The 144,179-nt window shown below is 44.4% G+C and overlaps 2 protein-coding genes across 2 annotated transcripts; one reads left to right on the top strand and one right to left on the bottom strand.

The window, feature by feature from the left end:
- Window positions 1-54,557: 54,557 nt before the first annotated feature.
- LOC119183036 (ubiquitin carboxyl-terminal hydrolase 48) lies at window positions 54,558-141,075 on the bottom strand. Its single transcript, XM_037433558.2, has 28 exons — window positions 140,799-141,075; window positions 140,184-140,304; window positions 140,038-140,097; window positions 138,072-138,165; window positions 135,749-135,863; window positions 134,986-135,043; window positions 133,329-133,453; window positions 130,846-130,954; window positions 124,938-125,151; window positions 123,194-123,400; window positions 122,989-123,084; window positions 120,929-121,047; window positions 114,420-114,495; window positions 113,983-114,091; window positions 112,269-112,317; window positions 112,152-112,195; window positions 111,504-111,617; window positions 109,247-109,353; window positions 103,068-103,154; window positions 100,105-100,229; window positions 99,447-99,616; window positions 86,740-86,835; window positions 84,729-84,841; window positions 63,120-63,328; window positions 59,810-59,953; window positions 59,230-59,272; window positions 57,786-57,818; window positions 54,558-54,789 (listed from the first exon to the last, which is right to left on the bottom strand). Exons 1-28 carry the CDS (start codon window positions 140,930-140,932, stop codon window positions 54,770-54,772), a joined length of 2,991 nt encoding a protein of 996 aa, XP_037289455.2. The 5' UTR covers window positions 140,933-141,075; the 3' UTR covers window positions 54,558-54,769.
- A 299-nt stretch (window positions 141,076-141,374) lies between these two features.
- LOC119163978 (uncharacterized) lies at window positions 141,375-143,711 on the top strand. Its single transcript, XM_037416073.2, has 2 exons — window positions 141,375-142,101; window positions 143,472-143,711. Exons 1-2 carry the CDS (start codon window positions 141,517-141,519, stop codon window positions 143,589-143,591), a joined length of 705 nt encoding a protein of 234 aa, XP_037271970.2. The 5' UTR covers window positions 141,375-141,516; the 3' UTR covers window positions 143,592-143,711.
- Window positions 143,712-144,179: the final 468 nt, after the last annotated feature.

Here is a 144,179-nt window from a genome sequence, read left to right as displayed (position 1 = left end):
TGCACCTCGCCGCGCTGGTCTTTCTCCGATCAAAGGCTGTGAAAATGGTCGCATTACCGAGTGTTATCTACTGGCTACTGATCCACTGATTTTTTTTTTTTTTGCCTGACCTCACGAAAACATTTACAACAAACTCTTACAATGTGTCCTTTACCCTTGTCTTGTGCGGTGCCCAAAATTTTATCAAAATTCTCCGCTTCACCGGTCACAACTTCTCGACAGTGGGTTCGGTCCTTACCATCGGCAACAAAATGCTTTTTTTTTCTATTTTCGTCCAAGTGCATTGTGCAGTACATTGTGAATTTCCCTGCAATATAGCACAAATAACACCCGATATGTTTCCATTTGTTTCAGTACCAGTTGCCTTAATGCAGTTGCTTCAACCAACAAGCGCCTGTTGATTTCACATGTTCTTTCATTCATTTCATACCACTTGGAACATTCAGAAACGCATAACTTCAGTTCGTTCATATCCGCATTTTTTAAAAATGAAAATGGGTGGAGAAATCTTACAGAAAGGAAAGAGTAGCTAGGTTACAAGGGTAAGTTACAAGAGTGACTCTAGAAGGTGAACTACAAAGGTAGGTGCATCAGAACGGACCATACATCCGAAAACAGGCAGAATATACAATGATGTGGAGGAGCTGGGCATAACACAGTTTACGCTTGCTCAGCCGTCAGCCGAAAGAACATTTCAGGTTGCCGCGGTCTCATCAGTCATGCGTTTTCAGAAAATTGTTCACTGATTTATTGAAGCTACCACCTTCTTCAATTTGTATTTTGTTAAATGTTTCTCTAATATAGAGGTCACTCCGTCTAGGCCTTGCTTAACTTTTCTTTCAGTACACGTATAAACTCAAGCTATCATTAAACTAGTCCGTTATGTATATTACATATTCATTCTATCTTTATCGTTATACGTGACATATCTAATTCCTTTTGTTTTTCCCTGCATAAAAGATGCTGGCTATTAAAATATATACAAGGCAAGCTCTTTTGTCTATCAAAATAATTAAACTTTGTCCTCTCCTCCTAATTAGTTCCTCACATGCAGCAAGCGGAAGTGCAGCTACGAAGAGCGTGGATCTACCAATGCCAGCAGCTATGGCTGCTGGTGAATTACTGTCCGACGCGCTGTCAGTGCTAAAATGAAATGCAGTGGACTCTTCAAAATAAATGTATTGCGAAAGGTTTTTTAAACAGAGTATCGGATAAAAAAAAAGTTCGCCCGAATATGACTCGGAGAAAGAAGAGACTGGCTGTCACTTAAATTGGAGAATACTGCAATCTACAAGAGCAGAACTAAGTCGTAAAATCATGCAAGAAACAAGTAGCATACCTTTTTGCAATGGCGGGCTTCCATGATGCTCAGATCCGTTGATTTTGGTCTGCAAAAAAGAAAACGAAACTTCAAAAACAGTATTCATCGCAGAGTTATGCCATACAGCAGTGCGGAGGCGCATATAGGCGCAAACAGTGACTGTTTTCACTAGGCAATTCCCACAGCAAGATGACCCTTTTAGAATGGGAAGTGAATTAGCGACTCAAATGGAATATTGGCTCATTCAGAAGTATCTAATTTGTGTTATCACGCGAATTCCCGGCTGTACTGCTGAGAAGCTAGTCTCTACTTATTTGTCATTTTATTCGCCTCATCCTCTCACCATCCATACTTCCTTGTGGGTCACTCTTGACCTGTCACGAGCACCAGCATTAGCAATACGTACAAATTGGCCATTCTTAATTTAAGTTATGCTTTCCGTGCCACGATGCAGATTTTCTAGTGTCAGGTAAGGCAACATAGACGCACACTTAAGTAGCCTTGCCACCTACGCACTGTTAGAGCGTACATGTTCTTAGAGCTTTGCTTTCCGGCAGCATACTAAAATGAAACGTCACTGTAATTTTATTACCAATAACAATAACATTGCCCCGCCGCGGTGGTCTATAGTAGCTAAGGTACTCAGATGCTGATCCGCAGGTCGCAGGATCAAATCCCGGCTGCGGTGGCTGCATTTTCGATGGAGGCGAAAATGATGTAGGCCCGTGTGCTCAGATTTGGGTGCACGTTAAACAACCTCAGGTGGTGGAAATTTCCGGAGCCCTCCACGACGGTGTCTCTCATAATCATATGTGGGTTTGGGACGTTAAACCCCACATATCAATCAATTAACAATAATATTGTGCCCCGAGATACCGGTAAGTGCAACACTATCTATGTTCAGCTCAAGAACATGCCGCAAGACAAGTAGAACACTGAAGACAAGACGAGGAGAAAGTAATTGCTTCAAAAAGCATCAAGAAAGAAAAACAAGGCCAGCTTTTGCTGTCTAGGCTGCATAGATAAGGGCTCATGTTTGCAACATTCTACTGATGCTCTAGCATATTTCCTTCCCGTATCTCTCTCTTTCTCTCATATGTCTATTCCCCTTTCCTAATCCTCCCATGTAACGTAGCCAGCCAGAAGCCTTTTTGTTTAATCACTCTGTCATTTTGTTTGCTTCCTTTCTTGCAAATACTTATGGTATTTTTTGTAGTTTTGCTTATGACATGAAGTTGCGTTGTTTTACTGCTTTTTACTTTTCAATAGCTTTGTCAAGTGACTACCGTTGTACACATATCCATTTCTTATACGTTTTTACCAAAATACAATCCATGTACACTTACATACTTCATCTTCTTGTACGCTGCCTATAGTGGTGCCATAAAGGGCTTTGAGGCACTCTCAAGTTGTTTGCAACAGGTTTTCCCATGAATGACCCCCAATGAATTGTGAAAAAACTGTTGGATATAAAGAGTTTATTTATTTATTTACTAACTCATTTATTTATTTATTTATTTATTTATTTATTTATTTATTTATTTATTTATTTATTTATTTATTTATTTACATGATGTCAAGTGCAGATAGACCGGCACTTCTGTCATACTTTTTTCACATCAAAACGTTATGCTGAATGCAGCAAATAAGAAGAACTTGCAGGTTTGGGCATTCATCATCAAAGACACCGTGGAGGCAGAACGCCACACGTGCAAGCGCAATCAACGGCTGCTGGGGCAGCCCTCGTATTAAGCGCGGTGCGAGGAGAAAGGAAGTGTGTGTCATCTCGGCTCGCATTCAGTGTGGAACAAGCCCACAGTTCTTAGCAGCAGTCGGCCGTCGCGACGTAAAGAACACCTGGCGTGCCCGGGAGGGCAGATAACAGCCGAAAGAAACACAAATTTTAAAAGCACGCAGTCTTAAACCCACCTTCCCGCCATTCCAGCACCACAACAAAAACAGAAAAAACTCCATTACTCGTCGTTTGTACGTTAGCCTGCCGTGCTTCGTGGTATTTTTCTTTCTCGTTGATTTCTTTGGATGCCCCCAACACCCCTCCGATAGATCTCGAGGCTGTATTGTTGTACCGCTCTCTTGCCACATGGGGGAGAGGAAGGGGGGGCTGAGTCTAAATGAAACGTGCGGTAAAACAAGCGACCACTGAGTCAGCGATGCACCCGGGGTAGGAAAAAAAAGGGGGGCTCGCTGAGTTAAGAAGACGAAGAAGCGCTGTAAGAAAAACTACAGCCAGGAGGGTGAACTCCCCTGTTCCCCCAAAGCACTGTGTGGCATAAAAAAGAAGGGGGGGGGGGGGACAGCCCGGTCCCCAGCCTCCCCATGCAGCGTGCGGTGTTAATCTCTTTCTCCCCTTTAATTAAACCCTCCTCTAATGAGCCGCGAGAGGAGGATGAAAATTTCGGCGGCTAGCGATGCGCAGGACACAAACAAGCAAGAACGCAGACCATGCCTGGGGGACCCCACGTCCGCGCATGTGGCGTGGATAAAAAATAATCGAACGCTTCACTTCAAGAAAACAAAAACAAACGCTACACAAAATGAAAAAGAAAAGAAGCGACGGCAAATCTAAACATGCGGAAGATAAAATAGGATAGGAATACGCTGGCACTCCCAGATGAAAGCGTGAACTGCCGGGAAGAGACGAAGCCTGTTAGCTTACTCGTACTTAGACGACCTAGCTTCAACCCCCTCCACGTCGGCTCTGCATGCGAGAGGTTTTAGAAGTAGCGAGGGCAGAGGTACAGGAAAGAGCGGACGTAGTTGCGAGTATCGCACATGCTTCTACCATCGGCCCTTTCACTTGCACAGGCTGCACGAGATGCTGCGTTTTCTCTCGCTTGAGAAGATACGCGAGGTTGCCTTCGGGGTCTCCCTGGCACTGCTGGCCGCAGTTATGACCGTCGGCAGCATTTTGTCAAGGGGGGTGCAAATCAGTGCTGCATCGTGAGGCGGGGGGTGGGGGGGTGCTTGGCTTGCGTGAGGGGCAAGTGCTGGTGAGCTTGAGGGAGGCAAATGTTCCTTTTGCATATCGCTGCCGACGCCCATTGTCGCCGCCCCTGCTAAAACAGTGGGAGCCAGATCGTAAGCGTGGATTAAAATGTGTGCACGTATATTGCACCCTCCATTTCGTGTCTGAACTATCTCAACGAGAAATGTTTAGCTTGTAACAATCGCGTTCTTTTTTTTTTTGCTAGTTGCGGAGACGCGAAATATTGAGCTAACACAAAAAGAAAATATTCATATTGGTTACTTAACAATGAATTCCATCATAATTATTGCGCAGCACTTTCTTAACTAAAATTTTGTTTAACGAGTTTCTAAGAACTGTTCATTTGCACGCTCAGCGTTCAGATTTATTAAACATAGTTACTCCTGTACGCTTAACTAAAAAGCACCATCCGTACGTGTACCTTCTTGTGGTATTCTTCAAACAGCCGAGGAATAAAACTGTGCAGATGTGCTTTAAAGTAAACATACAAGAGAGCGCTGCACGTAAGCGTTTCAAGTAATCAATTTTATTGTTAAACCCTCGCTTCCCGCTGTAGCTTGGATACTGGTTTTATATGCAGTGGGACCAACGTCGGAGCGCTCAAACCCCGCGCGTCGTGCCTCTCCCTCTTGCGATTCAACTCGTTGGTTTCCACAGTGTTTCCGAGAGGGAGCCACTGACTCGACAGAGAGCCCATACCGTGAGTCGAAACGCATTTCGATGCGCCCGTCTGCGCAAGAGCGCGAGAAAGGAAATTACACAGAGCGATTTCATAAGGTTTGGGAAAGTTTTGCAGATTATTTGTAGTAGATTATTTTGCTTCTCGCATAATTAGATGACGTGCGGCTTCCCAGTGATATATCGAGAAAATTGTGCCCTATTTTTCCCGTTCACTTCCTCGCCTTAATATTCAGCTGTTCTGTTCTGTTCCAACTGTTTTGCTGTAGAGAGGTCGAGGTCTATATTATCTTGGCCACTCCTTATCAATAAGTTCTGCAGCGAAAAAAAAAAGATAACGAAAGGCCCCCGAAATGAACAATCAGCGAAAAAAAAAAGAAGAGAAAAACATTGTAACACAAAGGAACAAGTTGAAAAAACATGGCTATGCGTAAAACTTATTTTTTTAATTCATTCATTCTTTATTTATTTACATGGCAAAAATTCTTATACAGTGGCAGGGGCCACGAAAAAAGCTGCTCTGGGCAGCTTGAGGAGCTTTCGGCCTCCGTTCTCTAAGGTTGGCGGAGGTGGCAAAAGACGTGCTTCGGTTCAGGAGGACAACAACATTCAGGATGACACAAACCATGATTAACAATTATACAAAAGAAGCAAAAATAAATAAAACAACAAAAATAGAATATAACGTGCAGTACATAAATATAGGCGCACAAGCCTCCTGTCATGCCTACTGAAAGGGCCATGCAACGCTTTTCCAAATAACCATGGAGTGAATTCACTAAAAGAGCTTATTCTTTCCCAAATTCACCGCCGCAAAACTTTTTACAATCCATCCAGTACGAACGAAGTTACAAAGATTCGTCGCATGCTGCAATCCTATTATTTCGTCACACGTGGAAAGAAAATACGTCACGCGCGCCTCATATCTCCAATGCGTGGCTTTTCAGGGCCTCCCACGGTGGCCCCTACGCCAACCGAGAGCGTCATTCTCAAATCAGTTATTGGATAATACCTGGACTAAGACGAAGTGCTTCTAGAGCTTGTAGCATCATTTGTCGAGAGATGAGAAAGCGATTTTTAGCTGATTTTGAGAATTTATTGTAAATTTCAGGCCGCGTGCTGCGCTGTAATATTTGGCACGCGCGTTCTCGGTAGCCTCGACAACCAATCGACGGCGTTTTCTCACCGTGCTCGAAAATATTTACAGGGCTCCTTTCGGCGTATTTCTAACGTAATTATTGGATCTTACAGTCTACCTTGATTCATGTCTGATGGAAGTATATGAGTGAAAATGATACCGGACATGAATAGCTGATTAGCTCGCGCGCGTTAAGTGCGAATGACTGTTGCAGCTTTGACAAGCAGTGCTAGTCCTAGCAGCGTTTCTAGTATGATTGATTGGCCTTTCATTCAACAAAACATATGAGCCTGTCCCCAGAACATGGAGGCGGAAATGCTGTAGGCTCATGTGCTCAGACTTGTGTGCACGTTAAAGAACCCCAGGTGGCCAAAATTTCCGGAGCCATCCACTACGGCGTCTCTCATAAGCATATGGTGTTTTTGAGACGTTCGTCGCCACATATCAATCAATCAATCAATCAATCAATCAATCAATCAATCAATCAATCAATGTCCTCTGAATGCAGAAGCCGTATGAACTATACCGCAATAGTTCAGGACGACTGAGCTAAAAAAACTATTAAGCTGCACCACGCTTATGAATCACCTAGACCCACGCCCTCTCTATCTTTTCTTTTCTTGTTATAACATCTGGTATTATTCAGCCCTTAAGCCGCAGTACTGCTAAGGGTGAGAGACTGGGCCACGACTGATTCATTTAGGCCGAGACGAACTGCAAATATATGCGTGTACTTCAATGTAGGTGCACTCGAACTAATCCCAAGTTGTCTAGAATATAATCATGCAGGAGCTATCTACACTACGGCGTGCTTCCAAATCATGCTGGGGTTTTAGTTCATATAATCCCAAAACTATTTTCCTCCTGTGTCGCATGGGTGGGAAGCTGGTCGAAGTGCGTATATAGTTAACGTCCTTGCCTTTCTTTGTGCTCGCCAACGAAAAATTCAAGCTCTTTATTTTTTCTGAGAACTTTGGAAACGCTTAATATGCCTTCACATGCAGTAAATTTTGTACAATGCGTATCACACTTGTCTGAGTGCCTGGCTGTGAAAACTGTAAGGTATCTACAACTGCATGGTACCTCGCATTTGATAAAAGTTTCTGTTAATGCTTGAAATACAGCGGAAGGTCCTTGCACGGGTATGACTGACTACTTTTGATATCATTACGACATTAATAGTCTGTGCGCATTTTTTTTTTTTGCAAAAAGCGGTGGCTCGAGCAGCCGAGTGGCCACTCCAGACAAATGTGGTTCAAACTGTACACAGGCACTTCCCCGTAATCGCTCGAGAATGTACGGTTGCGGACCCGTTCGCCGTTCGCGTTACAGCGACGCCTTTGATTCTGCCAGCCTCGACTTGCTAACTGCACCCTCGGCCATCGGCGCCGGCAAAGAACGCTTCGACGCAGCGCCGCGAAACGGCGTAGAAGACGGCCCCGCCGCGTGGCCAGCAGCGTCCTGCTACCACAGCTCACCGCGCGAAGCCCCCGCTCGGGGTTGAGGACGGCTGAGACAAAGGCGCGTGCAAGTTTTTAACGACTTCTAATGAGATGTGCCACCCGCGGGAGAACAGCGCGTGTGCGACCCACGCGGGCCTCCTGGCATTTTTTGTGCGCCCTCTCGCGTGTTTGCTGCTGCCCGATATTTTTTCATTTCGCTTGCGCGCTCAGTGGTCCGCGCTCCCCCCAGCCTCTTCTTCTTTCTGTTTCGAATCGGGGCGTACGAGTGTCTTTTCCTTTAGGGGTGCAGCTCGCGCGCTGATCTGCTGTTGCCTTAATGATATCTTGCGCACGTTTTTCTTGCTCCTTTGTCAGCGATCCGGGAGTTGCGTTGTTCGGATTTGGCCGAGCGCGCTCTGCCAGAACCGTTTGCCCGTGTCGTCATTCTCGATCTGTTCTCGCTCTTCGTGTTCTTCTGCCTCCTATCAGCTGCGTGCAAAGCTAGCTCGCGTCAAACGCGCACGTGCGCGTTGGGTGCGCGGCTCTTCTTCCTCCTGGGTCAGCTCCAGTCGCTTCCTTCCCTTTTTGAGCAGCCCTTCAATACCTCGGGCCATAAGCCGGGGGTCCGGTTTTTTTGCGGTCGATAGCTGCAGCACATTTGTCAGCCGAGCCGCGCGTCGCTGTAAAAGCGCGCTCGGGTTGGCGCCCCCCGTCCGTGCCACGCCGCGCTTTTGCTGGGGCTCGAAAAACCGCGAGCAGGCACGGCACTTTCCTTCTCGCCGCATGCTCTTACAGAGCCAAGATTCAAAAGACCGCGAGGGAAGCAGGACGTGTACAAACTTCTTTACTAACGGAAACTAGCGGAGGAGAAGTTGTCATTGAGCGCGTTGCGTTTAGGCGAGTGTGTGGCTAAAACTTTCCACCTATATCATTTGAGCGCTTTCTTCATTCACACTTTCATTTCGCTTCACTTTAACGGCACGAATGGGAAAGATCAAATATACAGTGGTCAGTTATACAGCTTGCGTCACTTTTCTCGTTATTTAATAGTTCGTCTATTGGGCTGTTCGATTCGTACTCGTTTATTATTATTATTATTATTATTATTATTATTATTGTTGTTGTTGTTGTTGTTGTTGTTGTTGTTGTTTATTTCACGTGTCTTGGAACAACAACGAGGTCTTAGTGCAAACGCACGCAAAAATAAAACAATAAGTATAAACAATACAATACAGCCTTCAGAAAAAAGAAATCCAATACAAAGAGGGAATTAAAACACACGTACAAAAAGAAATCAGCGCAAAATGGGAAGAACAAAAAGACAAGACGAGAATCGTGGAATGAAAAATAAAAGGTAGTATACGCAAATATTCAGAAACCTCCCTGAAAGACGCAAAAGGGAAGAATCTGTACATTGTAAAAAAAAAAAAAAGCTATGCTAAGACAGTACAGAGCTGAGATAAAACAGCAATGACAGTGGACTGCGAAAATCATCGCGATCACCAAAATAACATTATATAGACTTGATGGTCTGTGTACAGTAAAGCGTTGAAAGAAGTTGGCGGGTACATGGAATGGTCGATTCTCTCCGGTTAACTTACGCAGAATCCGAAAATTTACACAACTGAGAAGTAAGGGGCAGGTTATCGTACAATGAACTAGTTAGTAGAGAAATAACACGTCAGCGCGATTTCATCGGCAGTGAAGTGATCGCAATGAGAATAATCTGGCAGCGTTCAAACGAGATCCAAGGATATTTCTAACAAAACAATGCTTGTAAATGCTTATGATTTTTTTCATCTGAACTCGCTCAACGACGTCACTTCCAGATCTAGCAGTGTCATTTCAGATCACAGATGCATATTCAAGTTGAGGAAGACATATTGCGGTGTACAATTTGTGGAAGGCTGTAGGAGGACTGAATTCTCGAGGGATTCTGCAAACAGAGCCGAGAGAACGAAGGCCTCGCGTGGCAGCACATCTAGTGTGAGAAGAAAAATTAAGCATGCTATCGAAAAGAATGCCAAGAATACTGAATTCATAAACCTTACATAACAGCATGGTATTGACAGAGTAGGGAAATGACACGATGGATGTTTTGTTAGATATGCTCACGAACTTGGTGTTTGAGGTATTGAGGGAATTGTTATTGTGTTCATACTATTCGAAGAAACAACACAAATCTAACTGCAGCAAGCGACAGTCGTTAACTGAATGAATTTCCTTGAATAATTTGATGTAATCAGCATAGAGGAAAGAAGAATAACGAATAGCAAAAACACTATTAAATAATAATAATAATAATAATAATAATAATAATAATAATAATAATAATAATAATAATAATAATAATAATAATAATAATATGGAGTCTTACGAACCAAAGCCATGCTACATTATTATAAGGCAGGCCTTAGTGCTCGGTGAATTTCTTAAATCTCACTTTCTTCTAACTGCACTGACAACACACGGTCACACGGACCTTTAGCATTAATTTCACCTCCATCGAATTAGGAGTGCCGCGGCAAGGATCCAACCTTCGGCCTTCAGGTCGGCAGCCGAGCACCTTGACCGCTATACACCACCAGGGAGATTGGATTGAGCCATGCGCAACAGTTTGTGTTGTTCCTACACTCCACAAAATGCGATTTCAGAGGAAGTCGCCATGTATTATCGAAGTACGACGTCGTGTCGGTGATCATTGTGCACATAGACCTGACAAGACATGATATCTCGTAATGCGCAATGATATAGAACGACACTTAGTTGAAACTGATGCCAGGTCATGACGATTATTAGAGGATAACTGGATATTTCGTTTAAAAAGTGTCAAAATTACCTTATGTAAAGCCTGAAATAAGAGCAATGCATGAACTGCATAGGAGAAGGTCCCAATGAGATTATAATTAAACAGGATATTTCCAGCTGTGTACGATGCATCGATCAAGTTGGCAACGGGGTACATAACAGGAAACCACTGCGGTGGCCTAGCGGTTATCGTTCTCGACTGCTGACTCGCAGGTCGCGGGATCGAATCCCATTTGAAGCGGCAGCATTTTCAAATGAGGCGGAAGTGCTTGAGGCCCATGTGTCAAGATTTAGGTGCACGTTAAAGAACCCCAGGTGGACGAAATTTCCGGAGCCCTCCACTACGGCGTCTCTCATAATCATATCTCGGTTTTGGGACGCTAAACCCCATCAATAATTACATACGTATGAGACACTGCAATGAGGCGATATACTCAGGCATTAACGCAACCTGAATGGCGGCATTCCGACTGAGGAGAACCTTTTGATGATTGCACTGAGTCGAGCTTCAGGTCAAACTGGCATCGTTTCAACAGTTTCGAGAAAGGGCGTGAAACTGTGCCTTCGACCATTGAATCTCACGCGCAAACTGCCACGATGAAGGCAAGCTATAATACACGCGTGGTAATGTAAACGATTAAAAAATCTTCAATCAACTTCATTTTGTGGTAATTTGTGTGTTTGTGTTAAGTGGTACCTGCTAAGACTAACCCCCTTGTTTGATATAACCCTTAGTTTCCGTTTGGTACCTGAAATGACTCTTTGCAATCACCGGAAGAACATATGGTCAAAGATGCGTCGCATGGAATCGATGGGGAGAACGGTATAAAAAATATATCAGTTAATATCAAAAAGATTATCTGCTTAGAAAGTAACCAACTCCTGTACCCAGGAGTTCACACAATTTCTTGCTTTCATTACCCAATGGCTTGCGGTGTTGCGGTTCCCAAGCTGCAGGTCGTTCTCAGACGAAAAGAAGCCCCCACTTGTGCATTGCGTGCAATCGCGATGAAAAACGAAACAGAAATCTTTCTGGGAAAACTGTTGGCCGCCGGGCACGCCTACCGCAAGCGCATAGCGAGTACGGAAACGTCGTTCGAAAGCGGAACCGCCGTTTTCGTCGCTTTCAGGGAAGCGAAGCGTCCTAATCTCGGTGCAGCGAGCTTCAAAAGCTGGAAGACCGCATGAACAGCCTGCTCTGGCGAAGCGAGTCAACGCCGCGAGTGAAGATAGCAGGAAGAACAAGTCGGACTTGAAAACCGATGCGCGTGGACCTAGGGTGAGAATCGCTGAGACAGGCCGTTTCCGCTGGTCGGTCCACGGTTTTAGAGAATCGCCGCACCACGGCGAAGACCCCGACGCCACTGCATGCGGGTAACTACCGGTCGACCTGCTTTCACCGGAGTGTGCTTGATAAGGCTCGCCTTGCTATTAGAAAGCTGTTTCGGTGGCCTCGTGCTGGAGAACCGCTTCTGATAGAAACTGAACTATCCCAGAAATGTCGGTTTTTACAAATAATAATAGTTATTATTATGGTTATTAGAGAGTGGCTTATAAAAAGAAAAGTAGAAACCATATCGCAATATCTGTCTTGTTACCCTGCGCGTGGCTAGAAGAAAATTTTGAAATAAAAATCGGCGAAACCATAATAATCAAATATTGAAGTACGGAGAGAGAGAAAGAGAGGCAGCAAAAGAATAAGTGCACCGACTCTTTTGTTGCGTCGCTATTATTGAAGACAACAAGTGATTCAAAAGTTCAGGCGCTGTGTTTTTCATTTTTCAAATGCGAAGCACCTCTCTGTCTGTCTGTCTGTCTGTCTGTCTGTCTGTCTGTATGTATGTATGTATGTATGTATGTATGTATGTATGTATGTATGTATGTATGTATGTATGTATGTATGTATGTATGTATGTATGTATGTATGTATGTATGTATGTATGTATGTATGTGGATGTATGTATGTATGTATGTATGTATGTATGTATGTATGTATGTATGTATGTATGTATGTATGTATGTATGTATGTATGTATGTATGTATGTATGTATGTATGTATGTATGTATGTATGTATGTATGTATGTATGTATGTATGTGTCTGTCTGTCTGTCTGTCAATTTATCTATCTACTCCAGTTCTGCGTACCCAACTAAAAACGTGCCGACCACGGTGGTGCCGACAAAGCAGGGGCGAATGCCTTTCTCCGTACTAGGGCTCCTCGCGAAGCAAAGGGAAAATAGCGTCTCGGGTGAACAGGGAGAAAACGGCCTTTGCCAAGAAGCGCGTCGTCTGTCCTCGCAACGCTCGGTGTGTGCAGTGAAAGCGCGCGTTTAATCAGCGCCTCGCGTTGTGCAAGCGCGTTTACACGGCGTTGACGCGGCCACAATGCGCCACCATTTTTCAGAGCGGTGCCCCCGCTGCGCAATGGATGGGCGCCACGGGAGTGCGCCATCGTGCCACGTGTCCGGACCACGCATCGCCGAGGCTTTCTTCGGTCGCCGGTGTAACCTTAAACCGGCATTCATACTTTACCATCACGCATTAGAGTGCGCAGAAGAAGATCGCTATAGGGAAACGCTGCTGCTGAATACGGCACCTCAATTAAATCATGAAAATGACCTGATTTCTGCTGCCTTTCATTTAGTTAGAGTAATCTCGATTGCATGAAGTTCCTGTGCCGACGAATAAACTTGAATATGCGTTTAGTTTCTTTATAGTACGACTGACGAAACGTCAGGAAACACACACATAATCCCGATGGTGGTGACGACAAGCTCAAGCGCCCTAGCTGTTTGCCGCACTTACGTTCCCTCCTAAGCCCACAGTGTGGTCACCCCTACGTTCAACTGCGTGATGTCACAGCGACTGAGGCTCGTCGAGCATCGTGGGTTGGGTAATAGAGGCCGCTACAGATGACAATCCGGCCGAACATACAAGTTTAGGTGTTCGTAACAAGCACGAAGAGAACAAAGGCATTGTAAAGTTAAATATTAGGAAGTTGCAGTACGGTTCTGCATTGAACTTAATTACGCTGTTGACGATGCATCTCACACCGAATCCCCCTTTGTCATGTGCAGCGAGCGTGCGAACGAGCCGTCTTACTCACCTGCAGTGGAAGACTCCAGGTGGTCGCTGGAGAAGGCTGCAGCTGTTCGTGGTCCCATAAGGGCGCCGGTGGACTGGAGGCAGCCCAACTCACCGGAGGACCACTCTTCTGCAAGTCGAGAACAATACTCCGATCAATCTATCATGTGAATCAATATTTTCTTCTGCCACGGTGTTCGCTTTGAATTACATCATCTACGGCAGTAAATGCCCCTTCCTTTTCCAGCCTTCACAAGTGCAGCCCCCACCCCACCCCACTTTTTTTGATGAACAGCGAATTATTGTCACAATATCAATAAGTGAGTCAAGCAAAGAAAGTCAGAGGTGTTCTTTCCAATTAGGACAGTCAGTCCACGTATCCTTGGGTGGGTTTTCGAAACTTAGGATCAGAGTTCTGCGTATACGTTCTTCACTTATGGAAATATTTTTTGTTCTTCGGGCGTAGGGTAGCCTGCCAACCAGACATTTTCCTGCTTAGTCTATCTCCCGGCCTTTCTGTTTCTTCTGTTCCAGTGTAAGAAAGAAAGAAAAAAAGATAGATAGATAGATAGATAGATAGATAGATAGATAGATAGATAGATAGATAGATAGATAGATAGATAGATAGATAGATAGATAGATGACGTCTCTACAAAATGACGTCTCTCATAAGCATATCGCGGTGTTAGGACGTTAAACCTCAGCAATTATTAAGAAGAGCCCCGAAATATACTATAATACTTCGTGGCTTCGTGCGACAAACATGTGGCTGTCTCATTTCCTTTTTTCATACTATAACATCCTTGCCAATGTCCCTATGTAGGAGTGTACCATGAGAGAAATAGCTCACGGAAGAACCGAACGAACTGTGATTGATTTTGTATATAGAGGGAGGCCGCATTTTCGAAGGAGGCGAAAATTCTTGAGGCCCATGTACATAGGTTTGTAGGTGCACGTTAAATAACCCCAGGTGGACGAAATTTCCGGCGCCGGCGTCTCTCATGATCATACCTGAGTATTGGGACGGTAATCTCCGACACAAATTGTTAGGGCAGTCATTCAAGCGGTACTACCGCAGCAGGTACTGATATAAAGCTTACGGCGTAGTTATAGTACAGGCTGACCGCGCTTGTAAAGAAACTAATAAGGCTTCATTTTTCTGGTACATAAGCGCTACACAGGCAGCCGAACGGCACTGTCTTCTTTCTGCTTGATTTTGTCGGAGGAGAAAAAAGGTGTATTTGGCACGGGGTAGATAGGGTGCCAACGACAGTACTAAGTCTTGGAGGCAGGGCATCTATAGCACCCAAAGCTTAAGATCAAGACTGCCAAAGTGAAGAAGACGAGACTAAGACTTCTTCTCCCTCTTTTTCGTTCCCTTGCGAGCGGACACCCACAGCCGTTCATACGCACTTACTTTCTCCTCTTGATGCTGCAGCTGTGTTCGGCATTTCACTTTCACTTACGTTGCGGAACGCGGTAACGTGCTTATTTCTTTCTTCTTTAAATCACTAGCACAAGCTGCGCACCGATTAATCGCACTTGCGCAAGTACTCACGGGGTCATGACGGTGCCTCGCTTCAATCCATCCAGCAGCCTGCACAAAAAATGGCACGAAAGAGCATCAAACGGTGTCCTCTTATCAACAAAGGAGGCAGAGAAGCATTTATAACCTCGCCTACCCCGCAACAGAATCACGCTGCTTTGCTCGAACGGTCGACGAACATTTTTTTAGCTGATAGGAAGAAGAAGAAATAGTTGGGAAGGAAAGGCAGGGAAGTTAACCAGTTTAAGGCAAACGGTTATCAAACCGATACACATGGAAAGGATGGCGGCGGACTGAAAGATGTGGAGGAAAGAGAAAGACAGTACATAACACACACGCCGTCGGTCACTCTAGCAAGTTTGGCGACATCACTTTTACAGACGCTTGTCCAAATCCGTTTCTAACTGTATACACAACAACCACACCTGGCTTCTATCGTGAAGTGCTCTCATAACACCTGCTGTCAGCATATCATTATCACTGACACGACCGGGCCAACCCCTTCACTCGCACTCGCACCAGGACTCTTGATTTCTCGTGGGAACCATGAGTCGGAGGAGGTTGACCCCAATGTCTTTTTTAGTAGTCGTTCTGACGAAACTCCGAATTGGCACACTGAGGCTGATTTTCGATCACGTTCGTTTTATTTTACTCTTCTTGTGTGCCCCAAGCAAAGAAAAACTGAATTCTAGAAACTGTCCCCGTCAGAATAAGATTGCGTCATTGATTGATCTGATGTGTCGGTATAACTGCCGCCACTGGACACCATCCAAAGCATAATTTTGTCTAACATATAGTGCACACGTTATAAAATGAACACACACACACACACACACACACACACACACACGCACACACACACACACACACACACACACACACAGATGCACACGTGCGCAGAATTATTACAATGCAGACTTAACCACGGCGCACAAATTTGACAAATTTTCTGAAAGGCCACAAGCGCTGGTGTTCGCCAACAATAAGAACAGCAAGAAGAACGACGACGCAGTCGATCGCCCATGCAATATGAACTGTTCTACGCAACTACATCGACTAACTCTGAAAGGGCGCCCCAGGGGCGAGGATGGCGATGCGCGTTATAGCTTTGGACAAAGCTAGCAAATTCTGTGGCAAGAATAACGCGAGCTCGGCTTGGTAGGGTGCCGTGTATGCGGTAAACGGAGAGCGTCTCCCCGGCTGATGTTCTTCTTTTTTCGCGCACCCCTTTCGGGTGGATTATGTCGACACGTGCGGGGTAGAGCCGCGGGAGGCTTTCGATGCACGTGCGTCATTTCTTTCTTGTTTCTTCCGGTCCAAGTTCCCCGTTAAAACCTTGTTTTAACTGAGGAGTAGCGTCAAGTAGCGCCCTGTCCTCGTCTCATGTCTCGTAGTGGCCTCACGCATGTCCCGTGTTTGATACACGTAAGCCGAGCAGGCTGCATGCTAGAAACACCACAGCTTCCTTGCCCGTGAACGCCAGCGTCACCGAGGGGCCAACTAGACAGCGAAACACTGCAGCCTCGGGAGCTCGACGCAGATCTGCGCAAGAGAGAAGCGAGAGCGAAGCGCCAGTGCCCATGCAGTTGAACTTGTAGCAACCCACATCACTTCCTGTGCCAAGCCTGAAGAAAGTACGGAGCTGGGCAGCCTTGATGATGATGCCTCAATTATGGCTCCGGGGGATTGGCCAAGAATTGGTTGTATGAACTTTTCACGCCGTGAAGTAACACTGCGTAGCTAACGACGCGGCAGAAAGGACGCATACTCTCTCCCAGGTAAGTACGAGACCTACCGAGTCGCACATGCCGCCACCGCTCACTGATAGAGCAGCTACGCCGCACAACACGTAACCACAGCAATGCCGCCATTGGACTATGTAGATATGGCCACCATGACGTCATTTTCTCCATACTTTTCCCGCAGCTCGCCTGCTAGGCATTCCCTCTCCTCTCATTCCTTACTCCGTGCGTATAGTAGTAATGTCCGCACTTAATATCATCATCAGCGATCTCGAAGAAGAAGAAGAAGAAGAAGAAGAAAAAAAGAAGATGAGAGCGTGCTCAACATGCTACAGCCGGCTATGCTGTATGCGGTTTTGCCTGCGTTATGCCAAGTGGCAACGACAGCAAACGATCCCAGTGAACATACGACATTCCGGCCCCCTAATGTGTTCCACACTGAAAACAGTTGAAAGGAGACCATAGAAACGAAAATATAGAGGAGCACGGAACAAATCAGGTAAGCACAAATAAAAGAACAGATATGGATATGCAAGTATCACATCATGGCACAAAATGAGCAGGAAAGAACACAAAAGATAGCAGACAAACGCCACAGGAACACTAGGAAAACACAGGCGAGTAACTGCTCCTAAATTCATGCAGTTTACCCTTGGGGTGCAAATTCAGTGCGAGAACTTTGTTATTTCTTTGTCTTTGTAGCCTTGTTTCGCGTGCCTCTTCAATGGTGCGAGCAATTATAACTTCCATGGCATCGAGCATCAGTTGCCGCAAGATTGATTTGCAATGCTTTAGTTAGTAATACCAGAGTCTTTCGAAACTTGTAATACTTTTGCCCAGCGGCCGTGTGGTAACACTAATCAGCGTTCTACGTATACCTCTGCTCTAAAACGACGAATAATGGCTCTACACCAAACGCCACCAATTCCACCTCACACATACCGTTTTATTCAACTCAAGCGTTGTCATTACGTCGCTACCGTTGAGTATGGGGCTTAGAAATGCACCGAGAAAGGTAGTTAGAGGAATATACAGCAATAGTTTTTTTTTCCCAAGAACACCCGAAACTAATACATGTAAATTCTTGTCAAAGTTTGATGAAAAAAAAAAAGACAAACTTCTTGTTACAAAATTAAGGTTCCCGGTATATTTTGTGTTTAAGTGTAAGTTCAGACGTCATATGACAACTAGCCCTCTCCACCACCGCTCATGCTTCCGATCCTTTTCGCATTTGTACTTTGTATACATCGCAAGTGTACGTTTCCTTTTCAACAAGCACGTTCTTGTTATGTGTAGTTTTTTATGCCCCGCTTACGTCGGAAAACTTCATTGAAACGACGACAACGGACACTAAAGCAAACAAAATTTTTATATTTCTTTGCACATTCTTTTAAACTTTTCTTTCGCCCTTCGAATGGGTAACATGAAAGAGCTAAATTCGAGAAAGTTCTGTAATTTGCATTTGAATGTGCTACCAGTGGCTCATTTTCATCGCATGCAATATGTGCGGTGAAAAATAAATTTAAAGAAAGTAATAAAATGTGAAGACAGTATTCGCCGATGCATGTTATGTCATTTTACATACCATGAAATGGATAACTGCCGGACGGTCATAATTACACAATAATTATAAAGGTGTCAGCGCCCTTTTTCACGTCCTTGGCTACATTTTATTTTTTCAATATTTCGTTAAAGCTTTGTCATGCAGAAGCTACGCTCATTGGCGATTTGATGGTGCGGCATGCGGTACGCATTCGTTCAGGAGAGGCTTGCCTGCAACGTACAATGCGCACAATGACGGCTTGCCCCTAAACAAAATGAAGACTAAAGAAATAATTCACTGCGGAATATCGGTAAAAATAAGCGAGAACATCAACAGGACAGTCGTGCTTCAATATTCTTGTGCGGTACGAAACTTCTTCGTAATGAGCCAATCATACAGCAACGAAGCACTTATGGTGCGTGAGGTCGTCTCGAGGAGCCCGGGCTGTCGTACACGGTCGTCGCTTGGTGCTACGCAGGCTAAACCACGTAAAAAAAGACTAGCGAGAAATAATAAAAAAAAAGATACAACAAAAGGGAAAAACAAAAAACATGAAAATGAATAAAATAAAAAGAAAGACCGAATAAACTGGGAAATAGGACAATAGATAAAGGGGAGAGGAAACAAAGAAAAAAAAAACTGAAGAGAAACGAAGAAGGCTGTTTCCCAGCTGCGCACTTCCGTCGGCGTTAATTTGTCAGGAAAGTTGCGTTAATTTTTAGCTCTTACTACCTCAAAGTAGAGGTACACGGGCCATCTTTCCCTCACCGTTGCAATCTATAATTAAAAGAAGTCTGGTCGACCGGAACTACCTAACATGTCCGCATCTCCAGTACTATAGACAACCACTATACATATATGGTGGTCGTCTTCAGTACTAGAGATGAGTAAGATTCTCGGTCAAATATTTATTGCATTTAGAGGAAGCACAATCAAACTAATGTCTTACTGTTGTTAAGAAAATACCGGCGATTTTAAGCCGCTGGAAAACAACAGTCGTTGTATAAGAGGTCAAGGGACACGCCTAAGGAAAAGAAGCTCGCTGGGTAAGGCTCATTTCTTTGTTATATGCGGGCCATCTTGCGATAATAGCGTTTGTCGTGCGAGCACTCAATCGTACCACGTGACTGTGGCAGTGTTGGAAATATTAGTTGTCGCTCTTGACGGGCCTGCAAAACATGTTTACGTGCAAAGCAAGGAAGGGCGCTTGTGGAGATGAAAGGAACCCGAACCGCCTTCAAGAATTTGCCCCCCACCCCAACAAAAAAGTGTCCTTTTTTTTTAACTGACAAATGGAGACAAATTGATGAGGTGACCGACTCAACGCGCACTGCTGCGTCGTGGCACAGACAATCAGCGTTGAAACGTTCAAACTTAACAGCCTCGGAGTCGCAGCGGCACATCTGCTTTCAAAGGGTGAAACGCGCGTTTTAGCGATACGCGAGGCAAAATGGTGCGGGGAAAGAGAGAAAAAAAAGCGCCGTTTACTCGACGTTTAAGAGGCGAGTAAACAAAGGGTTCTCGTCGCGGAGCGCTTCGCACGGCCAATCTGTCCCGCATTCGGGATGGGCCGAGGAGCGTCTGTGACCGCAAGCGCCAAATGGTGCTCGTGATGGGCCGAGCGGCTTCCCGTCTTCGAGACCCCGTCGTCTCCCTTTGAGTCCTTCTTTCTTATGCGGCGACCGTGAACGGGTGCACACCGTGGCTTCCCTCCCTTGTCGCTCAGTGCCGCCGAAGGTCGCCGGCGCGGCACAATGTCCCCCCTCTCCCGTCCATTCAGAACGCAGACTGGTTCGCACGGCGTAGTTTGCTTTGTGGCAGCCGCTTATCCGGCAGCGCCTTCAGGAAGCTTATATGGGCTGCACACAAACGTGTCTGGCGAGTTCGACAGTATCGCCTCCGTGTTTTGGTGCAATGGCACCACAATTATAAACACAGCACAAATCTATTGATTTTCTGACATCATCTCAGAGGGCGGTGGCTTCTTAAATGTAATTTATTAACTTAAGTCACCCTTTCTTGAATTTTACTGACTAGTTAACTAAATGGCGGCAAAAACTGTGTGAGGCCGCACGGGTTCATATGCCTTAAACTTTGGACGGAATTACGTGGTCACCCGATTCGCCACAGACTTAAAAAGAGGAACGGAAGTTATGTGCAGGCGTAAAGGAGTTACGACACAAAGAGGGAGATAAATAAACAAGAGAGAAATGCAAGAAACTCACAACATCTGAGGTATTACACCTCAATACCCCGCCATAATTATGAGAGACACCGTAGCGGAGGACTCCGGAAATTTCGACCACCCGGGGATTTTTTCAAGATGCATTGCCGGTGCACAGTACACGGGCCTTTCGTGACCACTACAGCTGAGATCGAACCCACGACCTCCGGGCCAGCAGCCGAACACTGCTTCGCCGCGGAGGAAGCAAGGGAACTCAACCAGAATTTTAAAATTTCGCTTGCTACCCTACACTAAAGAGGGAAAATAAATATTGAGAAAAGAACGAAAAGAACAACAGGCGCGTGAAAAAAGCAAAAAAAAAAGGCATAAGTTGCTTCTTTTTCGTACGACTACGCAGAACAGTGTAACATGACTTGCCGGCAAACTAATGCAAAGAAGCAAAAAACGCCGAGGTTCGTGCAAAACTTTTCCGCGCCAGAGTTTCAGACTGAGAAGTTTAATAATGGATTATCAGCTAGCCAGTCCCACACTTTGCTCGGCTTGTTTTTTCTTCTTTTTCTTTATTATAGGCTGCGCAAGGCTTGAAACCGCGAAACTGAAGACGTACCTGGTTGCTTCACGGTTGTTCTTAGACCTTAAGCTAGGTGATGCTTCGTTGTCTCTACGCTGATTCTCAGCCCAAAGTTGTTCGAGTTAAGCCACAGAGAGTCACAAACACGACACGGATGTCCAAACTCGAGAGAAAGTTGCGCTCAAATCCAAGTGTCCGCACCTCTCTTGGCGAAGGGGCGCTATGTCGTTGCCTTTGCCGTTCCTCAGTATTCTCTCTATATACGTACTCGGGGTCTTCGGCTCGCTTCGCAGACACTTTTAGTGCTAACTGTTCCTTTCATTTTTGGTGTGGTGGGATTTAGCCAATTTCCTTAACGCATACCCGTTTACGATGGTAAAAGTTATGGATCGACTCGGAAAGAAAGATTTGCTGTTAAAATCCAAGTGCTGAAGTGAAATATTCGCATCACCCAAGCGCCACATCGGCAACACTCGCACATGCAAGTTTTTGCAACGCAGCAGGAGACGTTTTGAGACGGTACCAGCGAAAGGAGAATCAACTGCGAAGTCAGAGGAACAACCGCGTGCCTTTTCGGATGTGGGCACTCCTTCGTGGCTCTGTCGAAAAATAACTGTGAAGGGGCTCCTGTTGAACGCCAACTAACAGTGTCATCTCCGGCGGTATTTGGTTCGAGGAAAAAGCCGAGTCGGATGTCTTCGCAGGTTATTCGGTATTACAAAATGAAGAGTACAAGTGCTCTTGGAGGGTGCAAGCCCACGTTGAAATGGGGGGGGGGGGGGGGCAGTGTTCTTTTTGCAGCCCCTGTCAACGCCCATTCAATTGTGAAGAGAAGCATGAAGTATTTGTTTTGTTACGCAACCACCCAGCAAGATGTATTTTGTTTATGTGCATTCGCAGCGCCTACAGCATCGCTCTAGGCTAGCCTGCAGCTCTGGATCTCCCTTGGAAATCCGTCAGCCCGTTAAAAAGGGCGTAGCATCGTTCGTTCCATGAAATAGCCTTGTTTACGCGGATATAAGTCCAGAGATAGTCGGTTTAAAATTATTTCTAAGGCTTACCTGCATAGTTAGTTGAGTTCACCTTTATTTCATTATATTATACTCCATCGAATGACAGGGATTTACACCCATCACGTATATACCGTTGTTTTTTATTTATTATGCATGAAAAGGTGAAATCATCTGATTGCATGTGAGACGTGAGTTAAGTCCTGCCTGTTTTGATCCACATATGTGACGGTTATTTGGGCACCTGTATCGTGCGAGACTCCCGTGCCATGAGAATGCATGCACCACCGCCATTCGAACGAGCTGCACCCGAAGACTATCCATGGTTGCAACAATAGCAGACTCTAGTAACAATATTATTTAGAGTTTTACGTGTCAAAACCATGATACGATTACGAGACATGCAGTAGCCGGGATGTTTCCGGAAATTTCGTCCTCCTTGGGCTCTTTATGCGCACCATTACTTCTAAGCGCACGAACATTCTTGCATTTCGCCTCCACCAAAACGCGGTCACCACTGCTGGGACCTAATCCGCGACTTCTAGCTCAGCGACCGAGCTCCGTACTCACTGTAGCATGTACCACGGCGGCTGACCAAAATTATAAAGTGTTCTACGTGAATACATACGCGTATCGTCTTTATGGAAGTTTACAAAGAGAAAAGTACATGCAAAGGCCCAAATAGAACCGACGGAAAATGCTTAAAAATGCTTGCTACACGCAAACTTTCAAATAACTGAAATTTACAAACGCATGACAAAAATTATGGCGTTGAAGGCGCAGTGCCAATGCAAAAGCTGCGGCTCAGGCGCTGGGCGACTTGTTCTCGAATCGAAAATTACGTCAGCCACAGAAAAAGAAAAAAAAGAACAGTCGACGAGACCAGAATGGTATGTAAAACGTCATGAGCGAATTTATATTCCTCTGTTAATCCATCCTTATACCATTTACAAGATACAGACCCAAATAAACGGCGTGAATCGCCGCAGTGGGCTCAGTGGTTACGATGCTCGGCTGCCGAGCCGAAAGGCGCGGGTTTCATTCCGGACGTCCATGGTCATTTTTCGATGAAGCTGAAATAATATAGGCCCGTGTACTTTGCGATGTCAGTGCACGTTAGATGGTCAAAATTTTCGGGGCCCTCCTTTACAGCGTGCCTCATAAACATATCGTGGTTTCAGGCGGCGAAACCCGAAACATTGTCATTATATATATCATTTTACATATATTCCAGCTCTCCACACTCTGAGTCTCTTTGGGACAACAAAGCCCGTAAACCAACCTTTACTCATTCAATAATTATGAGTGCAAATCAGCGCAACCGACAGATTGGGGAACAGAAAAAAAAAAGACACAGAACGTTGAACTTCTCTTTTGTACAGTATAAGGTTTCAACAGCCTCGCGCGGAACACAATCATGCTACCAGAATTTATTACGCGGACAAACCTCTTATAAGTACATCTTTAACGATGAGATCGACACAGGGGGTAATTACACAATCAAATTTAAAAAAAAATCTTGCCTACATCGATGATTTCGCGTGTGGTGAAATCTGTGCGTTTTGTGACAATGCTACAACCTGGATATCTTGGGCTACGCCGACACGTCAGGGAACCGCCAATCTTGTTTGACGGATTAATATCGTACGGATGTTCTTTCAACCTTGTAATATCATTCTGTTTCACGCACGGCTGATAAGTTTGCAACTGTATAAGAGCGAAGGCAAACAAAAATGAATTGGCAGTTCAGCGCTCTGTGTTCTCTCTTCTGTACCCCCCTTGTCGGTTGCTCTGATTTTCACTAATAATTACGTTATGCCACTACGCCCAATCTTGCATTGATTGATTGATTTGTGGGGTTTAACGTCCCAAAACCACCATATGATTAGGAGAGACGCCGTAGTGGAGGGCTCCGGAAATTTTGACCACCTGGGGTTTTTTAACGTGCGCCCAATCTTGCAGCCCTTTAACCTAATAAGCTGCTGCAAGTCCCAACGCACTTAAAAAAAAAATCTTCCAATCTTTATCAAGGTCATGATGTTCCACATGAACCATTGCTAACGCTAACAAAGATGGGTGCCAGACTGACCAGCATCAAGGGATCAGGTTCGAAATTTCATAAAACAGCGCTTTGAGCGGGATGAAATGAAGACACGGCGCTGTGACCATCGCCAAGTGTCAGTCGAGTTCACATTGTTCTGTCCAAAGCGCCGTTTTAATCCACTTCATAGAAAACCGAGTAGCTCCGGCCAAGCGCACTGTTGCAGTCCTTATCAGTTTCGATCGTTCCTCTTACCGAGTACGCGGCTTTACGCCAGGTCGGTGGCTCGGGTCTGGCCGGTGGTGAGGCGCAGGGTCGGAATGCCAGGTGCGGAGCCTGAAGCTCGAGACAGGAGTGCATCTCCACCAGGGGCTGGCCCAGCACTCAGGCCAGGGCTACTCTCGCATCAGCAGCGAAGCACACCACACGTCCACGACGACGAGATTGCACACCGCGACGACACAGGTGGATGCTCTCACCATCAGCGGAGCGATGCACTGTTCAAGAACTTCGGTACTCACTCAGCTGATCCTCTCGACGTAAGAAAGGATGAAAGGTCCGTGATGCCCAAGCGCTGAAGATTGTCTCCGTGTAGCGCTGGAAAGAGGTTTCGTAGCAGCACCTACCGCATCGGAGTCGTACTAGCACGAGTTTCTCTCCAGCTGACTGTTTCTCCGACACCCCTTACACTCCGCAGCCGGTTTACTTGGTGACTTGCCGATATGTCAAAAGAAGGGCTCCTTGTCACGGAATCGGAGGAATGGCCTCGACAGTCGACGACGCGCGGACCAACGGGATTACGCCACGTGGTTGATTCCGTCCAGGGCGGTCGTCGTGGACGCTCTGCGCGAGCCAGGCAGCGCGCATCGGGCATGGGGAAAGCGGGCTCTCCCCGAGTCGTCACGTGCTACTCGCGTCCCCAAGAAAGCACCCTGCGCGGGCCGTCCCGTTCGTCCCCGCGTTCCGAGCTTGAGTGCGTGGCTGCGCGGCACCCAGCACTCCGCTCAGCGACTCCTCCTCTCCCAGACGCTCTCCTTCTTCCTATCGCTCGCGCGCAGGTGCCCCCGTTCTACCCTTTCCCCTTTGGCCTCGAAAGAGCGCGAATCCCGGCTCCGAGGACTTTCTCGGAGAGCCGCTCGCCATCGAGAGGAGGAGAGAAAGTGAGCCAGCGCCTTGCCTCTAAGAGTTCTGAGAGAGTGCCGCTGCGACGCCGGTGATGTAGATTTGTCGCGTGTAGGGGAAAGGCTCGGCGCAGTTGCTTGCGTAATTGTGCAACCCCAACACATGTCGTGAACCTAGACTAATCGAAAGCAGTTGCGTTCGAAGAGCGATTCGCGACGACGTCGGTTATCGAAAGGTTGACGTATACACAGCCGCGCTCTGTCGAAACCGTGACAACCTTGCCAAACGCATTCTTTGTTATGTGTCAGCCGCTCAAGGAAGCTAACATCGCACCTTGACGGTGCGAATCAGAATTTGACATGATAAGGGTTACCGAAAAAAGATTACCGGGTATTTTCTTCCTTGCTGTACTTTGCAAACAAACAAGAAAATAAGAAAAAGACAAACCATTTGCGACATCTGAATAATACCACGAAAACACGAAAAAGTTTGGGGTCATATTTAGAAAAAAAAAAAAGCTTCTGTTTTGCAAGCGCGTTTTACTGTTCATCAGCTAGCTGGCTTCGCTAACAATTTGTCCCGTGTTGTGATTTTTTATGGAAATTTTTTTCAGCATACGGACGTTTTCACGAATATACGGGCAATGAAATTTATCAAGTCAATGCCCAAGTGCCTCCTCATCCGCAAGTGCGGAAGCCGCAAGTCGACTTATTTTCTCTCGCACCGATATAAATCCGGTGCGAATTAACTGTCCGGTATCGAAGACGTGAAGTTCGTTGAGTTTTCGGTAATATCATCGAACCTGCTTTCTTGGAATCTAGCTTGAATTGCAACATATATGCTCAATTTCGAGCCCTCACAGGCAGTCTACATTCGACCCTTTTTTTTTATGCGTGGAGTGCCACGCGGGTCGTGACAGAGAATGGCGCGCCCTCAAAAGAGCATGCCGCAACATCCATGAAAAGGAGATCCCACTGACACCGCTGCGCGCCGCAGAGAGGGGCGCCCGGTGTTCGCATTCATTGAGCCCCTGCCGTTGATCTCGAAACAAGCGCCGTGTATACATGCCTGCAGCGAAGGAGGAGCCGAGCGCAACCCTTGGGCGCCAAGTGCACCTCGCGGTTCTTGACCTGGAGCCGCGGGAAAGCGGGGTCGCCGAGAGACGCCGGCAGCATGGGAATGCCATATGCCAACCTGGCGGAGGAGCGCGCCATTATGCAACCGCGATCGTCGCCGGGTCAGGACCTAAGGTCACCTTGGAGCCCCGTGAGAGCGGACCCCGGAGCAGAAGGGTTGAGGCTCTCTCTCTCATTGTAGGTCACAATGAATGGAAAAGGGTTCCGATACGGGGGAACCATTTCTCGCCTCACTGGCTTTTGCGAAACCTCTTTCGGGGATGTGTGGGGATGCTGCAAGATGCACGCCCGGCATTCTTGGCCACTGGGAAAGGCAGCCACTTGCTTCTTGTCTCACGGTGTCCCTCCCACTGCGATCCTCGCAGTAATCCGGTTGTTTGGCGCATTCGGAAGCTTTATTGTTGTTGTAAGGTTGCACGCCGTGAAAGAGAGCGGGGAGGAAGGAGATGCGGGGAGGCAAGCTGGACGACGGCACCAGCAATCGCTACGTGAGAAAGTAGGCGCTTAGCAAGGTGTAGGCAGGCAAAAAACGTTTTAGCATTGTCGACTGTTTTAGAATTGCCGAAGTTACAGAAATATATAAAACCAACTGTATGCATGTTACGCCACCCGCACGGTACATGCACAACGTTGCAAGTTCAACGCGGATGACAAACTGCGCCCGGAAGCTGACCGTTGGTCAAGATATATAGCAGTGGACTGGTAATAACTCAAAATTGCCGAATCAGATTTAGCGAGAGCCTATAATCAATACCATTTTTTCCCAATTCGTATGCTTATATTATCATAAACGCTGTAACTATCAGGATACCGAATGTTTCTTCTCGAGAAAAGGTGTTGAATGAAAACAAAATTCAATGCTTCGATATTATTAGGTGACTCGCGAATGCCCAGTCTTTCTTTTTTTAACAAATATGCTAGCGTGCATAAATATACCTGCAACGGGACTTTGCATGGTAGCTAAGATGACTTCTTTAACTGGTTCATTCAAGCTCGAAGCACCTGCACGAAAACGTTCATCACAAGCTTGCTCAAGCGTGCTGATCTGCTCCGCAAGTATGTCACAGCTTTTTTTTTCCCCCTGCTGCATGGCGTAAACATCACCAGTGGTGCACGCGTCTGAAGTGATTGGTCGGCATCTTTAGCAAACACCTCACTGTATTTTTATTTTCGTTAATTACGCTTCTTATATCACGCAGTCGGGCTAAATAAAGTGCCGTTGTGCAGAAAAAAATAGCAGCATATCCACGGGGTGAATGATGGAGAGTGGGGCGAAGCATCCGTCCGTCCATTCGTTCTTGCTTCCGTCCTTCCATGCGTCCGTCTGTGTGAGCGTCCCTGCATCCATCCGTGCGTCCATCCCTGCGTTCGTCGTCCATGCATCTGTCTGTGTGTCCGTTCGTACATCTAGTCAACACTCCAAGTACCACCCTCTCGCATATTTCTATCATATATTCCGCATATAGAAGCAGCGCCATCCAGCGGACATTCCAAGGACTAAACGAGAGGAGGCACACGCACACTTTCTTACGGTTTGCGCTTCGTGTCTACTTCCAACCTTTAACCACCTCGAGTTCATGGTATTTACTGGTTCGTTGTTTTCATGGCACTGCGGCCCAATGCTCGCGAAACCTCTCTAAAACCAAGGAGGTTACGCCCAGCGAGTATAACGTAGCAAACCTTTCTTGTCAGATAGTGCTCAATGTACATGTCAATGGCTGCTAATGGGGAATGAGAGACAGGAGAATTCGGCTTTTAGTTAATGCGCACGCTGCGAATTTTTCATTGTTCAACAACTCACAGGAGAAATTTCCCACCAGCACCACCTTGCAAGTTAAAGCGTAAGACATGTTACGTACTACAACGACGGACGAACGGGTGCCGCTTTACGTAGCTTTGTCCCTAAAAGGATCGCTTTCGTCGCTTCATGCATGTGATGAGGACGCATGCACGGCCGTCTGGCCGTGCATGCGTCTGATCGCGTTTGAGAATGCCGACAGCGCCCGGGTAACACCGACGAGACGCGATCCAAGGGAGCCGTGTGCAAGCGTCTTCAACGCGCCCGCCGCTCTGCTTCGTCCATGCCCCACCAACGATCCGCCACGTACGGCGACTATCCAGAAGACTGAGAGATGCACTCGTTCTCCGCGTACCCAGGCGCAGCCCGCGCAGCAGCCAATCGGAGAGTAGTGGTCCAGCGCCATCTAGAATATCTTCACTCAACTGCAGTTATAGTATGTACTTCTATGAGACAGCGACGTATGTTATACTGTTCGGGAGATACTGCCTACTTTGCTTTCTCGTCTCTTCTTCTGTCGGTTACGCCTGACGCATGACAAGGTTAGACTAAGAGGAGCTTCACCCCTGAAACGAGATACAACACAGAGTGACGCTCGAACGCAGGGTGATGTTGTTGTCCCGCGTTTTTTGCACCTTGCAGCACATTACATGCGCAAAGACGTACGGATTATTCCCCATGGCCGCCTCATTTCGTCACTTTCTGCGTTTGTCCAGTAGCGCGCGTATCTTCGGTTGTTTTTTCCTTTGCCGCAATGTTAAAATGAACGTATAACGAATATTAACTGCACTGTATTTCGACGCTTTATGGTACGCTACTATACTACTACCTTTACTACTACCTTTACTACTACTATAATATATACCTCTGTATACTCCTGACAACGCTGCTATATTGCTGCTGCCGCTGATGATCATCGTTCAAGTATTTCTCTTTCTCAATACAAGCATTGGTGTGTTAGAAATAAACCCGTATATGCCCTTGCATGTGAAAAACCCCACACTTCGCGCACGTTCCGACTACGTTTAAGCAAGGCGCGTTTAGTCGAAGCTGCTGCATGTGACCGTATAGTATTGCACGAAACGGGCGCTTGCTGGTCTCCTTTAGAAAGCAGCCCACGTGTGCTCGGGAAACAGCATCTGCTGCCCACAGCACGTCGCCCTCGACGACGCTCGAAAGAGGCGTCTCAGCCCTTAGGCGACAGCCTACATGTCAAATGAGCCGTTATGAGCAGCAGCCGCGAAAGCGCAGCGCCTCTGGTGGAGCGTGAATGACCCAGACGCTTTCGTTGTCTTCGACATATACGGCTGGGAAACGTCGCACTGTTCGTCGGGAACGCTCCGGCACGGCCGATCAGGGGTGAAAACAAGGCTGGCACACTGAACGAGTCGAACGCCACTCATCCGTCAGTTGGACTTCTTGCGACTGTAAAAACCGTGTCGATTATACTTGTGTTTCTGCTCGTCGCACTTTCTATCTTGCTGCCCTGTCTTTATGTCTTGTTTAATGGACTAGCATCAGGCATTCCGGTGTCGAGGTCAGCGTCTTCTGACTTTCTGTTGAACACTCTAAAAAATGATGAAGAAAGATGTCTTTTTGTTTCAGGTTGATAATCGTCATTTGCCTTCCGTTCATTTCCTCGCATTATCACCGTGCGGATATACGGCATTTCCTTCAAGAACTGCACGCGCGTTATCATCACGACATAGAATTGCCGATGAGAAAGCGGCGAGTGCCGTTTTTTCAAGAAAGGAAATTAAAGCTAAATCCAATTATGATTATCATCACAGAATACAAAAAAACGAAGTTTTTACTCGATCTTTTCTTCGCACGTGTGCCCTTCGCTCAATATACACTCTAAAGAAGAAAAAAAAAAAGGGGGGGGGGGGGTGGCGTGCTTGGGCTGATGTCTACCTGTCAAGCAACATCGTCATGTTATATACTTGCTTACATTCCTTGGAATTCCGGAGCCCTTCACTACGGCGTTTCTCATAATATTATGGTGGTTTTGGGACGTTAAACCCCACTTATCAACCAACATTCCCTTGGAAACTGTGCGTGCGTTATACCGGTGTCACGCAGACAGTTTTGATGGCGAACATGTTCGATTTGTATCGGACTTTTTGATGGCAATCAACAAGTCTGTTGTTGCTACACGGTATACAGTCTAATAAGAGTATAGTTTGGCGCAGACGTCAACTGAATCGCGATTACGAAGCCAGATCGCGATGCGCAAGTCAAGGCCGTCTTCATCGCAATCGGGCCCGATCACAATTAAAAGTGGCCGTGTAAAGCAGCAGCTGATTGGCATCGAGTCTAATCTTGATACGATCAAAAGTTCGACTTTGATCGCGATCAAAAGTTCAAGTGTGACACCGCTGTTAATTTCGGATAAAGATATTATAAATCAGGTTGGTATAGCGCGATCGAACGCGTCCCGTGCCGCTGCGCTTGCTACAACACGCAGCGATGCCAGCTCCGCATGGTTTCGAACCAACTGGACCTTTCTGTGTGCAGAAGATTCTGGGACCTTGGGCGTCTGCATCAATTGCGCAGAAAGCGACTAGAGTGCTCCTACTTTACTTGAAGACAACAAACCTGAGCGACCACCTGCAGACTGCGTGTGCTCCCCCAAGTGTGCTTGTGATTGTGTGTACCTTTTTTCTCTCTCTTCAACCTCTTTCTCCCCTTCATCTCTTCTCCAGTGCATGGTAGCAAACTGGACGTGCGTCTAGTTAACCTCCTTGCCTTTCCTTGCATCTCTATCTCTCTCTCTTGGTAGCGCGAACACCGTTAGTGATAATGGCGGGCGTGCGGCGATAAGGCAACAAATGGCACTCGATACATAATGGCGATTATTATTTTGTCACATAGACATATAAGTACGTCCTGGAAGGCACAAGATCATGTAATGCCTAACTGTTCTCGAGACATCGTTCTTCTATTCTTTAACAATGCATATAGCATAGGAGGGCACAGAGCCACACCCAGGAATGTTTTTTCGTGGGGAGAGGGGGGGTATGTTTACGTGTAGAACGACCAAGTTTAGCAACCGGCGGGCGGTGTGAAGGTGTGTAAATAATTTGGTATCGCCCAAAAAGTTAAATCATGGAAAAATTTCGGGGGATGACAGAACCCCGTCGACTCTCCCTATAGTTACGGCCCTGAGGGGACGGGGGTATCATTGGTTTGGTGAATGAATCAGCCTGGTACAGCGCTGTATTAACAGTGCAGCACTCCTCTTGCGTTGCTTCAATAGGCGAATGCGCTCTTAGCATGCAGTCCCGTACACCACTGACCTAAATGAAATGAGATTCCTTGCACCAGAAAAAAGTGGAAGGCCAGTATAGGGCTTAGAGCCGTGAGAATGGTTTGACAAAGGCCCTGGCGACTTGTATTGCAGTAATGCAGAGTTAATAAAATTAGCTCGATAACATTCCGAGACAAATGTAGACATTAAAAAAAATACAGAATACAAGTTCATCGACTGAATTCGCGAAGCTATTGAGTTATCAGTGGCGTATAGGTAGAAATTTGTTTCAAGAGGGAGCGGGAAGTCTGGGCAGGTTAGCGTGGTGTGATCTGTACCACAAAGGGGGGGGGGGAATGATGAAGGTGTGTGTGTGTGTGTTAGGAAAGGAAGGGGAGACGTAGCGGCCCTAGCTCGACGTGCCACCCCCAGGATACGCCCTGGATTATATCGCAGATTGCTAGTTATCAAAATTAGCCGGTGTACGTTATAACGAAAACGTCATTTCGCACGCGAGTATACGAATATGGCTGTCGGCATGAGAACCGCACTTGCCGTGAGAGGGCGCTTGCTTCTCCTTTCCTCGCTTTGCAACGTCTCTCCCTCCGAGCGTCAAAATTGAAACACAGCTCGGACGTACAATGTAGCCGAGCCCTCTTTTCAATGCGCGGAAGCGGTGTACAGGTTCATCAATTTCGCGGCCGCGCTGCGGTGAGAAGGTTATGCCGCCGGCTTTAAATGACAAAATCAATGACAGCTCGTAATCGGCGCGCGAGAGAGGTTCACAGACCGATCTGGAACCGCAGTCAGGTCCATCAACGTGCGTCGATGCGGCTACTTGCTCCCAGCTGGTGCTCCCGAGCTTCGACTCTGGCGTTCGTGTCCGGCCTCTCCCCGTTTCAAGAGCACTGCAGCATGCCCTCTCACCTAAGCGAAATCAATGTGGGCGTTTTGGGTAAGATACCCGCAACTGATTGCTTAATCGAAAGGTGCACCCACAAACTGGCCGACCGCATTTCGCAAACACTGAGGCAATGTTGGAGCCGCGTTCTTGGCACGCTGACGAGCCAAGTATGAACTGAAGTCCTTCGGAGGCACGGAAACGCACTCTGTGAACTTTGTTTGACAAGAATGATTTCCGTAGCACTGAGCGAGAGCTGAAAGGTGTAGTCAGCGAAGAGAATGACTTCTTCAAGATCACTATACCAAAAAACACGAGATTGGCAGGGCCATTACAAGCGGCAGAGTTATAACAACTGTGAAAGTTTTACAGCCCAAAACTATACGATATGATTACGACGGACGCCGTAGCAAAAGGCCCCGAGGATAACCTGGTCTTCTTTATTGCGCATCTGATTCTGAATACACGGGTCTATGGCATTTCACCTTCACTAAATATGCGGCCGGGATTCGGCTTCGCGACCTTCGGATCAGCATTCGAGCCCCTTGAACCCTTGGCGAGTTGAATGGGCGAATTAGGATGTGTGAATCAGTATGTCAGTACACAGTTGTTGTTCATATGTATGTCGAACTACCTTACGAATACTGCTGGATGCGGCTGTAAGGACACACACAAACAGACACATCTTCATTATTACAGCTACTCTTGCTCACTTGAAAAGCGATTTCATTCGCTGATAGAACGATCAAAAAATGATTTAGCATACCAATTAAAACTAATACGGTACTTTTGAAAGAATGAAAAAAGCTCTTGAAACAAATCTTTAAGAAATGATGATTTCGCGAAGAGACATAATGAGGACTGTAAACGGGGATTTCTTTTCGAACGCCAGTTTTACCATGAAATATTATACGGGAGCTTTCATCGCAGTTTCCCGACGAGATGTGAGTAACTCCCATCCTATAGACGGTTTCAAGATTGCAAGCGTTGTGCCCCCAAAAAACTTCCGGTCACCTCATTTACCGGCTCGTGACGTCAAAACTGAAAGGACGTTTTCACATTTTTTCAAGGGTAAGGAAAGTCTCTTATTAGTTTTTCAGATAAAAATAACGTGCGTAATGTTCAAGGCAATCTCTTGTAGTTTTTATGCAGCTTAAAAAACACTCATTTGAATACATTTTGCGAAATGATGAAAGGAAACTGTAGAAAATCAGTGTGCTATTTTCTAACGCTATTCTTGCCCACCTATACTCAAGTGGGTATAGGCACATTATTAGACGACTTCTGAAGCCATCAAGGGTGTTGTTTTTTGTTCCTTTTCATTAATTGTACGTATCCCTGAGCATAGTTTTCTTTATGGACGCTAGAATTTTTGTTTACAGGTACAAACAATTCCTGTTGTGCATTTGAATGTATATAAGGATATATTAGCAATGTCTTGAGAACGAACAATGTAACACATAAATGTCTTCTGTGTATGTATCATTTTTTCAGAAATAAAATTCTCTTAAACAAGGGTTTATAGCTCATTTTTCATATTGGTGCAGCTTTCATTTCTTCAGTGCCGACTTAGGACAAACCTTGCAGCTCTGTTTTGTTATTTTTTCAAGTTTGTCATTTAAATTATTTTGCGAGGGGTCCCACATGGCACAAGCGTATATAGGGAGAATGCATGCTGAATGCGTCATTGATTTTAAGCACACCAGCACGTGTCTCAGGCTTCGCTGCATAAAGTTTACTGACTTGGAAGCTTTTGCAACAACTGAATCAATATATTCATTTCATCAACAATCCGCTGAAAATGTTACATCTAAGTATTTATTATGTGATTTTCGTAGTACTGTACTATTGCTGATTACTTACCCTGAAGCTAACCTTTTTTTTTTTTACGCGTGAAAGTAACATGAAGGCATTTATTGGCATTTAATGCCAAAGCGCAGTGTGAAAAGATAACAAACCTCAGTAATATTAGGAAGCAACTCTATCTCTGCAAGCGCACACCAAACGATAAACAATGTCAAGGGTGTGGTTTCAGGTGAGCAACCTAATAGATTTTTAGGAAGAAGAAGTCATGAGTGGATGTCAAAAATAGTGTTAGCAATATACGACGTGTAAAAAAAAAAAATCAAGCACGATAAAAGCCGCCACACCTATATAGGCTCACCTTCGGTTCTTGTACATTCCTGGACGCAATAAAAAAAAAACTGGCTATAAATGCCTGCGGGACTTCACATTCCTAATCCACGCCCGTGTTTCAAATGTCGAGAGTTTTGATCATGCGTTTTAAAGGTGCCCAGGACTCCTTACTTCTGCAAACTGCGCTTCGGGAGGGCGCTGTTCCATTGACTGCCCTGATGACGACCTTCCCATGAACTGCCACTCTAGCCAGTCTGCACATTCCAAGTATTGCGCTTCCTGGAAGTCACAGAACAAAATTATTCTTATCAAACTCAATGGGAATGTACCTTTTCAAAGGGCACGGCAACATAATCCGATGTGATTTTCAGAGACATATCTATTTCTAAATTTATTTATTTATTTATTTATTTATTTATTTACTTATTTATTTATTTATTTATTTATTTATTTATTTATTTATTTATTTATTTATTTATTTATTTATTTATTTATTTATTTATGCAAGGCGAAATTGTTCCCATTCGCCTTATGGGACACGACTAAAGGCTGAGTAAACGCCTACCTATAGGTCGTGCCAACCTGGCAGCAGAACAAACACTCCAACAAGCATTTGTAGAACACAATGCACTCGTACATATTGATCCAGGAGGTTATAAGAATAAAGAAAATTATAATTTGAGCACATAAGAATATAAACACAGCTGTCTTCGAGTGGTGCAACAGCATACTGCAACACCACAGAGTGCAACACCACAAAATCACTTGGAGACCATCCGAGTCCCGAACAGCGTGTTTAGGCAACTCAATGGTGGTATCTATCTATCTATCTATCTATCTATCTATCTATCTATCTATCTATCTATCTATCTATCTATCTATCTATCTATCTATCTATCTATCTATCTATCTATCTATCTATCTATCTATCTATCTATCTATCTATCTATCTATCTATCTATCTATCTATCTATCTATCTATCTATCTATCTATCGATCTATCTATCTATCTATCTATCTATCTATCTATCTATCTATCTATCTATCTATCTATCTATCTATCTATCTATCTATCTATCTATCTATCTATCTATCTATCTATCTATTTATCTGTCTGTCTATCTATCTATCTATCTATCTATCTATCTATCTATCTATCTATCTATCTATCTATCTATCTATCTATCTATCTATCTATCTATCTATCTATCTATCTATCTATCTATCTATCTATCTATCTATCTATGTATCTATCTATCCGGGTACTCTCGTGACAACCCCCTTAACTTGGGGCAAAACAAACCTAATATGGGAGGGTAAGATGATTTGGCGAATATGACTTTCTGGTTATGACATGAATAATGTCCTAATCCCGTCACGTAGTTTTGTAAAATAATCTTTAGCAAGTAGTTTTGCTACACAACCATTCCGTTGCAAGTTCCGTTATAGCTATTTATGCATTTCATCTACCGCCTGGTTAGCAACAATGACATTGTGCTCAGACGAATGACTCGTATGTTGTCTGAAACAATTCTATTGTTATATGAAACTGATTAATTGATAAAATAATTTATTCGGCTTATTGATGCTATCTGGAAGCGCTGCCGTATTACTATCCTACGGGATTTTTGAGGCTGCCCGAGCTTTATCGTTCCGAGATATACCATGCCGTGAAGAGCCGTAGCGCTACAGAGGCATGTGAACTGAAACGAGCAAAGAAATTATCACAGTTGAGTTAGGAGTACGTATCTGAAGTTTCGCAGTGGAAGGGACATTGCCGACGATGTGGGCTATTGTCACGTCTCAAGAGCGCAACGTGTCTGTCGTAATTAGTAGCAGGTGAAGGAGAGGTCGCCGATCGTGTTCAAGTGACAGCTGGAAGGAACAGCGCTAAAGAAGGCCGCTCGTCGACCTAGCAGTGCAAGGTTATGATGGCCAACGTATCAGTGCAGCGCAAAAGTTATTCATTTTTCCGGAATTTCTTTTTGGAATAGTTTACCTTCCGACATTAAAGTATGCCGTTCCCTGAAGGTAATTAAATCGAAGTTAAAAATTCATATCATGTCAACTAACTAGCCTGTTTTGCTGTTTCTTAATTGATTCCTGTTCATTGTAAGTTGCGTTCTGTAATCACTTGTCATTGAAGTTAGCGCGTTATTCTTGTTTTTAAATTGTTTCGGTGAGATTACAAGGGTACATTCCTACTTTATTTGTTTCAATTGCATTTTACTGTAGCTCCGTCTCCATGCTATGTACATCACAATCATTCTCAATTCTACATTGTACAAAAGGTCCCCTTGCAGTCTCTGACTATGGGACCTCTTTCTGTATATCATGCACATGTATTCTTCTTCATTTAGCACAATAAAACCTTCTGTACGTGAAAAGAAAAAAAAACTGACAGGTTTTATTATGCATTCGCGTAAAACAACTCGAAAGTGAAGGCCATCTTATTTCTTTCTTTTTTTTTTTTCATTCGATAGATCGTCGTCTCTACCATGCCACCCCACCCCCTTCTAGTTATTCGGGTTCTTTTTCGTGTGTTTCTCTTCATCATTCAGTCCTCGTAACCCTCTTCGCAGTCTCCATTTGTAGCGCTCCTGTCCTTTGTGTCCTTCTTGTCTCTGTGTCGTCGTTTTGTCCTCACGCTATAACTATCATCTGTGTCGTCGTTTTGTTCTCGCGCTGTAACTATCGTATTATTCGGTGTTTGCCACGTGCTCACATGCACACGCACGCATGCAGACAGGCACGCGCACACACATGCACACACACAAACACACGCACGCGCCCGCGCGTTTATGAGGACGGTTTCCACAACCGTCCCAGAGAGCTGTACTAAACCAGAGACAGCTGTGCAGCCCTACGGTCTCCATACCTTGTACGGCAGAATCTTCAAAGGGAACAATTAAGGCAATGGACCACGTTGGTTGTTGGTTTGTTCCTCGGGTACTTGACGCAAATGAATCCGGGGGGATTGACCATGAATAAGACGGTTCCTTGTTTAGAAAAGTAATTAGCTTTATGAAATAATAGATTAAGAAACAAATAGTCTAGAAGTTACTCATTATTCAAATTAACAAGTAATATTATGAAACTGGCTCAAAAAAGATATACCGTTTGACGGAAAAGAAAACGTTAAAAAGCTATTGTAGTCATATTTAAAATTTAACACTTTCTTCCTCTCGTAGAAAATTGCATACAGCCTCACAAACACTTCGGTGGCTACAAACCAGTGTGGTAGCACCTCGTGAAAGAGCCCAAGAATAGATAGTGTCGCTGCTCGCTATCTTTTCTTCCGTTTCCTTCGTATAACTAGCTGATTAGACAGTGCGAACAAAGCAACCTTTACATACACAAGAGTTATGTGTATTACCTAAAGAAAGCAACAAATGAAGGCAGTCTGTTTTGTCTTGAAGATTTATATTAGGACCTCTTCTCGATTTTGGTTTGGTGCTGGCAACCACCGCGATGTCGTTACATGAGCGTCTGTGGCTCCCCGATTATGAACGGCTGCACTCAGCATCCTGTAATTAATTATATGCTTGAAATCGCGTTTGATTAAAAGAGAAAGAAATGAATTAACACACGTTGCACTAAGTCAAGCAAGGCTGGGTCGCAACAGAGCTTGCGGGCCCCTGACTAGCGTCCCGACTTTATAAAATGCGTTGTTGGACGCGTTGGTTCATTCTGGAATATATTTGAGCGCGAATGGCCAACACACAAGAAGACGACTGTACGAGCATCCTGACTTCGATAGACTGTTGCTCCCTCAGTTGTTTCTTTCCCACCTCTTGCTAAATTTACTATACATAGCTGTGCTGACTTTCTTATCTTTTATTGTATGTGTTTTTCTATCTGTTTTTCTCTATGACTGTAACGTAAACCTCAGATAATGTGTTGTAGAAGTCCTACTATACGCATATGTCAGACAAAAATTGGGTAAATACCTTTACTCGACAGGAAGGTCCATGCGTTGAATAACACTGTGGTCTTTCGAATTACGTATGAATGCATTTTATAAACAAGGGAACACGCCGCCATACACTTACGTATTGATGTTGCCCCACAAATATGCGCAATACTCGCTTTCTGATTGACAATGTTCACAAGTATGAACGCGGCTACCAGATAAAGACGGGTTGGCTTTGAGCAAGGGCTCAAGCTTTCCCCGGGCGGCTGAATCATTCGGCAGACACAAACAGCCAGACAGACACTCAGACAGACAGACTAAAATGTTTGCGTTGTATCCCAAGAAAGACTCTCGTCTTCAAAATTAAAAAAAAAAGGGACAGACAGGCAGAGAACACCGATTATGAGCCGCACGTTGCAGCTTCTTTTATTATAACCACATAAGTACAGTGCATGTAGCGCGTAGACAGGATAACCGCTGGTCATTAAGGGTAACTAACTGGATTCCCAGAGAAGGCAAGCGGGATAGGGGGAGAAAGGAGGTTAGTTGGGCAAAGGAAATTAAAAAGTTTGCGGGTATAAATTGGCAGCAACTAGCACAGGACCGAGTTAACTGGCGGAACACGGGAGATGCTTTTGTCCTGCATTGGACGTAGTCAAGCTGATCATGATGATGTAAAGGGTGCCTGGGTGCTAATTGGCATGCTGGACGCGGCGCTAATTAATACAGAGTCGAGGTGTGTCGTACACCTCGACCCAAACAGCCTTGCTGCAAGAACCCAGCTCTTCTCGTCTTCATCTTTCATGATGTATCAACACAGTATTGATTTCGAATTAGTTGCGCGTCGTCCGAAAGATCCGAGTGCCTTCCTTTCGAAAACGTGAGAGCAGTTTTACGCCGCGTAGTGGACGCGTGACGGTGCCCTGTGCGTCCACTGAGTGACCGGCGTGCCTCGATCTTCTCGTCGCCAGCGAGTCGAAACAGGCCTGGTGGCCCGGTCCAAGGAGGTGAGAATTTTTAATACCTGTGCGAGCCGCGCGGGATACTCGGGTACAGGCCGTCGCCACCGGGTCATTAAGCCATTTGGGTCCGCGTAAGACGGATGACTTCCCAGGGAATTACATCGAAGGGGAAGGTCGTCCCCCGTGGTTTTTGCCTCCCGAATTCCCACCGGGACTTTATTTATTTCTATTTCCCTACTTCTCACCGCGCTCAAGCCGAGGTCGTACCACCGCTATCCCGAAAGTGAACATACGCACGCGAAAGTTTCTCTCCGGAACGCTTCCTTATCCTCCTTTTTTCGAGTCCATTATTCTTGGGAAGTCGATATTTTAGTATTAAAACCACGCAAGAACGAAATTGACTAAATGTTTGACGTACTTACTCGGTCGTGCCAAGAGGAAGCAAAAAGATACATCGGGCTACACCGGTCGCCATGCCTTGGTATTTTCCGATCGGAACATGTCATCATCCGTCCGGCACTTGTCAGAAGTAAATTTTGAGAAAACGAGCGACCTACAAATTGGCAGTCTACGGGCTGCCCGGGCAATCCTGTCCACGTCGATGGAAGCACTGAGTTGCGTTCACACGAATGTTGCATTTGTCGGGCACAGCCATACACGCCTGGGCAGTCCTTCGTCTTGGTCGAATAAAAGGCTACTCTGTTTGCACAAGTATCTCTAACCAGACCATCAAGTGGCAATCGATACAGTTATGGGCCCGTCTATAAAATTCAAATGAAGTTACAACATTTTGTTTTCAAAAGAGAACCTGAAACGGACCTATAGGTCGCTTTTTGTCATCTTATTCAATGTTACCTGACATGCACGACAGACGCTGAGATTACGGCTTGTCGAAGTGTTTTTACAGCGCACGCCTTTCACTGTGTTTTATATTTTGAGAAGGGGGGTAGCAAACGCTTATGGAAGCACTGACGTTGAATGAACGAAAATTGACAAGGGAAATAACAAGATTTCCTAAATTTGCCACTCCGTGTATATTTCTGCATTGACACCTTGGTCATAATGGCTTGTGGTACGTCGCAGAGGCTACCACAAAAACATACATAATAATTTTACCTATACTTCTCTGATGGAAGGAAGCAAAAAATACAACGTAAATTGACACAATTTTTTAAAATTTTGGCAAACCTGTGATATACTCTTGAGTAACGAATTCTCTTTAGAAATTAGTAAACCTCTTTGTCATCTGCCCAGCATTTACTGTTAATGAAAAACAACAAATAACGAAGCCCGGGAAAGTATACGGGCCCAGCGTTAATTGTACTTTTTTAACTGTGTCATAGTAATAATGATATCAATCCAAGGAAAGTAAAGTGGAAGAAAAGACAACTTGCTGCCGACAGGGAGAGAACCTGCAACCTTTGGATAACGTACCTGATGCTCTATAACAACTGAGCTACGGCGGCGGCCGTCGTCCTCCCATCCACTTCTTTGGATATTTCTGCGCATGCAAACCCGGGAGTTTTAGTGACTGCCCAAATTTGTCAATTACTGAAACACTCTTAAGATATTGGTACAAATAACGTCTCCTATACCTTCCTTGCCTTCACTTTTGGTCCGTTTAAATTAAGGTTGTCTCAGACAAAGAAACAAGTCTTTGATGATTTTTTTTTGTTCAACATTGGCTGTTGAAACCCATGGCGTGTTATTGATAAAAAATACCGCCAAACCTGCATGCTCCAATTCCGACTTACATAAATGTGCGCCGACAGATCCCAGTAGTCACCGTCCATGTTGGCAGACGCACTGATTGACGTCAAAACGGCAAAGTCAAATGAATCACAGCGGAGCATGGCACGGCGGAAAGAGCCGAGCCCATTATGCCCATGCTGATTCCCTGACGAAACTCGCGTAACTGCCTCGTGCAACGTAGACTTTTTTATGCTATAGCCATTGAAACATGAACTGCAGGCTGTCGTCGTCCTTCGTTTCTTCGCCTCATCATCCCTCCTCCTTTCACGTTCTTTCCAAATCTAATCATCAATCATCCGCGGAGTCAACGGCAGTGATAACTGTATTTGTGTTGATTATTTAGGGGTATTGCGTGGTCAGTTAGGGACGCAGATAAAGCTACTGCGTTTTGTAAAGTCAACAAGTTAAAGATTCGTGACGCGCTAATGACAAGGGACTGGTTGAAAAGAAAACAGGACAGCGCCTGTCTTATGTTCTTTTCAAAGAGTCGCTTGCATTTGCCCCGTTTAACACCACGAGTAAAAGACAAAGATAAGAAGGGGCCTTATTTGCATATCTCTCATATCGCTGCTGCAAACGTCCCGCACAGCTTGCTACTGCTCTCTAATCAGCTTCCTGGTTGCCTTAACCAACTCGTGTAAAGCAAGTCTATACACCGTACGATACGAAGTGTACAGGACGTGGTACGCGAGATTTGCCTCGGCTTTTCTCAGTGCGCACAACCGCTTAAACTATGGAAATCGCTAGAGGCCCACGTCACATTTGAAGCACCGAGTATACTCTCATAATGAAGCTCTGCGTAAAGTGGTTGATACATCCAGCAAACTAGACAATTTCCGTTTAATTTACTGCGCTTGACACAGGACCCGATTAGCAGTGACATGGGGCACCCTCTCCAGACTCTACACATTCTCACTAACTACAGGAACATGTCTCGTACTACGTGCTGACGAGCAGCATACATGCTTTAGAAGCCACTAGCACACTGTTTCGCATTCGCAGGAGACCGACTTTTCCTTTCTACTCCTTCTCACTTAGCTCATTGAAAACCCAACAGTATCTGGCATCGGGTCAAACTTGCCGCCGCCAATCCTTCCCCTCGTTCTACGTCATCAGCAAATACACGCATACGGCCTTTCGAAAAGCACCACAGTCGTCGTTCAAGAAAAGAGGTTAAATATTTTATTCTGTGAGACTTATCATGGCATATATTCAGTGGCTACCACGTCGTTACGAAAGAAATAATTTTTTTCCTCAAAGGCTCGTTTTTTTCATCTATGACACAATTATTAGGCTATACTATACAGTTAAATAAATATAACAAAAAACTAAGACAGCTTGGAACCTGTTGTGCCAAGCCTGAAAAAACTGTCTTCTCTTTCTTTTTCTACTCTCTATTTTTCTGCCTCTATTGTCTCCGTTCATTTCTATTTATTTGTTTGTTTCTCTATCTTTCTCGTTCTTATCTCTCTACGCTATGCCCCTATACATTCGTACTTTCTCTCACCCTCACATCTACTCTCCTCATCCGCACTTCCCTTCCCCCCTGCTGCACTATACAACAAAAGGATATGCCTGCACTCAGCCAGCGTGGTTACTTTTTTTCGTTCTCTATCTTTCTGAGCTCGTTTTTTCTCCCATCCCACGCCGGACAAATCGACGCGCGTGTTCTGGGAGAACGAAGCAGAAGAGGACGAAAAGGACGAGCAGGTTTATGATAATGATCAATTCTGTTCAACCTTCACAGACTTAGACAGCTCCGCTCTTAGTAGGTCTCATATCTTTTTCCTGACTCATATTCTCAGTTGAATTCATTCTGTTATATAAAGTGGTAAATGTTTACAGACAATGGACGTCGCATTGAAGCCACCCGTTTTTGTTCGCGCCATTACATAACACGCCAATTGACAGACGCTATGTGGAACCTCTGCATCCTGACATGCAAATTAACCATACCTGCGTGAAAGGAACAGCAAATAAAGTACATGCTATTACGTGTGTGTTATAGTTTGACGAACCATTAATACCAATACATACACATTCCGCCATTGACACGCAGACACCGCTGGCTGTTATTCCGTACCAACTTGACACTATTACCTAACAGAACGTATATAGCAATATTAGTCGTATAACGGCTTACGACATGCTGTATGTCAAGTGATTATACTCATGCCATAGCATTCAGTATATTGCATATAAATGTTGATCTGCTTATGGAGTACAGCATGTGCAGCGGAGGATGCTTGACAGAATACACCTCGGCTACACAGCATCGTCCGTCAGTACAACACCATGGTCACCGCTTTTGAAATGCTTCCTATCGCACATATTTTCTTATTCCCGCTTACCCAGTATTGAGCGCATGTATACACATAGCGTGGTTCATCAGCTTGCCTAACCTTTGCGCATACCCCCCCCCCTTTTTTTTTTTCTTTTTGTGTAAACGCGAAACATTTCGATGCTGGCAACACGCTCAAGATTCATGTATACTTATGTTTAGATGCACGCTAAAGAACCTCATGTGGTGAAATTCACCGGAGCTCTCCACTGCGGCCCTGGTTCCTAGTCTATAGTCCACTGCGGCATTCCTCATAAGCATATCGTTAGTTTGGCCCGCTAAACTCCCACATTGATTATATTATTGTTATGTAAATGGGTCCAGGTTCTCGTCTTCGGTCGGCACTTAGGTCGCGCAGTGTTAAAGCAAACATGTTTCATTTCCTGCTTTACTGAACAAGAATTTATCTCCATCTTTAAAGTTACATGTGAAACTTTCTTAATCCTGTGTGTTTTTCTCGATCGGCTCCTTTCCTCGCTCGCGATCATCCCTGAAGAAATTTCAGGCGGCTGCGTCAGGGAGAATAAGGCGAAGACGTTCCTTGAGGTCGACGACGATCGGCGCACAATCGGCCGCGGACGATCAATCTTTTGCGAACGACAGGTCGCGCCTCCACTGTTCGCCCGCTAATGGTGGCCGGAACCGCCGGGCCGGCAGGCGCCGACTAAGCCTTTGTTGCCGCTATGTATAATGCGGCCACCGCATCCAAATGCGCAGCAAACTGTAAGCAAGCTACGCATTTAGCCTCGTCTGAAAGAAACGCTTAGCACGCTTGCTGACCGGTGGCGCTTTGTGCCTCTTCTTTTCGCTTTCTTTAAAGCTACACCTATTCTTTACTTCAATGTTGAAACAGTAACACAGATAAGCATGTTCAACATGGCTGTAGAAGATATCCTCGAACCATGTCAGGGTCACGGGCAAAAAACTTTTACATAGAGGGGGGGGGGGGTGCATATAGTATATTGGAACTTGTGCTTACGTCATTTTTGTGTGTAACTATGCGTGCGTGCGTATACACAAGCAACAATGAAAAACGTCGAAAATGGCGGCGGGAGAGGGTGTGTTACCCCGGGGAAGCATATTGATAATCACTGAAATTCCCTTGGAGACGCGACCCTAAAAAAATCGATTAAGATTTTCGAGATAGCACACAGATATCGGAAGAAGTTGGACTCGTTATTCACGCCTTTTCATTGCAATGCCTGGCTACACTTCAAAGAATTATAATAACAGCAGTATTACCTGCGTACACCTATTTTCATGTGCATGTATGAATAGCAAAAAGGTCAGATTTACTTATTTATCAACATCAGCGAACGTCTGATCATGTTCAAAGTTGAACTTTAGCTGTTGCAAATAACTTTTTCCCCTCATTTTCCTCTGCTTCAAGCACGTGGTACACCTATCTTGATGATTGACATGTGGGATTTAACGCCCCAAAACCACCATATGCTTATGAGAGACGCCGTAGTGGCAAGCTGCGGAAATTTCGACAACCTGCAGTTCTGTAACGTGCACCCAAATCTCAGCACACGGGCCTACATCATTTTCAAGTGCATCGAAAATGCAGCCACCACAGCCGGGATCCGATCCCGCGATCTACGAGTCAGCAGCTGAGTACCCAAGCCACAATAGACCACCGCGGCAGGGCATGATACACCAATATTGCAGCAGGTCACGGTGGAGTATCTTAACTCGCGCCATGACCTTTGAGTCATGTAAAAAAAACGTTACATTGCCCTCGAAACGACCCTTGGAGGACAACGCGAAACTATGAGTCCTCATTTGCAGTTTTAAGCACGCTGGAGCTAAAATAGAACAAGAAACTAAGAGCGCACAAGACGATGACCGTGTATATCAAGACTCTTCAGCCCTAGTCTTGTGCGCTTACAGCGTCTGTCGTGCCTTACCTCCATGCCCAGACATCACTGGGGTTGAAAATTTTTAATTCTAAAATTTCATAACTTGCCGTAAAATCTCGCATTCACGAACTATTTTATGTGATCACACTTTTTAGACGTCCGGCCTGATTCAGACACTCGACTTCAAGTGTTGTGCCATAAACTGGACTACAGTACTCCAAAAGACGAAAGCAAATGAACATTTAGCCCAACGTCTCATAAAGGAGGCGTTCTTAAGCCTCGCGAGCGTCGAGTTCCATCAGTACTTCCATAATAGATATCTAAACGAGTGAAGCCCACAAAACCGAGCACACATCCTCCTTGTTCGCAGACGCGAGGTGACACTATAATACAATCTCGCACTGTTGTGAGTTGTTAGTTTATTCCTATATTTAGTGTTGCTTACCACTGCAGGCCTCGTTGGAAGCCCTAGTCCTCTACAACTTCTATAGTTCATTTGTGGGCTGCATTTTACGAGCTATGTATACGCAGCCAGTGTTAAGGAGATGCTGCGCAGCACGTGCAAGGCATGCGTGCATTCCTCGCCCTTTCTCGACGTGCGCACCTCCGGGCCAGCGAGTCGGGGACAGCACATGGTCGCTTCGCGTCATCAACGGCGCATGCTCTCCGGCGCGCGCGAGTCCCGCCCCGCGGGCCCGGGGCGCCGCCCTGGGTCCGCGACGAGGCGGCGTCAACCCTTCGAGTCCGCCTCCGAGCAAAGACGCTGCTGCCTCCCCCCTTCTCCCCCACTACCTGGACGCTTCACCGCTTTGGCCAAGAGCACGGATCGACTACACAGGAGAGACGAAAAGCAGGCAGGGAAGTTTGTCCGAGTCGTCAACATATGCTCGTAAAAGCATCCGCCTGTAAGCGAAACAGTGGCTACGGTGCCCGGCTGCTGACCCGAAGGTCGCTGGTTCGACCCCGGCTGCGGCATCTCGCTGGAGGCGAAGTGGTAGGGGCCCATGTACACTCAGTTCACGTTGAAAAATACCCGGTGGTCAAAAATTTTCGAGCCTTCCACTGCGGCGTCTCTCATAATATTATCGGGGTTTCCGGATATAAAACAGATCATATTTTAAAATAAAAGCCTACATTTAAGGGTTAGACGCAATATTTGTTAGGCTTAGTATTAATTAGATCTAACAGACAGTCATGCCAAGGAAAGTATAGGAGATGTTATATGATGTAATTGTAGTGTAAATGTGAAGAAAGGGAAGGTCACTTGCCGTGGGCATGGACCAAACCTGCGACCTTCGAATAACGCGTCCGATGCCCGACCAACTAAGTTACTTCTGTGGCTATCCCCACCGTCCACTTTATGGGGTATATATATGTGCATTAGGTGGCGCTGACTGACGATCCCACGTTTAATGCATATAATGTACCATACAAAGTGGACGGGGGGAGGCTGCCGTGGTAGCTCAGTTAGTACAGCATCGGATTCAAAGGTTTCGGTTCCTGCCCGCAGCAAGTGATCTTTTCGTCCACTTTTCCTTTTTAAATTTGCATTACGATTCCTTCAAACAACATCCCCTATACTTTCCTTGGCATGATGGTATGTTAAATCTCATTAGGATAATATCATTAGCATTTAGGCACACGTTAAAAACCCAGGTGATCGAAATTTCCGGAAGTACTCCACTACAGCATCTCTCGTAACCATATCCTGGCTTTAGGACATAAAAGGTCGACAATTACTACTGTTATATATATTCGAGCCGCAAGTCGGTTAAATGCGCTGCCGATCACAACGTAATTCGACGCATATGCATATAGCTATAAGGTCAAGAGGCAGTCGGTCACAGGGTGCGCCATACAGTTAAAGGACCCCTGAACAGCCTTTGAAAAGGTCGAGAATGAGCGCGCTATTCTCTCAATATAGAATAACAAAAAGCCGAACTGGTTCGTTGATATTCACGTTTGTGGTGTCTGCATTTCTCTATCTTGAATCCGCGCTTGGCCGCTCAATTTTTCTAATGTACCTTTATTCCTGGCTCTCCCCACATTTTGGCATGATCAGTGGCGCAAGCAGGCTGTTTATGTGACATCATGAGGAAATAAGCTCTCGATATGCTCACATACGAGGAATGTAAGTAGCGAATTGTCTTCTATACCATGCTTTACCACGCAGTCACACGCCAGTTCTGCCTCGTTATCGCATTTGAGGCGATAACCTGATTTCACTTCATTTTGTGCATTTTCGTCAGCGCAAGCGGAGATACGCGAGAAGTGCGAAATCCTGATAGGCTCAGCGCTCGGTGCTGACATTGTTCACGTGTTTTAAGGGAAAAAATGAAAGTACAGAGCCTCTGATGCAACTGTCTCAGTCAACCGGAAGGTTTCCGCAACTAACGTGGTTTATGCATTGCCTCCGTGATCGAAGTCATGGAAAGCTTCCTGCAGCTTACCTGGTTTTGCACTGCCTCTGGGATCAGTTTATAGACCTTCGTCCAAACAACGATGTATGATAACGCCACTGACGTCGCGATGACGTCACACACCAGTGACCTGCGACGTCTTAATGACGTCATCACGATGTATTTCTGCATCACTCGCGTCGCCGCCAACACCTAAGGACGCTGAAGCTGCCGACGGTCAAGTTTCATATTTTATTAGGTACCTATAAGGCTTGCGCTGTAATAATTAAACCCAAGAAATAGACATGAAAACATTTTTTGAAGTCGGTGGTGGTGGTGTCTGGTGTCTGATCGCAAGCATGCCACGGCAGCAAAAGCTTACAATATCATCACGTGGCTATACGCCAGATCAGAAAAAAAAAGAAACACAGCAAAGAGGAATTAAACTGGCCCGTCGCTTTACAAAACGGAAGTTGTGTCCGCAGTAGTCACTGCAGAAACGGTGTAGCTGACAGTCTGTAAAAACGAGACCATCTGTATGGGCCTTCATCCTCTACCAAAGACCGCCAATAAAGCGGAATATTTAATCAATCGCCTCATTCTGGTAATTAGCACGAGTGCATTTGCGGTAGGTCTGCGATAGAAGAGAGTTTGATGAGCGACGCCAGCTGGCACAGCAAAGGAAGGACGGCCCGCACACATTTCGCTCGAAACGCTGCACGTTCCCGAGCATGAACACGAATCGAAACACTACAAAACACCGTTAAAAAGTCAATGGAATTGAGAAAAAAAGCAAAAGGACAAGCGTACGCAACGAAAAACTTTACGAGAAAGACACACACAAAAGAAAAGAAAATACGGAAAAAGGTTCTATCGATTAAACTTCGTGATGTTTTCGTTCTTTCTTTTCCCCCCTCTAGTCTCTTTGTGTGCGCTGTGATCCCACATCTTATAGTTGCGAGCTTGCCTAGTGGCTTTCGCGCTTTTTTTTTCCTTTGGTAGATTATCTTTCCCCGCTTCTTGTTTTCGAGAAAACCTATAGAGGTACAGCCGTGGCCACGTCTCTGTAGAGCGCGCGAGATGCCTGTTTTTGCTCCGCGGGTCGAAATCTTGAGGCAGTTTCGGGCTGTGAAGTCGTGTAACACATAGAGTTTCCTAAAATTAACTAGAGGGGACTCTGTCGCTGCGATCGTTCAACGACCACGGGAATGATAGGTAGCACACACATTTGCCTAGTCTTCGTACTTGGGGGTGGCGAACCGCACTTGCGGCTTCGTTTATTGCTGTGTTTCAGTTTTATTTTGAAAGAAAGATTCAACCCTTTTGAACTTCGTGACCCGATTGGAAAAGATAAATCTAAAAGAATAAGCTGGTGAAGCGCAACCACTGAACATTTGCCGATTTTTGTCTCGTGAGAAGACAGCTCCAAGCTACACACGGAGCCAAAAGCAGGCCAGAAGTACGAAGATTAGACAAATCTGCGTACTGCCCATCATTTCCATGCTCGCTGAAGCACCGTGCGTTGCAACTCCCATAGACACTAGCGCCGGAGTTCCCTCTAGTGTATATTAGGAAACTCTATGGTGTAACAGGAGAATGCGTGGCCTAGTTGTCAGGCTGAGCACGCCACAGCCCGATACTGCCTCAAGGTGTCGCCCGGCGCGCGAAAGCTAGAGGCACTTTCGGGCTCTGAAGTGGTGTATCATGAGCATGCGTTGTCTATAGTTGTCAGGCTGACCGCGTCAGAGTCCGACACTCTCTCAAGGTTTCGAGCAGCAGAGCAAACACCGACGGCTCGCGTGCTCTACCCAGACATGGCCGCGGCTGTACACTCTATTTAGATCACCAACTCATATATGTTCCAGGAGGCAACACATTTCTCCGCTGGCAAACGGTTTCAGTACACGCCAAAAATAGCTTATGCTCGGGTACTGCGGCCATGGTGTAACTGCGGCACGACAGCCCAACTTGAGGCACAACGGAAAGGTAGTAATAACATCGGTTGTTAAAAGTCTCAAGACCACGATATGATTATGAGACGTGGTAGTGGTGGGGCTAGGGTATTTGCGACCATCTGGTGTTCCTTAACGTGCAATGACGTCACGCAGCTAACGGAGCTCAAACATTTCGCCTCCACGGAAATGCAGCCGCCGCGGCCTGGATTCAACCCCACGTCCTTCGAGTCAACAGTCAAGCACTGTGGCCACTAAACAACCGTGGCAGCTTGGCTATACACGCAAGGTGTCCTCCATAACTTGACTGTGCCAAAGACTGAAAATGCAAGAATGCCAAGGAGCTGTGCGTGACACATTTATTATAATGTTGTTTGCCGTCGCCTGGAGCGAGTCGGACAGCTTCTGTACTTCACCTAATTACGAAGTTGATGTAAGGAACACCAAATTTTATTTTATTAAAGCTGGCGTTCATGCGTAAAATCAACATTTTAGATCATCCTGAAGAACACCCTATACGCTTGTTTTTTATGTAAATGCTTTAGCCAAAATTTTTGAAACCCGCACCCACCACGTGAGTCTAGTTAAGGTACTTGACAGCTGGCACAAATATCGCGGGATTAAATCTCGGTCGCTGCGGCCGCATTTTCGATGCAGGCGAAAATGCTTGAGGGCCGTGTACTTAGATTTAGGCGCCGCCCACGGCAGAATTTGTTGCAGCTATGTGGATGGCATTTTCAGAATCACGGTACACTTGTTTTAGATATGACGTGTTACGTCAGAGATATATCTCTTCTCTTGACAGTGGATGTGTACGTATCACCTTCGATCGCCATAATTACATCATCAAAACGTGCTGCAGCAGCGTAAGTTTGCATTTACTCTTACAGCAACCGTCGCCACCTGTTACAAACGCCACCGTCTTCCGGAATGCGACGCCAAATCAACAATTATTCACCACCACCCTGTGGTTCACTCACGCCATTTTTCGTCGCCGAAATACTTTGTGCACAAACATACGCTGTACGTTTGGATAGACCGACAGCTTTACGAAAGTACACCCTAAATCTACAAAGATTTTCGGAGGCTGCCATAGTAAAGAGAAAAGCAACATGAAAGCATAAGGTGATGAGATTTTTTGTGCGCATATAACACACGCACGCACGCACAAGCAAGAACTTCCACTGCCCGACACAGGGTGGGGTGAGGCGGGGGGTTCTTGCGCAAACTGTAGTTTTTTTTTTTTTTGTTTCATGCCCCTCAAGGGTTTTTTTTCTGTTGTTTCACTCGGTTTTTCATGGTCTTTGGATGTTACGAAGGTCAGATGGTCTATAGTGACGAGCATCGGAAGGCACTTTTGTTCGATGCGATTAAGGAATAAACTTGATTTTTGTGAGCATCGCCTTTGCGTTCAGTGTTTTTTCCCTTGTAGTCGCTTTCACCAGCGTTGAGTTACTGACTTTTTCAATACGATCCAACAAGCCCACATCGCTGCCACTGTCAACGCCCTTTCCCGGTGTTTTTTTTTTTTTTTCAATTTTGTGCATACAAACGCGCACGAACACACACAGGAAGGGTGGCTCGCCCTCCCACGGGAAAATAAGCTTGCTATGGTTGGGGCGTTTGTTGTGTGTGTATCTTTCTGGTGTCACGTCGATTTGGGGCGCTATATAATCTAACCCTTGAAAATATTTTTCGCTACCCCTTTACCGTCCGAGATTCAAAGAAGAGAACATTGGAGATAGCTAGCTATCGGTGCGCCACTTTGCCTGGAAAGCCGACCATGCCATCCTGTCGCAGTTTTGCACACCATCTCGACTCTGCAGATACACGCACAACTTTCTTTCACGGCCAATACCACAAACTAGGACCAAAACTTTTTCGCAGGCATGACTGAGAGATAGCTTTCTTGTTTTTTTTTTTTTTCGAAAGGTGGAGATGCGAATCGCCATGCTGAAGGAGATTTGATTGATATGTGGGGTTTAACGTCCCAAAACCACTATATGATTATGAGAGACGCCGTAGTGGAGGACTCCGGAAATTTAGACCACCTGGGGTTCTTTAACGTGCACCCAAATCTGAGCACACGGGCCTACAACATTTCCGCCTCCATAGGAAATGCAGCCGCCGCAGCCGGGATTCGAACCCGCGCCTCGCGGGTCAGCAGCCGAGTACCTTAGCCACCAGACCACCGCGGCGGGGCATGCTGAAGGAGAAACGAGGGTCTCGACTCTGCAATTTTCAGTTACGAGAAAGCCTTGATGAGAGCAGCTTTTAGAATCTATATATACATAACGCGTAAATCATCCGCTGAAGAGGCGCAACGCTGCTCGGGGTGCAGCAGGAGGAACGGCAAATGTCACAAGGGCGGCTTGCAACGAGTTCAAGCGCCCGCATAAGAACTTCAGCCGAACAGCCGTACACTTCTACGCCGCTTGCTTTCGACGCCGTCGCACCGGCTCGGCGGTTCGAGAAAAACGAGAAGCAAATCGGAGGGTCCTCTTTTGTTTTTCTTCTCCAATTATTCTCCCCATCCCAAGTCATTAACGCGAGCTGCTCAGGTGCGAGCCTTATAGGGGAGATCGACCAGAGCCAGAGGCGACGCCTTTTTGTCTCTACGCCGAAAAGCAGAATTCGAGCGCGCCCGTTCCGGTAATAACAACGTGCCCGTTCCGTCGGCAAGCGGTCTCTATCACGGAGGCCAGTGCCGAATGCGGCAAACATCAAGAACTCCCGTCGCATCGCGCCCGAATGTCTCAGAAGCCGAGGAAGTGGCGCCTCCGCCTCTCGGCAAAGGGTTGTGTCGCGATCTCGCGCTTCGAAGGATCTAAGCGGGAGAAAAAAGAGAAAGGCTTTGAAAAAGAAACGAGCTCGTTTGTCGATAATTACGCTTGTCGGAGCGCAAAAATGATCGCGCGTTCCGGGCTATAAAAGTTTTGTTCCTCTTGTGCCCTCGTGGCAGAGGCATCGAGCATGATGAGACATTTATTACGCGATCCCTGTCGACGAGCGAGCGTCGGCAGGCGTAGGTGCGATGATGAGGTTGTACGCGAACGACTCGATAATGGTCCCCTTTTGCCCTCTCGCCCCGCGTACCCTATGCGCCGCCCCTGCATATTTGCGCCAACTGACGATGCCCGACGCTATATAGGCGACGGCGTCTTATAATGCCGACGATCGCATTTGGCAATGCGTACGCACGCCCAGAAAGGAACACTACGCGCGGTCTTCTCTATTCGACGACCAAGTTCGCATCGTAGTCTGCCAGCAGTCGGAAAAAATATACATACAAATAAATTGCGAATGCGAGTTCGTTTCAAGCACCGCACTTAAAATCGGTCACTCTAGCGGCCGTGCTTTTTTTTTTTCGAAACGGCTTCATTAGAAATCACGGTTTCTTGTGACTCAAGTCTCGACGTTGATAATCTTTAAACAGCTGCTCCAACTTTCAAGTACTTACGGAAGTGATGGAAGTATGTTTCGACCAAAGCGTAGCGGGTAATTTTGACGACAACGTTAGTATTCGAATGAGAGAACATGAAAAGAGCTACGACGGTCGAAAAACAAATGCAAAAACATGCTTGTTAGGGCGAAAGCCTTATAATTCTAACATGAACGAGACATTGAAGGAAAAATCGGCGTGAACACGAAACGGTTCAGAAATATTACGTCACCTCTTTCCGGAGCTACACACGAACCATCTCGTGGAAGGTCAGCGAAACCTCACTATAGACCTCGGACCCGGGTTTAAAAAAAATACAGGTTTTCCCTCTCACCCTAGATTCCTCACAAATTAAACGACTTGAGAGTACCTGGTAGTGGGCTATATCGCAAACGTTTCGACAATGTCGCTGAACGGCAACATGATTATTCACAGCACCATTGATAGTATGATTAGTAGTACTCCCACCGATCAATTATTGCTGTCGATTGCACTATATGGACAGTTTGGAAAATGAAATGGGGGAACCCTTAAGCTTCGCCTTTAAGAGTTGAACGCGATAATGATATCCTGTCCCTAATGAATACTTCAACCACTTAGTGCATGGAATATTTTTGAACTTGATATGTACCCATGCACTACGTGGCTTTTAGGCGCAGTAACGTGCGAGCCATTTGTAGCGAATGGCCGGCTTTAAACTATGAGGGCCTTATGACAATCACGTGTTCAGACGCCCGATGACAATGCCCGCTTGTACTACACATCATTAGCGCGATATTACATGCGGTATTGTGTAAACTGTATACATGACACGTGTGTTTGTGAAACATGGGGAAGAATATTCCAAGCAGAGGAAGTTATCTTCTCTGTATTTCTAAGCAGACGCGTGGCTGTGTGGTAAAGCACCCGGTTTCCACACAAGCGGCCTGGTTTCGATCCTCACTTGAACCTAGAAGTTTTTATTATTAATTTGCATGTTCCTAAATTTTTCGATCACAATACGATCGATTTTTCACTCACAACCGACGACGCCAGAATTTCTCCGCAACGAGCTCTATCGCTGTCGCGTTAAAAGAATCGAAGCTATTGACGGTGAATTTACCCACAGTTCTGCATTACTATCTCAAGGTCATTAGGCGCGCGTGACGTAACTTCCTTCCCCCGTGCCATACCTCCGCTTGACGACAAAAGCAGGCGCTTAAAGCGTGCGACAAATCCCCGTAACTCCTCTACTACTCAACGGATTCTTAAATATTTTGCAGCAACCGATGCACGAGGCAATGAGCTCCATTAACGAAGCCCTACGATGATTACTTGAAGAAGGGTTGCGAAACTCTTTTAATGCATCGTCACTAATGCTGTTCCCCCCGATTTCTTTGATGTAGTGCCAGGAGACTCTTGCATTTTTTTGATTCCGTAAAGAAGCACGTCTAATGACACCAATGCGCAGCGAAGTGCACGCAATGACGAACGTTTCCTTTTTTTCTTTCTTTTGATTTAATTAAACAGGTGAGAAAATGACATAAAGCGACCGGGTTCGATGTCACGAGAGGAAGGCTGACCGCGGGGCGATGTGCACTCCTCGAATAACCACGTGCATCACTTGGAGGGATGCGACGGCGAGGCACGACTCCCCACCACCAACAGAAAATAAGGGGCGCATCCGTCGAAGGAACTTCCGCTTGTCACTCCTGAAGCTTGGTACCTGCGAGAAAGAAAAAAAACACAGTGTTGTCAAATAGTGCTGAAGATTGCGCCAGGTGGAATTGCATTTTCGAACACGTTACATCAAGGATGGGAATAGGAAGAAACGACCGAGCTGCACTATACACACCACTCTGTTCTTTCATTTATTTTACCCTCAATCGTCCCATTGTGAGCAATTTAGCGCAACTTGGGAATCCGTAGAAAGACTCATATATTCTCTCTCTCTCTCTCTCTCACACACACACACACACACACACACACACACACACACACACACACACACACACACACACACACACACACACACACACACACACACACACACACACACACACACACACACACACACACACACACACACACACACACACACACACACACACACACCTGCGGTAGAACACCAGGCTGCCACGCAGGCGGCCGAGTTCTATCCGAACTGGAACAGTGACCTTGATTATTAGCGTCCATCGATAACGCTACCAACGCCGGCGCCACATTTTCTGCCACACGGGCTCTTTATGGCGTTAAGATTTCCAGTTTGTTCTCGCTGTTGCCGAGCTCATATCGACCGTGAATCACGCGAGTGACATCGACTGTGATATGAATTACGTGTGGCCAATTCCCATATTCCAAGGCCCGTGATAAGCGGGTATGGTACTGAAAAGGGACGTATACACACGACAGCCATGCCAAGTTACTCGTGTCGTGGCCTGCTAATCATGTTCGCCGTGCCACAATGCCCTTCCATTCCAATAGACAGTTTTCAAATGGCATACGCCGAGTTCGTTATTTGCGGTCGCCCGCTATTTCCACGAATTAATGGAATCTCGCAAGCGGTCGGCGTACGACGCATGCGCAGTGGCGCGAAACGCTATAGTGCAATGATTTGCGTACGCTATTCGAAAATTTCCTATTTTTGGTATGGGTTAAGTTAAACAAAAAAGTGACCACGAGAGCATCCGTACGTGGGCGGATAGATAAATATGTAGAAACGGTCAAAGTACCTTTGATACGCAATGAAATGCTTCGCAGTTATTCTTAAAGCAATGCTTTTCTCGGATTATTGGCCAGAGCGTGGCAATAGTCTGCCAAATATTTTAAATCTTCTTCTGTCTGGGGCTGGGACACGTTTGAAATGTACTACTTTCCTTTGTGAAGGACAGTGAGTGAGTGAGATAGTAATCATACGGAATTATTTCGCAACGAATGCACTGCCGGGCTCATTTTTCTTGACAAAACTAAGCGCGGGCACAACGAAGCCTTCAATGAGAACTAATTTATGCGCACCCTTTCTTGCATTGCAGAAACGCGTTAAGAATAACGACCTTCGACAATAATGCAATACACAACCGCTCCCCCCCCCCCCCGTTTTTTTCTTCTCTTTGATCGTGCACGTTCTTGGGAGGAATGTAACGCCCCAAGTGAATAATGAAGGCAAAAATAAAAATATACTATGCTGCGGTGTCGGAACGGCCCACAGATATATAAAGTAACAACCAGAATAGTATGAAAGGTAGTTTTTTTTTTTTTCAATTGGGGGCACCACCTTGATCTGAAGTAGCGGTCGGGCAGGCATATGTGGTCGAATGTCCTTCTGTGCCCCCCAAAAACATTTCAGGGGGAGGGGGCCACGGCCTGATGTGTCAGCCCCTGGTCAAGCCATTAAACGGAACACACGGTGCAGGAAACGCCACCGCGCCCCGAAATGCGATCATGGGTAGCGGTCAGGCATAGAATCCCCGATGTCCATAGTAGTCACTAAGTATATAGTCGCGATTATACCGATGCACGAAAAATAAGAAGCTAAGAGAGAAAGTTAGTGGTAAACTATTAGCCCGTTTCGAGTGGCACGACGCCTTGGCGACGTCCAGCGCGCCTAGCGGCATCGCAAGTGTCGGGCCGTGCGAGAATGGGACCCACGGCAGGGCAACAACGGAGTGGCGATGTATACAACACCTGTGGCGAGGGGTCATCATCCGCCCCATTCAGCTCGGCGGCTACACGAGCGAAGGTGCGCAGGGGTTTTCGCCCGGCCAGCGCCCCCCGAACTCCTCAAAGGGTGCCGGGGTGAAGGGGGCGGCCCCCTTGCGGTCTCGGCAGGCAGCGGAAGCGCCACCTCGGGGCAGATGTGCGAGCCCCCCTTTGGGCCCCGCGCCTGACGGCGGCGGCGTGGGAACCGGGGGTCAAGGGCCCTTGCTCGCCGCTTCCCTCACCGCCGCCGAAGCAGTGCGCGGTAGCAGCCGCCGTATACGAGCACCGACCCGTATGCTGCCCCCAGACGCTGGGAAACGGTGCCCCACACCGCGACGCGGGGTCCAAGCCGCCGGTGCGTGCTTCGCGCGCGGAGGTCCGTTCACCTTCCTCGTCACTCTGCGCTCGAAGGCGCCGCTACGGCGGTCGTGGAAAAACGGACCCGCGGAAGCGCTTCTCCGGCCGCCTCTTCCTCGCAAGATCCCGTGACGGCACCCGTTCAATCACACGAAACTTGGCTCCGGGGGGAAGGGGCGAAAATTAAATGCGGGAGAATCCTTGAGAACCTCAGCGCCCCTCTCTATCAGGAGTCTCGAGGTGGGCACGAAAGACCGAGGGAAACGCCGAGAAGATGGCGAGAACCTCGCACATGGCGTAATCGCAACCTGGCGTAATTCAGCGCGAGACCCGAAATGCGGGCAGCTGCGCCGGCTGCGGCGATGAACATTCGCTGTTTTCGTGCATCTTAACGAGCGCAGTTTTTTTGCTCTCAGCACCGGATCGGCACCAGAGGACTTCGACAGCCCAACCACACAATGCGACATTCGCGCGGTCCCAAAGGCACGACGGCTTACACAGTAACAGTGCCTGTACGAGATTTACCGGCATAGCAACTCATCCTTCGCACTAGCGCGAGAAAGGTCAATGACCCACAGAGGACGGCTTGCGATTGACACTTGTGCAAGCGCTGTAACACTGTACACGTTGAGGCTCTTTGGTATAGTTCGGCACCGGCACGCTTACCTTTAAAACCCATTCCGGAAGACAGGTCTCCGCCTGCAATAGGTAAGGGAAATTTGTTTACGGCAGTACTACAGCTGAACACTGCCAAGCACACTGATCTCACCTCCAGTCATTTTTCGAGGCACAGTGAAGAATTATGAAGAGGCTACTTTATACAATAAACTAGATACAACAACGCATACAAACACAACGTTTGAGAAGAGGCGGATGCAGGAAAAGGCTGTCATTGCAGACAAATAATCACGCAATGCCGCACTGACGGGAAACTTTGCTTGCACGAACTACCATTTGCTATTCTACTGACGAGCACCGTTTGTTGCACCGTTTTGAGCGAAGGTTGTCGGAGTCTGGTTGCGTAAAGTTTTGTAAGATAACGTCACTAAGAGCAGCAATGAACTATCGAGAATACCGAAAAGTTCCGTTTTCATAAATTATTAAAAAAAATCACAGTTTCGCTTCTAAAGCGAACCATTGATGCAATCAATGCGTCAGGCAGCGCCGCCAAAAAGTAGATCACATGTTATGTAGGCCGAATTTACTGCGGTAGACATATACTTACTAATGAAATTAACTGACATGGTGGCACGCACACTCAAAGGAGTCTTGAATAGACTCCATTCGGAGACCGCAAACACTCGCTGGAACAATGGTGGAGTGACGCAGAGCACAGAGACAAGCTTCGCCTCTCTCTTCGACGCACCTCCAAAGCTCAAATGAGTAACACGACATCCAACATAAGAGGGATAGAAGTTCCAGCCATCAGACCAACATCCCTCAGGTTTAGTTTATCACCAAGATAAAACGCGTGGCTTGCGTGTGGAGCAGTCGCGTAGGGCACGACATACTTTAGCACTTGAGTTTTATACGGAACATCACAACGACGGGGAAGATTTTCTGGGAATTTCAACAAATGATTACAGGAAAAAAATTAAAATTAATATGCATAATAGTAGCGTGTATTACGGCGGTAAATATTTATCCCATCTGAAGCTAAAGGGCAACTTGTAGGATAAAAGATCTGCGCGCAAGTCTTATCGCCCGCTATTCGACGAGTTACGCGAAGAACCACGTGCGATAGCGTACCCTAAGCTGGTCGTTATAAGATACTTCTACTCAAGCAAGCAATCGCGAAAGTCATTAACTGATACAGTGTTTCAGCAGTGACACTCCGTCATACCGTACGGCAGCCGTCGTGGTCGGCACGTTTTCACCGCACGAGTTGCTTACTGCGTGCAGATGAGATTATCAAAGTGGTTAATAGAAGTCTCGCAGACTAAAACAAGCAACGTGCCGACCAAGAAGCACGCCGCCACCTCAGCTTAGGACTACAATGCACTTATGGTGGACGGCACAAGCAGACCAATGTGCACAGTCACAGTAACTGATGTAGCCGGACGTAAGCTCCTCCCTCCAGATTCGCCAGGTGTGCGCTTCGCATACTCACCAGACTGGTCGCAGTCTTCAAGTTCACCTGCCGGTTCATCCACCTGCAATGAACAAGGCACCAGGAAGCGCTACTTCATTCACTCATTCCTTTGGCGCAAAGCTATATATGAGAATATATTGTCAAGCACGATGCCGTGGGTGCGATCCCCGGCCGTCGTGATTGCGTTTAGTTATAGGGTAGGATTTCAAACCTGCTTGCGTTCTCAGATCAGATTCACCATTACAGGTAGTCAGAACAAATTCGGAGCCAAGACCCTTCAAAACAAGCACGCGCTGTTTGGGATACCCGAACTTCATACTTCGATTTTCGCTTACCCATTAATTTTGTCTATAATATATATTTATCGATTCATTGGTTCGTTTATAATGCGACCACGACCATTCCTCTGTATAATTACGCGAGATATGCGCATGAAGATGTCAAAATAACAAGCGCACTATGTCTTAGCGACGCTTTAATTTGGCTGCACAGAACTGACACACGTGGCACTCTCAACGTAGGGAGCTGATTGTCGTTTCTGTGTGTTTCCTAACAAGACAGGACGCCATCGCGGATGGACCCGTGGATTAGCACGCACCACGAGCAGCAGAAGTGCTCCCGGCAGCACTCCAAGCTCAGCGAGCGTGTACGAGTTCCCACTGAGTGACAGCGGCGGTTGGCCGTCTCCTTGGTCCAGGCTCAGGTGCTGGTCGAACGGGGCCACCGAAAACAGTTCCATCACCTGCACGACAGCCAACAAAAACTCAATCGAGAAAGAAAAAAAAAAGAAACGTACCCCGCGACTGAAATACGACAATATTTCCAACACCCCCATAACAGGACGAATTAACGAGTAACAGTAAGGACGCGTTCACACTGAGCATTCCGGCCGCCGAAAGTGCGCCGAATCCGATTCGGCGGCGGCGAGATCCGCCGAAAGGGCCCTCTCCGCGCCGATCGCTCTCGGACCGATTTTTGCGGCGTCTGCCGCCGAATCGGTCACCGCGGACCAATAGTAGCGCTAGTCAAGGAATTTTGAAAAATGGCGGCAAGCCCTACTCACTTGTTATGCCGCAGTGCACGTAACTGAATGTTGAAAACAACGGGAGTTTAACCTACTCTGTGCCTATTTTGCGTCCGTATTTCGTGGAAGAGGTGACCGAGCTTGCTGTTTGCATGGCCGAGCTTGTTGCGATCTTGCAGAGCAAAATGCACTCACCAACGCCGCTGGCATCGGTGGTTTTTTCTGTTCTTCGTGCATTACAAGACAGCCACTTGCCAGCAAAGTAAGCAGTACTGTCTTTTCTTGCTTCTTGCGTACAAGAATCGTCGAAGTATACACCACCGGATAGCGTAGTAGCGTTTGCGAGCCGCGACAACAACCGGGTGACAGCGCATCCATCCCGCGTTCGCCTCGTAGTAGATGGCATATTCGGCGGCGCGGGGCACGTCCAGTGCGAACGACGCTGCGTTTCAGCGGCAGGGGAATTTCGGTCGCTGTAGAATGCGGATGTTTCAGTGTGAACTAGGCATAAGGACGCGTTCACACTGAACATTCCGGCCACCGAAAGTGCGCCGAATCCGATTCGGCGGCGGCGGCGAGATCCGCCGAAAGGGCCCTTTCCGCGCCAATCACTCTAGGACCGATTTTTGCGGCGTCTGCTGCCGAATCGGTCACCACGGACCAATAGGAGCGCTGGTCAAGGAATTTCGAAAAATGGCGGCCAAGCCTTGCTCACTTGTCACGTCGCAATGCACGTAACTGAATGTTGTAACCAACGAAGGTTTAACCCACTCTGTGCCTACTTCACGTCTATATATCACGGGAAGAGGTGACCGAGCTTGTCGCTGTCTTTACAGATCAAGACGAACCCGTCAACGCCACTGACGTCGGCGTTTTTTTTTTTTTCTGCTCTTCATGCATTACAAGACGGCGACTTGCAAGCAAAGTAAGCAGTGCTGTTTCTTTTTGCTTCCTGCGTACGAGAATAATCGAAGTCTTTAGACCACCGGATAGCGTATAGTGACGTTTGCGAGCTGCGACAACAACCGGGTGACAGCGCATCCATCCCGCGTTCGCCCCGTGGTATAGATGGCACATTCGTCGGCGCGGGGAGCGCCCACTGCGAACGATGCTGCGTTTCGGCAGCAGGAGAATTGCACTCGCTGTAGAAAGTGGATGCTTCAGTGTGAACTAGGGGGTGCAACTTTTGCTTTCTCGCTCGTTGTACTTTATCGCTCCTGATTGCAGTGAATCTACGCCAGTACCACAAGTGTTTTTTTGCAAAATCTACCATGGATTTGTCACGCCTCATATATAGTCAGGCTCTCAGCCTATGCATAGTGAACGAGAAAACTGTCGTTCGGAAGAAGCACTGCCGCTAGAACTGGAAGCGGCTAAAGCACAACGAGCGGGGAAGAAGGACCGGTACGGTACTTTGCTATAGGAGAAACAAAAAAAAAAAAGAGGCAAAGAAAGGGCTAATATGAGGCGCGATTCGAACTCTGGTACCATCAGCACCAAATGAAAAGCGAACAGCGGCAAGCATCCGCAATGGTATGTTGCGTGCCGTCCGAACATCTACCCTAGACGTGAGCAGTGTCACCGAATTGGAGGGCCACGCCTGTCAATGGTGATGTCTGGACGGGCGCGCACCATAACATTTCTAATGCTAGCCGCTGTTCGGGTTTCGTTGGATTTGCAGAGCGTGACATTTTTTTGCTAAAACTGTAACTAACCGAGGGATATGAAGCACGAGCATGGCCTATTAAATAGTTCTCTTCCTGGGCGCTTATCTGACTGAGAATCGCTTCGTATAGCGCTGGCTTTGTTCGTCCACGATCAGATAAAGAACAGTGCTGCAGAACAAGAGACAACACGAAACGCCCGCAGATCCTATCAGTCTTTTTTTTTTGTTATCTCTTACTGCAGCACCGCTTTCCCTTCAACTTCGCTTGAAGCCCCGTGATCTCCGCAGATGTCTACATAGCACTTCACGGCAACGACGGCGAGGTACGTTCGTTTTGGGCTGTGTCAAAGACCTTCTTCAGTTCTGCAAGGCAGCTTTATATTAATTTTTTTTTTGGGGGGGGGGGCAGGGGGCGGGGTTATTCTCAGTACGACATAAGAAAATGAAGGTCAAGGATATGGCTGCCACACTGAGGAATGAAAGGCGTTCGGCCAATTAAATGTGACGAGTCCAAAGCATGTACTAATAAAGCCTTAAAAGGAAAAAAAGTACTGTCGGCACACGATCAAGTACGGGGTCGAAATTAACCGAACGCAGGAATGGTTGAATACGAACATTAAGACTAATTTAGCGCTTAAGGTTCATACTTTAAATCTCCGCAATCCCGTTCATTTACTGTATCATCATAATCATCAGCCTGACTACGTCCACTGCAGGACAAAGGCCTCTCCCTTGTTCCGCCAGTTAACCCGGTCCTGTGCTTGCTGCTGCCAATTTATAACCGCAAACTTCTTAATCTCGTCTGCCCACCTAACCTTCTGTCTCCCCTTAACCCGCTTCCCTTCTCTGGAAATCCAGTTAGTTACCCTTAATGACCAGCGGTTATCCTGTCTACGCGCTACATGCCCGGCCCATGTCCATTTGCTCTTCTTTATTTCAGCTATGATATCCTTAACCCCCGTTTGTTCCCTAATCCACTCTGCTCTCTTCTTGTCTCTTAAGGTTACACCTACCATTTTTCTTTCCATTGCTCACTGCGTCGTCCTCGATTTAAGCTCTGAACCCTTTTTGTAAGTCTCCAGGTTTATGCTCCGTAGCTAACTAACTCATTTACTGCATAATTTATCCAAACACGCAGGTATCGAGCTCGTGAACCATAGTCGATCTTGCGGTGAATCCGCGTATCGAGTCAAGTGCCACGGTCGGCGTCCTGTATACCTTAATCTTGAGGTCCATCAGGGTCTGCGTGGCGCGCATGTGCACGGAGCGGTCGCCCCGGCGCGCCCGTCGCTGGCGCCGCTCGTCCAGCCGGGGCCGCTTGGCGGTCGCCTCGGCCTCCTGGCTCGACACACGCCGCACGAGGACGGTGCCCTGCTGCGACTGGCGCCGCTCCAGGTCGGCAGACTCGCGGCAAGACTCGCACAGCGCTGCGACACACACACACGTCCAGATGACGTCAGAGCACGCGCGATTACAAGGTCGCGGGTCCCACTGACGGAAAAGTGGTTATTTCACGTCCACTTCAATTCATTTCGACTTAGGGTCAACATCAGTACGATACAGTTTGATTGATTGATTGATTTGTGGGGTTTAACGTCCCAAAACCACCATTTGATTATGAGAGACGCCGTAGTGGAGGGCTCCGGAAATTTTGACCACCTGGGGTTCTTTAACGTGCACCCAAATCTGAGTACACGGGCCTCGACATTTCCGCCTCCATCGGAAATGCAGCCGCCGCAGCTGGGATTTGAACCCGCGACCTGCGGGTCAGCAGCCGAGTACCTTAGCCACTAGACCAGTACGATACAGTTTAAGGATAGATATACAAAAAATGTTCCCCCGCTTTTCTTGGGTTAATTGCCTGCTGGTTTTTTCACTAGTTGTGCCTAATCGAGAAACGAATCCCTCGAACAATTCCAGTTTCTTTGTACTCTTCTGACGATGCCTACACTAGCTTCCCGACATTTTCATAGGCGTGAGCCTATGAAAATTAAAAAAAAAATTCGAAAATGAGAATAATGCCATGACGTGCTATTCAGAGCGCTCTGCCCTTGTACACAACCTTTCCGGGGATAAAAATGGGAATGAAACAGCTCTGGCACACTACGGCGCAAAACACACGACGGACGGAGCAACCACTAACAACGTTGACGAGCGCTGAGGCAGTTTGTGTTATTTCCAGTGCGTTGTGTGTGTTTTGCGCTGTAGTTTGCCATAAGTATTTACCGAAAAGCCCCATTCGCTATACTTTAGTCAAGTGAAGAACAGTTCTTGGAATTAACATCAATGGTCCTCGGCTGCCATTGTAGACAAGAACTTGCACGGTCATAATAACCTCGCAAGGTTCAAACAACGATGGCACAGGTGCGACTGAGTGAAAATGCGATTCCCTGCCAGATAACGACCGTTTCACTCCTCAGGTTGCCATTTCTCGTTACAGGAGCTGCATGCTGATATAACTATCTTTCCGAGTACCCCTGACGCGACAGTTAAACGAACAAATGAGCTCCCAGTTATTGATGAACTACAATTGATTCCCTTCTCAGCCAATACACACAAACTAATGTTGATTCATAGTAGAGTCGGCATACGATGTAGGGCGCATCAGCGGAACGTCGGAGTCAGCAATACCCTGAAGCGCGTTTCTGGGCAACAGCGGCGTGCGCTGCGGAAAGCCTACATGCATGACCGGCATTGCGAAGGTCAGCCGCTCACGGCAGTGAACCAATGACACCTCGGTCAGATAAATCAATTTATCAATTTCTCACTGAGTACGCGGATGTCGATAACGCGCGGTTCAGGAGAAAGGCACGTTGTGCCGATCTCAATTCATACCTATGCAAGAATGCGTCGACAATCTGCAACGAAACAGCACGTTGACATTCGACCTTTTGAACCGGAGAAACGGATGTCTTGATTCTGTTTACGAAATCGTACACAATTCTTTTTTTTTCACCGGCTCACACCGCTAAAAAGACAAGGTTGAAGTTCAAAAAAAAAAAGGTGACGACACGAGCGCTTTCAACCAAACTTTATTAAAAGAAGCGCCCCGAATAAATGCCAATGCCAAACACGCTTCAACGGAGCGACTGCGCCGCAGAGTCATCCAAGTGACGTAGAAATGGCAAAACACGTGGAGCACACAGGTGCGTCCAGAAACAAACGAACCAAACAAGTACAACTAACAAACACCAAAGTGCAGAGAAGCTCTTCCCACGTTATTCAAAAAGACGAGCTGGAGTTTAATAAATTACTCCTCTTTTTCGCTAAGGGTAGCAAACAGATGGCTTATGCAACGCTCCCCTTAGCTGTTAACGTACCTCCATTATTTCCCTCGTGCTGCGATGTTTGTGCCCGCACGTGCTTAGCCTTTGCATAGATTCGCATAGTGGAGAGTCAGCGCTCGTGTCGACATAATCTCAACTTCGTACACGTCTCTTTTGCGCTGCACTATAGCCCAGGCTTCGCGTGTTTTGTATGCAAAGTTGTAAACAGATGCCTGCGTACGCTGCGTACATGGCACAGAAGCTCGCGAGGTGAATTAAGTGCTCCGTAATGAATCGAGTGTACGCAAGTGACTGATCAGCTACGTTACGAAGGCTCATGCACGCAAGAGGGCAGACACGGGGCAGTACGCTGCACACAACTGAACAGCAGAAGGTGGTAGGCGCTCACAAATCCGCGGCCCCGGCGTGCGCGCACACGCCAGGGTCGGGGGGGGGGGGGGGCATTCAAAAGTGGGCGAAGACACCAATGAAAGTGCGCGCACGGCATCCGCTGACGCGGCGCGACAATGACGGATGCATCGCCCTGAATCATGCCGCGGAAACGACCTGTGACGGCGGCCGGCGACGCAAACGCGAAGAAGAAGCGGGCGCAAATGGACGGACGGCGACGACGACGATGCGAACCGCCACTACCATGGGCGAAGAAGAGAGAAGAAAAAACAAAAAAAAACATCTCACTGCCACCGGCAGACTGCTGCGAAGGCAGCGGGCGATAAAAACGGCCGTCGACACTCCCCGCAGGTCGCGTCGATTTTCTTTTTTCCCCGGCAGCGAGCGACCCATCTTCCTCTCATTCGCGAAGCGGCGACGCGGCAGAGTGCGAAACAAGCGCCGCCGCCAGCGACCGTTCGTCTACGCACCATTAACGCGAGCTCAGGCCCAAGGTGGCGCTGTTCTCGCCGAGCGTGTCGTCTTCGCGTTTACGTATTCGACACTCACTATACGCGCGTTCCCTCGACCGAGCCTCGCGTTTTTACTTGCTGCGTACTTTACGTGGAGCTCTGCGAGCGCGCCAGCAGGGTTGTGCCCGGGTCCCGAAACGACAAGTCTTCCACTTCGGGGTCGCCGCGTTACGGGATGGGGAAACAACTACCCGGGAAGTCTTACTGTGCGCCTATGGCGGCCTCTTTTTCGAAGGGCTGCAAAATACGCGACCTCTGGCCGCCACGGTTCTCGATATTTCTTCACACTTGTCTCTGCGGTGAATCCATCTTGTCTTAACAGCCGAAAACATGACTACAGAATCATCGTGCCAAATCTAAAAACTGCTCCATAGCTATAACAGCCTTCCTTAAAGGGGCCCTGTCTCTCTTTTTCAGCATGGTCAGAAAACGCTGCCGATCTGTAGTCGAGGCTCCTGAGAACACGCGAGCCAAACATGATAGCGCAGCCCGCAGCCTGGAATTCACAATGAATTATAAAAGTCAGAAGTGGTGGTAGTGGTTAGAAGATGAGAAAAGGCACCTAATTTCTGCAACCCGGTAGGGAGCACGGCGCAGTGCCAAAAAAGTCAGAAGTAGAACTACAGTGGCTAGTAGTAGAACAAACACCCTCCTCTCAGCGAATGATGCCGTAAGTCCACGGCCATTGGCTTATTTCAACATCGTGACCTCCACAGTAGCCGCGGCCGCCTCGAGATGCCGCCACGTTCCCGCACTCGCACTGAAAGTAAGAGGCACATTCAAAAAAAAAAAAAAAGAGAGAGAGAGAGAGAGAAGTGCTCAAGGTCAAGACTCGCGCTAACTCTTCTAGCCCTTTCGTAGCATTTCTCCTTTTGTAGCATTTCTTCTCCTTTCGTAGCATTTGTTTCAAAATGAATGCTAAAATAAAGAATCTGAATTGGAAAGGACAGATAAAGCGCTTGAAGCGTCCAACCAATTCCCATTCCTCACTCCACTTGTACTTGACGGATTCTAAAAGTTTCTGCGGCAGTCAATTCGTGAGGCAATAAGCTTTCTTTAATGAAGCCATTCAATCATATCTTGAAGAAGTGACGCAGGGCCCCTTTAGAGCGTTATTTTACAATTAGAAGGTTTCGACGGGCAACGTTGGAGGATGACAAGTGGAATGCCGCGACTAGGATTACTTTTTTAAATATAAAACAGTACAAAACTTCCCAAATTTTCTGACTTTACTGGAATTTCGGGAAGATCAGCAGATACGTGCCAATTCTCCTGACATGACCATGTATTTTAGTTAATGTAACTAAAACTGACACAATTGTTTCTTTCTTCATAGCACCTGTTTAATAAAATTTAGGGACCCTAAAACACGAAGTCAATAGACCATTTAACTGCCTCAAAGCAGTAGAGCTTCCGGTGATTATCAAGAGAAATAATATGGACAGTAGTATGGGCAAACTTCAAGCAATTAAAAACCACGAATACTGAATAGAGGTTTCATTTCACTGCATTAAAATTTGAGGGTTGCGTATCTTTGTACCAAGGAGCCAAGAACACGCTGAGCCACAGAAAGGCTGATGAAGCCAACTGTCATGTTGATTAGGCTTGGGTGACTATTCAATATTTTGTATCGTGATCAAATGTTATGCTATTGGATATTTGCTTCGACCGTAAATTAGGGATTCTAAGCGAACGAATACATTATTTTCTGGATGTATAACGCTCCTACGCCTACGGAGTGAACTATAGTAAATTCGCATAAGAAAAATAAAAGAAATCAGCACATCTAACTAGCTGGAATCGCTGCGCACAACGCTCAGACCTTTCTAACAGTCTACATTCAGCACTAATCGTTTACATCAGGTCTTCGGCGAATGGCTCTATTAGTTCGACAACACTTACATAGGATCAGCCATGAGGTGTTGTTTCACGGCAGACCAACACACGCTGCAGTGAAGCAACATTTACAGGCGAAAGTGAGCTATAACTCGCAGTTTTTTTTTCCTCTCTTTTTTTTTTTTTAGATGCGAAAGCACCTTGTTTGCTGCGCCGAACCTGTGGCGGTGAGGGGTAGAGGGGAGGAGAAGAGCACACATCTGCGCACGAAAGGGGAATGAGGGAGAGTTGCGCATGCGCAGTATGGGTGCGGCCCGCAACAGAACGGACACGACCCCGATAATAAGACGTCAACAATCACATTCGCGGTGCCATCTTTCACGCGAGCAGCAAACGCGTTCGATGCAACGCCGTGGAGCGACTCCCCGGGAGAGTGAGAGTTATATATGCCTATTTGTTTTCAATGTTTTAGTAAGTATTTTCTTCGCCCCACTCCTGCATGTGCCGTGAAGAGCCTGCAATATGTCGATTGATTAATATGTGGGGTTTAACGTCCCATAAGGGAAAGAAGTGTATACTTAAGGGCTCGTAATAACGAGCTTCGTATAGACGGTTTCGGTGTTTGTAAACAAACCGGCTCGCGCCGAACGGCCTACCCCGCTAGACTTCCGGTGCGGTACTTCCAGCAATGCTTTTTCAATGATTCCGGCGGTGTCTTCGTGGTGTGTTCGAAATTTCTGCTCTATTATTTCTGGCGTATTCCTTAGGATGTTGTTGGAGCAACGTCTAGCGGCCACATGAAGGGGCTCGACGTAGCACACGGCAGGCACAGGCGCGGCTACTGCTCCAGGTAACGCGGCTCGCGTGGCCGACGGGCGCCGCGCAAGATATCCGTCGTGGCCTTCCGATGAGCGCGGCCCCCTGCTCCATTTTACGTTTGATAGTGGTCGTGCCTATACAAACAGAAAATGCATAAATTGCAGGACAAGTTTGTCAGTGAACTTAATTGGGCCAGTTGGTTCTGCATGTCGACGATGTGGATGCGCTTTGAAGACGCAGACCAGGAATTGACAGCGCACACCTAGTCTTTTCTCTGTACACGTCTTCAAAGTGCACCCACATCATCGATGTGCAGGAGAAAAGTGAAGTTGTTCAATTCAGCTTTTCAACTAGAACTGAAAACCTTCCTCCTGTTGAACCCCGAACATATTTGTATTTTCGTCTAAGCACACAACACAACGCCTATTTCTGCACCTGTGTCACACCAGCCACTTTTTAAAGAGATCAGCGGCGATCGGAATCGCTCGCAATCCGAAGTGTTCATGTGACCGAGAAATTATAAAATATACTGATGTGATGACGTAAACTGCGGCTGCAGGGTCAGGTGAACTATTATGTTTTACTCACGAGTAAGCTATTAATGAACCAAATTTTCAATTTGAACCTACCTAAGCCGGCAGTTCATCTTCACACTCAAAATATAAATGTACTTGAATGCGGCGATGTTCATTAGCGGCAGAAAGACAGACGATGAGTCATTTGCTCGCACATATGAGAGCTGACTCGCCGATGTCGCTTTTGAAAAAAAATCAAATGCAACAACAACCAAACGTGGTCATGGTCACCATATGTAGCTCAAGCTATAAAATAAGATATATGTAGCTCAAGCTATAATATATAAATAAGATAAGCTATAAAATAAAATAATAACTAAATAATAATAATAATAATAAAATAATAAGCTATAAATAAGAAATATGTAGCTCAAGCTATAAAATAAACACCTTTGCAATGGAGTTTCAGTGCTAGCTTCCACGTTTTGGTACCCATTTCCCGCGTCAGTACACTTATCTGCCACGGATAGAAGACGAGAGTGACTGATGTGATCCCGGTAACGGGGGCATTCGACTAGTCTAACATTTGAGTATCGTCTCTGTGCTATCAGTCTGCGCTGAGCTTTTTACATTACCTTTGATGAAATCGGCAGAACAAACCTACGCGCTCTTGGTGAGAATCCAGCTCTCTCGCGTGATCGCTGCAATGCAGGCACTCTTTCTATCGCCATCAGTCAGAAAACGGAATGTTTTGACTAGCATATAAGATTAATTCAGGCATGTGGACTGCACCCTGGTTTGACACAGCTGTGCTCGAGTTGCCAGAGCTTCATCGAAATAATTTTATCTGCATAAAACATTAAAACACAAGCAGCCGCGGCCAGCAACAAACGCTAAAACCACGCAAAAACAAGCTAAGCCGGAAGTTTCCAGGGGTGGTTTCCCGGTGAACGCACAATGTTGCCAGAGACCGGCAGGCTCTGGCGAAACTGTCTATACACTTCTTTCCCTTATTCCTTAACGAGGGTCTCGTACAGGTAGACTTGGTGCCTTAGGTTGTATATGAGGAACTATTGGTCAGCTACCAGCTTGTAATAAGTTCACGAGCTACGTGACGCCACACAGACTCATAAGGAGTGTGCAACACTCGCCACCATGGCTACAGATGGCGCTGACTGACACTTTGGCGTTTAAATTCACTTATATACCAAACAAAGTGGCTGGCAGGATAGCCGCCGTGGAAGCTCAGTAGTAGAGCATCGAACGCATTATTCAAAGGTCGCAGGTTCAGTTCCTGCCCACGGCAAATTATCTTTTCACCCACTTTTCTTTCTTCACATTTACATTACAATTCGGTCTAATAAATTGCCCTACACTTTCCTAGGCATTATTGTCTGTTAGAACTCATATATATAACAGTAATGCCTAGGAAAGTATAGGGATGATTTGCTTGATATGTGGCGTTTAACGCCCCAAAACCACCATATGATTACGAGAGACGTAGTAGAGGGGTCCGGAAATTTCGACCACCTGGGGTTCTTTAACGTGCACCCAAATCTGAGCACACGGGCCTACAACATTTGTGCCTCCATCGGAAATTCAGTATATATAAGGAATGATTTGCATATAACTGTCTCTCATTCTCTCCCTATCCCTAGGGGTCGCTCTAAGGCATTGCATCGACACGACCCTGATAATATTGATCAGTGAAAAGATTAGAAGAAAGGGGGCCTAATGGATGGTGGAAGTAAACAAAAAGGATAGAAAGGCAGCTGCAAAGTTTTGGAACCATCTCAATTCTCTGAGTAATAAGACAAGCATGAAACAGAAGTTTATAATTACAGTTCAAGGGGTAAGACTAGAATAAAATGCGGAAATGGAATATATAAAAACAATGATCACAGAAAAATTTAAACATAAAAAAAACGCTGCATGCACCGTACCAGATGAGAATGGACCAATCAGCTCAGTGCTCCACTGGGACAATGAGAGTGGCAAAGGGCAGAGAAAAGAGTTTCTAATAGCACATCAACAGGCCCTGATGGCATCCCAATCATGCTAATAAAGAAACTAGGACCAAATTCTCAGGAAACATTAAGAGAAGCGAGCAAAGCAATAATGAATGGTGAAGCTCCCAATGGGTGGAAACTAAACAGGATGAGCATGATCTATAATGGAAAAAGGGACAAAGCCGATATAAACAACTACCATCCTATAACAGTGACATCAGTAGTTTACAGGCTGGTGGTGCATATAGTAAAAGAAAGACTACAGACATGGGTGGAGAATGAAGGGGCGCTGGGATAACTACAAAAGGGGTTCTGTAAACGAAGGAGGTTGGAGGACAATCTGTTTTCATTGATGCAGTGTATTGAAATAGCAAAAAAAGAACACAGGCCCCTGTGGCTGGCATTTCTAGATATCAAGGGAGCTTACGGTAGTGTGGCACAATAAGACTTGTGGGGAATACTGGGCACACTAAATGTGGAAGATGGAATAACTAATCTTCTAAAGGATATCTATAAAAGTAACACAGTAGTCATCAAATGGGAAGAACAGGTATCTGAACCTATAGAGATACAACGTGGGCTTCGACAGGGATGTCCCTTGTCACCTTTGTTGTTTATGCTATATCTCCAGGGACTAGAAGCCAAATTAGAGTGGAGTCGACTCGGATTCAGCCTCTCTTTTGCCAAGCAAGGAAAACACATTGAGCAGTCATTACCAGCATTGATGTATGCAGATGATATAGTATTAATAGCCAACAACAAAGAAGATCTGCAGGGAGTGATAGACGTCTGTGGTACTGAGGGAGATAGGTTAAATTTGAAATTCAGCAGGAAAAAATCGGCAATCATGATTTTTAATGATAACAAAGGCAGTGAGCATAAGATGCAGGAAACCACGCTAGAAATAGTGGGTAAATACAAATACTTGGGCGTATGGATAAATAACGGGGCTGAGTATCTAAGGGAGCTTGAAAGATGCGTAATGACTAAGGGCACCAGGAATGCAGCTGTAATAAAAAATAGGGCACTGTGGAATTACAATAGGTATGACGTAGTGAGAGGGATTTGGAAAGATGTCATGGTCCTGGGTTTGACGTTCGGCAATGTGGTTTTGTGCATGAAATCAGAAGTTCAAGCAAGATTGGAAATTAAACAACGTAACATAGGTAGACTTGCTTTGGGAGCACACGGGCATACCCCAAATCAGGGGGTACAGGGAGACATGGGATGGACATGGTTTGAGTGCAGGAAAGTTAGCAGCAAGATAGAATTTGAGGAGCAATTGAGAAAAATGGGAGAGGAGCATTGGGCTAGGAAAGTTTTCAGTTACTTGTACATGAAAAATGTCGATACTAAATGGAGGAAGCGAACTCGAAAATTGTCAAGCAAGTATTTAGACACCAGCAGAATACCAAGCCAAAAGGAAACATCGGTTAAAAAGAAGGTGAAGGAAACAGACAGAGTCATGTGGAAGATGGCAATGCTTACGAAATCATCACTGGAGACTTACAGACCTTTTAAGCAGGAAATTGCAAGGGAAAAGATCTACGATGATTCTCGGGGTAGTCCTCTGCTCTTCGAGGCTAAAACTGAAGTATTGCGGACCAAAACGTACCGAGCGAAATACGAAGGCACAGACACGTTAAGTAGTGCGTGTGGAGAGGAGGAGGAAACAGCTGAACATTTGATAATGTTCTGTAAAAGGCTCCACCCTACAGTAAAAAATAATGGCGTCGAATTTTTCAAACCATTGGGGTTTAGGGACAATGAAGGCAAAATAGACTTTAAACGGGAGAAATAACCAATAGGAATCTAACTGATTGGTGGCTACAATCGAGGCGCAAGTAAAATTCAATCCTTGAACACACAGTGATAGTACTTGCATTGACATAATGCAAGTACTATGCATTGACATAATAGAAAAGGGGGCGCTGCAACGAACCTTTGCCCCCGCCCCCCCACACAAACACATTCCAAGCTTGTTACAGTAAAACATCGTTAATACGCACCCACGCACCAAGAACGTGGCTAACTGCGCACTACACATAGTATGAATTAACCACCACGTACCAACATTTGCATTTCTTTACGTGCACCATCGCCGCTAAAAAAGGAATAAATACAGTACCACAGAAAATATTGTCTGAAGTGCCCGTCACTAAGCCATTCCTTTCTGTTTGCCGATTTACAACGTACAATAATCGAGGCGGCAGCGATCGCCTCCATTATGCGCTCAGGTAGTCGCCAGCGTTTTTGAATAGCGTTCGCTAAGTTAGCGGGCGTAGCATTTACGTATGGGCACCATACGAGTTCTCGAATAGCATTTGGCCCCGCAAACGCTGATGCACGCTCGCAGTACGCTCGCTCACCGCAAAGGGGCTTTGCGGGCCACACGCTATTTTGATTTTCCTATCAGCGGACCGCGAAGGCGAAGGGCGGTTAGCGTTATAACGCATGCGCAGTGTCGGTCACGGCAACGGATAGCTTACGCAAAGCCTTTCATGTACTAGGTTTTAAGTAGTGCAACGCCACACACGCAGGGTTTTATCGACGATGTCCTACTGGTGTGCTTTTTGGTCGTTGCCGCATCAAGTTCATTCTTTGCCAGTGGTTTCCAGAAAAGGCACCGCCGCAAATGCGTGGAAATGGACATAATTAATCAGCTGATTCGGTGCTCTTGCAGCTGCGCAACTGTACGCAAATGCTGCAGCACAAGTGTACAAGATAGCAAATATCACGTAATGCCTGCTCCCTATGTGTGCTGTCAACATTACTTTCGATTCCTAAACCACTTTGTGGCGCAGCAAAGCAATGCAATGCAATCAGAAAAAAAATGAACTTCTGAAGCACTATGGGGCAGTTTTTCTAGCCGGCGCAATTGGCGCAGATTTCCCACCAATGCTGTGCATCTTGGCCACCTCCGCCTGTGCCTTGAGCATGGCTTCTTCATTTACGTATCCCAGGAAGACAACAACGAGGTTCAAACTCGATCCTCTGCAAAAAGACCCATTGACGCTACACTTCACTGAGCAAAGCCATCGTCTTCACGATACTGCACGCACCGACGCTAGGAATCACTATCTCTCAATCATTGATAAACATATCATTCATAAACACATAACTGAGTTTCTTGAAGCAAAGAACCTTTTGACCAGCGTACAGCATGAATTGCATCGGGGCTTCAGCACATTAATGCAGCTTGTAGAATTTTCCTATAATATTATGAGTAATTTAGACCTTCGTTATCAGATTGATGCCTTATTTATTGATTTTTCAAAGGCATTTGACACCATTATTCACAGGAAGCTTATATGTAAACTAGAGGTAATTTTAAATAATCCAGAATTGGTAGACTAAATAGAAAGCTTTCTAAGCTCACGCCCTCGATTCATTTCAATTACAAGCGATCCTCATCCGTAAAAATGACATTTGGTGTCCCAAAGGGCTTTATTCTCGGTCCTCTGTTATCTTTAATTTTTAGAAATGATCTTCCCAGCAATATTAGGTCCCAAGTTTGTCTCTGCACTGACGATTATGTACTTTAACAGGTAATCACTTCTTCTAATGATCATATCATACTTCAGGATTCTTTCTGGCGTTCTTCTTTATGGGGCTCGTATTGGCAGATGCACATGAACTAAAATAAAAAAAAAACGTGGTGTTTTATTCACAGGCAGCCATTTGCTATCACATCATGCATACTCCTTCAATAACATCGCTGTTCCCTGGGCACAGACATAGAAATATCTTGGCATTATGTTCACACACAACATGCAATGGTCACACCACATAGACTACATTACATCTACAGCATTGAAAAATTAGGTTACTTACGGGGAGATGCTACTCGAAGACACTTTTTTTTTAATATTCACCCTAGAGCAATGAAACTTGAGCAGTTTATGAAACTTTTTATGCTGATTTCAAATATATAGTTAGTTTTCTTGCAAGTTACACACTTGCAAGAAAACTAACTATATATTTGCAACATGACAAAGTGAAAACCATAACCCTTTTGCCCCCCTCTTTTCATCGCTTAACTTCTGTAATTCTTTACCATTCATAGTTCATAATGCTTCAAATAAAGTGCAGAGTGCAAATAACTAAAAGGGAAGCACATACAAAATATGTAATATGGTGAAAAATAATAGACGTAAAAAGTCCATATTTCACCTACCCTAGTAAAGGTATACATACAATTTGTTATTATACAATGAAATATTGAAATTTAAACTAGATAATTCTATTTGTCATACTTTGGAAAAAATTTGGGCGACATTTCATGCAGATCTGAGCATTAAAAGTGCCCAAAAATGGAGGGGGACGTTAGAAAAAATGGCAGAATTTGTGTTTTGAGAAAAACGAGTTTTAAAGTTAAAATTGCATTTTTATTTATGAAAGATGTCATTAGATCAGATGAACTTTGTACCCCAAAAAGAACAATTCTTCTTGTAGTGGCCACTGCAACTAAAATACGCCAGCACTATGAGTCTGTGCCTCTCGGCTTTTTTGAGCCGACTCCTCACAGACATTTCGCTCACAGACAGGGCCACAAAATGCTTGCCAAACTTCCACCTCATCTGGCAGAGCCTTGTGCCAACGGCAAGATGGGAAGTTCGACAGGACTGCGAAATCTAAACTAAGTACAGTGTCATGCCATTTTGCAGCCATGTTTGTGCCACATACCGTCGTACATAATGGCAATGTCGTCCCTGCTAAGTTCTCTCACTGCAAGCTCTTTCGACCTCTCAAGATTGGCGCTGACGTCATCCATTGCCGCATAACGAACTTTCCGGCTGACGGGTGTGAAGGACTTTTGATGCATTGGCTTTTGCAAGCCAACAACTGCCGCGAATCAGACCAGCTGCTCGTAGCCTATTCTTACAGAGCGCGCCGCACAACGGCTTTCACTTGCGAGCAATGCCTTTTTTCATTCATAACAGAGATAATTACACGAGAAAAGCATTGTTCAGCTGCGCTACTCGACAAGACATGGACCCCGCAAATAGGTTTCACAGCACATACAGGCGCGCAGCAGCCAATGGCAGTCCCCGATTAGTACCATGAGATAAGCCAGTCGCAGCGCTCGAAAAGCGCGCAGAAGAGTGCTTCTTTTTATTATTTCTTGCACTGCGTCAGTGAGAGAAACTGTTGTTATTTGAAGAGTGAGGCTCAACTCTTTGACTCATGCGATCAACAATGGCGAGCGGCAACGCATTATCGGCGGCAAGGTGCTCGAAGAATGCACACTTTCGACCTTTTAACAGGCACCTTGTGCTCTTAATATGCAATTTTAAAGCATTTCCAGTTAAGTCTCGACCTGTATTATTTTTTTCCTAACAGTAGAGGTATTAATCTTATCAAAACAGGTGAAAATAAAAAAACGGTAATTTTGAAAAAAAAAAAAAACTCACGTTTTTCGACCCGAATCTCTCCTTAAGATGTATGTCAGCTACATCTCCGAAATCCACCAAATCGCTAATGTGCAAAACACTGATTCATCTTATATTAGAGTACACTTCGTGTGTATGGAATCCTGACAAAGTGTGTAATGTCAATAAAATTGAATCTGCACAAAGAAAATCTGTTCGTTTCATTTTTCATCGCTATGACCATGACTTTTCTTCGTCATCTTCAATGAAATCTATGAAGTTATCACCATATTGTATTAGGCGTGATATCGATTCTTTGAAACTATTGCACTCTTTTTTTTATTCGTCATGCAAGTTATCTAAAGACAATTACGTCATGTATGCTAGTGCTCTACTAACAAGAAAAGGTCAAAATCTTAACATTCAACCATTTTTTGCATGTGTGAACATGTTGAAATACAGTATTTTTCTAAGGACAGTTGTTCACTGGAACCATTCACCTGACTCTGTTTATGAAATTAATATATCAGATTTTTAGAGCCATTTGAGTGATGTTAACATTTTTTCTTTATTTCTACACCCAATTGTGCTTAGAGCTGATAATATTAGTACTGTCAAGAACATGTTTGAAGCGGTATGAGCCTTTGGACAGAAGATGAAGAAGCGCGAGGGCCGGGGCAGGAGAGAAGAGGAGGAGGAAGTGAAAAAATAAAGCAGATTAAGATGGACGCCAGTTCCATACTGAAGCTTTAATGCTGTTCCGTTATTTTAAGTAGGAACACTACATTATTTTGGCGCAGCCGGCCATCGAAGCCATCATGTGGGTGACGTTCTTCATAGACGAGACCTCCGAGGAGATCATCTTTTCGAAGTACCAAGTTCAAGACGAAGCAGCGGTAGACCTACCTCGTGAGCTCAGCTCGGAAGAACTCGTAAACCTGGTTGTGGAAAAGGCAGCCGTAGACACTACTGAACTACGACGGAAAGGTGCTGTGAAAGTGAAGAATTCTACGAGTACAAGGCTATGATGGAAAAGTAACGTTGCATGATCAGTGGGCCTTGGTAAACATCGAGTTCCAGGGTCAGCAAATAGAGAGCGAAGTGTTGGTGATAGAGGGGGTAACGTACGACTTTTTGCTATCAAGACCAGATATAAAGAAACTAAAGATCAACGTGTACTGGGACGATGTGGTTCTAGTAGAAGGAGTAGCAAGGAACGAGACAAATCAGGGTAGACAAGATAATCTACGAGTTGTCAAGTGCGCGGAGGATATCGCAACGACCTACCCTGAACTTGTATGCATAGGAAGCTATCCTCAGGCGATGAAGTCCCACAAGGTTCCTTTCGAACTCGCTGACAAGACCGTCATCCGGAAAGCACCTTACAATATGTCAAGGGAGCGAAAGATGTGGCTCAAGAAAGAGTTGCAGGAGATGCTAGATGCTGATATCATACGACCTTCGGTATCACCCTTCGCTTCTCCCATAACGATCGCACCGAAAGAAGACGGAACCTTCAGATTATGCACCGACTACAGGGTTCTCAATCGTCAGACAGAACTCATACCATTTCCTATGCCGAAGATCGACACAATTATAGATGAGACCGGGGGTTGCCGACATTTTTCCCGCATCGATTTATGCAAAGGTTTCTGGCAGATCCCACTAACCGAAGAAACAAAAATGTACACCGCTTTTATCACGCCATTCGATCTCTACGAATACAACCGGCTCCCTTTCGGTTGGAAAAACTCGCCAGCGTGGTTCCAGAAGATCATGAACGACGTCCTAAAGCCATTCCTTGGTGTTTTTTGTAATGTGTACATAGACGACATTATAGTCTTCTCCAAAACAGAGGCTGAGCATCAGGACCATCTGTCTCAGGTGTTAAACGCCTTGAGCTTGGCACATCTCAAGGTTAATTTTAAGAAGAGTGTATTCTTTCAACAAAAAGTGGTGTTTCTTGGAAGAGTCTTCGATGGGAACACCAAAAGCACAAAACAAGAGTCCGTCGAGAAGATCTCCCAGTTGAAGAAACCATATGACGTCCATTCACTGCGTGTGTTTTTGGGATTGGCAGGACATTTCCGATCTTTCATAAAGGACTTTGCTGTCAAAACTAGATGCCTCACGCGCTTAACGCAGAAAGAAGTTCCCTTTGAATGGAGTGACGAATGTGAGAGAGTCTACCGTGACTTGGTGCACAGAATTTCTTCTGACCCCGTTCTGCGTATACCAGATTTCACTTTACCCTTTGAATTGAACACTGACGCCTCACATTATGGGACTGGTGCAGTGTTGTATCAAAAATGTATTGAAGCATCTGGCCGAGAAAAGCGACACGTAGTCGGTTACTACAGTTACACTTTCAAGCCGTCTGAAACAAACTACACTACTACGGAAAAAGAAGCACTGGCGGTTCTGAAGGCCGTTGACTACTTCCGCACGTACCTGGAAGGTACGAAGTTCACTTTGTTCACCGATCACCAGGCACTCACTCATCTCTTGAATATGACCCAAACTAAAGGGCGTATCGCCAGATGGGTGAATTACTTGCAGCAATTTGACTTTACCATCTCGCACCGACCCGGACCGCTTTTAACCGATGCAGATGCTCTATCAAGATTGATGGTACAAAACAACACAGAAAAATCTGAAGAAATCAATGAAGTGAAGCTGTGGGAAGGCTCAGAACAACTGGTTTTTACGGAAGGTCGGTATCAAGTCCCACCAACTCTTGTTTCCAAAGTGCTTTACTTGTACCACGATAGCCCAGAATCTGGAGGACACGACGGCTTTTGGCGTACCTACAACAAGTTGGTCAAGAGGTTTACGTGGCCTCACATGAAGAAAGACGTTAGTCAGTACGTTCGTTCATGCCATGTGTGTCAAGTACACAAAGTCAAGTATAAACAGCCTACGGACACCATGATACTACCTTGCCACTCGAACGTGCCTTTTGAAGTAGTTCACCTGGATTTCGCCGAACTTAACAAGAAACGGGAAGGAGTCAGAAAAACGCAAGCTTTTCTGCTGGCCATAGATGAATGCACCAGGATGGTCGCGGCACGAGCAGGAAAAGAAGATGCAAATAGCGTCATAACCCTTCTCGAAAGGGACATGTTTAGAACTACGCGGACAATCGTATGCGATAACGGCCCCGCGTTCAAGAGTGAAAAGCTAGTAAGATGGGCTCGAGATCACAATGTATCGATCAAGTTCTGTGCGCCATACCATCCTGCGGCGAATGGGCTTGCAGAACGTGCCATACGGGACGTGAAACAATACATCAAGATGTACGATAGTTTTCCTGGGGGATGGAAATGTTCTTTAGAAGCAGCCGTAAAACATCATAACCGATCCTACACAAGTGGCTTGGGGTGCAGTCCACAGTACGCTTCTACAGGAGAGACCCCTATTCTGCAGGCAGACCGTGAGTTGGGACTCTTGGAAAACCTCAAGATTGTCGAGGAGAGGCAACAAAAATCACAGGAGGAGAGGTACCGAAAACGAATGAAAAAGAATTTCGACAAGAGGCATCGAGCAGACATGCCAGACATTCAAGTCACCGACCTCGTACTAGTGAGAAAAGGAATAAGAGATTCCAGTGCCAAATTTTATGGGCCTTACTCTGTGACCAAGACAGCCACCCAGAACGGAATTTTGAAGACTGTCTGGTACACTGGTGAACGTGGATCTGTTGAATGTGCTTCAATTGGGAATGTCTTCAAGTATTACCCCAGGAGGGGTAATTAAAAGAAAGCGGGAAGGGTGAAGCGGTATGAGCCTTTGGACAGAAGATGAAGAAGCGCGAGGGCCGGGGCAGGAGAGAAGAGGAGGAGGAAGTGAAAAAATAAAGCAGATTAAGATGGACGCCAGTTCCATACTGAAGCTTTAATGCTGTTCCGTTATTTTAAGTAGGAACACTACATTATTGTGATGCTGTTGTTATTCTTTGCTGTTGTACTTATGTACCTGACTCCTGTAATAAACCTTAATTGGGTTGCAGTACTTCAAAATAAATAAATAAAAGAATAAAGAAGCAACGACCCCACACAAACGTCTCCTCTCTTATGAATATATTCTGTCACTCTAACTTTCATTGGGTTGTGTTGCCTAGTGAAATGAAACGGAAACTCGATGCACACCCCGCCGTGATGCTTTCGTATCCCACCATGGCTGCCCATAGATCGAAATAATGCGCAATTTTTTTCTTTTCTTTTTTGCTTTTGCTGAGCGCCAACGTAGCTTGGCTCCTTGCAAAGAACCAGTGCTCTGAAGACAATGAAAGAGAATAAAACAGCCTATCCAGCGAATGGGCACTGTGACGTCATCCCTAGCAATACAATAAATGAATAAAAAAAAGATCAAAACACCACGCTTTATACCTGCGAAGTGTAGCATACATGCGCCGTATTTTTTCTGCATCTTCGGCCGGTGGCCGTTTTCCCAATATCTTTGGAAAAGCCAATAAAATGATCTGCTGTGCCGTAAGAAACTGCCCAGTTAATGAGTTAGAAGGTGGGGGAACATTTCACACAAGCGCATTATCGCAACTCTCTTGCAGACAGCAAACGAAAGCTCATACAGCTCAGTTCAAACAAAGACAAAGAGCCTTGAAAACATTCTTTATAAAGTACGCAAATGATGCTGGAAGCAGGAAACGTACCTGGCTGCCTCCCGCAAAACAGTTTAAGAAAGCGATGGCTGTGTCCCCTTTCCCAAATTACACCAGTACTCCCCACACGTAGTTCACCTTGTATGATGATATATCAACCAGCTCACCAAACCATCCCCTGATTGATTGATTGATTTGTGGGGTTTAACATCCCAAAACCACGCTATGAGTATGAGAGACGCCGTAGTGGAGGGCTCCGGAAATTTCAACCACGTGGGGTTCTTTAACGAGCATCCGAATCTGAGCACACGGGCCTACAACATTTCCGCTTCCATCGGAAATGCAGCCGCCGCAGCCAAGATTCGATCCTGCGACCTGCAGGTCAGCAGCCGAGTGCCTTAGCCACTACAACACCGCGGCAGGGCCACCAAGCCATCCCCGAGTATAGTCATTCGGCTTCAGGAAGTGGCAATGTCATGGATGAACCCAATTCCTCAGATGCACGCAAATTTACAAGACACAGAACCCAAGCACTCGCAGCTAGCTTACAGGCATAAGCAAACTACTGCTCAATATCCGTTTTGCTGAGGATCAATCTATTTCGATGCACTGTGTCTCTACTCAACTGTCCCAAGTAGAAATTCATTACAGCACAAAAAAAAATTAATGCACTCTGCACTAGAGGTGCCAAGACACTAGGGATGCGCGGAGCCGAGCAGCCTTCGTTTTACCTTCTTGATTTTCTCTTTCTTTCTTGTTCCCCATTTTGGTTTTTATTTTTTTATTTCTTGCTATCTCTGTATCTATTTCTTCTTCTTTTGCACTCTTTTTATTTTTCTTCATGTTCTTTCCATTTCTATATCTTTCTATTTCATGCTTGCACTTCCTTCTTTTTTTTGCATTGTTATAGTATGTGGTTTTGACTAAGTAACACCAAGTGCACTAGTTGCTCTTTTGCTAGAGATAATAAGTTATGTTCATCAAGGCACTCGTAATACAACAGCAAGAGTTCTTGGTGAGTGAGAGCACGCACTCAATATGCTAGACATAAAGCATTCACAAAACGACGACGACCGCACAAGACAGCTTGTTCCCCTAAAGTGCTTTGCACTTATAAACTATTGAACTACCTAGTACAGTATAAGTATAAACAAAGTATAAACAAAGTGACTTGAGTGCAAACTTTACAAAGCTTTTTATTTATTTTAAATATATTAAAAAATTATTTTGCAGTCTGTGGTGCAAGATACACTCATCTGCATGTTCTAACGGGAGGTGCAATTAAAATCTGTAGCCTTGGGCAATAAAATTTTTGCTGTATATATGTAGGCCATTATGCTGATTTAAAATATGTAATTAGTTTCATAGTAAGTTGCATAGTTCTTGTTTTAAGCTATGACAATGTGAAAAGTATAGTTCGTTTTGGGCAAACATTTTATCCATCTAAACTTTTATGGTTCTGAGCCACTAAAGGCTCAATTTCTTTATATCAACTATAGAATGCAAATAACTATCAAGAAAATGTATAGAGACATTATAATGGACAAAAAAAAAATAAAACCAAGAATGCGTAGAGCTTTCAACCCATACTAAATGCTTACTTTAGGTTTCTTATAATTATACATGTGATACCAAGCTTTAAAGGAGATAGTTGCACTCTTCACATGTTAAAGAGTATGTGGGCGAAATTTCATCCCATTCGGGCTATCAGAAATACCAAGAACATGATTTCTAAACCCAAGAAGTTACCCAAAAATTAATCTTGAGAAAAACAGATATTAATGGTTCATTTATGTGGAAAAGATATGATTTTTTTCAGGTGATTTCTTTCTTCATGAGAGCTTGGCAATCATGGTGTTTTTGAGCATGTGGCTTTATTGAAGTCTTAACACAAAATGCAATGGCAAACAGACAGATAACAATTTTCGGGAGACTCTAGACAATGAGCTATTTTTAGCTTTTAATAGCCACCTTGCACTCAATAAAAGCGATTTTAACCTGCTTTGAGTTTACTTACAATCGTCAGTTTTTTTGTCATGCAAGTAGAGAAACTAAACTTGTGAAAGCAAATAAAAATGAAAAATATATCATTTTGGAAAAAATGTGCAATTTTTTACTCTCATCTCCCCTTAATAGCCAACCAATGCGATGCTAGTAAAGTGGTGCAGCCAATGTACAACTATTTTTGTATGTTGTATTGAGCAGGTTGACGATTCCCTGCTTTGTTACTCGTGGTGCTATTGGTTTTTTGTATAAGTGATGCAGGTGGCTTTCGGTATTTTAGATGAGCTTTTCTGGAAGAGGATAAATAGAACTTTGAAGCAAAAATTAATTGCTCACAGCCATGATTGCAAACTGTGTATATATAAATGCAGCAGAATTTGTTCATAATATATTTACCTTTATGTAATGCAAGTGTATTTCCCAATTTTCGCTACCTGCAGTCAACCCTCATGTTACAATCAAATACTAAAATTCAAGTGGTTTAAAAATGCAATGATGCACACATTTCTTTGTTTTGCTTTATTTTTACAGTACATTGCAGAAAAAACACAACTCAACATCCAACACGCGATAACGTACAATTCAAAGTCATCTCATAGTTTCACTTGAAAAGCTAAGCATTGAGACAGAAGTATCCCAGCCCCTGCATGACATTTCTGTTGTTGTAAACTATAATTGGGAAAACTTGGTTCCACAAAAGAAAAAAGTATGGAGGGGAAAGAGGCTAGAAAAGCTGTTGTCCTTGTTCTGCTTATTTCGGATGCAAATTGCAATAATTAATTCCAACTGAAAAAAGTGGACCAAACATGATTGATGACACTGGCTGCACAGCTTTCCCCACTATGCTTTGTCGACTCATTCTTGTACTGAATATATTGTTAAAACCAGAACCATTATAGTAAATTGATTCGGCTGAACTACCAGTAGCAGTGGTGCTGACTCATCGAACCATTCAGTGGAGCTTACATCGCCGGAGCTCTTCTTGACAGAGTTCACGCCAAAAAGATCTGAATAAATCACCCAAATCCAAACATTATTTTATGTAGTATGACATTTAATGCCTATGAGAAATTTCATAGGACACAGTAGCATAAATATTTTAGTAACAACTTGCAGGCTCAGACTAGCTGGTTCATCTTGCAAACAACTTGAAGCAGAGTGAAAAAATGAGAAAAAGAACAGTCACTTTGCGTGTGTTCCTTCTATGTCCTTGTATTTTCACACTGCTCCAGGTTATTCAGAAATATTTTTAGGATGGTCTAGACTGGAGGATGGGCTGAACTATCTGCTTGAAAGTATCCCTTGAGTGACATAAAACTTTGCAGAGTCCCTGCTGCAGCTCTTGTGTGATGCACAGCCACCATGAGACTTTCATTTATTTACAAATACCACCATTCATCAGCGGATTATCCTAAATCGAAGCTTCTGAATATTTACGGCTGCATGTCTATAAAGATGAACTTGCCTGGTTCAGTGATCAGCTTGCCGTCCCCTGTTCCTGGTGACACAGTAATGCACAGGTCTGCTGGGAATAGTTTAACAAGTGATTCCCACTCCTGTGGCCAGATGGCAACAGCTCTGCAAAAACAGGGGTGCTCGGTGTAGCCACTTGCCTCAGGGGTAATAAAAGCTAACATAACTGTCTGCACTCCTATATCTCCCACTATACCTCCCTATATGAGAACTCCATCTGATTGTCTGTTGCCTTCCATCTTATTTCCCATTCCCTCGTGCTGACTATTTTACTCCAACAGTCTAAAACTTTTCTGTTTCTTAGCCCGACGACATCACTTTCCCTTGACCTCAGCTAGTGTATCATTTACCTGTCCTCTACTCCAGTTAGAATAATGTCTTTCTATATTTGTCTTAACTAAGTACAGTAGAATCTCAATGATACCAATTTGAAGGGGGCATGCAAAATATTCATATAATCTCGAATTCGTTTGAACAAAAAACAAGTAAAAGCTCCATCATGACGATGAACCCGAACTTTATTGTTGTCAACTACTACTTGCTGCTACTACTCGCTGAAAAAGACTCCATGATGTTCTTTTGAACTTTCCTGCTTTCACCACCTCTCAATAAAGTGCCATGGTTTCCTCATTCATGCTGCTGGCACTCAAAGCCCACTTACACTTGGCATCAAAGGGAGTGAAAGTGGGAAAAGTTATTGGAAATCCGCTCGCTTCGCCACTTAGGCGGCCAGAAAAACACGCCGCGATGTCGACACTGAAAAAAACGAGTACTGGAGAATTCACACAGGAGAATTCAAGCGAAAACGCCAGAGTGGCCGCAAAACCACATCCGTGCCTGCCAAAAATGTTTACATTTGTTCTGCCCCTCGTATACATGTTACCGCTGCTGCCTGTGCCGCTTGAGAATTCATTCTATTTGGGCATTTCCTGAGGATTGAAATTTGTATCGAGTTTTTTCACGTGTAAGTTTACGCCTGTACAAACATTCTTTAGGGAGCTACGCCAGCAGAAACAACACGAGCGGACGCACTGGCTGCGGTGACAACGAATTCAGCCAACAGTTTGGGCATGCAGACTCGCTGTTGCTGCACCTTCTACTTCCAGTGTTCACAGTGATCGTAATCCAAACCAGGCTCTTGACGAATGCATCTTTGTCAAGGCCGTGAGCTTTTTTGTGCTATGCGAGTAGTTTGCAATTATGCTGATGCATTTGCCGCCATCTTGAATTTGCGGCTCGTTTACATCACGTGGTTAGAGAGCTAGTACAGCCGGTGTAGCGTTGAGCGGTGTAGCCAAAGCCGTGAAAGAAAAAAGCGATCTGCGATAGCGTGGCAGAAACTTTGGTCTCGAACCGACCTTTTTGTGTCAGCCTTGCAGCGAGGTTTTCTGCCCACTTAGGGAGCGAAGCGAAGGAAATTCCTATGAGTTTTGCCTCATTCACTCCCTTCGAGGTCAAGTGTGAACGGGCCTTCCTCCGACGAACAAGCCATGTTGCATCGTTCGCGTGCGAGGGTCAAAGGTGCGTTCACATTATTCACAGTGGCCGGGAAAACCATTCGTATAACACTGAATCATGGCTTCTTTTACATAATGTAGTCAATCCGAATCAGCCTTAAAATTCGTACCATCGCAAAATTGCACATCTACTGTAATCGTGTCATGGAGATTCTACTGTATGTAGTACCATAGATCAACTTAACAGTTCAATTTTACTGTTTGGCTTTTATGCTTCATCTACATAGCTCAGTTGACATTTACATGCTGTATTTCACTTATTCAATGAGCCAAAAGTTTAAAATCAAACGTGATACTCAATCAATGTTCACAGAGGAAATGCCCAGTTCAAATAGATTCAGAAGTAGTGCACTTGGTTGTTTACACAAAAGCCATGTATACCTTTGTTGCACTAACAAGCACCGAATAACCTTGTTTGCTTATTTAAGCCCAGTTTTGCACCCTTCCACAACAATGCAATAATGCGTACCTGCATTCTTAACATACCTGTCTTCATCTTGGGGCAGGTGCAAAAGAAGACCATGTGGACAAAGGAGGTCGGTGTTAACTATGTTCGTGGGCCGCTCTTTTGCTAGAGGATACCTGCACAGCCAAATACATGCACATGCTATGCTGAACAAATTTTCTACATGAACAAAAGGTGGCATGTGCAATTGCCCATCGGCATGTCTTTGCCTTTGAATATTTATTTATTAAAAAAATACAACGTAGGCATATAAATATACATCTGGAGGTCCCAAAGTAAAAACTGTTTGGGGGACATCTAAACAAAACAGCAAATGGGGGTTACAATAGCCACGCAAACAGTGAGTTATGCATTTTATGCAATACGAAGAGCATCAACAGCAAAGGTGATACCTAATCATAAAAATATCTATATGATAATCACAATGAGACACATTGAAAAATAAAATGGAATAAAGTACACATAAATTCAGACAAGGATAAATGGCACGGGCAACCAGCAACGCGAAGACGCATCAAATATAGGCAGAGTTCATACATAGGCAAAATTCAAACACCTAAAATTTGGCAACAGTACATTAGAAAATGTTCTGTGGGCGAAAAAGAAAACCATAATGAATTCTATGGGTGAGACAGAGTGTTAATGAAATAATCGTTAGTTCTTAGTTTAAATGATAAGAATGAAGATGACTCGATATCCAATGGTACCAAGTTCCTAAGTGAAATGCCTGGAAATGCAATGGCAAATCAACTAATTAGTTCTAACTTTAAGAGCAAGTAGATTAGGTTGTTTTGAAGATCTTGTAGTATTGCTATTAATGAGGTTGGATCAAGCAAAACCTGAAATATTGAGGTCGGTATTTATAAGATGAAACATTAGTGGTACCACCTTATGATTGAATAACATGCGTAGAGGCAAAACATTTAGGAAATTGAATATAGGAGCAGAGGGAGGTATAAGCCGTAGAAATGTAATTAATCGTAATGCCTGCTTTAGCAAAATTTCTAGGTGATGAAGATTTGTGGAATGTGTATTATCCCAAGATTAAAGGCAATATGAGATGTGACTGCATATGTATGCATAATATAAAGACATGAGAAAGTTTTGATGAAAGTAAGAACGAGTTTTTGCGATAATGTGAATAGCAAGATTAAGCATGGCACTGAAACTTTAAATTCTTATCTAAAAGAACACCAAAAAATTTAGTAGACTGCGATCTGGAAATTACATCATTATTCAAGGAAACCACAACCGAATGACTGAGCAAAACTTTTGAGGAATGGATATCATAAAATTAGTTTTAGATTGATTAATTATAGCTTATTTTTTAGACACCATGAATGTACATTTGCTATATCCCCGTTAAGTTTATCCTGAAGTGCACCAGAACATCTTTTGGATCTGAAAATGGTGGTGTCATCAGCATAAAAAAAGACAGTTTGAGTGTGTTAATATTTGGGGAAAATCATTGATGAATATGAGAAATAAAAGTTGGCCAAGTATAGATTTTTGCGTGAACACCTATATTTATTAATTTTGATGAAAAGAGGACACCGTCAATTTGTACTCTGTATGATCGGTGCGTTGAATAGTTACAAATAATTTCTAAGGACAGCCCAGAAATGCCATATGATTCAAGTTTGCCTAAAAAAATGCCATGGTCTATGTCGTCAAATGCCTTGGTGAAATCAATAAAGAGAGCACCAACCAAAAGGCCTTGGTTGATGGCTAATTTAACACTTTCATTAAAAGTAACAAATGCCAGTTGAGTAGACAAATTCTCCCGAAAACCAAATTGATCACATGTTAATATATTAACTTTTGACAGGTAGTTACTCAAACAATCGTATATCAGCTTTTTGATCACCTTAGACAAAATGCAGGTAGAACGATAGTTACTCATGCACTTTTGACACCTTTTTAAGCACTGGAATAACTTTGCCTACTATGAGGCGATTGGGAAAGGTCCCATCTTGAAATAATTCGTTTATGACATGGGCTAATGCAGATGAGATTTCTTCAAACACAAGCTCAATGCTTGATGAATGTTATAGTCAAGACCTGGACCGGTTGTTTTAAGAGATTTGATGATATTGCATACTTTTTTCAGTGTTGTTGGGAATAAGTAAAAGGAATGTAAACAGCGCAGAAGACTAAGTGACAACGAATTATTCTGATTGGCGCCTGTAACACTGAAATGATCACTGAAAGCATTAGCAATATCTTGAGGGTCTGTAATACTAGCAGAATTGTGGTGTACACGCGATATACTATCTTTAGTTGTAGTGATGTTCAGGAATTCCTTAATTACTTGCCAATTTCGCCTGGCATCACTTACGTTATTTCGTAATTTACTTTCATAGTATTTACGCTTGGCATCTTTTAATGCAGAAGTTAGAATAATCGAACACGTGTTGAAACGCGATCGCAAGGTATTATTGAACGGCTGGGTTTTAAGTTTCTTACAAAACTATCTCTTTTTTTAATAGAGCGCTATAAAGAGTAACTAATCCATGGCTTTCTTGAAGAGCTGAATCATTGTGTCATAGCTGTGGTACTTGTGAATGAATTAGAACATTGTGATATTTTTTCAAAAACATTCAAAAGCTTTTTCACCGCATTGTTCTTCAAGCCCGTTAGCCTAGTCAATTGCAAAAATAATATCAATAAATTTGATAAAATCATAGAATGTCCTGACATATTTTTCAGGTTGAGGACATGTTGAAGTACCTATGCAAAAAAATATAGAGTAATTGTCTGTCGTGGCATACTCCACTATTCCGGCTATGCTATGATCTGTAGGCACAAACTAGAAAACAGGTGGTCAATTGAAGTATTGGGACCTCCAATTTCAAATCTAGTTGGGACAGAAACTAGTGATGAGAGACCATAGTTCAGATAAGTGCACAAATACTCAGGGCAAGACTATTAGGAGTCTCTATCAGGAGTTATCCAAAACACGGCAGCCACAACATGTCTCTTGTGCTGACATTGGTTACCACTCATGCTGCCCAGGAAGGCATGGGTTTCAGGATTTGTCCCCATTTCTTCAAGGATGTTTCCACTTTTGTTTTCATTCCAACTGTACTTACAAGGGTGTGTTGATTGTAAGTATAACAGTGGTTACTGCTGAAGATCCTCGTCTTTTACATTAACATTTGTACCCTTCAAGAACCAATTGTAATAGACTGGGTGCAAAACCGCATGATAACCGCATGTGCCAAAACCGCATGTGCCACGAGAGGTTCTCAGTCCTTTCAAGAACTGCAGAGATAGGCCAATCATTGATTCTGACTTCCACGCGATCGCGGTGATAACATAGAGGGCGAGTACGAAGACAACGACCTGAGATGGCCGCCACTGACGATTGCGCAATTCGACTTATCATCGACAACTAGGCTTGTGCTTCAAATATTCAAACCCAATAGTAGAGTATTCGATTTCACTTCAATTCAAATTTGAATTATTGAAAATTTCGAAGTATTTGCGATGAACGAATAAATGCCAAAAAAATCCCCAGGCCTGCGCGGAAGCCGCAGCACAGTCGCAGCAAAAGCTACAAGAGCGGCTTTTTAGAGCCTCTTCTAAACACTCATTGGGAAACTGCTGCAAGCACATTTGCTTGATACCCACGACGACATTAATAATAAAAATTTTTGGGTAGTAGGCCGGCATTCGCTATGCTATTTGCAAGTAATTTAGTGCCAATTGTTCATGCAGTGGCTGACGACGATGATAAATTATGCCTGAAGTGGGTATGCGCCACAGTTAAGAGCTGAACAAAAACAAGCTTTTGTAATGGGTTGGAGCATTGGACGACCCACTTGTTACGCTATTCACAATGTGCGATGACTGGTTGTTCTTTCGCTTTTTTAAAACGCTTTATAAGTCGTATTAATGTGATTGCTTTCCCGACATCAAGCCTGCCTAAGGCAAGTTTGCCAAAAAGTACCAAGCACCGGCGTGACTCAGTGGTAGAATACTGTGCTGGCACTTAGTGGAACCGAGTTCGAGCGCCACTGTGTGATTGGTACTAGGTTATTTTTTTCTTATTTCGTGCGACAGTTGTTGATGATGATGAGTAGTTTTTAATGGCGCAAGGGCCAATTGATGGCCAAAGAGCGCCATTTCAATTGACTACAGATATGAATAACGATATGATGCGGTGCTGTAAAGGGGCCTTAAAATTCCTTGCGCCAACGCGGGTTAAAACATGGAAGTAATAAAATCATGACAGTGGCATGAGATATGTGAAGTGATAGCGGATGGCAAAACGTCACGATAATAAAACCATGATGAAGATGTAGTCACCGCAGCCACGACCATGGTACAGAGGTCGTGCTACGGATGACCTCGAAATATTGGGTGAAAGCTATGCACATCTTTCAAAGACATGAAAAGTGTTTGCAGTTAAACAGCGGATCACTACCGTTGAGCATCCAAGGGTGTAGAGGGAGCTGCTGTCGGTAGGGCAGTAAAAAATGCTTTTTTCTTAGAGCATCTAGCTCACTGCACTGGACAAGAATGTGGAGAACCGTAAGAGGTTCTCCACATTTCTCACAATATGGTGGATCGCCGGTGGATAGAAGAAATGAATGTGTAGAATGTGTATGTCCTGTTCTAAGCCTTGTTAGTATTACTTCTGTGTGTCGTGATTTTGATAGTGGCGGCCAATAACCTAGTTGCAGCTTAATAGCATGGAGTTTATTATGGAGTTTATCCCACATGCTCTGCCAATACCCCCTGAGCTTTCGTTTTAGAAAAGGTTTTAAGTCAAGTGCAGGGATTGGTATTGATGCATTGGGAGTAGTGTCGTTGGCGGAAGCAGCCAGATTGTCGGCTAAAACGTTCCCTTGTATCTCACGGTGCCCAGGAACCCAGCAGATAACAACATGCTGTTTTGATGTGTACAGTGTGCGCAGAAGTGAGTAAAGTGACACCAGCATGGGGTTCTTGTGTTCTTTAGGAGTTTTCAGGGCTTTGACCACGCTTAGGGAATCTGTGTATATTACCGCCTTTTGTAATTTTATCTGTTTGTGTTTTACGACCGCCAGTATTGCATAAGCTTCTCCTGTGAAAATTCTTGCGCCAGGATAAAGAACGTCGGCCTCGGAAAAGGATTGGCCTACCACTGCATATGACACAGAAGTGTTTGACTTTGACACATCGGTAAAGAACTCTGGGCATGTGTATTTATGTTGTAGTTCTAGGAAGTATGTATGTATGTATGTGTGCAAGTGGTGCGTGCTTTGTGACTTCAACAAAAGAGACATCACAGTCTATAAGCTGCCACTGCCACGGTGGCAGATATGATGCAGGAGCCATCAAACTGTGTTCAAGAAGAGGCACACCTGTTTCTTCGGCCAGGCCCCTTAGACGGAGCACGTAGGGCTGCCTAAACGAAGGACGGTTCTCAAACAAGCCAGAACAAGACAAATCATTAATTGTGAAATAGGAAGGGTGTTTCATGTCTGACTTCACCTTCAAAAAGTACAAAAAGGACAGGAAACAACCTTGTAGGTGGAGCGATTATTAATTCGAATCCACGTACAGGCTCTCCACAGGGCTAGTTAGGAGAGCACCCGTAGAGAGGCGAATGCCTAGATGGTGGACAGGGTCGAGAATTTTCAAGGCTGATGGTGTTGCCGACTGATAGATTATAGCACCGTAATCTAGGCGTGTGCATACGAGGCTTTTATATAAATTCATTAGACATTTCGTGTCACTACCCCACGTAGTGCTTGACAACACTTTCAAAATGTTCATTGCTTTTAAGCACCTGTCCTTTAAATATTTGATGTGTGGGATGAAGGTTAGTTTGGTGTCTGATATGAGACCAAGAAACTTGTGCTCGGTCTTCACTGACAGAGGTTGACCATGCAGGTCAATGTCGGGGTCAGGATGGAAGCCCCTCTATCGGCTGAACAAGACACAAGTGCTCTTTTGCGCAAAACCATTCTCGTTTGCCTATTGAGATACCTTGTTCAACCCTAGTTGAACTTGACGATGGCACATTGAGATGTTGCACGATTTGTAACCAATCTGTATATCATCGACATATATGCAGTAAAGAATATTTTGTGGGAGAGACAGGTGCAAGGAATTTACTTTAACCATGAAAAGTGTGCAGCTCAATACACTTCTTTGTGGCACTCCTGTTTCTTGGACAAGTACTCGAGATAAGACAGTGCCAACTCGGACACGGAATGTACGGTTGGACAGGTAGCTTTCGATAATTGTCAGCATTCTACCCCGCACACCTAAATGTGACAGGTCTCGCATTATGCCAAAGCGCCATGTAGTGTCATATGCCTTTTCCATATCGAAGAACACAGAAAGAAAAAATTGTTTATGAACGAAAGCGTCGCGAATTTGTGCCTCGATACGGACAAGGTGGTCAGTGGTGGACCGAGCTTCTCGAAACCCACACTGGTATGGGTCAAGTAGGCCATTAATTTCAAGGAAGTGCATCAGGCGCCTGTTAATCATTTTTTCAAAGACCTTGCAAAGAAAGCTGGTTAATGCTATTGGCCTGTATCTGGAAACTGAGGCCGGCTTGCCTTGTTTTAGAATTGGGATAACGATAGCTTCCTTCCAGGCTGAGGGTAGCTCGCTGGAAGACCATATCGCATTATACAGAGAGAGGAGAGCTTTCTGGGTTTCAGTGGGCAGGTGTTTTAACATTTCATATGCCACACAGTCCGGGCCTGGGGTAGATTTATTGCAGCAGGAAAGTGAGGCTTGTAGTTCAGCCAAACAGAAAGGTTCATTGTATGCCCCATGTGTTGTGGGCTTGCGCTCTAATCTCTGTTTTTATATTGTGGTTTTGTATCGTCGGAACGCTTCACTATAGTGTGTTGAGCTGGAGACCTGTTCGAAGTGCGCTCCGAGAGTGTTTGCCTGGTCTTCCAAACTCTCCCTTTGTGTGTTCACTAGAGGAAGTGAATGTGCTTTTCATCCTGCCACCTTACCAACCATGCTCCAGACTCTCGACTCATCTGTGTATGAGTTAATGCCCGATAAAAATTTGTGCCAACTTTCCCTTCTCGCCTGTCGGCGCGTCCTCCTTGCTTGCGACTTGACGTTCTTAAAGTTTACAAGAGTCTCGGCTGTGGGCGAGTCTCTAAGCAACTTCCATGCCTTATTTTTTTTTGTTTCGAGCATCACGGCACTCATTATTCCACCATGGGACTCGTCCTTTGCTTGACGGTCCACATGTTTGGGGAATACATTTTGTAGCTGCATCAACCAAGAAAGCTGTAAAGTAGCATACAGCATCCTCTATGCTCAACGCTGCCATGTCAGTCCAAGATAATACAGTCATTTTTTGAAACTTTTCCCGATCGACTTTGTCGGTGAGCTATTTGGGAACTTGTGTGCAGGACATGTATTTGTTATTGATGTGCTGATAACAATAGGAAAATGGTAACTTCCATATGGATCATTGATGACTTCCCATTTAAGTAGAGGCAGGAGTGATGAGGATGTTATGCTGAGGTCTATTGCTGAGTACTTATTGTTAGCAATGTTGTAATATGTTGCCTCTTTCCGATTCAGGAGACACGCACTGGAAGAAAAAAGAAACTGTTCAATCAGGCGACCTCGCGCATCAGAGCGAGAGTCACCCCACAGGCTACCATGTGCATTGAAATCCCCTAAGACAAGGTAGGGTTCTGGTAGTTCATCTATGAGAGACTGGAAGTCATGCTTTTCGAGGCGGTGTTGTGGAGGTATGTAGAGAGAGCAGATGGTGACGAGCTTATTCAAAAGAACTGCTCGAACAGCCACCGCCTCAAGGGATGTTTGTAGTGGTAGGTGTGTGCATGCAATCCCTTGATTGACTATAATGGCAACACCAACGGATGGCACAATGGCATCATTCCAGTCTTTCCGAAAAGTAACGTAATGCCGTAAAAAGTTGGTGTGTTTAGGTTTCAGGTGTGTCTCTTGTACGCACAGCACCTTAGGTGTGTGTTTGTGTAAAAGTTCCTGGATATCGTCGAAGTTTCTCAGCAGTCCTCTGACGTTCCACTGTAGTATTTGTATCATTCTAATGTTGTGTGGTGCTGTGTGTACAAAAGTGTTGCGTTAGGTTACAGGGCCTTTTGGGGGCCCCTAGACTCGAGGTTTTTCTTTTTCTGGCGAGCTCCAAGAAGTTGCGCCTATTCTTCGGCGTCTGAGGCGCCGGAGGAGTAGGACTTGTATCCATCACCTCTTGTGAGGTGGTGAATGGTGCCTGCTCGGCAGGCATGGTCATAGAACTTTCGGACCTAACTGCACATGCAGTGGTCCGAGGTTCAGCAGACACGGGGGTCTGCCGGCCCTATTTGTCAGGTGGCGGAGCAGTACAGGCTGCTACAGCCGGGGGCGCTGGTGGCACGACCGCGGCCACACAGTGTGTGACATTCGCGGGTGCAGAGACATGTGGCGTGGCGCCCCGGCGCGTCACATCTGCGAAAGAGGGATAAGATGGGTTGTGTAGTGCGAAACGTTGGCGTGCTTCTTGGAATGAGAGATTAAATTTTACTTTAAGTTCTACTATTTGTTTCGCTTTTTTCCATGCGGGGCATGATCGCGAGTAGGCAGCGTGATCTCCTTCACAGTTTGAGCAATGAGTTGTTTCTGAGGAGCAGTTGTCGGATATGTGTTGCATGGATGCACACTTTGCACAAGTGGCGCGCCCTCTGCAAATATGCGATCCATGACTGAAACGTTGACACTTGAAACATCGACGAGGGTTGGGAATGTATGGCCTTACACAGAGCTAACAATAGCCGATTTCGATAGATTCTGGTAAGTCACTTGTTCCGAAGGTAATTATTACGTATTTTGTAGGGGTCAGTTTGTTGTTGCGCCTTATTGTTATTCTTTGGACTACTACTCAACATTGTTTCGACTTCCTTTGAATGAAAAAAAAAAAAAACAGGCCTCTTTGCATAGAGGCCTTATTTCAATTTTTAAGAAATATTTCGCTGGTTACTTAGGTCAAGATGAATATGCCCCTTTTTATTTACATGTCATAAATACTGTTCGAATTCGATTCAAAATCATTCGAGCAGTATCACTATTCACTTCGAATTCACTTCGAACCTAAAATTCACTATTCACCTATCGACAACCTTATTGCAATAAGTATCTTCAGCTACACAACTCGGGCATTCACGTGGCGTAGTTAAGCGTGCTGCACACTTTTAATGGGCGAAAACTTGAATGAGCTGGGAAGCTACGTGCTGTCACCGCATTGTGTGGGACTGTGTTCAAGCACACACTGTTTTGTAGAAATTAAAGCAACTTACTGCTGTGAATTTCAGCATTGCGGGTCGCGAGTTCAAATAAACTTCGCTGCATTAAATTGATAAGGCTGAACACACATGTACGGACGGCATTGTAAACATAGTACTGTTTTAATCATAGTGCACAACTTAATTAGGTGGAAAATCAAACACGCCATCAGCTACCAGAACTGCTAGAGCATTGTAGGTGTGCAGCGCTTGCAGGAATCTTGTCATTCCCATGTTAACCCAACAAGTAACTCGCTGCATCTGTGTATGATCTGGAGCATGGTGGGTATGAAAAACAATCCACGGCAAATGCGCTTGTATACTACAGCTCAGCAATCACAGCACGAGCCAAGCAACCTCTTTGTTATCTCACTGCACACAACTAACCATGAGACTGGCTCCATGCGTCCGCACCACATTTCAGTGAAGCTGTGTCAGTTTTAAATTACCTTATTTACTTGCTTAATTAATGAATGCACTCGCATGGTTAATGCACCCCCAACTTCAGTCATCAAAATGTGGGTTTCTTTCTTTCACGCAATAAATGCACCCCCTACATTCATCCGCTGCAGTCCCACTTACTGACACCTGGTGCTCCCTTGTCCGTTGGATCTCTTACGTTTTTTATCATTATGCTGACCCCCTTTGGCCACCTTGGCTCGCTCCTTCGCCTCATTCTCTTGCTGCCGCACGCCATATTGTTTTTCTTTTTACCTGCGCCCGGCACTCTTTAATTACTTGAACGCCACAGCGGGGTTCACGAACGGTGCGAGTGTAGAGACATCGCAGCTGATAAGCACACAGCGAGCGAAGGTCATGAAACTGCCCACGCTAACCGATGATCCCTTCCTGCAAATACGAAACTTTAAGGCCCAATCACATGCCCGTGATTTTCGAGCGACAACAACAAGATATGCTGACATCATGGCTGTTGCGAAGGGTTATTTGTCGCCACCGCATCGCAGCTTTTCGGAAAATCAGGAAAAATCTCTTGTCGCTCAGAAAATATTGCGACGATTTCCGCAACATGGTAACGATCCCGATTCTTGCTCCTGTTGCACTTTGCTCTTCATGCTTGTTATCCGCACGTACTTTAAGAAATGCAAAATGTAGGCTACCTTTTCTGCAGTAATTTCTCATGTTAACAGTGAGATGGCAGCCGTATTTTGTCGTTAATCTTGTTATCGGCACACTGTTTTGATGCTTTGGTGGTAGCTTGCTACAATGTGAATGGCGGCGGCGCTGTCGTGGTGCAAGGTTGCCTCGAAGTTGGCAAAGTGCATCAAAGCGTCGTAGTGCACGCTTCTGGACGCCCCTCGAGATCACGGCAGATACCACTGTTGCGGTAAAACGACTGCAATAAAAGAAAGCCGCGAAACGCTTTTATGCAGTCTGTGGGTGGTGCCTGGGCAGCTTACAGAAGATAACGCCACACCAACCACCAAAGATGAGTGCAGTGCAACAAAGAGGCTGTTTCCAAACAGAGTATGCGCATGTCAATTGCGAAAGGCTAAGCGACATAACTTCTTTTTTGCATTACCGCATTTTTTGGTCATCCTAAATAAGTTTTCATAAAATTTGCCCTGCATAATAAATGCACCCCCAACTTCGCTCCGACTTTTTAAAAAAATAGCTGGGTTCATTACGCAAGTAAATATGGTAGTAGCAGATCGTGGTATGGTGGTAAAAACTAGACTTGTGCAAATATTCAAATGCTTCGAATAGTCGAACAAATAGTACAGTATTCGAATTTGCTTCCATTTTAAAATATTGAAAATTTCAAAGTATCTGCAATGAACGAATAGGTGTTTATTATACCACATGTAACTGCCTGTAGAGATGGTTCACTGCAGTATACGGGTGCTAAGCAGTGAAAACATTTACTTAAGAGATATCCGCTTTGCCGTGAAGCCCCATTACAAATCTAAAGGGGCCTTGCAACACTTCTTGAGCCTGGTCAGAAAACGCTGCCAATCAGTAGTCGAGGCTACCGTGAGCCAAATGTTATAACGCAGCTCACGGCCTGGAATCGACAGTAAATTTTCAGTCAGCTAAAAATTGCTTTCTTTTCTCTCAACAAATGATGAATGAAGCTAGAAAATTACTCGTCACAGCCATTGTATCAGCCATAGGCTGACTTGAGTATGGCACGCTCGGTTGTTACTGGGGCCGACACGAAAGGCCATAAATTGTTCACGCGTACATGCGCGATCGCACTAAAAATTCGCGTATTCCAAGTAAAAAAGTGAGAGAGAAGAAAAGTGCTCAAGGTCATGACTCATGAGGCACGTGTGACTTATTTTCTTTCGCCATACCTTTCCTCCCTGCTTACCAACGATAGTTATAGCGCGAGAACAAAACGACGACACAGAGACAAGAAGGACACGAAACTATCGTCATGCCATACCAACTAGCCCAAGCTGCCACACTTCCCTGCTTACCTTCCAGTGCTCCCGTTGGGATAAGACAAGAGAAAATGCAATTGAAGCGTGCACCAATCTGCAACTCTGCTCGTACTGGACGTATTCTGATAATTTTTGCAGCGGTGGATTCATCAGGCAATAAGTTTTTTTGGTGAATCAATTCCGTGGATAGTCAAAAAGTGTTGCAGGGCCCCGGTGAATCATCATGTAACCCTCAAATCGATTGATCATTTTTTAAAGTCTAGAAGCTTGTTATGCCAGCTTATATTCTAAGTATAATAAATTTTAAAATGTTACGTATTTTACAGGTTACAACTTGCATCCTACCAAAAGTCAAATCCTCCTACTACTCAAAGTTGTTACGACTTCTTTTGAACAAAAGAAAGGCATTTGCATAGATGCCTTATTTCAATTTTTAAGAAATATTGTGCAGGTTAGTTAGGTCATTATAAATATGACCATTTTTCTCTATACGTTATACATAGTATTCGAATTTGATTTGAAATTATTCGACCAAGATCACTATTCGCTTCAAACCTAAATTTAACTATTCGCACAAGCCTTGTAAGAACGGATACGATGTGTCGCGTAAAGTCGGTACTGTCTGTTCTGTCGCCCTGCGAGTCTGCGCATCTCGGACCCCACAACAGTCTTAAAATGCTCCCTGGCATCATGCAAGCTATTTAACAGTCCTGAGAGACTGCAAAAACTTTTCTGAACTTTGGGAAAAAGAAGGGTAAAGGCTTTATGGTGGGTACCCTGGGCAGTGTTTGCTGTGGCACTGTATTTCTTTGTTGGTGGCAATAGCACACATCAGGCGATGCAAATTTATACTTGGTGATTAATGTGTACTAATGTTTAGTGTGTAGTTATGCTTCGTTCCTTATAGGTATGTGTTATAAGGTTTCACTTTATATACTGTTTGCATCACTGCCATCAATTTAGATTGATTTTGTGTGCATACGTGATTGCCTATGTATTTTATTTATTTCTCAAAATGCATATTTTGTGAAGTGGTCTCACCTGAGAAAGAGCTTCCATTGGCTGAGGAAATGGCGCGCAAGCAGACGGGCTGTGCTTTCACTGAGATCGGGCCGGTTGCGCTCTTGCACAAGGTCGGCAAACTGCTGCCGCTCCTGAGTTGCTTGTTGCTTCAGTGCCACTTGCGCTGCGCTGTCCTCCATTTGATGAGCCTGCCACAAGATCGCAATTGTCGATGTGAGGCTGCCCACAATGTCACACAGTGAGTGCAGTTACTTGCCGCGTTCAAAAGCTACTTTTCTTTTAAACTATCCCAACACCACTGAAAGTGGAAAATGTCTGTTTATGAAAGAAATTTTCATTCGCAAAAGTAGAGCCTTGTTGGAGTAAACACGCAGAAGTGTTAGTACACACAAAGTGTCAAGCTAAACTTTCGTATGTATGCTCATCACTGGACGAACTTAGAAATTCATCAATAGTACTTCTTCCACTTGCATTCCCCTGAAGTTGACTGTTTCCAAATAAGGGTCACACTGAAAACTGCTTTCACACTAAGCAAATGACTGGAGTGTCCTGCATGGTTGTAAACAATCTGCCATGCTCTTCATCCTTCAAGATGGCTTTCCATCATTTATGTTTGTATGGGTGCCAACTGATGAAACGATTTTCAATATTACCAGGGAGAAACTTGACCACTGACCAGGCACTGTTGGCAATCTTCTGTCGTCTCTGGAAACTGGGGTGCCGAGGGGAAATGTCCCATGAGCAGTGTCCAAACATCCATGCTGACGAGACGCCGTATGTTCTTGTTGGGATTCAGGCCCCCTGCACACAAGAAACTGGAAGCTTTAAAGGCTTACAGAGGTTTTAACCTCAGGTTGGCACGAGCTAAAGTCAAGGAGTTTTTTAAATAGTGCTTGGAGCTACACAGCAGCCACAATAAATTGCGATAATAATAAATAAATAAAAGTAACTGTTGGGGTTTAACATCCCAAAACCACCATACGATTATGAGAGATGCCGTAGTGGAGGGCTCTGGGAATTTCTACCAACTGGAGTTCTTTATCATGCACCTAAATCTAAATAGATGGGCCTCGAGCATTTTCGCCTTCATTAAAAACGCGGTAGCCGCGGTCAGGATATAATTGAGGCGAAAACCCCGTGACCTGCAGGATGTTCGTCTCTATAGAAAAATCTTGCAATTTGCGGGTGAACAACCAAGTGCCTTAGCCACTAGACAACCGTGGCGGATGCGATAATTGCGAGGTGTTGGTAATGTATCACAATAGTTGATTTGATTGATGTGCAGGGTTTGACGTCCCAAAACCACCATATGATCATGAGAGAAACCGTAGTGGAGGACTCCGGAAATTTTGACCACCTAGGGTTTTTTAACGCGCACCCAAATCTGAGCACACGGGCCTACAACATTACCGCCTCCATTGGAAATGCAGCCGCCGCAGCCGTGATTCGATCCCGCGACCTGCGGGTCAGCAGCCGAGTACCTTAGCCACTAGACCACCGCCGCGGGGCATATCACAATAGTGTGCATGATGTTAACCGTGATTTTCAAAAAAGGTTTTTTCCCCGGAAGAACTGAAGATCCGAATTCGTTGAATAGTGGAAGAGCACTATGCAAAGCATGCAGAGAGACACACAATATAGCAGATAAAGTATGACTAGAAGCTACTTAATAATATGCATTGTGTTTGTATATTTAAAGAATAAAATAGTACAAGAAGTACTACTTCAAGTACTATCACACTTACATTTCTACAAAAAGCAATATAAATTTTCTAGAAATTGTGCCTTATATTACATATAAAACAAGCAAACTGTAGTATTATATGCAATATACACTACTCTGAAGTATTAAACCATGAATATGAATTGTCAATGTTACTTTCTGGTCTACGTAATTGGTTAAACGCATCAAAATGTGTCATAGTGCTAGCAGACATGCAGGAGGAAGACACAAGACAAGTGCTAACTTTCAAACTAACGTTAATTGTCAGAAGAAGCTGTATAAGTAGGTCTGTATACAGAAGGCCCAGTCACCACACATTCAGGCTCCAGTTGCAGAACGTGCGCTAGAAAACCTAGACAGAAGAGAATGTTTGTGAGCAATTCTGATCAAGTGAAAAAGCTTGTAGCGCCATACATGCACAACGCGTCATGTGCTTTAATGAAAACTGACTGAAAGGTAAAGGTAGATTTCTTCTCCACAGAAACTAATTAGCATTTGCAAGGCCACAGACCCATTGGCCACAAGACGCGCAGGATGTGCAAAGAAACATCTGTCCTCCTTTGCCTCATGCGTAACTAAATGCAGTGTATCTCATCCAATTTTCTTGTGAGAAAGTTTACATTGGACAGTGGGGGGACGCTTGAATGACAGGCTGAGAATACACAAGCAGAAATTGGGTCGATATCGGGATAGCCATGTGTGTGCACATGCAAGCAATTGTGGATGTGAAGCTTAAAAAATATGAGAAATTGCCGAAGCCACTCTCGTAGCCAGGTGCGGTAATAAGTCGGTCAGCTGACCTTCAGAGGCACTGACTGCAAGTGAATTTTCCTTGCAGGACGTCACAAGCTTTCATGTGCGGTGATTGGGCCTTCTTTTGTGAATGTATCGGCAAGCACTCTCAAATTATGACAGGTAGATTGCCACTATCCCTCAAGAGGAAGGTATATAACAGCTGTATCTTGCCGGTACTTAGCTACGGAGCAGAAACCTGGAGACTTACAAAGAGGGTTCAGCTTAAATTGAGGACGACGCAGCGAGCAATGGAAAGAAAAATGGTAGGTGTAACCTTAAGAGACAAGAAGAGAGCAGAGTGGATTAGGGAACAAACGGGGGTTAAGGATATCATAGCTGAAATCAAGAAGAAGAAATGCACATGGGCAGAGCATGTAGCGCGTAGACGGGATAACCGCTGGTCATTAAGGGTAACTGACTGGATTCCCAGAGAAGGGAAGCGGGTTAGGGGGAGACAGAAGGTTAGGTGGGCAGATGAGATTAAGAAGTTTGCGGGTATAAATTGGCAGCAGCAAGCACAGGACCGGGTTAACTGGCGGAACATGGGGGAGGCCTTCGCCCTGCAGTGGATGTAGTCAGGCTGATGATGATGATGATGATGATGATGATTGGGCCTTCTTTTGTGAATGTATCTACTTATACAGCTGCCTTCTGACAGTAAATGTTCAGTTGGAAGTCAGCACTTGTCCCCTTGTGTCTCCTTCATCAGCATCAGATAGCACTAAGACATCTTTGGTATGGGTTTCTTATTTTTTGTAACACCCTCATAAGCAGTTCGAAAATTTCATGCAAGCTTCAAAATCCATATTATTTTTAGATGCGTCAACAGTAACAGTTTTCAAAGGCTTGTCTTGGGGCAAACTTATCCATTTAGTATCAGCTTAAATGCCTCAAGTTTGATGAAAGCTAATCAATTTAAGAATTTTGAGAACATTGCTTCCTAGAGTTACTAGAAATCAAACTTAGTCCTCAAATGCACCAAATTTTCTTCACAATGGTCTGGTGATTGTCGAGAAAAATGCACTCTCATATTTTATAGCTACTTGGCTGGAGAATATAAACAGCCCCACGCTAAAGCTTCTTCCCCGATGCGGGGCTGAACACCCATGGGGGCTGTATACCATGAGGGCAGCAGATGTCCTCATTGAAGCTGAAGGTGGCAACGGACACCGGTGGCAGCGTTGTGTCGGAGTCATCTTCAATAGGACCTGCATGACGGCAGCAAATTGCAAACATGCTTACAATTACATCGTCCGTACAGTTTACCTTGAGCACAATAACTACTAGAAATAGTGAACTGAGAGTAAGTCTTCCTTCTGAATTAGGTGATTTTTTTTTTTCAGTTTGTTTAAAGGAGAGAGGAACTGCAACAATGTCTTTCTAATCTTGTTCCCTTTCTCTGCTAAACTAGCTGTAACAGCTTTTTAACATTTGCTAATGTCCCACGGATCACTGCTTCTGTGTTCCTGTAAAGCCTGCCTGCCAGAGGCCACATGCTGCTCACTAATACCTTCCTGCAAGACTTCATTATATCTTTTACATCTTTATGCAATAAATGGCATTAAACACAGACAAGCACTGTAAATAATGTAGCTATAGACAACAAGAAAGAAACATTTAGGAAGAGCATAATGAAACAGTAGTGCCAAGAGTGATTCTGCCGAAACATGGCATAACCTGGAGCTATATATGTATACCTGCCAACCTAGGAGCATGAAAATTCGAGAGACTGCTGTGGGGGTGGGGTGGGAGGCGTATACCATATGTAATTGCATAATAGGCGCACTTTTTTTTCCAGAAGATCTGGCTCCAAGCTCGCGGTGCGTCTACGAGATGGGGTAAAATTTCCAAAAATTTTATTTTCGACGACAGCATAGACCCTTAATAACGTATACGTCGTAGAAGCCACGAATATCTGTGCTACAGCCGAAACAACCTCTTTCATAGGCTACACTAGCGGAAAACGTGCTGAGCATGCGCTCTTGCGTGTCCGAGAATTGAGGCAGGCGATGCATTAAAATTTACAAAAATTAAAACCAAAAGACCCGCGCTGCCAATGAAACGAACCCCGATAAACACCCTGTACGTATGAGTCTTAATGCAGTTCCATCAACACGCGTATTTTTTTTTTCCGGTTGGGAACTGCGCGGCACCGGTATTTGAACCACGGACCTCTTGCATGCGAGGCGGATGTTCTAACCACTACGCCATCGCCGCACTCACCGGTAACCATCGCCGGGAACGCACTCCCTCACCATAGAAGGATTGGCCACCCTGGTGCAGTATCTGGCCACTACCTCCCACATGCATACGTCAAATAACTCATGGCCCTCAGTTCCCAGCAGCTGCGAAGCAACTGACCATGGCGGCGGTCAGATCTGCAACGCAGCAGAGGGTGCTAAGAATCTCTGGACTACAGGCCGCCTTTGGAACCTGAACTTGGCAACGTTTAACGCTAGAACCTTATCTAGTGAGGAAAGTCTAGCTGTACTATTCGAGGAGCTAGAGGGTGTTAAATGGGATATAATAGGGCTCAGTCAAGTTAGGAGGACAGATGAGGCCTATACGGTGCTACAGAATGGGCACGTCTTTTGCTATCGGGGCTTGGCAGACAGAAGAGAACTGGGAGTGGGGTGCCTAATTCACAGAAACATAGCTGGCAACATAGAGGAATACTATAGCATTAATGAAAGGGTGGTAGGTATTGTAATTAAACTCAATAAAAGATACAAGATGAAGGTAGTACAGGCTTACGCGCCTACATCCAGCCATGATGACGCTTCAGTTGAAAGCTTCTATGAAGACGTGGAATCGGCAATGAGTAAGGTAAAAACACAGTATACTATAGTGATGGGCGACTTTAATGCAAAGGTAGGGAAGAAGCAGGCTGGAGACCAGGCAGTAGGAGATTATGGCATCGGCACTAGAAACGCCAGAGGAGAGCTACTAGTAGAATTCGCAGAACGCAATAATTTGCGGATTTTGAATACTTTCTACCGAAAACGAGAAAACCGCAAGTGGACATGGAGGAGCCCTAATGGCGAAAATAAGAACGAAATAGACTTTATAATGACTGCACACCCAGGAATCGTGCAGAATGTGGAAGTGGTTGGCAAGGTACGATGCAGTGACCATAGAATGGTACGGTCTCGAATTCGCCTAGACTTGAAGAAGGAACGACAGAAACTGATACGCAAGAAGCCAATCAATGAGCTATTACTGAGAGGGAAAGTACAGGAATTCAGAGTGTCGCTGCAGAACAGGTACTTGGCTCTTAGTGAGGATACCAACCTTAGCGTAGATACAATGAATGATAATCTAACGAGTATCATTACGGAGTGTGCAGTGGAAGTTGGAGGCAGGGTAGTTAGACAGGACACTGGCAAGCTTTCCCAGGAAACGAAGAACCTAATTAAGAAGCGTCAAAGCATGAAAGTGTCAAGTACAACAGACAAAATAGAACTGGCAGAGCTTTCGAAGCTGATTAATAGACGTAAAGTATGCGATGTAAGAAGGTATAACATGGAGAGAATTGAACACGCTCTGTAAAACGGAGGAAGCGTCAAAGCAGTGAAGAGGAAACTTGGGATAGGCAAAAGTCGGATGTATGCACTAAGGGACAAAGAAGGCAAAATAACTACCAATATGGATAGGATAGTTAAAATAGCGGAGGAGTTTTACAGAGATCTGTGCAGTAGCCAAGACAACCACGACCTTAATACTATAAGAACTAGCAGTAACCCAGATGACACCCCACCAGTAATGATAGAAGAAGTCAGAAAAGCTTTGGAGAGCATGCAAAGAGGCAAAGCTGCTGGTGAGGATCAGGTAACATCAGATCTGCTGAAAGATGGAGGACAGATTGTGTTAGAAAAACTAGCCACCCTGTTTACGAGGTGTCTCCTGACGGGAAGAGTACCAGAATCTTGGAAGAACGCTAACATCATCTTAATACATAAGAAAGGAGATGACAAGGACTTGAAGAATTACAGGCCGATCAGCTTGCTCTCTGTAGTATACAAGCTATTTACAAAGGTAATTGCTAACAGAGTAAAGAAAACATTGGAATTCAATCAACCAAAGGAACAAGCAGGATTTCGAACAGGCTACTCAACAGTTGACCACATTCATACTATCAATCAGATAATAGAGAAATGCTCAGGGTATAACCAACCGCTATGCATAGCCTTCATAGATTACGAGAAGGTGTTTGATTCAGTAGAAATATCAGCCGTCATGAAGACACTGCGGAGTCAGGCGTAGATGAAGTATATATAAACATTCTGGAAGAAATCTACAGGGGATCAACTGCTACCATAGTGCTTCATAAAGAAAGCAACAGAATACCAATCAAGAAGGGTGTAAGGCAGGGGGACACAATCTCCCCAATGATATTCACCGTATGGTTACAGGAGGTTTTCAGGAGCCTAGAATGGGAACAGTTAGGGATAGGAGTTAATGGAGAATACCTTAGTAACCTGCGCTTCGCCGATGACATTGCATTGCTGAGTAACTCAGGGGACGAATTGCAACTCATGATTACGGAGTTAGACAAGGAGAGCAAAAAGGTGGGCCTTAAAATTAATCTGCAGAACACGAAAGTAATGTACAACAACCTCGGAAGAGAGCAGCGCTTCGAGAGAGGTAATACTGCACTTAAAGTTGTAAAAGACTATGTCTACTTAGGGAAGGTAATAACCGCAGAGCCTAACCACGAGATTGAAGTAACTAAAAGAATAAGAATGGGGTGGAGTACATTCGGCAAGCACTCTCAAATTATTACACGTAGATTGCCACTATCCCTCAAGAGGAAGGTATATAACAGCTGTATCTTGCCGGTACTTAGCTACGGAGCAGAAACCTGGAGACTTACAAAGAGGGTTCAGCTTAAATTGAGGACGACGCAGCGAGCAATGGAAAGAAAAATGGTAGGTGTAACCTTAAGAGACAAGAAGAGAGCAGAGTGGATTAGGGGACAAACGGGGGTCAAGGATATCATAGTTGAAATAAAGAAGAGGAAATGGACATGGGCCGGGCATGTAGCGCGTAGACAGGATAACCGCTGGTCATTAAGGATAACTAACTGGATTCCCAGAGAAGGGAAGCGGGTTAGGGGGAGACAGAAGGTTAGGTGGGCAGACGAGATTAAGAAGTTTGCGGGTATAAATTGGCAGCAGCAAGCACAGGACCAGGTTAACTGGCGAAACATGGGAGAGGCCTTTGTCCTGAAGTGGACGTAGTCAGGCTGATGATGATGATGATGACGACGTATGAGTCGATTTCCAGGGCTTGCACCTCCATATTCAAGACATTGAATTGCATTGCTAACCACCATTCGAAAGTTACAGCACCACCGAAGCCTCCTTTTCCTCCAAGAAGAGCTACCGAAATGAGATTAGCTGATTCCACACAAAACTCCAATATGATCACCCACGACCGCAACCTAAAAGAATTAACAGCGATTAGGCCTAGCCTACGGTTCAGCATGTTGTTGCGGGGAGTTTGTACAAGACAACACAAAGATTGAGCGTCGAAAAGATCACACTCAAGCACTAATCCAAGAGCAGCGTGCATGATACGATCTTTAGCTTCCCAGCCAGGAAATTAACAACGATATAAGTTCGTCGAGCTGAGCTTGTGCAAGTCAGCGATTCAGCAAGTGCGAAAGCTCGCGTCCGAAACTTGAAAAGCTTTTAAACTTGCGGACGAGGTAGCAAATGCAGTAACAACGATGCTTTTCCCGACAAGAACCTCAATGCACACTTGACGAGGACGCAATCGCGTGTACCATACAGAGCATGCGCGACCGGCTAGCGCCTGGAGCTTTGCCCGCGCGTCTGTGCAAAGGTTACTTCGACGCCCAGGCAACCTAAGTAACCGCCAATCTTCCTCACTCGGTGAGTCTGCGGAGCTGGCACAGCGCTTCCATAGTCATTTTTTATTTATTTTTTCCTTGGTTCAGTTAACGCAAGAGGACATCGAATTGCAACCATGCAAATACGGTACAGAACTACTGATCACAGCCAAGTTCGAGGTGCGCCTTATTATGTGCGGAAATAAAAATATCTGGTTTCTCGCGACCAAACTGGAGGTGTGCATATTATGCGAGTAAGTACGGTATATTAGAAATCACTGTGACTGAGACATTTGTGACCCGTTGTCGTTGCTTTCATCCAATGCGATTGCGAAAGCACGACGTTTGAGAGCATGTATATGTTTTCGGCATCTTAGGCACTTCCCAGACAATCGCAGTTGTTCTCGTACATCTGCACTACTCATGGACTTCATGTCCTCGCACTTTGGGAACATTTTCTGAAACATTGTTCCTGCATGATCACGAGCGCTTAGTTGCAAGTTGCGTTCCGCAAGAAATCCCATGAATAGAGATTGGCGCAGATCGCACTGCCATGTCAGCTCTTTTAGAAAAAAACTCCGGATATTGCCGTGCCCTTGCGCAGACTGGACGTAGTTTTCATGCTCCTGTCAAGCGATGTGTACCATTATTTAGACCTTGCCTCCGAGCAAAACTCTTACATTACAGGCACACGAAGTACAGAATCCGTATTTGCCACCTTTCCGCAAAGGCACACAGCCCAGAAACTTAGCTGTGTATCAGTCGAGAAGCACTTGCAAGTACTTCTTTGCTTTTGACACCGCCATCGACCTTCCAACTGAACTCTGTGAAAAATAAAACCCCCCAACCACGTAACAAACACAACTGATGCCTAGGCAAGTGGTGTAGGCCTAGCATGCGAAATGCAGAAGTCAAGACAGACAGACACAGTAGTTGTACATTTTCCCTCGCCTTCGCCCAGGTGTGCAGTACTATAGTGCCTGAATATCCTTAGCGATAATGAATGGTGTGGTGACCACTAGAAGTTTAGTGCCGTGTGCTCTTCCCCCACACCGAAACAGCAGAAAATGCTGATGCACGCAAGTGGTTAAATAAAACTGCCGTGGTGACCACATTATGGCAAATTCGAAATAGCATTCACACAATCGGGAGATTACGACAAAATTCGAGAGTCTCCCAGACAATTTGGGACAGTTGTCAGGTATGTATATGGCGTTTCGCAGAGGCTAAAGGTAAACAGTGTGTAAATAGATCATTCATGTTAGTAACTTAAAGTGAAGACTGCAAGGCACCAGTTTCAAAACAATTTCAGTCCGATACTCTCCTCCAATGTGAAAGAGGAAAATGGGTGGTAATATACATTAAATCAACCACAAATATAAAAATTAGTTGCAGTGGGTGGAACCAATAATGAAAGAAGGCATAGAGCACAACAGCCCCGCTGACCTGTGTCATTGCCGTTTGTCTCCTGGGAGGGAGATGCCACCTGCGCCATGGCCAGCTTGCGCCACCAGAGCAGCGACTGCTTGCCCACCCACATGGACGACTCAGTGCTGCAAGTTTGTCATAGTCTGTACTCTTGCATAGTGGCTACCAGACCACATGTTACAGCAGTACACATGAGCAGAGACTCAACACGGACTTTAAAGCCTACATTAGTGGTTTTCATCGAGCATCGGACTAAAACCTGCAACTTTTCACAGCAGCACTCTCGAACCACTGAACTGCAGGGGTTGAGGGTACTCAGTGCTGGCATCGAGCCTTGGGCTGCGCATGTCGTACCAGCACACATGGTACGCTTGGATATAGTATGTGTACTAGGCGCCTCTCTCCAGTAAGAAGTGACTGCCGTGGTAGAAAATTGTGCGTATTCGAACAGACCATCTGGCCATCACTGTGTCATGTATGGGTGGATGTACAATCAGCCCAAGAGGAACAACTTGAAAAACAACTTGAGCGAAACTGTGTCTGCAGCACAGCACGCCATGCGATAAATGCATATGTGGGATATGTTCGCGCTGCATCGCTTTCCGTCGTCACCTGAATTGCGAAAGCAGCGGGTGTCGTCAGTAAATCGGAAGAACCTCCGCGTGTAGCCATCGTCGCGCCCCTGTTCACGGCACATCATTATATCGCGGCAAGAAAACCATCGAGAACAACGTTCCTATGCAGCATCTTGGATATCAAAAAAAAGGCATAGATGTCGCCACACATGTATCGAGTGCCCAGCCAGTCGCCTATATAGCCATTATCTGCAAAGACATGCAAATACCGACGCTGCAATAATACGTAACATAATTGTGCTGCATGCACTCTTTTGCTATAATTCAAGCATGATCAGAAGCTTGTAGCTAATGTGAAGTAGCAGCTGCGAACAACAGCATCTCCAGCTACGCACCCCACTGCTCTAGACAAGTGTGATTACGTCTGTACACAAATTGCTGAAGGTACTGCGCTTGCTGCTAATACCGATGACGGAGCACCGCCGTTAGCAGACACGGAGCTCATTCTTGTGTTGCTAGCATGAAGGCGCGTCGATGAATGGTTCAGACAGTGACGGATCGGTCAGTGGCAGCGACGATATCACACAAAACATTTTAAGCAAACAAAAAAGTTGCGAACACAGGCTGTAACAGGGATCTTACACCAATGGGTAACTCGCCGATTCGAGTACAGACAGCCCTAGATGGTGATTTTGCCAAACTTGTACGTAAAATGGCATGCATTTAAATATGGCGGCCCCCTGTCGTGAAAATTTGAAAACGTGTACAGTCCACATGCATTTCCTTTGCCTGCTTCTGAAAAATAAGGGAGCCCTTCATTTTTGATTCCTCTACAACAAGGTCTAGTGGGTATTTTCTGCAAACTGTGTATCATAAAGTGTTGATCTATATGTATAAGGAAGTGTGAATAGCAAATTTCAGGTTTGCAGAAAATTTGAAGTGAATAGCGCTTTGGTTGATTTATTTTGAATCAAAGAGCATACATCACATATTAAAAAAATGGGAACATTTTTCATGACATAACTAACTTGCACAATATTTTTTTTTATTGGAACAAAGAATATGTGAACTTCATTCATTAGGATTCAAAGTGAAGTGGAAGCAACCTTGAAGAGTAGCAGGATTTAAATTTCAGAAGAATGTAAGTGATAAATGGCAAGGTATCTTAAGTTTCAAAATTCGCTATACTTCGGGCATATAAGCCCTTATAACACGCTTTTGAATTTTAGAAGTGATCATTCGATGAGAAGGTAATATGTGCACTTAGTTTAAGTGGGGGTTTGTATCAATCCAGGTTTTTCTTGGGTATGTGCTTTTACAGCAAAGGACTTTTATGCTGCAGTGGAACACCACCTTCACAAGGGGGGGTGTTACATTTGGTATATTATATGCCTACTTGTCCCTTTCAAATACTTCGAAATTTCAAATAATTGAAATATGTGTCAAAGCCAATATTCGAAATGCTTCAATAGTTGCACATGCCTAGTGATTGCCACCCTGTATGGGGCACAAATTACATCGAGCAATAGCACACAGCACTCAGAATAACTGTCAGAATAAAGAAAATGTTTCCCTGTGAGTGCATTTTCTTTTTCTAGCATCAGGCTACAACCCTAGCAAGCAGCACATACAGAAGCACAAATTGCTTTCAGGCACACTCCAGCAGTCCCAAAAGAAAGAAAAAGAAACTGTCAGCTAACCTGCTGGGCTTGAACTTGAGAAGTCTGGAGATATTTCGCTGATCATCTTGCACCCTAGTGTGGGCCCTAAGGTAGCGGCACTGCTGCACCACACAGCTCGTACACAGGGCTTCCCTGCAATGTGGAAGACAGCTGCCTCCATTACTCAACCTGCCCAGCACGACTAGAGCTGTCAGTTGGAAACATTGGTTGGCAAACTCGCTCATGAGTAGACTCGCCCGACTCGCTTAGACTCGGATCAAACCACGAGTCTGACTGAGTAATATTTTGGAGAGTTCGAGTCACAGCAGATATAGCCGAGAAAAATTTAGCGATTCAGGTGAGTCTGGTTGAGAAAAATTTAGGTGAGCTTGAGTGTAAGTAAGCCCCAAGGGCAAAATATAGTATATCTTAAGTAGGTCTTAGTAAGCTCCAATTTTTTTTTGCCGACCTATGGTTGAAAGAAAGCTAAATTTGATTTATGCGCACACAGAACCAAGGTTACAGTTTTATTTGGCTTTTGTAAAGGCAATGCACAGGAACTCTCATTAGTCAAAGCAATGTCTGCCTGCTAAATGATAAGCACCGAAATTAATGGCTCCTTCACGTGAATTCATACATAAGCAGCCAATAAAACGAATTCTTACTAAATTTTATCGGCTTCCTCACCTTAGCCGTGGTCCACCACCATACTTTTGGTAGATAAGGTCAGCCTGTAAGAAATGTTGCAAAATCAGGCAAAGCATTCCAACAAAGAGGTATGCCTTGCAAATGAACTCAACTTACAGCTCGACTGCTGATGCACTTCACCTTGCTTACATGCTGAGGGTCCAGCCTGTTCAAAACAAAGCCAGATGAAAGCAATCAAGTAATTATAGATAATAAAACAGTAGCAGTGCATAATCATCACTGGTAAGCATACAGTCGGGTGACATAATGTGAAGAAAATATGAGGGAAAGGTGCGGATGATCATGACAGATATGGTGGTGTAAAAAAAAAAAGCTCATTCAAACGTCATTCACTGAAACAATACAATGTACTCCATGGTGGCGATATGACTGTCTTCTTTCAGCCACCGTATCACACTGGCATGCAGCAGGGTTTGAGTAATTCAGTTGTACAAGTGCTAATAATACCACTACATCTAACTGCAAGAGAAAGCACAGCTTCTTAGCACTGTTTCTTGCTCTGTCTCCGTGCAAAAAACACTTGCAACAGGTGCCACTTCAAAGAACAAGAAGACATCTGTGGGACATAGAGCCAAATTTCTCCACAAAAGCGACCAGTTCAGAAAAAGCATACAGGCTATTTAGCACTGACTGAGATGAGTGAAAGATTACAGAAATCATGTTAGTGCTGTTTTCCACAAGAAACACTGCTGTAGTGGTTAGTGTGCTGACATACCCCAGGTGGTCGAACTTTCCGGAGCCCTCCACTACAGTGTCTTTCATAATCATATGGTGGTTTTGGGACGTTAAACCCCACAAATCAATCAATGTGCTGACATAAATGAAAGTAGGCCATAAAAATATGAAAACCAAAACAAGATTCGTGCAGCTTTTCAAGAAAAAAAAATTCAAATGCTTTTCAAGGACCTTTTAAAAAACTTAAGGAGCATGATTGTAGTTGACGGCAAATTTTAGTGCACAAAGCAAAGAATGCTCAATTTGCTTATTGCACAGTTTCACTAGACTAGAAGTTCTGAACTCAGGGCAGGTCTTTTAGTCTCTCTTCTATTGGCGTCTTAATGCTATCAAGTTAAACACAAATTAGTAGTCTAATGCAATAGGCACATTCACGCAACATTCTTCCGGAGAATTCAAGATGCTGTAACCTCATCGTGGCCATCAGGTTGTGGCTTATGGCCAACCAAAGCAAAACCGGGTGCGATTACCTCGATCTCGCCAATCTAATACAGCGTGTTTGGCCGTGCCTGACTTCGAAATTACGTTAACACAGAATGCAATAAGCAATGCAGTTTGCTCAGGACTACGCTCAACTGCCATAAAATGTGAGTTGTACAATCGGACCCTGTGAAAACTTCATATATTGAAGAGTTTTCCAGGACTAAAATGAAATTTCAGCACTTCTAAGGCCTTGAAATAAAAAATTTTCTATTTCAAGGTTTTTCAAGAATTTCAAGGACCTGTGTGCACCCTGAAAGAGGAAAAGAACAGGGCACTGCACTGCCAGCGAGATCTTTGTTGGATATTCAGGGATCTGTATTCCCACCGTGATGCGCTGGAATAAGACTAAGCAGGGCTTTAAATGGCAGTCTGGTCAGAGCAACAAGCATTGTCCACTGTACGCTCTCAAGAAATCCATGCTTGAAAGCCTACAGCCTCTGAATGACATCGTTACACTTGTACTGAAGAATACAAAGCATTGACAACTGTAAGTGAAAAAAACAACACTAGAAGTATGGTTGTATTTTAGCACACAGCTTTCAGGACAATTCCAACAAGGAAAGGAAACTCTGCTCTTGAATAAGCTTCTCACAGCGAGTGCGTGCACAGCACAGAGGAGTTGTCCACAGGCGGCACGGGCTCCTTGTCCTGAGCAAGCCACTTAATCAGCCAGTCAGTGGTAATCCAGTCCACAGGCTCCCCTGTAGTGAAGCGACACAAAGTGTAGCTCACTTTTAGACAGTCATCTTTTTTTACCCACTCTGTGTCATGACAACAAAAGAAAAATTTACTTGGGAGCACTCAGCTTCCCTCAGAGCCTAAAAGAAAGGGGAAAAAATGGGCCACTGTGTGAAGTGTACTAGCAAAATGGCTGCCGAAGGCCCAATCATATGCCAGGACATTGTAGCCTAGCATTATGCTACGGCTCTGTTTGCAATATCTAGGGCTCGAAAAACACCACACAAAAGCACACGCTCTGACTAACAAAACTGGCCGCTGATGGCTAAAAATATAGAAGGGAAAAGGCACCTTCAATGACGGGCAGCTGCTCATAAAGGGAGCGCACCTCCTTCTGTTGAGCTCGCCCAGCAGAAACCTTGTCTGCCTGCAAGAGATTTTCGGTGATGATCACAAATCACAAGGTGAAGGAAAGAGAGAAAGCAAAACCTCATAAACACCACAGGCCTATTTTATGCCCTTTGCAGGCTAAACACCTTTCCCAGAGCTCAATTCCATCCAATGCTTACAAGCTTCTCAATCTCCTCATACAACTTATTTCTCTTATGAGTTCCAATGTGCTTCCCTTCCCTTGACACACACTTATTAACAATAGTACCACTGGTACTACTGTTAATGGAGAACTGTGCATTGCATGCCTATTCAACTGCCATTTATTCACAGCACCTCCTCTAGAGGTGATATGACGATTTATGATCACGTAGCAATGTCCTAAGCAGGTCAGGCAGAACACGAAGGCAGATCGTGCACACAGCAACTGATGCCGAAACTCATCCTCATTTTCTACACTACACTTTAATAAAGAACATTGGCTGCTATTATTTTTTGCTTATCAACACAGCTCAGTGTTCTTGACACTTCGTGCTGTGCCTGCAATTCTTCATTGCAATCCTTCTTGTCTGTCATGAGCTTCTCAAGTTGTCAAAGGAACTTAAAAACCAATCAGTCTTTAAGTTGCCAAATAAGTTAATGGATTTTCTGTCAAACTCAATCAACCCTATGAGAAGTGATTTCAATTGTAACACACGGCGGCAATGTCATGCTGTAATTAGGCATCTTCAAATATTCAAATATCCAAATTCGCTTCTACACGAATTTAAATTACCTATAATTTCAAAGTATTCAAAATGTACAAATAAACATATATTAACCAAAGTGTAGCTCCCTGTAAAGGTAGTTTCACTGCAGAGTACCAGTGCTATGCCATGAAAACACTTAGGCCAACAGAATACGCACTGCGACAAAGCCCCAGTTCAAGGTTAAATGAACCTATTACACTTAACACTTATTCGTTTTTTAATATTAAAAGCTCATAATATAGGCTTGTGTGCTCTAAGTATAGTAAATTCTAAAACGTAACATATTTTACCCTTTATTTCTGGCATCGTACAGAAACTTCAGTTCCGCTACTATTCGACGTTGCTTCCCCCATGAACCAAAAAGAATGACATTCGTACATGACTCGTTCCAATATTTAAAAATATTCTGCAGGTTGGCTATATGACAAGTATGCTAAAATTTCTTTATAATATGTGACATATGCTATCTTAACTATTCAATTTGATGTTTTTTGACCAAACCATTATTTGCTTTGAATTAACTTAGAAGTTACAATTTGAACGAATAATGAACAGTTCGATGAATAATGAACTGAAACTGAACATCCGTACCTTTAGTGGTTGCACTTGACAAAAACCTTTCTTCCAAAAAAATAACAATAATAATAAATAAGTAAAATAAAAGAGCTTTACAGCTTCTTTGCCAGGTGCATGTGCATATGAACAGCTGCTATTAAAAATATTAGCCTAATGAATAAAGTGGCTAAATGCCACTTTCCTATGTGAAAATTCTGCCAACGCTCGTGTCACACGAAATACAATTGTTGCAACTGCAAAGTTGTTGCTACAACACACTAGCCAATACCAGGTGCATATCAGTGAGGCAGACAACATTCACATTGGAAAATTAAATCATGCCGCTCGCGAAATGCCCATCAATGACCCCTGCTGAAAATGATGGTTACAACAGGCTGCTAATGGTCATACAAAGAGAATTGCTATGGGATCGATTGATACTATGTATAGACGTTTTGAATGCGCCCATAGTATAGACGTTTTGAATGCACCGCCAAAAATTTTTTTTGGTGGCCACGGACGCGTGGCGCCCTCTGATGTGTTCGAAAATAACTATAGTTTTGGTTTTGATTTCGTTTTGCTGTTTTTACTGCAAGGAGGCACTGAGAAAAATATATGTTTGAGTAGGGTTGATGGCGTAGTTTGGCAATCATGGCTGCGGCGCCCCCGCGCGCTCCTCAATGCCAAAAGGCAATACCGAGCTCTTCGGCCGCTTCAAAGTCCGATTCTTTTGACAACTGCAGCAGTGAGGAGCGATGATGTTCAATCATTGCACTTCAGTTCAGACAGTGACATTTCATCACAGCAGCCAGGGACATCAGCCACTGTGTGCACGTAAGTTTCATTTTAGCGCTCACAATGTATAAATGCAGTGTGCAGTCTTTATAACTGACAGCAGTTGTTTATATTGTTTCCTTAGTGTCTCCACAACATACGGTAGAGATATTTTGCCCAATGCTCCAAGACGTGTGAAGTTTGAGCCCAAGCGACAGCCCGGGGTACATATTGACGCTACACAGCAGAGTGGCACCCGGCAGTTCGCAAGAGCACTGGATCTTTTTACGATGTTTTTTACGACTGAAGTAATCAGGATGTTGTGTGACAACACAAACAAGTATGCCTGGACGAACATTCTTGACAAGCCCACCTATGCTTGTCGTGATGGCTCATGGGAAGAAGTCACTCCACTAGAGATGATGCGTTTCATTGTGATCATCATCTACATGGGAATCGTTGAAGTACCACAATTGCAGTTACACTGGAGTACGGGGAGTATATACAGTGGCCTTCTCCCATCAAAGATTATGCCCCGAAGCCGGTTTGTAGCTCTACTAGCCTTTTTACACGTATCGGACCCGAACGACTTCGCAAGTGAAGCTACTGTTGGCAAGATCTGGAAGGTGTCGTGGCTTTTGGAGCACATCAATAAGACATCAGAAAAATTTTTTCAACCAAAGCGGGACCTCTTGCTTGATGAACGTATGGTGAAGTCCAAAGGCAGATCAGGAATGAGGCAGTATATTCAGGCAAAGTGATTAAGTGGGGCTACAAGCTTTGGGTACTAGCCGACTCCGAAACAGGGTATACCCTACAGTTCTCTGTTCACAAAGGCAAGCGTGAAAGACCAGGACCACATGGCCTAGCTTTTGATGTGGTCAGCAGCCTGTGCTCAGAGTATTTAGACCAGGGGTACAGGATTTACATGGACAACTTCTACACCTGCACGAAACTTTTTGACCATCTACTGGAGCGCAAAACCCTTGCCTGTGGTACCACCAGGAAAAATCCCCGATGTTTCCCAACTGAGCTGAAGAATGTTGCCTGGGAATGAAGAGCTCAGCGCGGAGATGTTTGGTGGCTTTGCGATGGCAACATTTTATGTATGCAATGGAAAGACCGGCGTCCCATGAACCTGATGAGTACCATTTATACAGCCAACTAGTTTGTCCCAGCCGCACGAAGGCCGAAGAGAGGTGACAGATGGACTTTGATTACCATCAAGAGGCCTCTGCTTGTCCAAGACTACAATGCTGGCATGCTAGGTGTGGATAAATTGGACCAAATAATAGGAACCTACAATGTCTTGAGGAAATGCATGCGCTGGTGGAAAACCCTGTTTTTTCATTGCATGGGCGTAGCCTGTGTCAACAGTTTCATCCTCTACCAAGGCCATTGAAAAGAACACCCAGGAGTCCCAGAGCTAGCCCAAAATGCCCATTCGACCAGCTTGCCTTTAGAGAGCAGCTCATTTAGCAGATCTTGGATTATAATGACATCGATCAAGACCGTGCCCCATATACAAGTCTAGAGCCGATTCGCCACCAACCCCAGAAAATAGAGAAGTCGAAAAACTGCAAGCTATGCTATCGAAAAAAGAAAGTAGAGCAGAAAACATACAACAAGTGCAGCACATGCGAAGTGCCCCTATGCTCCACGTCCTCCCGCAACTGCTTCTCTGAGTGGCACAGCAGTCACCACCCCTAGCTTGAAGGGCCATGAAAAATAGAGTTTATTACATAGAGAAATGAGACTTTCCATAATGTGAGCTGACATCATGTGTAATGTTTTGTATATTCCAGAATTTCGAATTTAATTTTGCAGCTTTGTTCAGCTGCATGTGTACGTTTTGTTTCGTTCGGTTTCGTGTGTTTTTTTTTCCTTTGTTAACAAATAATATAACAAACAGTTTCCTACCTATCAGCCTGTAGTTATTCTTGTTCGAAAGCTTGATTAAAAGTGTACAATTTGATATAGCACAATAAAAAATGCAATAAAAATTACCCAAGAAAAAAAAAGTGTTGTCGAGGATGTCGAAAATCGGGCCTTTTTCTGTGGTTGCGAAAGAGTTAATATGTTCCCGGAAAATATGATTATTTGGCAGCAACATTCGGTAATTCTGTGGTCATATGATACATTCTGCCAGCAAAAATCTAATTCAAATGTGGAAAAAAACCGCTCTCGCGTGCTTGCACCAAGTGGCAGACGGCCACTAGGCGGCGATGGCGGTTTCTTTCCACACATACACACACAAACCCGTTTGTGCCGTCAGTCTTTAAATGGTTTTCAAAAACAGCCTGTTAATTTCTTCTTCAGTTGGCACCTTGGGCAAAAAATTTAGGGATACCATGTCTACTGGCATAACCCTTGCACTTTTTGAAGAAAAGTGACGAAAAGCAAGGAGGTAGGAAGACGTACGGAGCGAAAGAAAAAATCGAAGTGGCCGCAAATCAGCATCCTCACGATAGGAACTAACTAAAAGCTTTGAGAAGTACTAATCAAGACTTACTGTAACAATAAAACCACAGGTTCAACACAAGGCAAGATTTATTTGAGGCACGAAAGCCGCAAACAAAGCATGTGGGCATTAGCGTTAATGTGCATTTTTCAATGGGAGCCTGCAAAAGATTAGCACACGACGTCAACCTTGTGCTGATAACCATCTCACACAAAATCATCTGCAGTTCTGCAGTTACCTTCTGTTAAAATGAACTTTTACCATCCATCCCGGTCTTAGGCACACGGAAGGCCCCGCGCATCTTGGTGGCTTTTAGCTGCCCGTGCTGCTGTCACCAGTAGCGAACACAAAACTCGTCAACTTCAAAGTGCCTACAGGTGGCCCTGTTATTGTTTAGTGCATGATCAATCACTTTCAACATGAGAACAGCCGTGCAGCTTCTGTATGACCCCATAGAGTAACCACAGCACGGACACAACGTACTAACACGCAGCAACGTGCACTTGCCATTTTGGCTTGGCTTCGATTAGATTGGCCCTTCTTTGCTCACATGTCACGTGATGACCCTGGGTACTTATTATCGATACCCAAAGCGATGCACTACTTGACCATTTGTTTGGACAATGGTGAGTGAAAAGGTTAGCAGATGTTTCAAGAAGTGCAGTTTTCGGCGGCAGCTTCCATCGAAAGATACAGAGTGCAGCGAAGATGACCTTGTGAAGTGCGCGTCTGACATCAGCGATGACATTGATGTGGAGTTCCTCTTCACTTGCACAAATGCTCCATTCACCGAGTTCGTCTCGATAGACGACAATGTCCCGGATGACTTGCAAGCCTCAAAGTGTTGCTGAGATTGTCGCGAAGGTGGTGTGGGCCGAGGCAGCGAAGGAGGTGAGGCACGTGGCATCAGAAAACAGAGGTGAGAACAAAAATGTGCGCCAACCGGCTAACTTCGCCGAAGCCCTTGCTAAACTGGAAGCTTTACAAAGCTTCTTTCGCACGAAAGACGATGAAAAAGTAGACATGGGTCCACAATGTGTTCAGAAGGAGCTTCTTTTGTTCGATGGTGAGAGGCATGAGCAGAAAACTACTATGTTTCTTTTGGAAATAAATGTTTTTCGCCCTTGCACCTCTATTTGAACTTGTCTGAGTAAATTTTTGCTGAATTCGGATTGTACGTTTTCCCGAATCGTATGTTTATTGTCCGCATTTTTTTTTTGAAACCGTATAAACAATGGTCTACTGGATCAAAACGAAGAGGCAAGCGATTTGGCACTGATTCATTATGACATAAATGAGACGCAAAAAATAAAAGGGCAAGAAAGCACTTGTGGTGTTCATTTTCTTGCCCTCGTCTTTTTTCACGCTACATTTACGCCAAAATGAGTCCACTGGATATCGAACCCGGTTATATCGAATTATTGGCTATATCAAACAGTTGATAAATGACCTTGAATTTTTCCATGCAATATATGAGACAGTTGCACACGTATTCTAAACTCCCGCAGAGCTTAACATCCAGTATATAGTTCTTGGTGTTTTATGTAGCAAAGCCATAATGCGATCACGAGAGGCACCCGAGTGTAGGGCTCCGAAATTTCGACCATCTGATGTTCTTTAACAATCACTAACATTGAACAGCAGACACATCTCTAGCATTCGGCCTCCATTGAAATGCAATTGTCGCACCTGAGATCGAACTCGCAACCTTCAAGCTAGCAGCCGAACACCAAAGCCTATACACCACAGCGGCAAACTCTCGTATCAGCAAGTTTAACATGACTGCTTAAATGTCAGAAAAAAGGGTGCGATGGGAAAACCAACCAGACACTAAATTTCATGCTATTTACATCTCTACTGCTAACTCTAATGCGCACAGTGGCAAACTTGATCTACTGTGTTAAAACTTAGAAGTTGGCAACAGTACTCACCCGCATGGCATCCATTTCAGCCACCCACTGCTCAAATACAGCATTATCAGTGTCCAAGGCTTCTTGCACAATTTTGGGCAATAAACAAGCCCAGAAAAGATCCTGGTCAGGTGGGAAGGCTGCACATTGTGCATAGGGCAGAAGCTTTACTACTATTGATAATTATGGTCGATCTCAATAACACAAAAAGACAAATCGTCCAGGGAGACATACAAATATGGCACTGAACTCACAACTAGTGTTTTATTACTTTGAGTGCAAGGCCTTTTTATGACAGGGATCAAAGCTACATGAAATAAAGCGATGAAAATGCTTCGTGACAAGAAGTTGCCAGAAAGGACAAACAAAGAATAATGACAGTGCAGTGAAAAATTTTAAAACCTCTAGCACACTCACAATATACAAAGTGAGACTAAGGAAAAAATTACAAATAGGCATTCTAAAACTACTTGATAAACAAGATAAAACTAAACAAGTCATGAAAGTTACACAAGCACGAATATAAGACGTGGTAAAAATGCTACTGTGTACGCATGAGCTGCAGGTAAGGTACCTAGAAAGAAGTGTAAACTTAAAGGCTCATTTTGTTTGTTAGAAACAATATTAATGAGAACCGACAGACAAATATGCCAAGGAAAGTATAGTAAATATTATTAGAAGTAATTGTAATGTAAATGGGAATAAAGAAAAGCGGATAAAAAGATAACTTGCCATGGGCAGGGTCCGAACCTGCGACTTTCGAATAATGCGTTCGATGCTCTACTAACTGAGCTACCACAGCAGCTATGCCCCCCCCTCCCCACCTTTATCGGGTATGTATGTGCATTAAACGTGGAAGCGTCAGTCATCACCGCTTGTAGGTATAATTGTCAGTCAGTTTTCTTTAATATTGTTTGTAACAAAAAAAAAATGAGCCCTTAAGTTTACTCCTCTTTCCTTAATTCGTTAACGAGGGTCTCATTCTGGCAGACTTATTGCCTTCAGGTGGTATGCAAGGGATTGTTGGTCAGCTGCCGGCTCATGATAAGGTCACATGCTATATGACGAAATGAGTGTCCCACACTCGCCGCAATAGCAACAGGCGGCCCTGACTGACGCTCTGACACTTAGTGCACATACATACCCAATAAAATGGAGGGGGGGATAGTCACAGGGGTAGCTCAGTTGGTAGAGCATCGAACGTGTTGTTCAAATGTCACATGTTCGGATTCTACTCACGGCAAGTTAGCTTTTCATCCATTTTTCTTTCTTCACATTCACATTACAATTACTTCCAATAATATTCCCTACACTTTCCTTGGCATAATTGTCTGCCAGTTCTCATTGGTAATGTACCTGCAGCTCCTGCCTACTGAATAGTATTTTACGCACATACCTACTCAAAAGCAATAGATTACCCAACATCCCCCCCCAAACCACCCAAAATGCATCCAAAAAGCTCAGGAATCGTAACCACGCTCTCGAGCCTTGGAACGGTATCTTAGGTGCTGAGCCACTACAGCAAGTCTACTATCATTACAAGACATATGCAGACTGCTGCAAATAAAGGAACAGAATCACTGGTTGTCTAGAATAATTCAACAAAACTAACCGCTATAACTCATTTTCGTCCAGGTAGGCTCGCTACGCTTCAAATTAATGTCCTTATGTTGGTTAGACCCCTAACAACCTCAGGCAGTAATAAATAAATGAAATGTATTAGTTGTGACCATTTTACCTATCTCTTCATGGTATACTTACCACTTTGCAAATGGTTTCTTGTATACAGAGAACATTTTTTATTTTTCTCATAACAATAGCAGCTGATATTTTACCGTCATGCTTTTTTAAATATCTGTGGTTACATGTTGGAATTTTAATGTAGTTGTGGAAACTTAAATCTAAGCATAACTGAATATGTTACCTGGCACTTGACAAAAGCAATAAGTGACCAGAAGCTAGAAGGTGCACATAAGTGAACTTATTTCATGAAGACGTAGTAAAACAGGATTGGGACATTCATTCACAGTATTACCTTGCTATAGACAATGCAAAAAGCTACAAACCCTGCTGATACTCACAATTTGTGTGACCACTCTTTTGGTAAACCAACATATATGCTCCTGTGGAGTCGTGAGTTCCCTTGGCTAGTCGCTTGGGTGGCTCACTTGCATCATCTGTAAATTATAACACAAGACTGTGTTTCTGCATTTCTTTGAGTCAAAGCCACATTATGATTCTCATTCTAGCTAGTAAACTTGACAAAAAAAGATATGGCTTGCTCACCAGAGCCAGCCCCTTGTGCACGTGTTGTGTTTTCCTCATCTGTGTTGAGCTGAAGATGGCGCCCACGCATTTTGCAGACGCCATCGTCGTTGAAGAGGTACCACGAACCAGAAGTTCGATCTTTGATGTGGGCCACATAGTGGCCAGAGTTGGCGCTGGAACCTTGGTGAATGAGCACTGCCATCAAAGTATACACCATGCTCCCAGCTGCATTGCCAAGGAAACACAAGACCATGTCATTCTTAGTTGAAACACAAACACTTAAAAAAGTGCAAACAGTTCTGTAACCACAATAAAGTAGAACCCCTCTAACACGTTTGTCACAAAACAAAAAACATGTACATACTTGTCGGGAAATGTACAGTTGAACAGCTTTATAGCAGACATGCACAGAGCAGCAATTCTCTCTCATATAAGTAGTCCCTCATAGGCACACCGCCACGCACACACTTTACTTATCAACACCAATTTCAACGTAGGCACACTAATGTCCCTTATACCCAACTGTCTCTTACACCAGAGTCTCTTATAAATGGCTTCAGCTGTATAACTTCACCATATGATTAAGACCAGAAAAAAGTGTCGCTAAATAATAAAATGAAGATATCACACACAGTTAAGAAATATTTAATCATCAATTTAGAGCTTCAAAAGAGTTCTCGATGGGAGTCTGGCACTTCTTTTGCACCTATAACTGAACCACAACTTTTTTGACAGACCAGATGGCTTTCAGTGTACATTACTAAGCCCATTGACATACTTCTTCAGTAGTTCGCAATGTATCATGAAGGAACATTGCAGAAACGATGTGTGAAAGTTGATTCAAATACATCTGTACACTGCTTGGTGGGACAGCAAAAAGGTTGTGTTTGGGAAAACGTCTAACTCGGGGCAAGATTCAACTGTATATTATATAACGCTGTTCAATGTGAGAAAACATGAACTGCATTAATGCTGGCTTATTGTTATGACACGAGGTAAAGTTAGTATATAGCTTTTCCCAAATGAAAGCTTGTACTATAGAATGCAAGGCAAAGAATTGGACACAGTAAAGCATAATTAGGCTGCACTTCTTATTGTCCTCACACTAGGGCAACACATTTTACCCACTAATTGTGCATAAGTATTTATAAACATTTATGCAAGTATGTACATGTTTTTTGTATCTACATTTCCAGCAAATGTTTTCAAACGACATGAATATTACACAGGTATATATGAAATTGAAGCATGGCAGCTCATGGCTGTGAAAGTGCTTTTGTATTTCTTTTTTTTTTCTTAAATAGCCCTCTGGCTACATTCTTATTTTCCCCTCACTTACTGATTGTAGCATTCCATTACCCAACTTTTCAATCAGTGGCTGAAGACACACAAAGTCTGAATGCAGAGTTGTAGAGTATCTCCAGAAACCACCAACCGAATGGTTTCCTGTACGATATGGATCACCAAGTGCCCTTTCTCGCATTGCAAGGAAAGCCCGCAAAATAAACAAAAAAAGCCGCATGACAAACTGCTTATGTGCTTCTATCATGCTGCCCTCAAGCTCACAAGTAAAAAACCGTGTTGCCTGTAGTTTCATGCGAAATCAATTCACGAAAAAATAAACTCCAATACTGAGGTGGTTCGATGGTAACTTGAAGAAGTGGTTCACGACCACCTTTACTTATCCACATATTACTGCAATATCAATGAGAGAGAACCTTTAAAAAAGTTGTATCAGTGCCTCTTTCTTAATGCGACGTACGTGGTTTTTGTAAGTGCGTGCTCAGGTCCAGGGTCTCGGTGAATTGCAGCGCAGTGTTGATTTTACGGCAGCCAGCCTGCCGGTCGAAGCCAAAGCGCAGCAGCTGTAGATTTAGCACGGGCGGCAGGCGACGCAACTGAATGCAGCGAACCGCGTTGCGCATGCCTCCGCACACTCCGCAACGGTACTGGTTGCTACCTTCCAGTTTCTCCTCCTGAAGGTGACCACAAGGAAACAAAACATTGCAATCACAATTAGTAACTTTAATAACTATGCAGATAGAGACTGCAGCACCAGAAATGTGATAGTGAAATGTGTATGTGAAACTAAACAAGTAAACCAACACTGATACAACTCATGAGATGTGATCAAATATAAACCTAAGACGTTCCTCGCTGTCTGCAATGTGTTATATGAAAAGTACATGTTCATAGTAAACATCACATATAACAATTAGTTATTAGCATATGAACCAATCTTCACCATGCAGCCTTTTTTAAAAAGATGCGTGATGAGGTAGTTTGGCTAAGCACGGTTTATGACCCCAACCAAGAGTAAAAAAGCCAATATGTAAAAAAAATTGGCTTCTGATACGGGCTTTAATTTAGCTTCAGTTTGAAATTGCTGCCTTTGAGTCCCTCCCACTGACTAAATTCGCTATTTGGCATGGCATGTCATGTCAAAAGATCAAGCCTAGCCTAACATTGTGTCGTATGCTCCAAAACAGTCTGAAACCACTTTAACATTATGTAGGAGGATGCACACCCATCGCTGTGCGAGTACATTTCAGGCTGCCTACGGACATAAGAACAATATGTGCGCTATGTACACTGATTCACTTTGTCATAAATAAGCATTGCCAGGCATTGCATATTCTGCATTGGGCATTGCATATACTGCAAATGTGACAAACAATATTAAAATTTGACCTATAAACTTTATACTACAAGTTTGTTCATTTTGCCAGCCTGGCATGGAACAAATGCCATTTAAAACTCTTGAAACATGGGCACAGAAAATGGCGACGATTTCCAAATCAGTCATGATTTAATGCCATCTGCATGGTGCCACACGGGAAAATTAAATGGCTTTTGCCATAATGTAATTCATCACCTAACACCTTTGCCAGAACTCATTAGATTGACAAATAAATATTTTCAATGTCTACGTGCAGTGCAGTATACATGAAACATTTGAAAGTGCCTTAAATAGAGATTATATACTTGTTAAAATGCATGCTTATTTTGTTTTTTACTAGCCTAAAGTTGCGCATTTCAGGAGTCGCCGTTATCAACATCAACTGGTCACATGTTATTAAGTTTAGAGGAACTTAAAGGGGTAAAATACTGACAAAGAAATGTGCACTTTCAAATAGTACGAGTTCTTTTGGATTGCTGGTACATTAAAGAAGATGCGCATCAGGTTTGGTTTTTATCTGTGTAGCAGAAAAAAATAAAACTCGTACTTTTCACAAGACAGTGGCCCGCATTCGCTGCTAAAAGTGTCTCTGAAACCGCCCTAGTTAAGACACAGCTGCAAAGCAGGCAAGAAGGCGAACGCAAAAAGAATGCCCGTGTTAGAATGTTTGTTTTTTGCATCTTTCAGAAATGAAAGAACTTCTGCTGAGAGTACACCAGAAGACACAAATAAATTAAGACAGCACATTTTTGCCTTAATGACAGCAAAGTAGCTGGAAACTATAAGCGAAACTCGAATTGGCTGAGACATAGCACGTGACCATCAACAGCTGGTTTCACACCAATTACGAGTTACTCCTGCTTTGGTTGTGTGCTATTCAGCTGCTCTCTCCTGTGAATTCATTGCAATCAGCAGGTGGCCTGTTTTAAGAAAAAACAAATTTTGTGAGCAACACTCACAGCTCAAAAGATGCAAAAAATTGAAGACGATTGTACTCAATTGTCGTAGAATAGTGCCAGGTTGAAGAGGAAGACCGAACCTATGAAGCAGGTCACTTCAATTAAATTTTTTTAACATCAATGTAAACAGCATGTTGTGAAATCTTAGAACTCAATTTTTCTAGTTAGCACTTTTGGAAAGAACAAGCCAGTTGAGAAAACTGCCTTTTACGATCTGCTTCGCTATTAGCAGCTTACAAGACTGCTTCTTGAGTGAAATTTTCTCAGGAACAAGATGTTACTTTCTTGATCCCTAAGCATATGCTAACCCAAAAGATATCTCCAAGAGTCTGACATGCAGTGCCAAGAAAAAAATGGTCTTTGCTTTTAGTGTGACAATATTTTTATAGAAACTTCATAAAAAATATATTACTGGCTTTATCCTGCACTACAAACTGTCCAGTATGGATGTGATTATATAAACAATTAATTAAGGGATGATGCTACTCGAAAAACAATTTTTTAAAATAATAGTCTGAATCTAACAAAATTTCGCATGCTAGAAGAGTTTTTTCTCCACTTTTGAAATATGTCATTTATTTTCATGTAGCTTGCTCGGTTTTCTTTCCACCGATCAGATACAGCAAAATTATGGCCATTGTTATACAATGATTCTAACCTATAAAAAATAGAGATAGAGCTGCAGATATAGCTTAATCCTTCAGATCTGTAGAGTCCTAAGAACTAACAAATTTTGTGCGCAACACGGTGAAATACAATATTAAAATAGAAACTTTACCATGGCTCCAGTTGCTTGTGCCTATTGCATGTCAGACAGTAATTTGAAATGACCTCGAAGTCTAAGCGGAGGCCAGTATCTAATGAGATAACAGCGCCAATACCGTTGTGGCTTTTGTGGCCCCTCTTCTGCCAAGTGCCGCCGAGCATAACAGCCACACCAGTTTCCCCAGCTACTTCTTTCGTCAATTCCCTGGATTGACGCAAGTTTTCACTCACAGCTTCCATGGCACCGGGGTGCACTAGAGTTACTGTATATGCTCTCTATGGGAGCAGAGTTGTGCATAGGTCCGCCATTATGTTCAATGGCTGTGCAGTGAAGCCACTCACCAATCGCGCGCAAAAGAAAAATACGATGTGATGTTCCGGTGTAGCAGCATGCCACAGACGTATTTGCATGCACTGAGCAAGATTGCACTGTTGCAGTGAGGCGGTATGTTGCTATAGATTGCAAAAATGCTTGAGACCCTTGTGTTTAGATTTAGGTGCGCGTTAAGAACCCCAGGTGGTCAATGTTTTTTGGAGCCCTCCACTACAGCGTCTCTCATTATCATGTGGTGGTTTCGGGACGTTGAACTTAACAATTGATAAAATTAGGTGAAAATGATTGAAAAGGTAACTCATTCGAAATAATGCTGCTGCGCAGTTTTTACACCGAACGTACGAAGCACGCTTTTCCTGAAATAACAATTTTGAGATTGCTCTATACATTTTGACCCCACTAGATGGCGCCACTTATCCAGTCTGTCGGGGGCTAACACGTTTGCGGCTTCAATGTTCTGGCCATTTTAGCATTAGTAACCCGGCTCAAAGCATGTAATGGCTATTTGTTCTCGCACTTCTGCTTATTTCGACTGAATGTCTAACGTTTTCGCAGTGCGGATATCGCGAGTTCCTACGAGGAAAGGTGGACTTGCGAGATAGCACTGCAAGCGTCAAGGCGATTTGGCGGGTAGTTTTCATTATGTAGAGGTTTACGTTCCGTAAAGGCCCGAACATGCACAAATTTTATCTGATAACATGGCAATGTAAAGAAGTATACGAACAAGCTAAAAGCTCTTAAACGTGGTCACGATGAGACTGAAGTCGGCACGGGCAGAAAACGTGCGGGCGTTGCGCTATCGTGCACGTAAAGTTGGCTTTGCCAGGTAAAATTGAACATTTGACGTCACTTTGCACCACATGACGGCGCTCGTCGAATAGTGCCGTAGCGGCGAAGGAAAAGGTATGCGCAACTCTGCTACATAAAAGTAGCATATACAGTAACTCTAGTGTGCGCCTTCTTTGAAATAAAAAAAAAATCCTCGGTGGTACATTGTCTTTGGGAGTCCAATAATAGACCAAAATCTTGAAAATTGCTCATGGCTAATGCTGACAGCGTGTGCAGCCGTCACAGCTTTCACATTTACAGCAAAACTATCTCAGGAGCTCCCGCTGTCGTACCGTTGGCTCACTCGATTGCTGCCGTCCGCCGTAACATGCACTTACATATATGAGCATGAAAGAGCAGTCTCTAAGCATTCGCTGTTTTCATGATGAAAGTTGAGGTTATGAAGTGTGGAAGCTTGGGCAAGTTGGTAGAACATAACTGAATGCAGGAACAGCGCAACCTAGAAGTAGTTACTTCTTAACTACGGAAGCGAAAAAAACAGGACAGAAAAGAGCGCTGACTTTCAACAAAGATTTAATATAATAGTTTTGCTGACATTGTATCGTAGTAGTTGTTCCTGCACCCTTCTACGCATGCCCAATTTTCTCATTTTTCGCCTATCTATGTACACCACACCGATAATAAATCTTTGTTGAAAGTCAGCGCTCTTTTCTGTCCTTGTTTTTTTCGCTTCCGTAGTTACGAAGTAACTACTTCTAGGTTGCGCTGTTCCTGCATTCAGAAAGTTGAGGGGCGACAAAAGTCCCTTGCTGCTTTTCTGCTGGCTCCCGAACGGCAAGTTTTCGAATACCGCAAGCCGGGCATGCCGCACCTGCCACAAGTGCCGTCAGCATGAGGGTGTCACACAAAACTGCCGTTGCACAAACCTCATCCCGCGGTCTTTCGTCTTTCTCGAAGAAGCCGAGCTCTTTTATGAGGCACTCGACGATAACGCCGTTAGGCCTAGGACACGCAAGGTAGGTTCTCTTCGGTCACCGTGGTTCATGGCACTTTAAGCCGCTTTCCCTTAAACTTGTGCTTCGTTTGAAACTTATGCGGTCTCACGTTGCACTTTTTCGGGCTTGTCATCGCAGAAATATGTGTAGACCCGCAGAAAAGCCGACGAACCAAATGCTGATGGCCATCTATGACACAGCTGACAATGACTCGGTAGCCACTGGCGATGCGGCTGAGGGCGTCGCGCGTTTCAAACCGCTTAAACCACATAATAAAAAAGCCTAATCTTTATTATTATTTTTTGCCCACGTGCAAAACTGACAATCGTTGGAGCTGTTACAAAAATCTGGCAAACATAAATAGGGCACCGTTAACGCTGTTTCGACGACGTTCTCATTAAAGCACTTGGGTCTCATGTTCCTGTGTAACAGTTCTGCGCTTCCTACCAAGATGTAAGAAGGCCGGACGCAACATTCCCAACCGCCCGCAACGGAGAGCAGAGTGCAGTCAGAGATGGCCAATATCAGTGCAAATTCAAGAACTTTCAAGCCACCGCCATGCATTCATACATATTTTTTTTCTTGCGTTTTGCTGTTCGAATTTAGTTTTGAAATTTTCACAGATGAAAGAAAAAGGTGTAAGGATTACAACGCAATTACAACCAGAAATACAAGAAATTTCGCCTAAAACATGATTTTTTAATTCGCACCTCTCCTTAATAACAAATTTTTATTACTTTTGAAATTACAGTTTTCTTAGCTTAACATACCTTATTGATCCCTACAACAGTGTTTATTTTCACTGTATTCGTACCAGGATGCTCAAATTTAGAATGAATATGCTTTAATAACAAAAATGTAATTGATATTTTATTCAAAATTGGTGAAGCTGCTCAAAAGTTGACTCGAATTCTGCACCCCCTCCCCCCATTGAGGCACTTATGTATGTCATTTTCCTGGTGCCTGTTGGGACAAGAATAACACAGAATGCATAAATCAAACTCAGAAATATGGTGTACTGGCCCCTGAAAGGAGCCCCTTAACACAGCTAGAATGTGACTGGTGCAAGCTGGGTTCAAAAAAATGTCATCAGAAAGCATCGTAACCACTATAAGTAAGAGCACCAGATCATGTTGAGGTGTACTTGCCCTGAGGAACTGATTGAGCGCCTCTTCCAAATGCCTAAGGCCTTTGATGTTGAGGTCCAGCTCATAAAACTTGGAAGGGCATAAGGATTCTGTGCTGCATTCAAGGCACCTGCAGGAACATCAGGTACTGGAGTCTCAAGAAAAAAGTTGAAGGTGCAAGCTGCAGAAAGAGAAACTAGAACGATAGTGCAATAGAAGCTCGACAATCTCATGCTGTCTTTTCTATGTGGCTGCGGTAAAGCAACAAGCCAATGATCTTTTCTAAAGGGGCCTTGCAACCATTTTCCAAATAACCATCGAATAACTTCACTAAAGGAGTCCACTGCTTCAAGAATTGAACCGCTGCAAAAATTGTTTAGGATCTGTCAAGTACAAGCAGTCGGAAATTTCTCACGCATTGGAAGATAAGCAGGGAGAGATGGCACGGGTAAAATAAGTTATGTCATGCGCAGGTCATGACCATGAGCACTTTTTCTTTTTTTCAAATGGTCGACTTAGTTTCAGTGTGATTGTGAACATGCACCGGGGCAAGTGGGGGCTTTGGTAACAATGCAACTAACGATGCTCAAATCAGCCAATGGCCACAAATTTTCGTATATGGTGCAGTCATTGGGTATATGGCATCATTTGTAAAATAAAGAGGGAACGAGTTCTAGTTGACTTTAACAATTAATTATAAATTCCAGGCTGCATGCGATACTATGCTTGATTCGCATGTTCTCAGAAGCCTCAACTACTAATCAGATCCATTCTTTGAACATGCTGAAAAAGTGTTGCAGGGCCTATTTAAAAAGTAAGATATGACCACTACCTAATGCTACTGTAGCACATTAAGGAACAAATTTAATAAAAGAAATTTTACAGCCCGTGCTATTGCAGTATACAAGACCTTGCAAATATTCTTAGCAGGTGAGTGTGCTTGTAAACTTTCAAAGTTATTAAATAAAGTGTAGCTCTATTTTTGAGAACGCCTGGAGTGGGTAGGCAGACACTGCAGACATACTTCCTCACTTGTTCAAGTTAGTCAAGTTATTTATGACTTGCATGTTTACCAGAGCCATCAGGGCTGCCACCATTAAGAAAGCAATGTAGAAACACTGTAAGATGAGCAGTAAGGGGCATTGCTACTTGTGACTACTGGCATGGTTCAGTCATCTACAAGACAGCAGAGCGTTAAGACCAAGATGTGAGCCAAGTGCAAGAAGTACAAGCTGCACCATGAATCGGGACAAGCAAACTGAACAAAGAGACACTCAATGATGAAAAGTGCACCTCTATCATTTGCAATGTGCATGTTCTTTTAATGTTATACAGAACAAAAAGTGGAAAAAATGCTGACAACATTGAGGTTTTACTTAGAAGACATGAACTTTCTATTAAACGAGTTTATTTAATATTTTTTAACAGTTTGCTGTACTTTATGGAGGACTGTTAGCTTGCAGCGGCTGCACGCCAATACGAGAGGGGACGTCCCTGGTCGCTGCAGCTGAAAGGTGCACATGTTTCTGTCCTGCTACTTCCCTTTCTGCATCTTCGTTTTACATTCCACTCTCCTCCTTCCGCAAGGGTGCTGATACTGGACTCTCTTTCAGGGCTTTATTAAAGCCACAAGCATTGTTCCCTGCTGGCATCGTTCATAGCAATTCTAAGAATCGTAGTAGTAGGGGCTGAGAGGGGTTTTGAGATGTGGGCGACGGCTGGCATTGATGGCATACTCACTTCCAGTACATTAAGCTTTCCCAAACGTCATTATGTTCATGCTGTGGCTGCTAAACATGGCTGTTTGTTAAAAATGCACTATATTCGTTATTTTCCACTAGTTTTCAAGGGAAATGAAGGTTGTGAGAGAAACAAAGTTTTTGAGAAAAAACGACAGAGTACCAATTTCAGATTCAATCTTTCAGTTTGGCTGAAACTCTCAGTAACTAAAATTTTATTCAAGTGTACTTGCTACAGCCTTTCACAAGAAGTTAAACAAGGCAAGTTAGGCTGAAAGCCGGCCAAGCATGAACCACAAGGTGTGAATGCCTTCTTTTTTCACACCCTCAAAAAACTGGCGCAGTACAGTGTTTGCACAAGTCTACTACTTATAAGTACTGCTGTGCAATGCTTAGTAAGTCACAACAGGTTAGGAATAAGCCATAATTGCCAGTTACAGCTGATGAAGCGCCCTTGTTCTCTAAAGCAGTTATCACTGATCACCCTTGCAAAGTTGATGTACCATTTCATTTATCTCCTAGATAAAGAAATTCTCAACACATGTAATTGACGATTGAATAGTGCTAAAGGACACGAGAACTTAACTGAGAACGAGCTTGTTCACAATTTGGTGGCCTTATAACCAACACACTCTGCTTGCATGCTGAGGTTCAGATCAATAGCTCTGGTAAATAGGACAGGTTAATAGCACTTGTCAACAAAATTCTCAGACCAGTTGAACAGAGAAGACATGCTCGTGCCAGGACATGCATAATGGTACGCACTTGGTGACATAATCGTATTCTCCTGCATACTGTTCCTGCACAATGGTGCGTGCACTGAGCTGTCGCTGTGAGGACAAGTGCTTTTCCAGTAGACACATCAGCAGCTTGCTGAATTCTTGCGCATCCTGAGAAAGAAAGCAGGGAAAGAACTTCAGTTTGCACACAAATCCCTAAACTTTTAAGGGGTCTACAGCACACGAGAATACACAAAATGAAAGGTAAAGGTGAAATATGCTTGACGCTGCTTTCGAAATTGTCGCACTTTTTTGGAGCGACTGCTGCAAAAATCCATGGCATGAAGGGGCACCGTCACAGGAACGTCAAGAAGGCAGTGTCGCTGCCCATCTTGCAGTTTTCAATTTTTACTAGCTCGCCAAGCCTCATCTCATTAGAGGTGCGAATTTTCACAGCAGTGAAGAAGGCCGATTCACCACCAAAGCTCAACTGATGGGCTAGCAAATGCACACATGTACGCGAATTTCTTTTTCATCTAGGGTTGCAAGTCAACCGAGGGTTTTGCAAATAAAAAATATTGCTGTTATGCTACTTTTCAGTATAATACTCCCCTACAGATCCTTTTTATTGAAGCTGCACCATACAGCTATTCATCTGAAATTTTGCCTGACCAGGCGATAATAATGCCATTTTTTTAGCAGTGGTTTTTCCACGCATCTTAAGAATAAAGACAGCAGGTGGCACATCTATTACAGCAAGTTAAAAAAAAGTATACAGTGACAAAAATCTGGCAAACATAAGAGTAGCGTTAACACTGTTTTGATGATATTGTCATTAAATTTTAGGAACCCTTACTTGGAGATATTATCAGCTTTTAAATTTTTTTTTTTCTGTTTCACAGTAGTAAATTCACTGTTTTCCAGTAATGTTAGCAAGCACATGGGGTCATGATGTCAATTCACTTTCCTTACATAAAAAACTTTTTTTGGCAGTTTTATACTAAATGCAGACAAATCATAGGTAGCTGTTAAAAACTCGCATATAAAGAAAGTTAAAGAAAAAAACCTGTTATTAACAGAAACCATACTTGGTTTTTGAGACCACTCCTGCACAAAAGAACACAAGTGTTTTGCTAAAATGATAGCAGGACAATGCATGTAACAATACTTTGCACTGCTTCCATCTGATTACACTTCTGCCTCTTCAATTTCAAGCACTGATCTCAAGCCATAGTTTATATCTACAGGTTCAAAATGACTTGCATGCATTATCACCTTTAGAATCTTTTTCTATACTGAACTTTGATGCTTACATCTTTCTGAAAAACTGATTTTCTGAACACTATTTCCGGGCAGTTTCCAAGCTATTCTAACAAAAATGCTGTGCCTTAACTGTGACCTATACAAACTAAAGAAACTTGCACTATTGGTTTGTGAGAAACCACAAACATCTTTGAATGAAATAAATGATGCTGATTGTACAACTGACATTCAACCACAGAGGAAAAGAGTGAGTGGGACCCAAACATCATGTCTGCCTAAAAGCTGTTGCTGGAGCCATTTCAGCACCTAGAAAAAGTACCAACTGCATGTGGCGTGATTTGTGGAAGCACATCATGCCCAAAAATGTATGAAAAAGTTACCGTCAATATTAGCATGACCGCTGGAAAGAGTTTTGTACAAATGGCTGTACTCCTTATTACCTGCTGTTGAGTTGTGCTCAGGCCAAGACAGGTGATGAATGGCTCAGGGTCTATGTACCTGCACGAAATCAAATTGCAAAATTATGCAATAAAGGTACAACCAGCCAAAATTTTTTTATTAAAGTAATCAGAATGTTTCTTTGTTGAAGTGTGCGAATTGATGCTTCAAAAGGAAATATTGTGGAAACCTTGGGCTGTTATGAAAATTGATGCTTCCGCAGTCTAGGGATGCTTTGAAAATGGCTTCCTTACTATTCAAAAACTATTCAAACAGTATTTGGTTCCTATTCGATTCGATTTGAAAATTCACTATTTGCACACCTCTACTTTTAAGCAAACATTTATTTATGGTACCACATGTTATTCGTACAATGACAGCAGGTTGATAATATATTGAGACGTTCTGTGAAATGACAAATCCTAACCAACTAGCCCAGCAATGCACCTTATCAAATTACACAACACTGCACTTTTGTCAGTTTGACAAAAGAAATTTTTCTAAAATAACACTCTCTCACAATGATTCTAAAACAAAAGGCTGCAGCAAAGAGTGTAAATCATGCTTGTTAGATTATTATTAGATGACTAATCGTCAGCAATTAGTTGATGGCGTGAAAAGAGATCTAAAGAATACTCTTGATGGCAAAAGTTTAGAAGTTTCAGGCCATGTAATCAACAACATTACATGTTCTATATAGCAATTAGCAACATGCGGAAGTGATGCTTTCATTCAGCCATTCACAAGAGGGACAGAAGTGCTGACCTTCTGTTACTAAACTGAAGCTGTGCAAACAAGAGTTGCAGATGCCCGGTGACCGACGAAGGCTTGTATGTCGCACAGGAACCCGAGGCACTGGGAACTGTAACCTCTTTCTTTTCTGCAAAAGGCACAAGGACAGCAGCAAACTAAGACACGGTGCACACATGATGGATTATGTAGCAACACAAATATGCATCTCTGTGTCACAAAGGCACCCTGCTCCATGCACACAGCCTCACATTAATTGAAGCATATTGCAGAATCCTGCTCAGCACTAACACATCAGCTAATTTACTAAACAAAGGAAGGACATAAAAAACACTAACACAATAAAAGAACAGCAACCAGGCTAAAACTTTTTTTTACCTCTCCCAAACAAGCTTGCTAATTCGTGCCCATGAACGCAGCAATCACATTTTTGTGAATATCACAGTGTTGCAAGCTGCACAGTCGTTCCATTTCCAAAAACGATTCCCCTAACCCCTCTTCGAGCCCCTATCAATTCCTCCTTACACATGAAGTGATAAAATCTTGCCCATGGGCAACATTACACAGCAATGACTAGCTCGAATGGTCCTTCGCGCTACAAAACAGTGCATTGGCCCTTCAGCGATGCAGTTTCGGCCACGCAGTCTGCATCTGCATTTTCCTGTGCTGCCCTCTGCCATTTCGCTAGAGCCCCGAGACTACTCGGACAAGCGACATTGCCAGATGGTAAGCCTCCAAGATGAAAAGTCATCTCGCAATTTTACTGCTAGGAGAAGAGTGTATATTTCACCAGTGCCCCGTACTCCTTGCACCACGCTTGTTCCTGCGCCACTGACACAAGTGGCACAGGCCACTCTTTAGTTTCTTTAGAAGCCTTGCTATGTAGTTGGCTGCTCAGTGACGACATATTCACTGACGTTATGTGTTAGGTCGAAGAACGAGGCGTAGTGATGACAAAGAGCTACATCTGCCCATTTCAAGCGAGAAACCAAAACCAGCCGAATAGAGTTGTTCTGAGCACTTTAACTTTCTTATTACAGCACTTATTCGTTAAATTATTCAGCAGCATGTTCACACTGTACAAGCGCCCAATTACTTTTCCATCAGAAATTTCGGACCGTGAAGTTGCTTACTGGCCCGTTAATCAAAACTGAGCATCCCTGAAAAAGGTTAGCTGTGCAGCAAGTAGAATTGTAAATGTTTCAGTTGCACTGCCAGAAGTCAGAATTGAAAGACTGTAAAAAAAAAACAAAAAATGCACAATTAATATATAGAAAAAACTTACGGATGCACTAGCCAACTTATCATGATGAAGAATGGTGAGAAAGAATTGCTGCTTTGCCTGGATATAATAAGTGCATTGATATAACCATTCTTTTTTTAGGCTGTTTTTAGTCTTGAGTGTCAAGTTTGTTTGTTACAAATTATAACTACTCTTCCCTCCAACAGGACCGGTCAGATAACATTAATTAAATGAAAGATGGTGGTTATGTGACAACAGGATGACACTACCAAAGACAATATTTATTTTAACAACCTTGCTCCACGTCATGCACATTAAGGGAAGCAATATGGCAAATTTAATTGGAAGTTAAACAAATGCAAGCAGAAAATTACACTGTCTCCCACTAAAGAGAACCATGAATAGCATGTGAAGCAGTGCATGGGTCGACCTTAATTTTCGTACATCACGGGCACCTTGCCCGATGTTGACAAGCCCTTGTAAGTGAAGCATACCATGAATTCACTGTAGTTTCCGTTGCTGTTACTCGTCCCGAACTCTTGTTGGAGCATTCCGCGCGAGTTCGTCGCCACGTTACGTGGGAGCACGTGGGTTCATTGTGCATCTGCAGAAGCTCGTTCCCCGATTCGTCCTACCCAGCCACTCACACAGGCCTGAACGCACTAGCGCATGCCAGAGCATTCTGACAAGGATACGTGTTGGTTCATAGCGCTTCTGCAGAATCTCGTTCCCCGACCCACAGGATTGCTGAGGGGGAGAAGCCACATGGTTTTACGCAGCCCCTTACACATGCCGGAACGCGCTAGCATTCTCTAGCAGCGCTTGGGGCAGCTGTTGTGCGTGCGCAGTAAGAGTGGTTACGCACACCAGATTGCGCTTCACCATAAGCTTCTTCGCATCTAAAACATCATAAACAATATTTATAACTGCAGTAATGCTAAGAAAATAGCATAAACATGCTCCTCCTGGGCTATGAAAATTCTGGACATCATGGATATGCTCTGCAAAGAAGAAATAGTCTCATTATGGATGCTGCAACTATTTATTAATGGCGCAATGACTGTTGGTATGCAGTATACTAATGCTGGCACCTACCATTTGAAATTGCTCGCTTGGAACTCTCCTGTGGATCGTCCTGAGGATCCCATTGATACAGCGAATGTCTAAAAGCAGGGTTGTGGTACAACACCTGCACAAGACATATTTCACAAGCATAAATGTTTGTGTGGACAAGAACAGGAGCTCTTTCATTAAAGCATAACCATGGGCAGTGTTTTCATTCAAATGAACACATCTCCATAGTGTCATAATCCATCCTGTAGCAGAATAGGACGAGAATGCAAGTAAGTAGTTTTTTGGTACTTTTTTTTTCTTCCTTCAACCATAGTTTCATGCTGCACAGAGTGTTTCAGGACAGAGATGGTATCACTCAATGTGTGTTTGAGAGGTACTTTCATGCTGCTCCACAACCAGTGCATATGATGCACAAAAGCCAATTTAATCAAGCCAAGGAAGGCATAGAAGCCACTTTATTCCTAGATTCTCATTGTGGTGCGATAATTATGGCATAAGTGGAAAGGAATTAAAGTGAACGATAGAAGCATCTTGAAACCTGTGAAAAATGCATTCATATCCCCCCCACCCATTGATCTAAATACGCACAGCATCAGGTGATTTATGTCATAATTATTATGCAACAGAACCTTGAAATAATGCCTTCCTAGGCTGCATTGGGTTGTGTCTGAGAAAGAAATGAGCTCTTGACACATTCCCCTTCTTTCTTCATAGAAGTCGGTCTGGGAGTTGTCACTCCTACAATACACTGATGGCTTCTTCATGTAGATGAGGATATGATATCACTCAAACCATTTCACAGTGAAGAGAGAAGAAGTGCTACACTTTCGAGGCACAATGATCACCACATTATTCGAATGCCAAAGCTGTCTCTTTGCGAATTGCTACGCGCAGTGATGGGACATTTCAGAAGTACTCCCTAAGCTTGTTTTTTTTTTTTTTTCTAATAAAGTTGTATCCTCCTCCTCCTCCCTTAGCTTTTAATCATTCTTTGGTTGGTGCTGAGAATTTCCTCAGGCTACCCCTAGCCTTTCCACATATGTATTCATGGAGGAGATCAACTGTATTTACACACAGAACTTCGATTCATTGAGACCACGAATAAGGTGTCAAGTGCTCATCCAAATGCAAAGCTCCAATTTTTTGGCAGTGTCCACCTACGAAACTAATACACAGTCTCTCGGTTTCTTTCGAAAGCAAAGTGAAACGCTTCAGCGATGTAAATGTTTTGGTGCAACATGTACACATCATCTAATGCTCAACTACGTTGTAACATTGTCCAAAGGCACTTGCATGCATATGGCAATGATTTAACCATACATATCACAGAAAATTCTGAAAGAAATACTAAGCTCACATTTCTTTCTACTTTTGAATTTCCTCGTGCTTCTTCATCTGCTTTAATTCACATCAATTAACATGAGATTTACTATGCTACAGTCAAAAACAACAAATCATGTCCCCTATGCTTTTCTTGGAATAATCGTCTGCTGGATTAATTTCGTTACCCTAAGCCACCTGTTGTGCAGAGCTATGTCCCATCTACAACTACGCAGGTTTCACCAAACACTGAGTCAGTTCTCCATGTGTTGTGAAGTAGGAATAACCATCCCTTAATACTTGAGGGGTATTCGAGGTACACTAGTAAAGTAACACAAACAGGACCTTAGAATGAAGAAATTTTGGGGAAGTTTGCACGGCGTGTACTAAAAACAGCAATGTTGCTGTTCGCTTTTTTTTTTTTTGCAATGTGCTTGCAATAGTTTCGAGCCCCTGTTCGAATACTTAAACACATTCTCTATACGAACAGGAGGGAGACTTTGACTTTATTTTTCTCGGTCAATGTTTTCAACCACAATTTTCACACTGCCGTTTTCCTGAATGGGAAAGCGAATGCACTCTCGTATCACAGAAATGACCTTTAAACTGACGGAATAATGCATCAAGGCAAAACGTAATTGTTTCCACATGATTTCAACGTACAGACCTGGAGAAAGCTGTTTAGGTAGCAGGTTGCGCCAAGGTTCTTGAGGCCGACAAAGCCGCCCTACAAAACAAACGAACATTTGCATGTAACAAACTTTTCGGATTTATCGAATTTCAAACGTGAGTCTGTACTGCAGTTCACTGTACCTCAGGCCTCCTCTCCGCATTGGGGTCACCCACATCATGCCAGGCACTGTCTTTTAGTTCTTGAAACCAATTCCGTTCTCCAAGTCCCGATAAGCAACGGGGATTACCTGAACAGTTTCGCCTTCAAGAAAACAAGTGATATACACGCAGATTACAACTCTAGATTAAAACAATGATAACAGTGCAATTATTATAACAAATGTGAGGACCAGCTGGTTTCAGCTACAAGTCGATGTTGAACTCGGCAACTAATAGGTGAAATAATGCTCGATCTGTGGTCAATGCCTGCGCTGAAACAAAAGCAAACCGGTGTTACGCCGGCGTTCCGTGAGTGAGAGTCGAACCCGACGGTACCATACGAAGGGTACACGGGTTTGGAAGGCCACACTTTGTCATTGCACGTTCTCGGAGGCAGGGTCGCGTTTTCTGCAAACGATCAAGATGTCGAGCGCAGCAGGCTTCGATACACACGCACACATGGCAACTACGAGCGCGTTTCCCGCTCATTTTGCAGCATTGGGACACCGAGTTACACAGCGCGTGCTTCGGCTTGCTCGGCACCTGGAGCCGGCGATTAACACACCACCAAACCTGATGAACAGCGCCCGCACTTACCTGCAGGTGTTCGCCGAGCAAGAACCACATCTAACCCGGTACGCAGCTTCGATGTGTTCTTGTTTGACATCGGCTGGTTCCACTATTTCGGTCCATTGCCACGCTATTTTATCCAGCTGCAGCTTCGAAGGCATGACGACATCAATCTTCAACGAACCATGGTACCTTCATCAGTTGTCACACTGTGAAAGACAGCTAGCAAAATTGTTCCGAATACGAGCCACCGCACAGTGCAAGATATAAGGCATCGTTTCGGATAGCCCGACACACGCTGGATACACGGTGCACTACCGCAGTATAACAGTCAGTTTAGCTGGCAATCAGTACTCCGCAAAGCGCACCTGACACATCACACCACTATAAGACCGCCGAGGCATTTTTCGAAGTGAACTAAACAAACAGCGCGGCGATCGGCAACATCCAGTGCTGAGGTGAAGCGTCATTTAAGGAGCAGGAAGTGCAACAGCCCGTCAGGCCTCAGATGCAGGAAGCGGAAGTTACGCATCCACATGGTCGTCTGCTCTTAGCAAATGGCGCGTTTTTCGCATGCCTCATCTCGCCTTGAGGGCGGTGACTACATAAACAAAATATTTGTTTACGAAAGAACGCGTTACGAGCTCCTGGGCCACCATGCGCTCTATTAATAAACCCCGGTTCCACAAAGCGCCATTTTCTAGCATCCTAAACTACTCTCGTGAAGTGGTATGCCGCCGATTTCATGATACAAGCTTTACGCGACTTTTTCCTCTTTTTTGGCGCATTCGATTCGGAACACATGCTCCTTGCGTACGCAGTGCGCGTGGCGCACCTGTGTGTATACGAGAAGCACTGCCCACGCAATCGTCATCATCGTCTACAGATTGCTCAGTGTGTTGCTTTCAGGTCGCGATCGAACGATCACTTCAAAAGCCAACAGGTGAACGCGCCGGAGAGCGTGTTGCAACTGCCCGCGCTCGGAATGGCGCACAGCAAACAACTGTCGCCCGAAGAGATTGCAGACATAAAGGGCGCCTTCCTGCTATTCGACCGCAACGGCGACGGCGTCATTTCGTGCGCAGAGCTCGAGATGGTGCTGCGTGCTCTCGGAGAAAGCCCCAGCGCCGACGAGATGGCGCGCATCGTGCGCCAGGTGGACCGCAACTTCAACGGGAGCATCGACTTCCAAGAGTTTTTGGCCTTCATGGTGCGCAAGATGTCTGTGCGCATCAGCACACGTGCGGATGTCCTCAAAGCGTTTCAGGTCTTTGACAGGGACTCCAATGGATACATCACGAAGACCGAGCTGATACACATCTTCACTAAAGTACGCGCACTTACGTCGAAAATCAGTGTTGTATGTCAGCCAAATTTTATCGCTTGCCTCTAATATATTTAAACTAGATGGTGGAATGCATATTTAAATATGCATGCAACCGTTGACCATGCATGGTCGACATTTATTATAAGGAACAAGATGTTCTTGTTTAATGAATCTTGCATTCGGTTCAATAGAAAATGGCTTACTTACAATGCAGACCAGTACACCTATGCTCCTCACCAAAGCCTAATGTTAACCAGTATGGCTCAAGATATATGAAGGCAGAATGGTTCATCAGCTTGGAATTCGAGCTAACTGAAAGTCATGACACAACTCGGAAGAACAGTACCCAATAATGTTACAGCAATACAAAGTGGTCAAAAAGGCACCCCTTCATCCATTTAAAACCATAAACTTTTGCTGAAATCTCTAATAAAAGTTTTCGAATATTACAAAATAGTCTGCAGCCTTAGATTTTTTATTGAGATTTACATGGCTTAATTGGCACTTTATACATAAGGAGGTTAATATAGCATTATCAGCGAAGCCCCCAATAGCTGACCCTGGCAAGTCTAAAATATCTCACCTGTATGCATCGAAGGTTGCAAGTTTAGCCCCTGCTGGTGACAAGCTATATTTTCGTCCTGTTTTACCATAATTACAAGCCTCCCGTATACTTTTCTTGACATAATTGTCTGTGTTATCTTTAATGTACTGTATGTACCAAGTAACTTGACCTTCATGCAGTAATCATTCAGGGATGTATTCCAGTCAGCACAACAGGTGCAGTGAAAGGGAGCATTATTGGTGTTCAGGAAACTATCGCAACTATCAACGATGTGTATGTACAACTTGCTAATGAATATTAAGTATTAGCTAATTCTCTTACTGAAACTTAATTTCTACTTTTCTAATTTACACTTGAAATTTCAGACAATGTTACAATCACGAGTACAACTCTGGTATCGTAGTTTTCATTGTGGTCACAATTTACACTTCACTTTTCTACCTCTAAGCCTACCCGCTTAAAAAATAATAAAGCTTTCTGAACAAAACTTTTCATGGTATATGCTCGTTGACTAGGCAATTAATGGTATGTGAAAAAACAGGAGCATAACATAGGCCGAATTTATCTTCAAAAGCACACCTTTGAAATAGAAGCGTGCTTCTTGACTGGCTGCATGGACAAGCAGCAGGGTATGTCAAAAATATACAGAGCTTTTATGTCTCTTTATGATTCGAAGTGGAAGCCTAATATGAACATTAATAGTTTTGGAATGAACGTGCACATTAAACTGCTGAGGTTTTTCTGTAGAATCCTTTACAAGTGAGGTAATCACTCAAGTTCACTTCAAATATATTTTTTTTTTTTTCAGGTTGGGCAGAGTATGACCCTTGAAGAAGCTGAAAAAGTTATAGCAGAAGTGGATGCCGACAAGGATGGTCGCATCGACTATGCGGAATTTCTCAACAAGGTGATGAACAGAATGCCTTGATTTAGAAGCTGCCAGACAGCGATTCAAAGGCCTCATTTGCACCTTCCTTGTTCCACCATTACTACCCACAGCAACTTCATGTGACCATAGCGCACGTGGCGACAAAAACATTTTCTTAAATACCTTACACATTTGTACCGGTGCTCTCATGCTATGAACAAGTTCTACATACTCCATTCCAAGCAGAATATGGTCAAGTCATTAAGAAAAAGGTTATTTCGCATTTACCTTTCTCTTCAAACTCTTAATTTAATGCACATGCAAGTACTTGTAGAAGGTGGAGAGGACCAAAAATTTTTGGCCTTCCTGTAATATTAGCTGTCTTCATCTAGCTACATAATCTGCAATAAATTCTTAATTATTTACGGATTGTGTATTTTGCCCATATATTTACAGCAGCTTGTTGTGCAGTCAATCATTTTATAAATGGCTGGCTTTCAGTTGCACGTGTTCCGGTCTCACATTTTCATGCAAAATTTAACTTTCGTGCTGTTGCATTGGACTGCATAAAAAGCTGTGCTTAAGATAGAACAAGTACACAGTAAAGGAGCTCCCACATAAAATATCTGTTTGAAATACATGTGGAAG

The sequence above is a fragment of the Rhipicephalus microplus genome, chromosome 3 (assembly GCF_043290135.1).
Source record: "Rhipicephalus microplus isolate Deutch F79 chromosome 3, USDA_Rmic, whole genome shotgun sequence".
In the NCBI taxonomy this organism is placed as follows: domain Eukaryota; kingdom Metazoa; phylum Arthropoda; class Arachnida; order Ixodida; family Ixodidae; genus Rhipicephalus; species Rhipicephalus microplus.
The sequence above is the reverse complement of the archived record's forward strand: the minus strand, read 5'-3'. Positions and strand labels throughout refer to the sequence as shown.

Excerpts from the sequence above, each read along its gene's own strand:
- LOC119183036 (XM_037433558.2), bottom strand. The coding sequence starts at position 140,932 with ATGCCTTCGAAGCTGCAGCTGGATAAAATAGCGTGGCAATGGACCGAA. Across the intron at positions 114,496-120,928 it reads CTGAAATGGATGCCATGCGG|GCAGACAAGGTTTCTGCTGG; the intron begins GTGAGTACTGTT and ends AATCTCTTGCAG. Across the intron at positions 112,318-113,982 it reads GTGCTGTGCACGCACTCGCT|GCTGGACCCTCAGCATGTAA; the intron begins GTGAGAAGCTTA and ends TGTTTTGAACAG.
- LOC119163978 (XM_037416073.2), top strand. The coding sequence starts at position 141,517 with ATGATACAAGCTTTACGCGACTTTTTCCTCTTTTTTGGCGCATTCGAT. Across the intron at positions 142,102-143,471 it reads TGATACACATCTTCACTAAA|GTTGGGCAGAGTATGACCCT; the intron begins GTACGCGCACTT and ends TTTTTTTTTCAG.